The sequence below is a fragment of the Rhinoraja longicauda genome, chromosome 5, assembly GCF_053455715.1.
Source record: "Rhinoraja longicauda isolate Sanriku21f chromosome 5, sRhiLon1.1, whole genome shotgun sequence".
NCBI lineage: Eukaryota > Metazoa > Chordata > Chondrichthyes > Rajiformes > Arhynchobatidae > Rhinoraja > Rhinoraja longicauda.
In genome coordinates, this window is record NC_135957.1 from 67,701,037 (window position 1) to 67,826,148 (window position 125,112).

At 41.0% G+C, this 125,112-nt stretch overlaps 1 protein-coding gene across 1 annotated transcript; it reads left to right on the forward strand.

The window, feature by feature from the left end:
• The first annotated feature begins 30,676 nt into the window (after positions 1-30,676).
• tfap2d (transcription factor AP-2 delta (activating enhancer binding protein 2 delta)) lies at positions 30,677-94,231 on the forward strand. The gene is made up of 8 exons (XM_078400068.1): positions 30,677-30,715; positions 31,115-31,603; positions 34,365-34,425; positions 52,198-52,363; positions 68,075-68,193; positions 73,233-73,374; positions 86,233-86,346; positions 87,485-94,231. The coding sequence occupies exons 1-8, from the start codon at positions 30,677-30,679 to the stop codon at positions 87,702-87,704; spliced, it is 1,350 nt and encodes a 449-aa protein (XP_078256194.1). The 3' UTR covers positions 87,705-94,231.
• The last annotated feature ends 30,881 nt before the right edge of the window (positions 94,232-125,112 follow it).

Consider the following 125,112-nt stretch of genomic DNA (forward strand, 5'->3'; position numbering starts at 1 on the left):
GTGCACACGGCAGCCAGACAACAGACTTGCTTGTCTTTTTCTTTTTGTTTTCACTTTTAATTTCAAGTTTTTGTGTACTTTGTGTATTGTGCAGACCAATCTCCCTCCGGGGATAAATAAAGTTTTATCGTATCGTGTTATCGTATCGTATATAGTTCTCTGCATTGTAGCATCAATTCCTTATAAGGATCCATATACAATACTTACATGAATTCGAGTTAAAGTAAAATCTTGCATGTTTTAGTGTCTTAAATTAAAGATTATTGTTCATCCAGGATTAAATTAGTTTAGTCCTGTTAAAAACTTGGCTTCAGGTCAACTATATTTGCAAAATTCTCACTGTAACAGAGATGAAGACACACACGACCTATATGGAGTGTTGCCCAACCGCGGACTTGCTCCAAAACTCCCTCCCAGAAAGTTGCTGATGTCCGAATGAATGCCATGGTTATCGCAAACTAGAAGGATAAGGCATATGCGGTTTCTGCGGTCTGGCAGCGGAACAGCTTGTGTTACTGATCTCGATTGTTTTCGGTCGACGGGCATTGCTTCCAACCCAACCCCGAGCGGGTTGCCGGGCCGGACCTGCAACTGGCGATCGCTCTGACAGTAACATTGGGGCAGGGCCGCTCCAATCCGCCGCTGTGCCTCTGCAGAAGGGTGTGCATTTATGGCAAAGAGGCGAACTAATCACAGAGCAATATGGCCTGGTCTAAACTGGAGTCATCGTATGTGTGTTTTCATCCAATGCATATCTGAACTTAAAGTATCTCAGTTTACATTATAAAGGGATTGTGGCAAATGTTGAAAGAAACACCATAATTCATTGAAGGTTTTTATTCACAAAATGCTGGAGTAACTCAGCAGGTCAGGCAGCATCTCGGGAGAGAAGGAATGGGTGACGTTTCGGGTCGAGACCCTTCTTCAGACTGAAGGGTCCGAGATGCTGCCTGACCTGCTGAGTTACTCCAGCATTTTGTGAATAAATCGGTGTGTCTCTGCCTCCCTCTAGTTTCATCAGCAGCGGGCGAAATATTCCCTTGCAGTCGATAGCGAGGGAAACGCATATTTGGTTTTAGAGAAGGACGGATATCCCTATTTTAATTTTTTTTAAAGTGATCGTCAGAGCTGACAATTGATCCTGATACCGGGAGACCAAAGTCAAGGCATCGGAATATTAAGGGGTATCTTCTCACTCTTCTGGTTCATCTCTCAAAACATCTCCAAAACATCTCCAAAACACTTCCAGATTTTATTTTTTCCAGTATCTGCGTGTGTTTATTAATTTTTATTTTTTTCAGATGTTTATTATGGAGACTATGATTGCCTACATTACAGTGGGAAGCGCTGAAATGATGATAAAACACTTTGCGTGTTCAGAGGTTCTGAAAAGCGCTTTAAAAACTCACCGGTTTCTAATTTGTTCAGCTCCCCCCCAAAGCCTGGGTCTATGCTATCAAGCGTTTGTAACTCGGACTTAATGCAGCCAGCACTTGCCGCGATTTCAGTAAGCACTCAGCGCCAGCTGGACTCTTCCTTAATGAGTGGCTGCTACCAGTTAAAGCTGGGCTGGGCTGCCTAAATGTGAGAGGGGTGGTGCACAGGCAACAATAGAAACATAGAAAATAGGTGCAGGAGTAGGCCATTTGGCCCTTCGAGCCTGCACCGCCATTCAATATGATCATGGCTGATCATCCAGCTCAGTAACCTGTACCTGCCTTCTCTCCATAACCCCCTGATCCCTTTAGCCACAAGGGCCACATCTAACTCCCTCTTAAATATAGCCAATGAACTGGCCTCAACTACCTTCTGTGGCAGAGTGAATAATTAGAAATAAACAATGGCCAATTGTGGACTCCACTCTTCCTGAGCTCAACTGTTGCCGGCCCTGATTTGTGCTGGCCTTTAGTCGTCTCCAGCACCCCCCATTTCGTGCAAAGTACAGGGGACTAATAGACATAATGAAGTGTTTGATACATCGGCAGAACTGATAGGAATTTTAGCAATGTTCAAGAGTATAAGCATTTGTGGAAGCAAAATGCAGCAAAACTGATTTCCAGAGTAGCACAAGGAAAAAAAAAGTTACACGCTAGAAACTTAGTTTCATCTGGTAAGGTCTGATGCCCAAATGTGATCGTTCATTTGGTTGTGATCAAATAGAGGTTGAACATTGCATTGGCTAAACCAATATAGTGTTTTCCAGGGTACGAATACATAATATCATTGATGCAGAAGCTCAAAGGAAAACTGTTTTGGTAGTTTTTATTTTTGAGACTCAACTGACATCTTGACTCCAAATCGCTAATCACATCAATTACCATTCACAAAAATGCTGCAGAGAGAAATTAAATCACCATAAGAAATCAGAAACATAAAACCATCTACCTTGTAATTCTGTGACACCTTTCTTGATTGATTTTTACACCCCACACCCTTGAAATTAATTTGGATCACATTCTGCAAAAGGACATGTGAAAACTTATTGTTTCTGATTCGTTATGTTATATGTTCTTTCAGATATTGCCAGTTATAATACTCAAGGGTTTTTATAAATTATATTGGACATTTAGAAAATGGACGAACAAATGAATCTTGAGGATATTTTAGAGCAGTTTCCCCTCAAATCTATAGTTACTTACACCTTAGGCCCTTGACAGGAGAGTTGAATGGGTAGGACTGAGCTTTGGAGTGTGTGAAGTTACAGTGAAATCCTTAATCTCTCCAAAATCATTACCAAAATTGACTGTGACCGTTCAAGTATGCTTGTGGTTGTGTGGTATGAAAGTTGCAGAGACTGCACTATTTCAAAGCGCAAGTGCATTATCCCTTGTGCACTGGCCAGTACTTATTCCTCATTCAACATTACTGAAAGAAACAATTAGTTGGCCATTGCAGTCGATCGCGAGGGAATGTATTTTTTGTTTTATAGATGGGTGGATATCCCTATTTTAATAAAAAAGTTACCATCAGAGCTGACAATTGAGCCTCAGATACAGGGAGACCAACATCAAGGCACCAGAAATTAAGGGGTATCTTCTCAGTGTTCTGGTTCACCCCTCAAAACATCTCCAAAATATATGTTTGCTGAACACTTCCTGATTTTATTTTTCCAGTATCTGCATGTGTATGGCCAATTAGTTGGCCATATCATCTTGCTGTTCATGGGAGTTTATGGTGTGTAAATAGCTGCCACGTTTCTTCCTTGACAATAACGAATAGTGCACTGCATCTCGGATTGTAATCTCCAGGTTCAGGAATAGCTTCTTCCCTACAGCCATTAGGCTATTAAATATGATAACCTCAAATAGGCTCTGAACTACATATACTATTATTGTTATTATTGCACCATTATTATATACGATCTGTATATATGTGTACGTGTGTGTATGTGTGTATATATGCAGACACTGAACTTTTATATATGCACACACTGAACTTTTTCTCGTTTATTATAACTCATTTTATATCTCGTTATATTACAGTGTACTATGTTTACATATTCTGTTGTGCTGCTACAAGTAAGAATTTCATTGTTCTACCTGGGACATGTGACAATAAAACACTCTTGACTTGAATTCAAAGAGAAGATGCTGAAAATGTTAGATCTCTGAAATAAAGTCAGAAACAGAAAAAATATAGGATATATTTAGCGAAGGTATCACAAAATGATGGAGTAACTCAGCAGGTCAGGATATATTTAGCGAGTCAGACAGCATCAGGAGAGTGAGAAATGTACTTAATGTGTAAAGTCAATTACTCTTATTTAAGCAGAACTGGGAAAAGTTAGAAATAAAGGAACATAATACAGAACTATACAGAACTTTATTGTCATTCGGTACCGAGGTACCGAACGAAATTACATTTCCAGCAGTCACAAAACACAACAAAAAAGAAAAGAACACAAAACACACGACCCCAACACAAACATCTATCCTATATTTTTTCTGTTTCTGACTTTATTTCAGAGATCTAACATTTTCAGCATCTTCTCTTTGAACATAGAACATGGAACATGGAAAATAGAACATTACTGCACACGGGAACAGGCCCTTTGGCTGGCCGTGTTAATGCCATCCTTGATGCCAATCTAAACTAACCCCATCTACTTTGACTTACTCATATCACTCAGTTCCCTGTCTATGTAAATGCTTATTAACGGTGTTATTATATCTGATTCCTCCAACTTCCTTGGCAGTGCATTCCAGGCACACTCCACTCTCTGTGCGAAAATAAAACTTGCCTCGCATCTCTCCTCTAAACTTTCCCCTCACACCTTAAACCTATGCTCTCTAGTATTTGACATTTCAATCTTGGGAAAGAGACTTTGATCGTCTACCTGTCTATGCCTCTCTTAATGTTATATTCTTTTAATAGGTCACCTCTAAAGAGAAAATAATCCACATTTGTCCAAGCTATTTGTCATAGCCAATACATTTATATCAGACAACATCCTGGTGAACCTATTCTGCACCCTTTCCAGCTTCTACATCCTTCCGATGGTTTGGCAACCAAAACTGCACACAATACTTCATTGGTTAAATGGTCCAACTATGGCCTAATTAAAATTTTCACAACTGCAATAAGTCCACAGCTTCTATACTCAATGTTCTGACATTTGAACAAAAGCCTTTTTTGCTACCTACGCACTAGTGTTGCCATTTTCTGGGAGCTGTAGATTTGCATCCCAAGATCCCTCTGTAACATCAATGCGCTGATTGATTCTGCCATTAACTGTATACTTTCCTCTTGTATTTGGCCTCTCAAAACGCTTCACCTCACATTTGTCCAGATTAAACTCCACCTGCCATTCCTCTGCTGAAATTTCCAGATGATCTATATCCCACTGTATCATTTGACAACCTTCCTTGAAATCCTCAACTCCACCAGAGGATCACCCCTGATCACAGACCTCCAGTCAGAAAACACCCCTCTACCACTATCCTCTATCCTCCATGACCAAGCCAACTTTGAGAAGTTTCACAATATAGATTAGAAGGGGAAGGTTAAAGAGAACAAAAGGGAAGGTATGTGATCCACTGGAGGCCAGGAGAGATTGAATGATGCAAGTGGTGAGGATGCCATTCATAGTAAAGACGTAGAGAATAGTGGGAAACAAAGTAAATCAAGTATCCAAAGTGGGGCAGCGCAGTGGCGCAGCGCAGTGGCGCAGCAGTGAATTTGCTGCTTTACAGCGCCAGAAACCCAGGTTGGATCCTGACTATGGGAGCTGACTGCACAGAATTTGTAAGTTCTCCCTGTAATTGTGTGAGGTTTTTTCCGGGTGCTCTGGTTTCCTCCCACATTCCAAAGACAAATAGGGTTGTAGTTTAATTGGTAAGTTGAAAAAAATGTCCCTAGTGTGTTAATTTAATCGCTGATCGGCGTGGACTTGGTGGTCCGGAGGACCTGTTTCCACGCTGTATTTCTAAAGTAAAGTACAGTCTAAAGAAGAAAGAAAAAATACTGAAAAGGCGACAAAGACTGGGTAACTGCGTCTGTCGAATTTGATGTTGAGTCCTAAAGGCTGCAATGAAGAGCATTTCAGAGAGAGTGACCAAAACTCTGTAAGTTTCAAAAGATAAGGAAGATCAAGATATTAAGGTCCTGCATTGGTTTGGCGGGGGTATTTAGTTTAGTTTAGAGATAATGCACAGAAACAGGCCCTTAGGCCCACCGTGCCTGCACTGACCAGTGATCCTGTACACCCCTCATACCAGCGACAATTTACAATTTTTACTGAAGCCAATTAACCAACAAACCTGTATGCCTTTGGCGTGTGGGAGGAAACCGGAGCACCCGGGGAAAACACACGCGGTCACTGGGAGAACGTAAAAACTCCATGCAGACAGCACCCATAGTCAGGATCGAACCCGGGTCTCTCGCGCTTTAAGGCAGCATCTCTACCACTGTGCCACTGTGCCGGGTTGGAGGGGGGGGGGTATGATTTTTTTATCATTGGGCAGGACCTGATTCAAGTAAATTGGAGACAGCTACTTGCAGTTACATCCGCATAAAGCATGTCGAAATCATTCATAAATGGGATAGTGAAAATTCAATGCCAAGATGTTCCTGTAAAATAGAACGTTAAGGACAAACATCTCCAAAAGACCTGACTGCAAGGTAGGATAAAGAAAAAAAAATCATATGGATTTTCCAGCTTATAAGCTTCAATTTATTGTTTTCTTATGTGATCTAAATATTGGTTGATGCTTTCCATACCATCGTGCCAATTTGCCTGATGGCTCTGGTTTAATCCTCTAAGGCTTACATCCATAAAACAGTAGTTGAACTAGTTTCAATTTAGTTTATTGTCACGTGTACCGAGGTACGGTGAAAAGCTTTTGTTGCATGCTAACCAGTCAGCAGAAAGACAATACATGATTACATTCGAGCCATTTACAGGCACATTGAAATTGCCAAATCTAATAGAGATGCACACAATTGCTATAGTCATTCTTTACACTTTACTTTTGACTTTAGAGATGCAGCGCAGCAACAGGCTATTCGCCCATTGAGTCCGTGCCAACAGCAATCACCCCATATACTAGCACTATCCTGCACACTAGGGACAATTTATAATTTTACCGAAGCCAGTTAACCAAAATACATACATCTTTGCATTGTGGGAAGAAACCAGAGCACCTGGAGAAAACCCACACGGTCACAGGAAGAACGTACAAATTCCGTTCAGGTAGCATCTGTGGTCAGGATGGAACACGGGTCTCTGATGCTGTAAGGCAGCAACTCTACCGCTAAAGAAAATGTAAGTCTTTACTTTAGAAATACAGCACGGAAACAGGCTCTTCAGCCCATCGAGTCCGCGCCGACCAGCTATCACCCCGTGCTCTAACACGATCCTGCACACTAGGGACAATTTTACAATTCTACTGAAGCCAATTAAACTACAAATCTGTACATCTTTGGAGTGTGGGAGGAAACCAGAGCACCCAGAGAAAACCCACACAGTCACAGGAAGCACATCCAAACTCCATACAGACAGCACCCGTAGTCAGGATCGAACCTGGGTCTACTGGCGCCGTAAGGCACTCATCAATCAAAATTCTTAGGCTATCATAATTGGCATGCACCTTTCTTTCACAAAGCTTTAGAGTGACCTAATTGCCATCTGGACTATCTTTCTCGTGTTAGCTGCAACCACACAAAATAAAATGAAATGTTGATACAAATTAGCAGACCTGGCATCTTTCAAATAATTAAAATTTGATCATGATAAGTTTTTGACATGAATGCCTAAGGCATTGACATTAAAACCGGGAATTATTTTAACAAGAACATTCACTAAAATGGTATTAAAGGAAGTTTGGAGCACATGGTGGTAAAAGCTGCTGAGAAAGGGAAAGAGATGCTGCAGAGGGAGCTCCAATGAATAGCTCTCAATGGACAGAAAGATTACAGGAGTTCAGAAAATCCTAAAACTGATGAGTTTTACTAACCAGATGTAGAAAAATAATTCAGCACATTAGTGTGAGAGGTGGGGCTACTGTTTTTGCTGGGCAGTGTGGTCCCGATGAGGAGGCTACTAAAGGTGCAAAATGCTATTCTGGAAACCCTTTTTCCATTTTGAGAGATCTCTAGTCAGGAAGGATGTGTTTTTTTTCAAGTTGTTGTCCCTTCTATCTCCAGTTTATTCCTTGTAAGTTCACGAGACCTTTTAAAATTATGAATCCCATGTCATCTATTTTAACCGAGAGATTGTTTTGATGAGGAAGTGGTCTCATGAGGAAGAGATATCAGAAAATGTAAGTCTTACTTTACTTTAGAGATACAGTGCAGAAACAAGACCTTTGGCCCACCGAGTCTGCACCAGTGATCACCCCATACACTAACACTATCCTACACCCCAGGGACAATATTACAAGTCTACCACAGCCAATTAAACTATAAACCTGTACATCTTTGGAGTGTGAGAGGAAACTGGAGCAATGTTTCCAGAGTTTCTGATGACATGCTTGGTAAAACTTTAGTAACTCTTTGGTTGAACAGGAATTAAATGAACATCTTTCTGAAGATGCTACCATCATAAGTTCAACGTAAAATTAGCAGTAATACCTTTATACCAATTCGAGACATAATCTGGGATTTTCCTAGATCTAGTTCACTGCAGAAAGCTCTGCACCTGTTGAGCCAAATTTCCCACTAATGAATGTGGAGAAATGCCAAAGCTCGTCTTTCAAGCAGACAGTCATCCCATGAAGCAGAACAGGCTCAAAGCAATAAAAAAGACTTCAGGCAGCAGATATGAAGGCCCTGGCCTAAAATAGCTTGACAGTCGAAATGTTGCTGGTAATCTGAAACTCAAATCATGCTTAAATTAGCAATTATTAAAAGTAATTAAAAATAAAGCTAATTAATTAAGAACATTAGAATACCGGAGATTAATTAAAAGCATCCCGAGGTTTGTCCAGCAGTGAAGCAGACGATCAGATACCACAGGATCTGACCTCCAGCTCATCTCCAGTTTCCACTTACACTGCGGAACTGTCGGCTAAATCTAAATATGTTCCAGCTCACTGAATATATTATTAACTTTTAATAAGTAGAGCCCGTAGATGTTGAATCACGCTATTACACTGGGAGTTTCTTCATTAACTTAGACATTAATTCTATCAGTTAATTATATCTATCGAAATAGCTTTCTTTCTGTCACTGTTCATTCTGAAAATACAATGTATTGTATTAATAGAGTGTGTCAATAAAGAAACATAATTTCTTGCTTGAACAACACAACTTTCTCCTTGAAGGTTTTTAAATAAGATTAACTGATTCACTGAGTCTATTCCATACATCCTAATGAGGGATTAATCCTGTATATGCAAATATTATTTGGACTAGGCAATATAAGATGCTTCAAAAGGGGCAAATTTAAACATTTTTTTTTTTAACTTAGATTGGAATATCACTGACAAAATCAGCATTTACTGAAACTAAGTTATTGGCTTGGCTAGTGCAGAAGGCATTCATATTGGTAGGTCTAGATTCCCACTTAGGTTAGTAAGCATCAGTATCTGATATTTCAAGACACAAGGTCTTGGAGTAATTCTGCAAGTCAGGTAACATCTCTGCAGAATATGGATTGCTGAAGTTTCGAGTCTTGAAAATGTCGCCTGTCCATCTTCTCCAGAGATGCTGCCTGACTCGCTGAGTTACTCCAGCATTCTGAGACTTTTTTTGTAAACTGACACCTGCTTTTTTTGTATCTCCAACTAATATTTACTTTAAGAGTCATCGGGTCATACAGCATGAAAACAAACCCTTTGGCCCAATTCATCAATGCCGACCAAGAGGCCACATCTAAGTTAGTCCCATTTACCCACATTTATCCCATATCCCAATAAACCATAATGCATGTACCTGTCCAAGTGTCTTTTAAATCTTGTTATAGTACCTGCCTCAACCACCTCACCTTTCAGCACATTCCTTATACCCAGCACCCTCTGAATGATGGATAGTGAATTTCCTGGTGGAATTAGGAATTCATCTGAAGGAGTTAAAGACTTTTCTGTGATTCCCTTTGAGTAACATTCGTTTCAAGGTTGACTGATTCCAGTATTAACGTGGCTTGTAATATCTCCCCAATGTAGTCATGAGGCTGCATGCACATTATGTACAAGTGCAGCTTTACAATAATTTTATACATTTTAAAACTACAGCCATCTAAATTCATAAAATATCTTCAGCATGGTAAAACATTAAGGGAATATTACTAAATATAGTTCGACAATGAGCTAGCTATATAAAGATAACATAGCATTGTCAAAAGCTTGACTGAAGAAGTTGGTTTTAAGGAACTGTTTTAAAGGAGGACAGCAAGGTGAGGGGATTCTGGAAATGAACTTCAGAATTATAACCAAGGCAGGTCGTTAAATTGAAGGTTGCAAAACATATAACCATATAAACCATATAACAACTACAGCATGGAAACAGGCCCGTTCGGCCCTACCAGTCCACGCCAACCACTCTCTCTGACCTAGTCTCATCTACCTGCTCTCAGACCATAACCCTCCAATCCCCTCTCATCCATATACCTATCCAATTTACTCTTAAATAATAAAATCGAGCCTGCCTCCACCACTTCCACCGGAAGCCCATTCCATACAGCCACCACCCTTTGAGTAAAGAAATTACCCCTCATGTTACCCCTAAACTTTTGTCCCTCAATTCTAAAGTTATGTCCCCTTGTTGGAATCTTCCCCACTCTCAAGGGGAAAAGCCTACCCACGTCAACTCTGTCCGTCCCTCTTAAATTTTTTAAAACCTCTATCAAGTCCCCCCTCAACCTTCTACGCTCCAAAGAATAAAGACCCAACCTGTTCAACCTCTCTCTGTAGCTTAAGTGCTGAAACCCAGGCAACATTCTAGTAAATCTCCTCTGTACCCTCTCCATTTTGTCGACATCCTTCCTATAATTTGGCGACCAGAACTGCACACCATACTCCAGATTCGGCCTCACCAATGCCTTGTACAATTTTAACATTATATCCCAACTTCTATATTCGATGCTCTGATTTATAAAGGCAAGCATACCAAACGCCTTCTTCACCACCCTATCCACATGAGATTCCACCTTCAGGGAACAATGCACAGTTATTCCCAGATCCCTCTGTTCCACTGCATTCCTCAATTCCCTACCATTTACCCTGTACGTCCTATTTTGATTTGTCCTACCAAAATGCAGCACCTCACACTTATCAGCATTAAACTCCATCTGCCATCTTTCAGTCCACCCTTCCAAAAGGCCCAAGTCTCTCTGTAGACTTTGAAACTCTACTTCATTATTAACTACACCACCTATCTTAGTATCATCTGCATATTTACTAATCCAATTTGCCACACCATCATCCAGATCATTAATGTAAATGACAAACAACAGTGGACCCAACACAGATCCTTGGGGTACTCCACTAGACACTGGCCTCCAACCTGACATACAGTTGTCAACCATTACCCTCTGGTATCTCCCATTCAGCCATTGTTGAATCCATCTTGCAACCTCACTATTAATACCCAACGATTTAACCTTCTTAATCAACCTACCATGTGGAACCTTGTCAAATGCCTTACTGAAGTCCATATAGACAACATCCACAGCCTTGCCCTTATCAATTTCCCTGGTAACCTCTTCAAAAAATTCAAGAAGATTAGTCAAACATGACCTTCCAGGCACAAATCCATGTTGACCTTTTCTAATCAGACCTTGTTTAGCCATATAATTATATATATTGTCCCTAAGTATATTTTCCATTAATTTTCCCACCACAGACGTCAAACCAACAGGTCTATAATTGCTAGGTTTACTTTTAGAACCTTTTTTAAACAAAGGCACAACATGCGCAATGCGCCAATCTTCCGGCACCATCCCCGTTTCTAATGACGTTTGAAATATTTCCGTCATAGCCCCTGCTATTTCTGCACTAACTTCCCTCAATGTCCTAGGGAATATCCTATCAGGACCTGGAGACTTATCCACTTTTATATTTTTCAAAAGTGTCCGTACCTCCTCTTCTTTAATCCTCACAATTTCCATCACTACTCTACTTGTTTTGCTTACCTCACATAATTCAATATCCTTCTCCTCGGTGAATACCGAAGAAAAGAAATTGTTTAATATCTCCCCCATTTCTTCCGGCTCAGCACATAGCTGTCCACTCTGACTCTCTAATGGACCAATTTTTTCCCTCGCTATCCTTTTGCTATTGACATATCTGTAGAACCCCTTGGGTTTTACTTTTACATTACTTGCCAAAGCAACCTCATATCTTTTTTTCGCTTTTCTAATTTCCTTCTTAAGATTCCTTTTACATTCTTTATATTCCTCAAGAACCTCATTTACTCCCTGCCGCTTATATTTATTGTATATCTCCCTCTTTTTCCGAACCAAGTGTCCAATTTCCCTGGAAAATCACGGCTCTTTCAAATTATTATTCTTTCCTTTCCACCGAACAGGGACATAAAGAATCTGTACTCTCAAAATTTCACCTTTAAATATCCTCCATTTCGCTATTATATCCTTTTCATAAAACAAAATGTCCCATTTCACTCCTTTTAAATCCTTTCTCATCTCCTCAAAATGAGCCTTTCTCCAATCCAAAATCTCAACCCTTGGACCAGATTTGACCTTCTCCATAATTATATTGAAACTAATGGCATTGTGATCACTAGACCCAAAGTGCTCCTCAACACATACTTCCGTCACCTGACCCGTCTCATTTCCCAACAGGAGGTCCAACACTGCCCCTTCTCTGGTAGGTACCTCTACATATTGCTGCAAAAAACTATCCTGCACACATTTTACAAACTCCAAACCATCCAGCCCTTTAACAGAATGTGATTCCCAGTCTATGTACGGAAAATTGAAATCACCCACAATCACTACTCTGTGCTTACTACTAATATCTGCTATCTCCTTACATATTTGCTCTTCCAATTCTCGTTCCCTATTTGGCGGTCTATAATACACCCCTATAAATGTTGCTAAACCTTTCTCATTTCTGAGTTCCACCCAAACAGCCTCCCTAATCGAGCCTTCTAGTCTGTCCTGCCAAAGCACTGCTGTGATATCCTCCCTGACAAGCAATGCAACACCCCCACCTCTTGCCCCTCCGATTCTATCACATCTGAAACAATGAAATCCTGGAATATTTAATTGCCAATCGCAACCCTCCTGCAACCATGTTTCACTGATCGCCACAACATCATACTTCCAGATGTCAATCCAGGCTCTAAGCTCATCCACCTTTCTTACAATGCTCCTAGCATTAAAATATACACATTTAAGGGACCCATCATTTCTTATTCTCAGTTTATTTCTTTTCACTTCATTCTCTCCTACATATTGGGTCTGAGTGTTTCCCTTTTCTGCCTCCTGCCTCACACACTGCCTATTAGCTATCTGTGTTTGAGTCCCTCCCCCCTGTGAGCTTCCAACATTACTAAGGTGACACGCAGCACAGTGGCACAATGGGGCGGCATGGTGGCACAGCCGGAGAGTTGCTGCCTTACAGTACCAGACATCCGGGTTCAATCCTGACTATAGGTGCTGTCTGTATGGAATTTGTAATTCTCCCTGTTACTGTGTGGGTTTTCTTCGGGTGTCCTGGTTTCTTCCCACACTCCAAAGACATACAGATATGAAGGGTTAATTGGCTTTTGTAAGTTGTAAAATTGTCCTTAGTGTGTGTAGGTTGGTTGAGGGGTGATTACTGGTCGGCGCGAACTCTGTGGGCCAAAGGGCCTGTTTTCACGCTGTATCTCTAAAGTCTAAAGAGTTGTGGTGAATGCAGACATGTGTTACTGGAAAGGTGAAAGTGAGGAACTCCAGCAACAGATAAGGAATGGTGTTTAAAAAAAAACCTCAGGGTCAAATATAGATTCAGATGGAGACAGCAACTAGAAAAGGAACTTTATAAAGTGCCATAAATGCACTAATGGAGGAGCATGTGGTTGAGTGGAGTTAATGCCAGAGACAGGGGAGGAATAAATCAAGGTGTGTTGAACTGCAGCAAAAATTGAATAGTTGAAGTCGAAACTGGAATCAGTAAAATGGCTTATCTTATTATCATTGTTCCCATTTAGCATCTTTCCGCCTTTCATCAAACTGAATGACGTAAATATATCAGTTACAGCATCTTTTACAAATTTTGATAATTACAGTGGTATTAGCATTGAAGGCAGAATTCCCATGAATATTTTCTTATATTGATTCTGTGATGGTAACAATTTCCGCCCATCCAAAATGGGAGAAAGGATCCAAATATGTGGGTTGCTTTGATTCCTAATTACCACAGTGAAGAAACTTATAAATGGGATCATCCAGATCATGGCAAAAACTCTGGAGCGAAGCTCAAGAGATATAGCTATCAGTTTAAATCCAATGGTATATTGGCTGCATTGAAACCACTCCAGGGTATTTGTTATTTTTCAGGATACATACTGTTATTGCGATGGGATGTTGTTGTTCACCTTGGGATTTGCTTTCATGCCAGCAGCAGCTGTCAGCAAAGAGGTTGCCTGCTGGTGACTTTCCTCCATTATGATTTTCATACACAGTGATAATGAATATGACATCATTACTGCAAGGATATTGAAAAAAATGATATAAAATTGTCAGCTCGGAAGTTCTACAGTTGGCATATTATGTTATGAAAAGGTACCGTATACCTCTGGAGCAAATTGCCCAGTTAACCTCATTATCACAGGTCTAGTAGTGACAATACTACTCATAGCTGCCGTACAGCATAAATGTCCAAGGAAGAAAAATTAATGTGACCGTAACAAGATAAAATAAATTCAAGTGTGAAAGATATAGAACTAGAAATAGTTCTCTTGATAGTGGGAAACTTCAGCAAAGTCGAAGGATAATAAACTATTATCCAGCCTGAAGTATTATATTATTTGTACTTATACATGAGGTGTAAAAAAAGGTCGCAACTTTGGGCATAACTGAGGTGGGTGATGTCTGGTAACCTGGTATGGATGATACTGCAATAGGAAGTATTGCTATCCTGAAGCATAGAATAATCTCAAAAGGTACCTGGCTGTGGGTGCTATGGGACAAGCCAGAACTTTCACAGGGGCCATGTGCCAACGGCTCTGCTGAGATAGAAAATAAATTTGTCCATGCCACATACTCAAAGCCACAATACATTCTCAATACTTCAGTGACAATAAAATCTCTACCATTAAAGCATTAAGAAAAGAAAAGTGTTACTTTACACCATATGGCCAAATGAATGGGGTAGAATGTAAAATGAAGCTGTATTGGAAGGCCTAGTTCCACAGAAAATATCCCCAGTTGCACATAAAACCACAACAACAGTTTTGATATTGTGTCTTTCACATAGCAAGCTATCCTATGGAATATCATAAGGAATGAACAAACAGGTGCTGGGACAAATGATGGTTTGAAAATGAGACTTTAAAACTGAGACATTAGGAGTAGGTGTACACCAACATGTACAGGCTATATTGAATGAATAGGGTGTGAGTTAGGCTCTGCATAGACGACCTGGTTGGAACAAGAGAAGGCAGTGAGGGGAGCATTAGAATAGTCAAGGCAAGAGGTAACAAAGCCATGAATGAGGGCTTCACATCAAATTAGCAGTTACAGGGCAAAGGAAGTCAATGTTATGGAGTTTTGAATTCGGTCTTAGTGTTGGTGTGAATGTGTGCTCCAAAGTTCATTTCAGAAACTAAGATCATTCAAAGTTTATACTATCGCAACGCTTATTGGTACTATTGCAATGTTTAAGAAACATTTAAACAGGTACATGGATAGGATAGGTTTAGAGGGATATGGGCCAAACGCAGGCAGATGGGACTAGTGTTGATGGGACGTATTGGTCGGTGTGGGCGTTGGGCCGAAGGGCCTGTTTCCCTGCTGTATGACTCTATGACTCTATGACTCTAATTCAGTTTTGTTTATAATGATAGCTAAAAAAAGACGAATAAAGCCTGTGATTTCTGAACATGAAGCCAAATGCTTTGTTCTTCACTATACTCAGGTCAAAGCAATTGCTTCTCATGTGGCGCTAGATGTCAGAAAAGCAGTCAGACTATTTAAAGACAGTCAAAGAACCAACAGGTGCCTGGTGAAGTTGAACTAGCTGGCATCTTGTACGTTCTCTCCGTGACCGTGTGGGTTTTCTCCGAGATCTTCGGTTTCCTCCCACACTCCAAAGACGTGCAGGTTTGTAGTTTTGGCTTGGTAAATGTAAAAATTGTCCCTAGTGCATCTAGGGTAGTGTTAATGTGTGGGGATTGCTGGTCGAGCTAATCCAAACTAAACTAAACTAAACATGGAAACTCGCGATGTATTTTGGGGAAATGCTGCTGAGGGGGAGCAGATGCATGAGAATTGGGAGAGAGAGGGAACTAGAAGTAATGACAAGTCTTGCAGGCAATTCTCTACCTCTGACCAGTTTCATTAGAAAGCTGCTTGTAGTCCAACCCAATCTGTGGACCCTGAAGTGTTGTTGGAGAATGGCAGGGTACTCAATTGAATCTAAAGCCCCACAAGTAAAAGATACTGCATGCACGTTTTCAGAAAATGGCAATGAATTTTAAACAAAATAGCCATAGATGAACTCAGAATATCACAACAGGCAATATTTATGTATTTTCGTAGGAGGGAACCTGAATTCAGACTGCACACACTCACACACACACACACACACACACACACACACACACACACACACACACACACACACACACACACACACAAACAAAGAGATTTTCAAAGGTACTCTATGCAACACTCTTATTTAGCAGAAAGGAACTCTAGATGTTGATTTAAATCGAAGATAGACACAAAAAGCTGGAGTAATTCAGCAGGTCAGACAGCATCACTGGAGTAAAGGAATAGGTGATGTTTCGGGTCGAGACCCTGCTTCAGACTCTTATTGTTCAACACTTATTGTTTGCTCAAAAGAGAGAACAATGCTGAGGAAACATGAGGTACCAATCCCACTTTAATGAAGTAAGAGCAGACAGCCTGGAAACAAACATTGAGCATAACATGCCATCATGTCCACACTGACCAACACTCCATAGGACCCTGGTGTGGTGATCAGAACTACACAATGTACTCCAGCTAACATTCAGACCAATGTTTCAAAAAGTTGGAGCATAACCTTTCAATTAACCTTTCATTCATTGTTCAACGAATGAAGACCACATTCAATGTTTGGACTTGGATACAGGGGTTTCTCTGTTCGTCAATATTCCATAGGACCCTACCATTCATGCTATATGTCCTAGTCTCATTAATGCTACCAAAATGCATTATCTCATCTTTATCTGGATGAAATTCCTTCTGCCACGTCTCAGCTCAATATCACAACGTGTACGAAGGAACTGCAGATGCTGGTTTACACTGAAAATAGACACAAAATACTGGAGTATCATAAAGGGTGGCATGGTGGTGCAGCGGTAGAGTTGCTGCCTTACAGTGCCTGCAGTACTGGAGACCCGGGTTCGATCCCGACTATGGGTGCTGTCTGTACGGATTTTGTGTGTGGTCTGCCTGGGCTTTCTCAGAGAGCTTCGGTTTCTTCCCACACTCCAAAGGCGTTCAGGTATGTAGGTAAATTGGCTTGGTAAATGTAAAAATTGTCCCTAATGTGAGTAGGATAGTGTTAATATGCGGGGGTCGCTGGTCGTCATGGACCTGGTGGGCCGAAGGGCCCTTTTCCGGGCTGTATCTCTAAACTCAATTAGACTAAAGCAATTAAGTGGTATTGTCGAAATTGGCACTACTAAATATTTTACTCTGATGTTAAGTTGTAACAGGCTGAACACAATACCAAACCACAATAATCTACAGTACAATGACATGTTACATATTCAATGACAGTTGAATGTGTAAGAATAAGAGTGTAATTAGGGTTCTAATGTTGGCAATAGCTTCGAGAAAACAATGACATGTTTCCTACTCCTTCCAATTAACTTGGAGGATTTTGCAGAGAGTGCATTGATAATATTTTTCAGATGCTTAAATTTGCTCAGTTGGCTCTGTTGGGCAGGTCACATTGTGCACCCATCTGATGCTAAATTCACAAATGAGACTCTATTCCAGTCTGAAGAAGGGTCTCAACTCGAAACGTCACCCATTCCTTCCCTCCAGAGATGCTGCCTGTCCTGCTAAGTTGCTCCAGCATTTTGTGTCGATCTCTATTCCAAGCACTGCACATGTAAAGATTATGTGGACAGGGGGAAAAAAAATTCAAGGATCTGCTCACGGACTCCTTGGTAAGGTACAACTATGCAACGCCTCTTGGGAATCCCAATCCCGTCTACGAATTGCCAGGAGTTGATTAGGGATAGCCAGCATGGGAGATTGTGTCTTCTGAATTTGATGACGTTTTTTGAGGAAGAAACAATGGCATTGATGAGGGACTGATGAAGGGTCTCGACCCGAAACGTCTCTCCTGAGATGCTGCCTGACCTGCTGAGTTACCCCAGCATTTTGTGATACCCTCATCAGTCAGAGAAGTGAGTATGTGGAACACAACATTGGTGAGATAGCACTTGGAGTATAGACTTCGGCTTTGGTCACCCTTTTCTCGGAAAGATGCCAGTTAGCTGGATAAAGTATGTGAAATGGTTATCCCCGAGGTTCCTTGGGGGGAAAGAGTGCAAACATTATTTATAAAGAAGTTGCCAGGACTCAAGAACTTGAAGGGAGTGTTTGGACAAGCCAGAACTTTATTCCGTTGAGTGCAGGAGGCTGAGGGATGATCTTATAGAGATGTATAAAATCATGAGGGGAATAAATATGGTGCATGCAGAGTTTTTCACTTAGGGTAGGGGAATCAAGAACAGAGGACGAATATTTAAGGTGAGAGAGGAAAGATTTAATAGGAACCTGAGGAATAACCTTTTTCACATGGATGAACCTGAGGAATAACCGTTTTCACACGGAGGGTGGTGGGTGCATAGAAGAAGCTGACAGTAGAAATAGTTGAGGCAGGTAAATAACAACATTTTTAAAATGGTTAGACGGGAATGGTTTAGAGGCATGTGGACTGGAGGCAAATGGGACTAGCTTAGATGTAGCATCCCGGTCAGCATGGATAAGATAGGCCAGAGGGCCAGTTTCCATGCCATATGGAAATATGGCTCTGATTATATAACTCATGCCCGCTCAATGTTGATAAGGAGCAATTGTGATGGTATTGAGAACCGCAATTCCACACATCAAGCACAAGAAAGGCCTGTATAAATGGCAGAATGTGTACACTTTCTCAAGCAGCCCACCTACTTGCCCTGTCAGACATGTCCAGCCCCATAAATAGTGAAAGCAAGACAGTGAAGAATGTTATCTAAGATTGCAACAGAATCTAGATCAACTGGAGAAGTGTGCAAAGAATGGAAGATGGGTTTAGCTCAGACAACAATTCTCATACTTCTTATTTGTAATCACAGTCAAAGAAGAGAATAGGATCTCTTAAATCCCAAGAAAGCTAATATCAAATAGGGGAATTAACTTAAAAATGCAGGCAAAATAACAATAATGAAGAAAACAATAGCATTAAAAGATGATAACCCTCCAAGTCGAAATGATTGTCAATCCAAAGTTATCAACTTTGGCTAGATGCGGGAAGATTGTTCCCGATGTTGGGGGAGTCCAGAACCAGGGGTCACAGCTTAAGGATAAGGGGGAAGTCTTTTAGGACCGAGATGAGAAAACATTTCTTCACACAGAGAGTGGTGAGTCTGTGGAATTCTCTGCCACAGAAGGTAGTTGAGGCCAGTTCATTGGCTATATTTAAGAGGGAGTTAGATGTGGCCCTTTTTGCTAAAGGGATGGAGGGGGTATGGAGAGAAGGCAGGTACAGGCTACTGAGCTGGATGATCAGCCATGATCATATTGAATGGCTGTGCAGGCTCGAAGGGCCGAATGGCCTACTCCTGCACCTATTTTCTATGTTTCTATGTTTCTATGTTTATAAATATGAAGTCAAATTTTTTTTTAAACAGATACCATAATTTACTTTCCAACGTTTTCTTGAAATGGGAAATTGTTTGCTTCAATTGGACAACTTTCCTTTTAACTTGGTTTATATATAAAGGTGAGAGATATGAGAAAGTGAAAAGAAGGAAGTATAATCAAGTTTAAATAATATTTGTTTTTGGGAAGTTGCTCGAATAAGTCATTTACCATAGAATAACTGAACACCTTGAATATTTCTGTATGATCAGAGAAAATTAGCATGGATTTGTAAAGCAAGGCTGAGAAGACAGATTGATTTTGTCTTACATTTTCTAAAGTGGAGAGGGAAATATCCAGTCTGAAGAAGGGTCTCGACCCAAAACGTCACCCATTCCCTCTCTCCTAGATGCTGCCTGACCTGCTGAGTTACTCCAGCATTTTGTGATACCAGGGAAATATCCATGCATGTTAATGATATGGACTTGCAGTAGGAATTTAATAAAGTTCTTCATAGAGTCATAGAGTCATACAGCATGGAAATAGGCCCCTCAGCCCAACTTGCCCATGTGAACCAAGTTGACCGATCTACTCTAGTCCCACCTGCCTATGATTGGCCCATAATCTAATCCATTCCTATTGATGAGAGATTATTTTAAATTCATTCTGGGGATGTGGGCTTTGCAGGCTGAGCCAACAAATTGCCCATTCCTTATTGCTTCTTAAACCACAAAGGTCCTTGAGGTGTGGGTATATCCACAATGCTGTTAGGGAGAGTGTTCCATGATTTTCACCCAGCGATGGTAAAGGAATGGTGATATATTTCCAAGTCAGGATAGTGTGTGGCTTGCAGGACAACTTCCAACTGTTGGCATTACATGCTTTCCTGCCCTTGTCCTCCAAGCTGATGGATGTCATGGGTTTGTAAGGTGCTATCTAAAGAGTCTTGGTGAGTTACTGTGGTGTATCCTGTAAATGGCACAAACCACTGCTCTGTGTATTCAAGGTGGAGTGAATGGTTGTGCATGGGATGCCCATCAAGAGGGCTGGCATGTCCGATATGATGTTGAGCTTCTTGAGCGTTGTTGAAACTGCAATCGTTCAGGCACTTGGAGAGATTCCATTGCACACTTGGCTTGAGCCTTTTGGACAGGCTTTGGGGAGTTAGAAGGTGAGTCACTCACCATGGCATCCTAGCTCCTGATCTAGGCTTGCAGCCATTGTGTATATATGGCTAACCCAGTTCAATTTCTGGTCAATCGTAGCACCCAGGATAATGATGGTGGAGGATTAAGTGATGGTAATGCCATTGAATGTCAGAGAGTGATAGCTGGATTTTCTCTTAAGGGATATCTTCATTGTCTGCCAATGTTAATTTCCACCTGTCAGCCCTGAGCTGGATATTGTGTAAGCTTTACTGTATTCAGTTGTAGGTTGCTTCATTATCTGAGGACTTAAAATTTATAAATTTGAACTTCATGGAATTTATTAATTTACTGACTAGGTTTGCAAAATAGCTGAGGACCAGATGGATGTTAACAGCAAGGAATCACTCTTTCTTCTCCATTAAACGTTTCCTTGGCATGGAATGGTAAACATGAAGCTCTCTCTACACTGTCCTGTTAAAGATAGAGAGTTTTTTTTATATCGACAGAAGCTGGAAATCTACAATAACAAAAAGTAGTGGAAAAACGAAGCAGTCCAGGCAGAAACTTTTCCACGGGTGCTGTCAGACATGGTGAGTTTTTCCAGCATTTTATGTTATTATATAATATACTTATGTAATAGATTGAAAGATGCAAAGATAATTTATGTTCATGTTCATAAGTGATAGGAGCAGAATTAGCCCATTCGGCCCATCAAATTATAGATAGATTGATAGATGATTAGGAGATGTGGCCAACTGCTTAGAGGGCTCTAATCTTATAGTTTCAAATAATACCAACGGGCAAGATTTGTAGGTCAAACAAATGCTTTTAAATGTCTACCATGAATGTCGATGGACCATGTCCTCGAATGGGACAAAAAAAAAGAGCAGAGAGCAAGTAGGATAAAATTAATTTGAAATGAATCGGTGTACAATTAATGGACCATCTATTCGCTGACTAGTTAATCTGAAAACATTGCTATTCTTAACGATGTGCATTTGGTGGAAGACTGAGAGTTTTTGAATTTGACAAAATGGAAACTAATGTTGGCAGATCTGTGGACCAGTTTAAAATGAAATCATGTTTGGACCACTATTTATTTATTTTTTAAACTTTACATTAAACACTTAAATCTGAATTGAACATCCGTGAATCATTTTTATTGTACGCCCATGCATCGGTAGTGGTATTAGATCTGCAGACCCAAATTAATTCACCATTAGAGTGTTACTTTAAATCCCACCAGAGCAGCACAAGTATTTGAAATCTTTTCTTTTAAGTACTGATTGTACATAGAACGCTGAAACTCTTGGATTACGTAAAAGCTCAACTGTCCCGCTGAGACTGAAAAGTAATAATCTGTTCATATCTGGTCGCCGATATACATGCATCTATTTTCTCCTTTTTTCTGCTTATGTGAATGAAAAATTGTTCTTTTTTAACAAACTAACCCGAGTCTATCCAGTTATCTGGCCATTCTTACAGATATATGTGAATCTACATAACCGATCACACTAAATATTCCTTTCTAAACGTAATATCATCCTACAGGGTTAAACCCACGTCCCTTATCTCTTGGAATCAATTCTCCTGTCAATTTCCAGAATTAAAATAATCTTACTTTAAAACATGAGCTAGCATTTATTTTAACCGAAGAAAATATTCTAGCAGTTTGAAAAGATGCTCAGTGATGCCCAAGCAAACTTGCTGTAAAGCGTTGCGGCTATACACAATTAATGTTCAATGGTAATGGGGAATAAATAATGCACCAGAATCTGCCAGTGCTAACAATGTCCCTGGCGTAAATTACTTACTATTAATTTAACTTGCCCTCAAAAAGGCGAATCTTAATCCAACAAAGACGATACCAAAATCAGAAGGTATGCATTGTCCGATTCGTTTGTTCTTTTGAGCAGTGCAGTATTATGACACTTAACTATGCGGAATTTAAGTTATTTTTGATTGCAAACAATTCCTCTCACAATTATAATGTATGTTAATCAACACCATCAGCTCGACCGTAATACAATAGTTGATTTCAGACGATGATCGGAATAAATTATCCATATCCAAAGCTCATATTAGGAACCGGGATGTCACTGAAATACCACTAGTTGTAATATAAATTAAAAACGTGTAAAAGTACTTCCAAAGAACCAGTTCCGTGATGTAATGGAAGCGGAATTAATGTGCTAAATTTGCAGAAGTTCCTAACTTTTATTGATTACTTTGGTAAGAGGCGACGGAGGAGGGGTGTGGTGGGGAGGGAGATGTTTGTGATTTTGGCAGCAACGCATAAGATTTGACCAAGTTTCTGACTTTTAATGCCATCTTCGTTATTTCAATTCATGCAAAGTAAACTCGATTTCATGACGTTTGTTTTGTTCTTGCTGCCTCTATGTCTCAGGGCGAATATCAGCCACAAAGCCACAAGACACCCAACATCTCACTCTCATTCACCTAAAAGCTGCACACTACCTTTCATTCAAATTGACATTTAAAAAGATGCGATCCCAATATAACTAAAGTAAGGTTTCTAAAGTAAGTATCTGAAACATTTAGAGCTCCTCGCAGTTTGTTCTTCTCCGGGCGACTTTATTGGCAAAAATGGGTGTGATATGTTGTAAGAACATGGTGATTCTATCACATTTGCAACATCAATCTGCAGATTCTAGTGGAAGGAAAAGTTTATTGTTTAAGTTAACATGCAGGATATTTAAGTTCTTGTTCGGGGTAAATGAGAAGGAACTAAATTGAACTGAACTGAACCTGCCTTTATCACTGCGCCACAAAATGTCCCAACGAGCCACGGAAATGGTCAGGTAATCTTTTTGATGATGTTGGATGAGCGATTAGTATTAGCCTGGACACGAGGAAGACATTCTGAGGCTGCCCTTCGAATGGTAGCACACAATCTTCTGCCTTCCGAAAAGAACTACAAGTTACAGTTGTAAAGCCTCAACTTAATGTAACTTTGATATTGTATAAGGCTACCTAGGTCAGACTAAAATATGTTTATCGTTATTTAATTAATATTTAAGTGATTTATATTCTTATTCTGTGATTCTGTCACATTGTTGAAACTTAACGATCAATGTTCCCGACCAGGAAAAGTATCACAGCGGCGTTCATATGAAGACGGCCATTTAATTTTCTTTTTAGTGCGGAGTGTGGAGGTAGTTCGGTGGACTGAGGTAACCTTATGTATGTATGTTTTACGATTATATTAAAGCAACAGTAATTTAATTGGCTACGGGTGTGAATCAAAGAGGTCGATTTATTACTACCAAGTAGCCAGCAAAAACAAACGTTGTGCTACTAAAGAAAAAGCATTTAAACCTATTCGGGATTTTTGGTTTTGTGAACATAATTCAATCGCAGGCCAAGTCATATCCTGCGGTTTCTACCTCAGACATCTGGAGCAGCTTCTTTATTGCAATAGTTTTTGAAGTTAATGCTTGTTTGAAATGCAGTGTAGTATACACACACAGTCCATGCACACGTCCATTCGTACAGAGTTCATGCACACACAGTTCATACACAGAGTCCACAGTCTACACCCACAGTGCAAGCACACACAGTCCATACGCACACAGTTCATACACACACTGTTCATTCTCACACACTCCACATACATACAGTCCACACACACACAGTTCATGCACATAGTTCATTGACACGCAGTTCATACACACAGTCCACGCACACACAGTTCGTATACACATAGTTCATTCACACACAGTACATACGTACATAGTTCATACACAGAGTCCACGTCCACAGTCCACACACACACAGTCCGCACACACACAGTCCGCACACACAGTCCATAAACACACACACAGTCCGCACACACGGTCCATAAACACACACACAGTCCGCACACACACAGTCCGCACACACGGTCCATAAACACACACACAGTCCGCACACACACAGTCCGCACGCACAGTCCATAAACACACACACAGTCCGCACACACAGTCCGCACATACACATATAAAATTATTAAGGGACTGGACACGCCAGAGGCAGGAAACATGTTCCCAATGTCGGGGGAGTCCAGAACCGCTATTCACAGTTTATGAATAAGGGAAAGGCCATTTAGAACGGAGACGAGGAAAAACTTTTTCACACAGAGAGTTGTAAATCTGAGGAATTCTCTGCCTCAGAAGGCAGTGGAGGCCAATTCTCTGGATGCTTTCAAGAGAGAGTTAGATGGAGCTCTTAATGATAGCGGAGTCAGGGGGTATGGGAAGAAGGCAGGGGTACTGTGATCAGCCATGATCACATTGAATGGCGGTGCTGGCTTGAAGGGCCGAATGGCCTATTCCTGCACTTGTTGTCTATTGTCACAGGCCATACACACAGTCTGCACACACACAGTCCACACGCACAGTCCTCACACAGACAGTTCATACACACAGTCCACACACACAGTCCACACACACAGTCAACACACACACAGTACACACTCACAGTTCATACACACAGTTCACACACACAGTCCACACACACAATTCATACACAGAGTCCGCACACACACAGTCCGCACACGCACAATCCACACACACAGTTCAGACACACAGTTCGTACACACACATTTCATACATACACACACAGATCACACACTCACAGTTAATAACCACATAGTTCATACATACACAATGTGTAGGAAGGAACTGCAGTCGCTGGTTTAAACTGCAGATAGATGCTCCCTGCCCCGCTAAGTTACTCCAGCTTGTTGTGTCTGTCATACATACACAGTAGGTGCAACAGTTTATCTTCCACACTGCACTTAAGGTTTACTCACATCATGAATGGGGATTGTGGCGGATTCTCATCCAGCCCTTGGTTTTCCTTCTAATTCGTGCACCATTAACTCAGCGATAAAGTTAATAGCGTAAGAGAAAATATGATGTTCCTATTTAAGCTCCAGGATTTGGTAACGCGGATTGCAAATTGAAATTTAGTAATCCAATATGCAGAACCGAATGTTCTTATAAAATGGGCATGTTCCTCTATAACTTACACATTGAAGAAAAATTATTAAATAAAATCCAACTTTTTAGAAGTTAATTGCATAGTTACATTCAACACGATTGACCATTGGAGTTTCATGTCTGTTGTTCACATTAATATTTTATTTGTTTCTATTCTGTATTTAAACAAGATTTATATATTATTGGAAAGAGAAAAAATTCCAATGTATGTCCGACGTTATAGTGTAACGTGCACCATATATTTCTTTCGCCTGCGACGGGTTGTCTTTTTTTCTAAAATATGATCAAAATATATATTTACAGAAGATCTGTTTTGCATATATAATAATTGGTTTCTCCGAATTCCAAATTCTGATTTTCTGCCGAAATACCGTCTAGCGTTAAACAAAAATCCCCCACAGTCGTAACAATAGTAACAGTTATTTGCTTTAACTTCGGGTTCATATGTGCGGTCGGCTTTCTTGTGAATAATTTTACAGTTATACCATCAACAAATGGCATGAAATGATAAATAACTATCTGAGGTTATAAAATGACACAACATTCTTTTTCCGCGCTAATTGAATCCCCGCACATACACAAAAGCTACATCACCAAAACTATTCACACAATAATTGATGCACGTCTGGAGTCATTCATTTTACACAAAGAAGTGTATATTTCAGTTTATCAGTTTCCAAGGGGCGGGGGAAGGGCAGAAATAACAGATGGAACATAACATTTGACCAGCACTGTGCATATGGCATAACTGATATGTCTGATTGTTGTGGAGAATTGAGTCCCTTCCGTTTAGGTACGCAATGTGCGCGCCAAATTTAAAACGGCTCCGATGCAGCAGATTGTAAAGCTTGCGGCGGGTTGTCCTCATTTCTTTCCATGATATGCTGTTGGTTCATACATAGGTATGGGATTTATTAATATATAAATGTAAAACTTAAGATCGAAATGTGTTTTCTCGATCTACAGCGGTCTTTGGCACGGCCCACCCTCTTCAACGGCACCCTGCCTCCCGCCCTCGCCTGATGCTCCATTCATTCTCGTCAAATGCACAGAGTTTGCTGTATTGATTTATCGCCTTGTGTCAAGACCTTTACTCTCCGAGGACCATTGTTTAAATAAGTTCACATGTCAATACCAAAAATACAATATCACTCTTCAAATCTACACTTATCTGTTTCAGTTCTACACAACTCTGTTCGAAAGAAAACCACACTCCACATCTCCAGGTCTAACATGTCCGGCTACTTGTCCTCCAGTTACATATGTGGAAGGCCAATGCCAGCTTTATGACTTCTCACAAACATCACTCAATTGCTACCGTCTCTATTCCTCTTCTTAGCAAACTGCATCCAGACTGATCACAACTCTGGTGCCATAAGTGACTCCAATATGAACTTGACCATTAATTGTGCCAGCGCAACTTGGCCAACACTCCCGCCTCTGCTCAACTGCAACTGAAAACTCCCCCAACCCTTTGGTCAACTTTGGCCACGATTGCTCTGATATACATACTACAAAGAACAGTACAACACTGGATTAGGCCCTTCGGCCCACAATGATGCCGAACATGATGCCAAGACCATCTCTTATCTACCTGCGCTTCATAAGTATTATTATTCAATTCCTTGCATATCCATGTGCCTATCCAAAAGTCTCTTAAATGTCACTATTGTATCTACCTGTCGGGTCTCTCCCGCTGCACCATCAGTACCTTCATCTAAAGCTTGGCGCCCCATGTCCTAACTTTCAATGAGTCCCACGCCTCCACACATAGATCTGAATTAGACTCCTAACTTCCAACTCTGATTTGCTAATCATTCCACGCTCTCACCCTTCTCTTTCTCTCATGACCCAGTCGTAAAACCTTCCTAGATATTCTTACTCTATCAAATCTTGACTCTTTCCCATTTCTTCCTTATATTCTAAAATTATGGTAATTCCCTCAACAGCAGGACCTGAATTCAGCTTTCTTGTTTACGTGTCTCCACCCTCCAAGTCTATTTTCTCATTTCACACTCTCCTTCAAACTTACGTCCTTGGGTTAACTTTTGCTAATCTTGTCTAATATTATGCGCTTTAGTGTTTTATTTCGTTTGACAACACTCCTGTGAAGTTCCTTTGGATATTATACTGCATTATAAAGGCCATGTAGATTTTAAAAAAATCATTGCTGTTGAATCAAATGAAGGAATAATTAAGATTTCCCCCCAAAAAATTGCAAACAAGCTCACATCCAATATCACTACTGTTTATGTCTACGATTCTTGAGTTACTTCAGTTGAGTGTTAAAAGTATGCTAAACGCCAAATTCGTGGTTTTCTTTTACACTTAATAAAGTAAAATACGTTTCGTGGCAATTTGACCATTGAACTGTACTTCTGCACTCAAAGAGCACCACCGGCCAATATTCAACAAAACAATGAAATGATCGCGTGCCGTAGGTCTCAATGTACTGTATAATAATCTGCGATACATCACCAGTTGGTATATTTGAGTTTCATAAACCATTGACACGAAGGAAAAACCCTAAACATTGAAACTTACAAAATCTAGAAGGTAAGCTTACTAAAACATTTGCACTTAGTTGGTGAGTACTTTAAAACAATTATTTTCAAAAATTATGAATTTGCTTCCAAAAAAAAAAAGGGAGGTTTACTGAATCTGCAATAGGCTTATACTTACATATAGCGATCTGAGTTACCTTTTTAAACGTTTATCTTTTCTATAATTACTTTATATTTAAATATCGTCAAGGTTGAGTACACGCAACTTTGAGTATGACACCTAGTTTGCTCCCATGGTGAGATGACTGTGGCAAACTGGACAAATGTTGTGAGATGCATTGAGAAGTAAAACCGTCGCAAGGAATATATAAAGTGTGGACAATAAGGTTGTTTCATTGTCACGTTATGATGCATGTAGATACATTGTAACTGAAATGCTCAGTGACTGCAAAATGTAAGGGTTTGGTCTGAAATTATAAACTGTTGGTTTGTAACTGCAGCAGTTAGAATTCGCCCAGGTAAAAGTAACATATTACACACCAAGCAATAAAGTACATATTGTGGGCTAACAATGAGATGGTAAAGAACAGACTGCGTACAAGGTCAAAGTCATTCTATTTTATTGTTGGTTGCTTCTCGTCCAAGTGGAGAAGTTCGCAAATATCTTCAGCAGAGCTGATGAAATGTCGAAGGGGAAGAAACTGACCTTTTTTCCATGCCTGGTAGTCACACTTGGACGTCACACAAAAGAGGCAAATAGTAGTCGTGTGCCTTTGTCGATTTATACAAAGGGAAAGGGGCCAGGGTGACAGCTTTGGTTAGTATGCATGAGCAAAGGCGAATGTGGTGACAGACCTCCACACCAAAAAGTTGTTTTTTAAAAAGATATTATTCCGTCGAGTTCAATGTTAGATTGCCTGCTGCTCGGGGAAAGAAAAGGAGATACTGCTTCTGAAGCTTGCTCGGGTTCAATTTAATTACCATCAGAAAACACGATACGAAGGTCGCCCCACTAAAACCAGTTCAGCCTTAAAGCAAAGTTTAAAAAAATTATTTCGATTTAAGCTTTGATCAGATGAAAAAATATAAAGCACAGAATAATTAGTGTGTATATCTCCAGTGAAATGTATGAAATATTAAAATCTGGCAAATGGTTGATTCGGTAGAATTGTATAAACAATATGGTTTGGGGTTGTAATAACCCGTTAAAATAAATGCCAACTTTTAAGCTAGTGAATATCTTGAGCTTAAGGGGCAATTCTCAATCATCAAAATATCAAAACATTCAAATATAAAGGATGTAAAATGCATCTCCCTCGTGCGGTAGTTACGGAAACAGTATGGACTGTTCAGTAACCGCGCCATCATTGGTGGGAATCTGTTCAATTACATTGTCCATATAGAGTAACAAGAAAGGACACCTTTTCTATTGCCTGTAATATAATATAACACAGACTAATCGAAGAAGGCCATAGCCTTCTTAAACGCGGATAATACCACTCATTGTTACCCTAATCACAAGTATTAATGAATTACTGGTATCATATCTAACAGTAGAAAAATATACAATCAGAAGTGGAAATCTGTGAAATATCTCAAAAGATTTGTTGTAAAACACTGATAAATGTGCTGTAAAATAATCCAAGTTTGTCGGAAAAAAGAAGAAAAAGATGAACAGACCGACTACAAGTCATTAGCAATAATATATTTCTCAATCACTTTCATGTAAGAAAATCAATTAAAGTATTCAAAGTTAAATATATGCAATAATCCCGTGCCTTGTTCTTGTCGAAATGTTCCCTTTAATACCAACGTCTGTTTATGTTTTAAAGCTAATAAATAGGGCGGAGTATTTTTCTTTAACTGACAAACCCTACCAAGCTGCTTTTAATAATTACAAACTATCAAGACCATTTTATACAAAAAAATGTGAAGCTTGGATAATCTGTTACGTTTCTCGTTATTTTTTATTAAAACAGGGCGTTTCTCCTAAAATCGTTACGTCTAAAAATATTCCAAGTTATCGAATAGTATAATAAAGATTTAATATTACCTTTGTTTTATCTTGCCTGAAATCTCTACTTACTTTAAGCAGGTATGCCACATATTGGACAAATATATCACTCCTTCCCTGAAGTCTTCGAGAATTGTAATAAAGGCTTACAAGATTAGGCATCATAAATCCAACGTTACCGGAGAGAAAACGGGAAAAGCACGAAAAACTCCCCAATACAATTAAGAACTTAGAACAACCTCGGCTGTGATGAGGAGAAGATACAATATTTATTCCGCGTCTCCTGGGATGGAGCGCTTCTGTCTATTGTCTTCCCAGTTCAATGCTGATGCTTAATTTTCAAAACTTATATATTACCAAGGGACCTACGCCATCAGTTAAGAAAAAAAACCCCGACAAGTACAAAATGTGATACAGGGAGCTGCTTTTGTGCAGAAGAAACGTTATTTCGCCCGGAATAGACGGATTCTTTAGGGTGTTGGCACAAAATATAATTTGGGGAAAAGTCGAGTGTATTTTTTTACTTGTTCTCATTAGAACCTCTTTTTGGATCGAAAATGTCAACAACGTTCCCGGGTCTCGTCCATGATCCCGAGGTAATTTTACTACGGCGCTGATTGCTATTATATTTCTAAAGCTGCTGTGGTCAATTAAAAGTTACTTTTAATGGCTTTAAGAACGAAAATTATTCGTTATGACATCTGTCGCGCGAATGGCATTCATCTGATTGCAACAGTTGCCACAATGGAAAAAAAATGTTATCGCTATAAAGATTGAAAGTTAAGTAGCCGGATTTAGATAAACCGCCGTGTTATTGTTTGAAGGGATTTGTGTATTTTCAGTGGGTGATGAGTAGAATTAAGACGGTTGCCGTTGTATTTTCTCGAAGGCTTTAGTGTTTGAGCGATGGAGTGGATTGATTGTACTTTTGTACCTGCGAGGTATAAGAAATGACAAACCAGATATGTTTTCTATTCTTTTCTCTCTTTTTTCAGATACGTCATGATGGATCAAACAGTTATCGCCTGATGCAGCTGGGATGTCTGGAATCAGTGGCAAATTCTACAGTCGCCTATTCATCCACCTCTCCTTTAACCTACTCGGCGAATGGAACCGATTTTACCTCACCTTATTTCTCCACAAACCACCAGTACACCCCTCTTCACCATCAGTCCTTCCATTATGAGTTCCAGCACAGCCACCCGACAGTGAACCCAGATGCCTATTCTTTGAATAGCCTCCACCATAGCCAACAATATTACCACCATGGAGAACCGACAGACTTTATCAATCTTCACAATGCTCGATCTCTCAAGTCCTCTTGTCTGGATGAGCAGAGGCGAGAGCTGGGCTGTTTGGAAGCCTACCGCAGACATGACCTCTCTCTCATGAGCCATGGCTCTCAATATGGCATCCACCCGGACCAGAGACTTCTACCAGGCCAAAATCTAGGGCTACCGCCTCCAGGTTCTGATGACATTCAGGTAAAACTATTATTAATAATTACATCGAAAATTCAAAACTCGGCATTACACGTGGAATCACTTTACATAAATTTAAAGCTTCAATTTTCAAATCTGAACAATTTAAAACAGATTTTTTCTTTCCCACTCCAATGAGATAGAGAACTCGAGTTTAGCTGGTAATCTATGTCAGGTCGCAGTAGTGTAGAGAATATTGCCAAAATAATGCGGCATTCAAACCGGAATAACATCCACCAGCAAGACGGAACATGGTACAATTTGCAAAGGGTTGTATCATTGTTTTTCGATACATTCGCTACAAAGTTATCTGGAACCTTTAAAAAAAATGTTGTGATCTTTCTAATACGGCAGAGGAGCATGGCTTTCTCTGACATTAACGGCGACTCTGTTATTTGCCGCCAATCGACTTAAAATTGTGAGTAGCGCCAACAAAGCATAAATAAATAAGAATCGAAATGTGACGAATATTATTACGTAATGCTTATTACCTTGTAATTTTTAATATCAATTGTATCACCGCTCCTTAAAAGCACACTATTCACTGGGGCATTTCTACGCCCATAAGTTGCATAATATAGTATTTTATTTTATATTTCACCTACAAAACAGCCATCTAGCTTTTTCACATAAATTCGCGATTGATTTATCCTAGTCGAAGGAACTTTTTGAATGCATGGGTACAACAATGAAATAATTTTAAGGCTGAAAAAATAGATTTTATTGTTTTACGAGGTCGAAGAAGAAAGTATAAAATTAATTAACTGTCGGTGTTTTTGAAGATCAATATAAGGCGTAGGGACGTGTTTTTAGAAAAATATATATATTTCCTAAAAACAATAAATCGTTATTTTAAAAATCTTTGCAATTTTTAACGTTAATTAATTGATTATGTTAAGTTAACCGCGCATAGAAATAATCAATCATGATGTTCCTTTTTTTAAATTTATGCTGCTAATTGGCAAAATGTAGACATCATACTCACGTTCAGCTCAGCTTTTTTTTTCTCTGTGTCCTGTTTGTAAGATTGCTGCTCCCAATAGCTTTCAAGTGAACATTGGAGTTTGACAAACGCCTGTCTCATGGTTCACCCGCTGCACTATGGCGTGCGATTTCTTCTAAAGGACACTCCATTTATAAAAAAAAGTATACTTATCTCTTTGATCGAGACTGAAATTAAGACGATTAGAATACGAAAAACGTGACTTTCTCTCTTTGTTTGCCAAAGCTAGGGGCAATAAATTAAATGACAGAGAATATCAGACCGAGAACAGAGTTGCAGCCTTATCCGACAGAACTTTCCAAATTCAGTTTCGGAAAAATCTTAATTTAATGCAATGCATTCTGCTTAACTAAAACCCCTTTATGTTGCTACTGAGCACGTCTGGTGCTGATTTTTATACTTGTACATTTTTGGACCTTTTTCTTCACACAAAGCGTGATATTTTCTTTAAACGGATTAGGGAATTTGCAAGCGAGAAACAATAAGAAAATGCAATGCGCGGGAGCACCGTAGTTTATCCAATTTTCGATTTTATGCCACCCTTCTATTTACTTATGCAAAATTATCTGACCAGACTGGTTATCAACAAGCCCCCCGCCCCATTACCTTTTTTTAATTAAGGTATGTGTTTAAAACAAATGGGAAGAATGGGTACTTTAAACGTGGTCTATTACTCGGCTAAGTTTTCGTTGCTGTAAAATCAAGGTAAACAACTAATAATGTCCCTATATTTAAGTAACAAAAGCACATATGTATCCATTTTTTTGGTGTAATTTTCGCTTCCCAGTCAATTTCCTCCAGACTCAAATAGACTGGAGTCTGCTTAAACAACTGAACAGATGCAAACGGTCTTCACGCAGTAGATACATCTTTGAGCTCCCTAAAAAGATTTGCTATGCCAAACAAAAGAAACTGTCACACCTTTTCCCCGTCACGGGTTTAATTTATGCTTGATCTAGGAGTTTTTATATTGATTTTATAATCACTTTAACCCCAGAACATAAGAGAAAGGGCTGCGAGTTTCTAAAGGTTTACAAGAGCACGTCAACAGGGCGAAAAGAGGAGAGAAACGGAGCAAGGCAAATTCGAGCGGTCTTTAGTATGCGACACCTCTCTCTGAATTCTTTTCAAACTTCTCCATGGATTAGACAGGCCAGAGAGCTTTATTTTTGTATCGAGCAAATGGAAATCCGTGCGGAAAGACAATAAATGTTTACCATTAATATATAAATAGTAACGGGGAAAGTAATTTCAGTGTCAAACAGGACAGTGCAAACGGTGCATGGGTTTATAAAGGTGGTCGTGATTCCTGACGTCCTTAAACTGATTTTTGAGAAGGGTTTTCACCAAAATTCAAATGTTTCCAATGCCTTAATGATTCGACTGCGTGAGCTTTGGTCGAAAGCCAACTTGTAAAGAAATAGCTACGAAAAAGTAAATCAAATATAGTTGCCAGCATCTTGTTTCATAAATGCACGTTTAATCATGAATTTGTCGCATAATATGAGACATATCATTGAATGCATTACTTTAATTTGTACGGCCTCTCCAAGCAAACATGTACAAGATCGTCATTATATAGCATAATGGAATTGTGAATGGGAAAAATATAGATTACGGTTAACATTGTCGTCGTTCTTTTCGGGCGAAATGAGTGTAGGTGTGTAAAAAATAAATTGCCCGCGTTCCGGATACAAAAATGATTTTGCATTTTATTGTATTTCAGTTTTTTGTACCTTATAACCGTGTTTTGATTTATAGAACTCCGTGGAAGCACAGTGTGGATTAGTTTTAAATGGTCAAGGCGGAGTAATAAGGAGGGGTGAGTCTTTTTTTGAGTACCTTACACAAAAACGAGGTCATAAAATCTGTTTACAAAAGTGCATCGACCTTCGGAGGAGGGAAGACAATCGTGACTTATAGCAATTGTTTCAAGCATTGAGCACTGTTAGTTTCCGGATTGCGTAACCTGATAGAAAGAGAACGGCAAACAATTCTACACATCCTCGAAAATAGATTCTTTACAAATTATAGCGTGTTCACAGATTGGGCCAACCGAGGAAATTAAATATGGAGCAATAATGTTGCAAGGCTAAAACTATGATCAGGCGTCATTTGAACCGCAACTGGAAAATAGTATTCAATTGAGAAACGACTTCGCTTCTGTCTGTGCACGCATATGCTCCGCTCTCAAATTAACTCGGTTGATGTTGACTACTGTGTAACAGTTGGGAATAAGCATTTGCCACCAAAGCAGTCCTTCGGCGAAATTCTAAAATAGTAAAAAGAAAACAAAAAACACAACACAAGAAAAAATACAAACATGCATGTCAACGGTTAGTAGCGATACCGGCACTAGATATTAATTATTGGATTTTGAGAATTAACGTGAATCCGCTGATTTATGGTCATTTAAAGCATCGGTAAATACTATCAAGTCTTGCCGTCCTAAAACTAACTCGCTTCAGAATAAAACTGTGATGCTACACACAAGTCAGAATGATCTTTCCTATCGCAGCGCAGCTCATAAAGGAGAACCAGTCCCCTCGTTGTCAACCATTCAGCAGTTCAAAGTTCTACATTTCCGACGTTTCGGTAGTATAGGTGCTGGTGGTTGGGAGGTGACGATGGAGTGGGTGGAGTTTAGCTAAAATAAGCTAAACCGCCTTAATAAGTATACCACACATTGAGTTAAAGAAGAATAGCTGGTCATTCGAGAATTGCGATTTATCTAGTTTGTTCCAAAATTGCTGAAATAACCTTTGCAAACATCATGGATTTATAAAGTTGTCTGCAGTACTCAGGGAGGTAAAGAATCCTGCCTTGGCATCAATAGAATAATGCCCCTCCCCCCTCCCATCCTCTAAAATTCTATTTTAATTCGGAATTGAACATTTCATGATATTAAAAAAAATGTATTTCTAGTATTGAGAGTTTATAAAATGGCAGAGATATCATCTGATAGATTTTGTAACGGTATCATTGTTTCTTATTTTCAAAATCTCCTTTGGGCTGTGCGTATGTTCAAATAACTTGAACCAAAACAGTTTCTCATTTACTTGTCGGTTTAATTTCTTAAATATTTTAAATATTTACAACGATTCCTGGTTACTATTATTAATAATATCACTCATGTCTTTGTTTTGGCTTTAAAGCACTTTGATACAAATCTGTTGACCATTACGTTTGTTACCTGTTCTTTGTGTGTTCAATGGGCGCAGCCTCAATGTGTAGTCTTTCCCTAATGCAGCTGCAATACATACATATACATAACATAACATAACAACACTTTATTGTCACTCGGCTTTTTACACCGAACGAAATTTCAGCAGTCACACAAAACACAGCAAAAAAGAAAAGAACACAGGACACCCGACCCCAACACAAACATCCATCACAGTGACTCCAAACACCCCCTCACTGTGATGGAGGCAACAAAACTTCCCCTCTCTTCCCCCCGCACCCACGGACAGGCGTTGCTAAGATAAAAATATTGCATGCCATCCGCCTTCTCTTGATTGTTACGATTGATAGATTGTAAGGGTCGTTAGGAAACATCCAGTTAAGTTGGGAGGAAGTAATGTCAGTTGATCTACAATGGTGCTGAAGACAGCTCCCTTCATTTTAATTCTCTTGAACGGTGCATTTTAAAACTCAAATACATTCAACGGCAAGAATGTGCCTTTTGATCATTGTCACGTTTTGATTGAACACTCTGGGCTGTTATATTTATCGCATATCGAAAAAATCTTATCACTCGTTAGTACTCCAAGTCTGATTTTTGGTTCGTATTTTCAACAATAAAATGTGAATTCAAATCGCTGAACAGCCCTTTGTTGACTGGTGAGCGAGTTGGATTTGAGCCTATTTTATTTGGAGCTTTGGACATTATATTAAGAATGCATATCGGATATCGCGGGGTTCTATAGTTACAATATGTTCTTGAGGTCTGTTAGAATGGTGTCTAAAAAGTCCTGAGTCAACATACTAAAAACGGAAAATACTGGAAGCGCAAACGATCAGGCGGTATCTGTGGAAAGGGAAACAGAGTTAACTTTTCAGGTGGAAATCCACTGTTGAACAATCTTGGACCTCAAACGTTACCACGTGTTTCTCTTTCGGCAGGTGTTGAGTGTTCTCAACATCTGCTTTTTTTATTGCAAATTTCCAATATCTGCAGGATTCTTTTTGGATTTTCATTGACAATTAGTCAACGTTAAACTTGCTTCAACCTTGGAAAGAAAGTAGACATGCCTCGTCGGGCTACCAACACAAACACATCATATTTGCCTAAAGGATGACTGGACAGGGAAGGAGTAGGGATATGAATGATCTTTCACACCAATGTCAAGAAACGTTGACTTCTCTGGAGCTATCCTTTGGAGATTGGGAAGTTCTCATATACTTGGTGCTCCATAGGCATAGTCGGTGTTTAAGCAGCAGAAGGCATATTTAGTTGAATTTGTTTGATAAAAGTCACTCAGTTATCTTGTTGAAATGGTTGTCTCCCATGCTTCCCCTTTGCATTATGATGGCAGGTGTAGCTGAGATGTTGAAAGTCCACTGTGTAGTTAAGAATAGGAGACCACGTGAATACAAGTGACATTGTATGTGATCTTGAAAGATTCCGTATTCAGGAGAAATGTAGTTATTTTGCTTTCATCGATGCTTGAAAGAGATTTGACCTGATATCCTGTGCTTCTCCCATAGAAAACATTGAACTTGATCAAAATGTGTAAAAAATGTTTCTCTGGAAAATTAAATTCTTTTCATTCGAGTGGGAGTGGGAGACTTGCTCTATTTCTTTCTAAAGTTGGATGTAGGACGAATGATAACTTTCACCTTTCTAAATTATTTTCGATCAGAGTTGCCATATTTTGGTTGAGACCTCAAACAGGTCACCAGCTGTTCTTTTTGGTGGGATGCTACAGTTTCCATGGTAGTAGTTCAACAAAGGATAAGGATTAGTGATAGAGAGAAACAGCATAGAAACAGCCAAACATGCCCATGCCAACCATAATGCCCATCTAAGCAAGTCCAATTTAACTGCGTTTGGCCCATATCCCTCTGAACCTTTCCTATCCATGTACTTGTCCAAATGTCTTTTAAATGTTTGTTTCATGGTCATTCAACTCATGGTACTAAATGGATTATTTGCACTGTATCAATTGTTTATTTCTAGGTTATTATTGCTTGAAAATCGACTGTATTATACACTACATTACAATTGTGACTACGTCTCAAAGATACATCAATAGCTGTAGATCCCAAGGCCAGGATAGATGTTGTATGGATTCAATTTATCTTTTCCATCAATGATACATTGGACGACATTAAGAGGCATTGCTGTTGTTGTGTTTGTCTATAGGTATTTAGGAAAGAATGGTTATGCTTTCTGAGAAGTATTTCTGGAAAAAAAGGGTAAAGGATGTTACCCAAAATTATTGACTTAATGAATGAAATACCCAGCAGAGTTTGTGGGGTCATCACTGGTTAATTGGTGCCGCTGTGTGGCACATGCGGGAACTTTGGAGGTATTGATTGAAAAATACAAGACATTTGCTCCCATTGTTGAATTACATGTTAAGGAGACTTGCACAGGATACCAACCATACCTTGGGCACTCCATTTAATGCAGAGAACCAGTGAAGGTTAGTCTAATGTTTGTCATCTCTTATAAATTACAGCAATGTCCCAAAACTATTTAACAGTTGTATATAAGAGTCATGCCTAGATAATTCTCCTTCAAGTTTCAAAGTTGCTGGGTGTGCAAAAATCCCATATTTGCTGTTCTGGAACAAAACAGGATGTGGATTTATGGCAAAGAGGCGAACTAATCACAGAGCAATATGGCCTGGTCTAAACTGGAGTAATCGTATGTGTGTTTTCATCCAATGCATATCTGAATTTAAAGTATCTCAGTTTACATTATAAAGGGATTGTGGCAAATGTTGAAAGAAACACCATAATTCATTGGTTTTTATTCACAAAATGCTGGAGTAATTCAGCAGGTCAGGCAGCATCTCGGGAGAGAAGGAATGGGTGATGTTTCGGGTCGAGACCCTTCTTCGGACTGAAGGGTCCGAAGAAAGGTCTCGACCCGAAACGTCACCCATTCCTTCTCTCCCGAGATGCTGCCTGACCTGCTGAGTTACTCCAGCATTTTGTGAATAAAAACCTTCGATTTGTACCAGCATCTGCCATTATCTTCTTATACCATAATTCATTGACTATCTGTGGAGTATCTGTGGAGAAATGAAAAAGGTTTCTGCTTAATAGTTCGATGAAAGGCCATTGACTGAAACATTAACTCATTTTTTCTCCCAACAAATGCTACCTGACCTGCAAAGTATTTTCAGCATTTTACATTTATATTTCAGTTTTACAGTATCCATCGTATTTTAATTTTGTTTTAGTTTAAATTAAATGTTTTTTTCTCTGCAGGGTGTGAATGTGTCATCCTTATAAAATTATTAACAACCAATGAGGAATCCAGAAAGTGGGTTTCTCAGTCATTTAAAAATGTTTTGATAAAATGGTTTCTTTGTGTGGCCATCTACTATCCAGTTGACAATAAAATAATGAACTGTGTCTCATATTTTTATTGAATCTAAAAGAATAGAAAAAATATATTAGTCAAATTACTATCTGAGATGAAGTGAAATTGTTTCCTCAAGATACCATTTTGATTTTATATATTCACTTTTGGACACCTTCTCCATTTATTAGATATGGGGCTAACATATTTTGTCTAAAAAAATATCCTTTCCTGCATTTATACCTTAGGTTAGTTTTAACTAAAGGCAGGTCAAATTGATATTATTCAGTACAGTAATATTTGAGTTGCTTTTTTTCCTGCAGTGTCATTTTGAACATAAACTTTTGCACAAATCTATATCTTAAAACTGTAGACCTGGTATTATTGTGGAAAGACGGATGTTGAAATCCCTCTGCTATCACTTTCAGTTAATGGTGTGCAGTGTTTAGCCCGAAGCTCCACTCTTCCAACCATCAGAACCAATAATCTTTACATTGCATAGTGCCCCAGTATCGATAGCTTCTCTTGCCTGGGGCATCTGCTTTGATATGTTAATATTTTTGAGTACCAAATTCAGTGGAGATCATATTAATGTTGTTCATACGGACTAGTGCTTCGCTTAGATGAATATTCAGATCTCCTGCTTTCAAAAGAAACCCATCTCCTATTTACTGAAGTTGCATCTATTCTGATCACCCTTGGTATTAACAATTCATCTCAACTTTTCAAGACCCAAACTGATCAGGCTTAAGTTTGGATCTTTAATTAAGAAAGGTGCGATTGTTTTAAATTTTAGAAATTTCAGATATTGAACGGGACAGCATAATGAACCTATTGCTGTAGTGAATCCTTAAGGGGTGTTAGGTGGTCTGTGCACCAATCTTTCTTCGCTGTAAGAGAAACAGAGTGACATTTGCCCCATGTCTCTTCTTTTTTGAAATCTTGATGGCAAACTCCTAAAAAAAAGCTCTTGATTCGCCTTGTGATCATTCACGCTTGCAGCCCCAGGCAAATTCAGAAGCTTAAACACTACTATAGCCCCTGGGCCATGCAAAAAGGACCAGACTGCCGGCAAAAGCACTTTTCGATTGCTCTTGGCAACGTAAAATACAAACTACTTTGAATCAAAACATTTTTGGAATTAATATGGGTTGAACCTTGCTTGCTGCTTGCTCTACGCTTTAAGGAAGGCTGCTTTGTAAAATCATTCAAGCAATGGATTTTATGCCTAGTCATGGAATAATGCCAGATCAAATCTCTTTTCAAAATCATTCTGTTTATAATCCAGCAACACTTGTTAAACACAAAACATTTTATTTTTCCTTGCTCATTTTTTTTCTGCCTCCTTTCAAGGAGAGCTTCACATATGGTTGGGCTTAAAATGCACAACTTCCCATTTAACAACAAATGCTTGACAAATCTTCTCAAACACCAATTTGCAAAATATAATTTCTCCTTAGGAAAAGGGAAAATGTGTTTTTAGAAGACAGTTTGATTGCTTACATTCATAAACCAATCCAATTTAATAAGTCAGAATTACTATTATCTCCAGTTTTCACATGGTGTTGGTCGCCTCGCTATTTTTGAGTACCAAATTCACATTGTATTAATGTCCGGCACATCAAGGAGTTATCCTGTATGCTCAACAGTGTGAGCATTTAATATGTAGAACAAATGTGACTATAATTTAATAATTTAATTTCAGAATTCTTAAGTATATAAGTCCATTTGCACAGATTTAAGTGATGAAAATAAAATCGTATTCCCATGGAATACATCATCATAGAAAACATTCCATTTAAAAAAGACAAAGTGCTGGAGGAACACAACTGGTCAGGCAGCATCCGTAGAGGGAAATGAACAACCAATGTTTTGGGTTGGAACTCTTCATCTGTGCATTTCCCTTCATTGATCTGATGGGTCTGTTCAGTTCCTCCAACATTTTGAACATTTGCTCAGGATTTCAGAATCCGCCATCTCTTGTATCTCCATTGTATCCTGGTAAATGAGTGAGGATGAAACTGGAATCATTTCTGCATGTTTGAACTTGTATATCTCACCTCCACTGGGTAGATCGGAGTCTCTACAAGACTGTATGCATTTAAGTATCCAGGTCCAAAATACTTGATTAACGCCAATTATTGTTAGAGAATTCTGTTTGCTTTGTTCATTTATCATAACTTTGAACAAAGTTTTTAAATGCATGCATAGGATTTAATTCAGCCACAGTTATGATTTTAAGAAGCAAAATAAATTTACATTCTAATCCAAAATCAAACATAATACCACTGATTTGAATCTTTGTAACAAATTAAATGGATTCCAAATTCACAAGTGCAGCAAGCATATGTTGGAAAATGTAAGGGGTAATATTTTATGATCAACTAGAATGACTCTATAGAGCCATATTTATTTTGAAATAATATCGAGGTCCATTAAATGGTGTCACTTGTTAACTCAAGTGATTGATATTTGCATATGTCAAATTTGACTTAAGTTACGTAGATGCGCCTAAACACTTACATTCAGGAATGTAGAATATCAAGTGACCATTACAGACATCTAATTTCTCAAGAAATTAATTACACACAATAGAAAAATATATGGAAGGAAGAATTTTCTCGGAACCACAGATAATTCATTAACACTTTCAGAAAGCTTGTTTTCCCAATATTGTTAATATAGTGTCTAGATAAATTAATTCCCAAACTGGTTGGATCATCTAAGTTTAATGAGTATAAGAATTTAAATTGCAGTCTGGATTTATTTAATACAAAATTTAAAAAATGTTTCATTTTTCCATACTTTAAAGTTGAAGATGAAAAGAATAAATTAAACATATAAAATAAAGTATTTGCTGCCATATTAATTTTGAATTTTATTTTTTTGTAAATTTACGTGGGAATGGTTTTCCTAACGAATAAATTATATCATGTACAAATGATAAATTCCCTCCCCAGTTAACTGGTTGTATCACCAACATATGAATATTAATCTCTTGTCATGCTTACTGATATAGTCAAGTGTCTACTATGCTCCCTGCGTGAGTGTTGGGTATTTATAGATGTTACAAATTAACTTATAAATCTATGAATATTTAACTTACATCACAGTATACAGATACAGGATAAAGGGAATAAAGGGAATAATGTATACAGCGAGATATAATCCAGTAAAGTCGAACTAAAGATAGTCTGATGGTCTCCTTGAGGTTATGCTATACTCAGTTCCACATTTAATTTTATATTTTGTATTACTATAACTTATTTTAATTATGGGGATAGCTGCAAATGCTTAACTAATGGAATTGTTTGCAGTTTATTTTCATTCAAACACACTGATTTGGAGAACAAATGGCAAAGAATGCAAACTTAACATAATTTATCATATCTTGGCAGGTAGGACTAATGTAGGTGGGCTACCTTGGTTGGCACGGGCAAGCTGGGCGGAAGGGTCTGTTTCCATGCTGTATGTCTCTCCGACTCTAAGACTTTATGTATAACAAATGGAGTTTCAGTACTCGGGGAGATACATATCTACCACATACTGATTTCATGTCTCAGTTCCAAAGAGAAGCAGCATTAAATTGCTCCAAAATACCATGTCTTTTGGGTGGAATGTTGTCATTTGTTAACACACTGTACTTTTTTTAATCTAAGCTAGGGGTTCATTACCAGCCAAATTCAAGAGTTATTAAAGCCTCTGCCATCATATTCATAGGTCTGGTCTAATATTAATTTTGGCATTTTCAGTGCAGTTATTAGTTGCTGTCAAACTGCAGCAGCAATTTGACAGTCACATTTGGAGAGGTCAGTAGATGATAAGTCTATGAAATAGAAAAAGCAAATTAGTGTGGTGGAACACATTCTTTTGTAAGTGAGACAAAGGCAAGCTGCTGCAGCAAACTAGAGACAGAATTTCTTGGCATCTACCCAATGTTTTGTGCTCTAGCTCCTGAATATTGTTTTAAGTGGGGAGATGTCTGATTTTCTATTGTTATTACATATCATAGGATGTGTGCAATAGATCACCAAAAATATGGAAAACATTTTCTCAGGGGAGGGAAATGTAGCATTAGGTTTCCATTTCCTATAAAATCCGTATTAATTATATTATCATGGAGAATGTTGCATAAACTTAAGAGGTTCTATTTTAACACTCCTCAGAATGTACAGAGGGTTCAATTAAGCAAAGGGGAGACTGTTAAAAACATTAAAAGAAGGTTGAATTGCTCTTATGTTTCACTACTTTCCTTTTTCAGGGGAGCTCTTTCTGAGTGTTTAATTGGAAGGCTGTTTTCAAAATTAACATTTGCCACATGATATCTCAGAATTGAACCACCTGGGAATAAAAAGGTATCGGGAGCAGTTAGCTCCACAAACACTTAAGATGGGTCAAGGCAAAGAGGCGTTTATCCCTTATTACCTCAAGGAACCCTTTGGCCACCTCTCTGCCAACTGTAGCCTTTTTCCTCCCCTGTGTTGTAATCACTGACTTTCCCCTTCACGGTCTTCCCCTGATGTCTTTCTTGCCATGTTGTGAACATTTTTTCCCATATCTCCAAAACACGAACGATTGACCTTTCCTACAAGGACTGGTGCCTCCATCTTTTTGCCTTTTGCACAGCCTGTGGCCAAGGTATCAATTTGGCCAAGTAGCAATAATAAAGTGTTGATAAAGTCTTCAGCAGAACTTATATCATATCATATCATATATATACAGCCGGAAACAGGCCTTTTCGGCCCTCCAAGTCCGTGCCGCCCAGCGATCCCCGTACATTAACACTATCCTACACCCACTAGGGACAATTTTTTTAATTTTTTTTTTACATTTACCCAGCCAATTAACCTACATACCTGTACGTCTTTGGAGTGTGGGAGGAAACCGAAGGTCTCGGAGAAAACCCACGCAGGTCACGGGGAGAACGTACAAACTCCTTACAGTGCAGCACCCGTAGTCAGGATCGAACCTGAGTCTCCGGCGCTGCATTCGCTGTAAAGCAGCAACTCTACCGCTGCGCTACCGTGCCGCCCAACTTGAACAATGCTGAGTTCTTAGCCTTTTTAGCCAATATATATATATATTTTTTTCAGCCTCCTCATAAATATAAGTATAAAAATATATTTTTGCAGAGGGGCATCCCAAGCCAATTGAATAGATTTCCGACTTGCTGGTTGTAGAATAATATTACTAGCAGAGTATCTGACTTTCTGTCCATCGATCATATGAGCAAAAACATAAATGGGGAAGAAACATTTCTTTATTACATCCTAAATAGATTCTGCAGTCACCATATTTTCTTCAATAATTGTTGGAAACTTGATCATAAATTAAAACTATAAATCAACATTTATATTTTGTAAATCATTATTATAACTTATAATAACATTTATAAATAAGTTATAGTTTAGATAACACATATTTGCTTGGTGAATAATTTGCAGTCAAGGATAAGTTGTCATAGATGTGCTTTTATTAAAGAAGATATCTTTTGAGAGAAATATTGCTATTTATTTTTATTTTGGGGATGGAAGTGTCACAGACAGAGCCTACATTCATTTTCCATTGCCAGTTGCTCTTGAGACGATAACAGTGAACTACCTCTTTAAATTGGTACAGTTTGTAACGGTCAAAGTAGTTAAGGTTTTTAGTTTTAGATTTTAGTTTAGAGATACAGCATGAAAACAGGCACTTCAGACACCGAGTCTATGCCGACCATGGATCTCCCGTTTGCACGAGTTCTATGCGTTCCAACTATCGCATCCACTCCCTTCACACTATGGGGCAATTTACAGAGGGGCAATAAACCTACAAACCCACACGTCTTTGGGATGTGGGAGGAAACCAGAGCACCTGGAGGAAACCCATGCGGTCACAGGGTAAACGTGCAAAGTCAACACAGACAGCACCTGAGCTGTGGATCGAACCGGAGTCTCTGAAGCTGATAGGCAGCGGCACTACGAGCTGAGCCATTGTGCTGCCTTCATACAGCGTACTTCGAGAGTTGATTGGGAGCTGGAGAATCATCTAGACTCAACCTTGATCAGGGAATGGTAATACATTTGCAAACTAGGATGGGGATGACATTTTGTGACTAAAAGGATAACAACACATTGAACTAGATGATAGAGGTGACAAATTTAAAGGGTGCTGTCGAGGTAGTCTAGGCAAGCAACTGCTATGCATTTTGTCGATAAAGCACTTCAAAGTCATTGGGATCTGTGGTAAAAGGAAGTGAATTGACACACAGCTGGGTGGCAGTGTGAACTGTGAAGAGGATGTTAGGAGGTTGCAGGGTGACCTGGACAGGTTGAGTGAGTGGGTAGATGCGTGGCAGATGCAGTATAATACAGATAAATGTGAGGTTATCCACTTTGGCGGCAAAAACAAGGAGGCAGATTATTATCTCAATGGTGTTATGTTAGGTAAGGGGGAGGTGCAGCGAGACCTGGGTGTCCTTGTACACCAGTCACTGAAAGTTGGCGTGCAGGTACAGCAGGCAGTGAAGAAAGCTAACGGCATGTTGGCCTTCATAACAAGAGGATTTCATTATAGGAGTAAAGAGGTTCTTCTGCAGTTGTATAGGGCCCTGGTAAGACCACATCTGGAGTATTGTGTACAGTTTTGGTCTCCTAATTTGAGGAAGGACATCCTTGTAATTGAGGCAGTGCAGCGTAGGTTCACGAGATTGATCCCTGGGATGGCGGGATTGTCATATGAGGAAAGATTGAAAAGACTTGGCTTGTATTCACTGGAGTTTAGAAGGATTAGAGGGGATTTTATGGAAACATATAAAATTATAAAAGGACTGGAGAAGCTAGAATCAGGAAAAATGTTGCCAATGTTGGGGGAGTTCAGAACCAGGGGCCACAGTCTTAGAATAAAGGGGAGGCCATTCAAAACTGAGATGAGAAGGAACTTTTTCACCCAGAGAGTTGTGAATTTGTGGAATTCTCTGCCACAGAGGGCAATGGAAGCCAAATCACTGGATGGATTTAAGAGGGAGTTAGATAGAGCTCTAAGGGCTAGTGGATTCAAGGGATATGGGGAGAAGGCAGGCACGGGTTATTGATTGGGGACGATCAGCCATGATCACAATGAATGGCGGTGCTGGCTCGAAGGGCCCGAATGGCCTCCTCCTGCACCTATTTTCTATGTTTCTATATGTCTAGGACTAGTGTATTTAGGTGGTTGGGGTAGTTAGTGGTTGATGGAGACCAATGGGCCAAAGAGCCTGTTTCGATGCTGTATTTTTACATGGCTCCATAACCCCTTCATCTTTAATACGCCAATGACTGCCCACATAAGATGGGTTGGGTATTTTAGGCGAGGAAGCCCTTCTAAAAGTAACCTACACATTTTAATTGGACCTCTCCACTGAACTGCGTAATTACAGGTTCAGATATCTAAGGTGATGGTCACTGAGATGCATGGCATTCTGCAGGATGACTTTTAGTCAAACTTGTGTTTGGACTACTTCCTGTAGAGGACACATTGATTCACAATATCCTCACAAAGAAATCTTTCCAAACGACCAATGCGAATCTCTGTTGTGTTCATATGTATGGTTCAACGTTGCATTAGAGAAGATTGGCACAGTGGTGCAGCGGTAGTGTTGCTGCCTTACAGTGCCAGAGACCCGGGTTCGATCCTGACAGTGGGTGCTGTTTGTACGAAGTTTGTATGTTCTCCCCGTGATCATGTGGGATTTCTCTGGGTGCTCAGGTTTCCTCCCACACTACAAAGACGTCCATGCTTGTAGGTTAATTGGCTTTGGTGAAAATTGTAAATTGTCCCCGGTATGTAGGATAGTGCAAGTGTATGGGATCGTCACTGGCTGGCGCAGACTCGGTGGGCCTCCCTGCACTTTTGTTTTTACCCTGTTTAAGTGAAGTAATCTACATGTCTTGTTAATCACCTGTGCTGATGCCTTCAGGACTCAGGGAACTGCTGTCACCTGTTCCTCATTGATATCAAAGTTGGTGACATGTACCCAAAGATCCTCCCTCCGCTCCTCACTACTTTCAAGGATCCTAGCATTCACTGTCTATATCCCAGTGTTTCTAGAACTCCCAAAATGCATCAACTCACATTTTGTGTGACTGAATTCCATCTGGCATCTTTCGGTGCATTGTGAAAGATTACCATAAATATCTGTCATTGCCTCAATTCACTGATCATGCAACCTAATTTGGCAGATCAATTCAGCCAGTGCTGAATTTATGCCCTCACAGTTGCCCTTACTTGAGCTTAAAATACTAGACTTGGATCCACAGTTCTCTCGTTCAGACTCTTTGGTAAATTCAATCATATTGCAGAGTTATAGAACTGTACAGCATGGTAACATCCCGTCGGCTCCTCTTGTCTATGCCATCCAAATTGGCATTCTGGGCTAGTTCCATTTGCCTGTATCTAGCTCTTAGCCCGCTAAACCCTTCCAATCATATGATCACTGCTAACCAGAGGTATCTTCATCATATCATTAATTAATTAATGAGTGTGCTGGAGTGCCTCTCAGAGCCGAATGATCAACTCCTGCTCTTAAATCTGATACATTCACGAGAGAATGTTTATTAATTCACAATCCAAACACATATTAACACAATTATATAATGGAAATGCAACAAGATTTCATGCACTGATGTTGACAATAATTTCTAGCTTTATATCCTAATAAAATGATCACAGGCATTAATGTTTCCCAAAAATAAGTGGTACTTCTAAACACATTCAAAATAAATGTTAATGGTTTCATTATAATTTTTAGAAATTGATGTATTAGCCTGGAAGAGGCCGGGATTGCTGATATATGATTGCTGGTTGCTCAATAAACTTGGTGCACATTATTAACATTGGTAAATTATGATGTTAGGTTAATAAATCATAGTTCCAATTATGTCAAACATAATATAGCAGGCTTTCAAGGCAATGTTCAAGATAGTTCTAATTAAAAGATTCACAAAACAAGTAATTTGTTACAAAATTATTCTGATCATGCAGATGAAGCACAAGCCTCATTCTCCAAGAGCACAAGCCAGCGATTAAAAAGAAAATGTGAACGTCAACATGCTGGCAAGCCAAGGATATATTGCCAACCCAAACTTCCATTGGAAAAATGTTTCGAACTTAGCACAGTTCTGCACAGGAACAGGCCCTTCAGCCCACAATGACCACGCCGAACCATGTTGTGTTGATGAGCTTCCTTCTTCAACCAGTGCAGTTGCAGTCCAGTACTTTCAGCATGTGGACCAGGCTTTCCACTTTGGACTTTTTTCCCCTTGTAAATGGCACCAAAATAAGGGTGGTGAATCTGTGGAATTCATTGCCACAGAAGGCTGTGGAGGCCAAGCCAATGGATATTTTTAAGGCAGAGATACATAGATTCTTGATTAGTACCGGTGTCAGGGGTTGTGGGGAGAAGGCAGGAGAATGGGGTTTCAAGGGAAAGATAGATCAGCCATGATGGAATGGCGGAGTAGACTTCATGGCCGAATGGCCTAATCCTGCTCCTATAGCTTGTGAACTTATGAAAATGTGTTGATTGTGCATTTGTGGGTTGTGCAAATAAAATGCACTGTGCTATGCATAGGTGACAATAAAAAAAAACATTGAACCATTGGCACATCCAACTTTGGATGGTCACCACTTCAGCAGGGTAGATAAGCCAGGCTAGATTTGTCCTGCGTTGTGAGAAACTGGTGATTCAAGAAGCAGCTGAGCATCACTTTTTCCAAGAGCAATAATAAACGGCAATAAATTGCACTTTGCCAACATTGTGGCATATATAAATATTTGTTGATGGCCCACAGGCTTCGAGAATGGGGCTTGATGGAGATGTGTAGGAAAATAACTGCATATGCTGGTACTAATCGAAGGTATCACAAAAAGCTGGAGTAACTCAACGGGTCAGGCAGCATTTCAGGAGAGAAGGAATGGGTGACGTTTCGGGTCGAGACCCTTCTTCAGACTTGATGAAGATGTTGTCACCTTCGGGGATCCTTGAACCTGCAAACCAAGGTCCCTCTATTTCTCAGATACTGTAGAGTTCCATTATTCATCTTGTATGCCTTAGCCTTATTTAGTCCTCCCAAATAAGGCATTACCTTACCTGAACCAGGGTTACATTCCACCTGCATTTTCTCTGCCCATTTTATCATCTCATTAGTGTTAAACCTGTAGTCCGAGACCACCCTCCTCAATGTTTGTTTCCAAATCATTAACATATATCACAAAATATTGAGTGTCTCAATGCAGATGTCTGTGATATATGACTGGTCAGACATCCATTCACTCTCTGCATCCTATTCACAAGTCAATTTCAGATCTAATTTGCCAACCTCCCCGAGGTTCAATTGTATGTAATTGCTTTTTGGACCAGTCTCAGATGTGGATGCAACTCAGCGTATTACACAAACCAGCCTCCCCTCCACCCTCGTATCCCTCCCTCCCCATCCCCAACCCCCATGATACCAACTACGTTTCACACTGCTTGATATAATCATAATATAAGGATGAGTATGGGTGTCAGAGGTTATGGGGAGAAAGCAGGAGAATGGGGTTAGGAGGGTGAGATAGATTGGCCTTGATTGAATGGTGCAGCAGACTTGATGGGCTGATTGGCCTAATTCTACTCCTACCGCCATGATCATGATCAAAGACCAATTACGCCCGGGTCATATAATGTTCCAGTTATACTTGATCCGAGTGAGGCCGCACTTGGGGTATTACATTCAGTTTTGCTCGCCCTGCTATAGGAGAAAAGGCCATTAAGCTGGAAAGCGTGCAGAAACGATTTCTGAGAATGTTGCCAGGTCTCGGGGGTCTGAGCACTGGGGAGAGATTGGTCAGGCTAGGGCTTTATTCCTTGGAGCACAGGAGGCTGAGGGTTAATCTTATGGAAATGTAGCAAATCATGAGGGGAATAGATAGGTTGAATGCACAGGCCCTTTATCCCAGGGTAAGAACTAAAGGGCATAGTGAAAGGTGAGGGGAAAGATTTAACAGGTACCTGAGGGGCGGCATTTTCACACAGAGGTTGGTGGGTGTATGAAGAGGTTGCCGGGAGAAATAGTTGAGACTAGTACAATAACAACATTTAAAAGATACCAGACCAAGTGGACCCATTGGGCCCAAACCTCTCCCGCATTGGTGTAGCAGCCTCTACTCCCCCACTCCCCCCTCCCCTCTGCCCTCCCTCCTCCCCTCCCCCTCTCCCTCCCCCTTCCCTCCCTCGCCCCCTCCCCTCCCCCTCTCCTCCCATCCCCTCCCCCCCTCTCCCTCACTCTCCCCTCCCCTCCACCTCCCTCCCTCCACCACCCTCCCCCTCCCCCTCCCCCTCCCTCTCCCATCCCCACCTCCCTCCCCCTTCCCCTTCCACTGCCTTCCCCTCCCGCCCCACTCACCCACTCCATCCCCCTCAACCTCCCTTATCCCCCTCCCCCCTCCCCCTCCCCCTCTCCCTCCCCCTCCCCCTCTCCCTCCCCCTCCTCCAACCCCTCCCTCCCCTCCCCCCCTCTCTCTGCCCCCCTCCCTCCCTCCTCCCCCCCCCAGCAGAGGTTGCATAGCAACCCGCCTCCTGCCCCCGGCGGCCACCATTGGTGGAGCGGGGGTGGTGGGGGGGAGAGTCCTGTCCCGTCCTGGTGCGGGGATGTTCAGTGCGGTGAATAGATGGTGGCGGCGGCGGCAGCTCTCCCACTGTTGCTGCGCCGATTCCACTCGACTCTGGGTGGCGTGGAGACGGAGCTGAGCCGGCCGGGGAGAGGAGGGGGGACGGGGGAGCCGAGGGCAGGCCCAGCGCCAGGTCTCAGCTTCCAACTCCACCAATGCCCGGCCTCACCGCCGCTGTGCGCTGCTGCCACCTTTCCCCTTGGCCCTCCTCAGGCTCACGGTTACCTGGTCACGTCCAGAGCCAGGCTCCGTCTGCTTCCCCCGGCACCCCAGGCCTGGTTCTCCCGCCGCTACGGAGTCGGCAAACCCACCCTCAAGAGACAGGTGGCCGAGCCCTGTTCGAACCCGAGATCAACAACTGCGCAGGCGCGTTTGTTCTGCGCACGCGCTGATGTGGCGGCCATCTTATAAATGTACCAGTTCAACAGGGCCCCAACGTGCGCATGCACGTTTCTTTAAACTTTAAAATGTGAATAACTTAAAAAATATAACAGCAATTTGAATGAAACTTCATCCATAGCACCCCAAGACGATGGTGAGTAAGGTGAGCCTAAAATTGTCGCCTTTATGTACCGTTTTGGCTGTAGTTCAGGAACAAACAAACAAACAAACAAACCAACAAGATGAGAGTTTTAGTATATAGATAGATTGGGACAGACACACGGATAGGAAATGTTAAGTGGGATTTGAACCAAATATGGGCAAATGGAACTCAATGTGAATTGTATCAACCCAATTCATATTTCATTTTGACGTCTTGGTCTACCGTGATGACTAGTATAATACTTCACTGTAGTTTATATTACAATTGAGCATTAAATAGAGAGAAATAATGGTAAAATATTGTAATTCCAGAGCTAGAATTGTAATTCTAGAGCACGCATTACTACCACAAGAATCAGGTTGAGTGTCTGAGGATGCCTTTTAATAGGCTGCACATTGTTATGCTACTGAAACACAGCTTTCTGACGTCTCAATAGGACCTAATTTCTTCTTTAGGCTATTTTGTCCTTTAATCTTGAAAAGCCACCAATCACATAATAATTAAGGCTTTCTATTAATTACGATACTACCATCTGAAGAAGGGCCCGAAGATGGGTCTCGACCCGAAACATCACCCATTCCTTCTCTCCATAGATGCTGCCTGTTCCGCTGAGTTACTCCAGCATTTTGTGTCTATCGTCGGTTTAAACCAGCATCTGCAGTTCCTTCCCATATGATACTACCCACATGCTTGTCGCCAAATGTGCATTTTCCAGATCACATGCATATTGATGTTGAAATATTTCAAATTGATATTGACCTTAGTGCATGTCCTTAAACTAATTGTTGGTGTTGTGAAGTCCATCAACTTGATTCATATTTCATAATCTATTGATTTATTTTCAGGTAGTACCTGCATTGTGAATCCGACAGACCTGTTTTGTTCTGTTCCTGGACGTTTGTCACTACTCAGTTCCACCTCCAAATATAAAGTGACCATTGCAGAAGTGAAAAGGCGCCTCTCACCACCAGAATGTCTCAATGCTTCGCTCTTAGGAGGGATCCTTCGGAGGTAAATTTTAACACTAAGTACAAGTGGATCTGCCACGATGTCTGTTTCCATAGTACGTAATGGATATAACATGTGTAATGGATTGGTGAGCTCTATTTTGCATTACCTGGGCAAAATTCATTATAATGTGATTTTAACTGGGAACTGGATTACAACTTAATATTACTTTGGACATTGTCTTGCAGAAAAAAAAGCTGTCTTGAATCTCAACAGTATAGGGAGAAAAAACCTCTTTCCACGTAACCTCTCCACAGTAATCATACACCATTGATATGTGCACTGCTGCTACATGAAACGTGGGTGGCCATTGAAATTGAAAAGTAATCACTTCAATTGACACTTGTACAACAATACTCTATTAAACAATACAGCATGCAGACAAATACGATTTATTCACAAAATGCTGGAGTAACTCAGCAGGTCAGGCAGCATCTCGGGAGAGAAGGAATGGGTGACGTTTTGGGTCGAGACCTTGACAAGTACTTTAGCTTGAGGTAACAAAAATAACCTTATTGCTATGAAAATAATTTTAGTTTTGAAAATCTTGCTAGAAATATCATTTTGTTATTGTGCGTCTGAAACACCAGCCATTAATGCCCTTTCCCCCATTGACACAAATACAATGTAATTTTCTATAACATGAGGGTTTTTTAAAAAAGAATGCAACAATCACATTACAGCAGAGCAACCTGTATAAACATTCATTACAAGCATTTCATACAAAAGCATGCAGTGAGTGGTCTTTTAAAGCCAACTGGATGTTGTTCATTTCGAGCTTGAGTCAAGTATGATTACCATTGGAGAATTACTGTAAATGCTCAAATCAAACCTCTCTTTAAAGTAAATCAGCTTGCATCTGTTGATGCAGTTTTTGCTATCCAATGCATATGAAGGGCTTTGGTGAAATAGGTTAAACAATCTCAACACATGGATGATTATTCACAATACAAAAATGACACGTGGTAAATTGTACCACTTTTAGCAAAGATAACAATTCACTTTTTTTTTTAACCAAAGAAAGTTGATATTACTGAGACATTTTTTAACTCTGCTCTATCTGGAATAAGGAAGTCTGAATGCAAACGAGAAACCTTTCCTAAGCAACAACAGTCCTCACAATGAAAAGAAACATCAAATTGTTGTGTGAGTGATGGAAAGCCAGTGAGATCCCATTTGTTACATTCTAATAGATCGAATGCAATATTGAGTTTGATATATAAGGCAAAATGAAGAGCCCAGATACATGTGGTACCAGCAGGTTTTCCGTAAAAAAGGAGATGAGAAACAATTGACAATGTTCTTATAATTGTGAGTTTTAAGAAGTATTAAAGCAAGTATTAATCACATTATGGGGGCGATATTCCTGTGGGAATTTCTTGGGTGGTTCTTCAGCTTTTGTTTATTATCTAGAGCAGCTCTTGAACAATGTGTTTTCTAGCTTTATTTACAATGGTTCCATGGCCTTGGTGTCTATGTGCTGGCTCAAAGTATATATACCAACGCATATTGTTCAATCTAGAATCAGGTGATTAAATTTGGGTAGCTTTTTTTATCTTTATTGCTTGAGTGTAAAATAATATTAGACACAAGAAATTGGTGCATTATCAGAGCTTCCAAACCTCCTCACGCAGTTACAGCATACAATCTTCCCCTTTCATTTGTTAATCTCTGTGCTTCATCCAGATGGTGTTTTATTCAAGATGTGAAGATAATTTATTCTGTGAATCCAGGTCTCGGAAAATGCAAAACTGGCAGGATCTTGTTCACAGGTGTCAAGCACTTCTAATCTGTATGAAAAGCAGACAATGGTTTGAAGTTATTTGGAGCAACTGCTTAAAAATTTGTAATGAAATGCAGCATGGTACAGATAAAATATATATAAGCTGTCAAAATGTGATATGTTGAAACAAGCAAGTATGACCTCCTCCCAGATGATAGTTTCCTTCCCACAACTGTCATAGATGGATCCCTCACCCATATCTCCTTTTTCCAGTAGTTCTGCTCTCAGTCCCCGTCCCAGCAGGCAGAACAAGTATTTTTCCTTGGTCTTTACCTTTTACCCCGCCAGCCTCCACATCCAACACATCATTCTCTGACATTTCCGCCGCCTTCAACGTGATCCCGTCATAAGTCACATCTTCCCATCCCCACCCCTCTCCATCTTCCACAGAGGCCACTCTCTCTACAACTCCTTAGTTCACTCATCCCTTCCCACCAAACTGCCCCCTCCCCAATTATTTTCTCTTGCAACCGCATGAGATGGTCACAGCTGCCCCAATACCTCCTCCCTCACATCCATCCAGGGATCCTTCCAGGTGCACTTCCTGTACTCTCATCCACAGCATTCGGTGTTCTGATGTGGTCTCCATTCCATCGCTGGGACTAAACATAGACTCGGTGTCCATTTCGTCGAACACTTGCACCCGGACCTGGAAGGTCTGCTGGATCTCCCAGTTGCTAATCATTTTAACTCCCCCTCCCATTCCCATTCCATTACTGCATTTTCTCATCCTGGGTCTCCTTTATTGCCAGAGTGAGGACACATGCAAACTGGAGTAACAGCACCTTATATTCCACGTATAGTTTATAACCTAACTGTATTAACACTGAAATATTGAATTATCCAATTTTAGGTAACTTCCTACATACATCCTTTCCTCAACCCCCCCCCCCCCCCCCTCTCCCTGGTCCCACCTGGACTCACACCAATTTCTCCCCTTACCTTCCTGCCCATCCACCTACATTCCTACCTCTGGCTTCACAATTTGCATTTCTTCTATCCTTTTCTCACATCTTTTGCCATTTCATCTCTGTCCAATCATTTGCCTATCAACCCCCCCTCACCTGTATCCAGCTATTTCTGGCCAGACTTTGTCCTCCCCTCCTCTCTCCGTTCTCTCCCTCCACCAACACAATAAGTATAAAGTAGGGTCCCAACCCAAAATATCACCTATTCATATTCTTCAGGGATTCTGCCCGACTCGCTGAATTACTCCAGCACTTTGAGTCTTTTTTTATAAACCAGCATCTGCAGTTCCTTGTATCTACAAGCATGACAAGTCCATTATCTTGATCAAACTACTGATCAGATGGTTATGAATAGAAATTAATTTCAGTGTAAAAACAACTATTTAAATTTTCATTTTGGTGGCCATCCATTTTTAGTAATTTCCCTCCTCATCCTCACCTCCATTCCTTCCCCTACTTTCAGTAAGAACCGCAACTTCACCATGACTTATTTTTGCTGTGAGATAATTTCAGTTGGTTATGCCAATATATAGGAGCTGGTAGTCTCCTGTGAGCCTGTGAGCCTTGAGTTATTCCAGCATTTTGTGTCTATCTTTGTATAAATCTGCATCTTCAGTTTCTTCCTGCGCATATAGGAGACAGTAATGTTCCCACAAATAAGCAATCTGCCTCAGTCATACATCTGCTATAGTTTCTTCCCTTAAAGCATTAAGGTGCGTTTGCAAATGTATAACATTTCAACACATTCTGTTTAACAAGGACCAACTCAGTAAATACACATTCTGACAGATGCAGATGTAGTCTGCATTGAGATTAGACTATACTTCGAACATATAATTCAGTAAATCATTTAAAGGGAAAGCTATATAGAAAATAATTTATGAGAAATGTGTGAATCATAAATTCATCATTAGCATATTAATAAAATACATAATTGCCAGTTGCTATTAATTTAAAAGAAAAGCTAGTTCCAGATATTCCAACTTTTCTTCTTAAATTGCTGTCCATGTTTGTCAGGTGTGCCTGAGCTCATGGTAGTGCAAGTCATTGTGGAAGTCATGTGAATGAGGACACACAGTGAAGGATGGCATAGACACCAGCCAGATACAAACTAATGATACCCGAGTTTGGAACCTAGCACTTCTGCTGATCCCCTCACTTAAATATACACGGATTAGGAGAATCAGGAGTTGACTGTACAGCCACTCAAGCCTGCTCTTGTTTCATGTATTCTACTTGGCTAGCTTACAATCCAATGGTATGAACATGGAATTCTCCAATTGTAGGTAACTTGTAACAACCCCCTCCCATCACCTTTCCCCACTACTCTCCCATTCATCCACCCCCTGTGCCCCACCTGGACTTGCACCCATTTCTCCCCTCCCCCTCCACCTACATTCTTTCCTCTGGTTTCATAATACACAACTCTCCAATCCTTTTGACCCACAGAGTTACTCCAGCACTTTGTGTCTGCTCTTATTTCTATTGGTCATGCTAACTTGTTCCATAATGTTTAGCTATGATTCTGCCACTGCCCACTACAATTCAAAATTGGTTGGCAGCAGAAATTGTGGGACAGATGTCAGAGATCTATTTACAGACTTCACTCCTAAGATTGAATTTGTTGCTCTCATACATTAGGAGACATCCCTTCGCAATAGAGCATGACTGGGAGAAGAAGTTAAGGGCTTCTTAAAACAAGCATCAATTGATTAGAAGAAGAGGAGGATGTAAACAGTTCTCAACAAGAAACATATCAGTCCAGTGCTTTCAGAGAGCAATTTTCCAAACTGAAGTTCAGTGATCAACAATGACCAACATCTGCATTTAATTAATGTTTGAAATCAGGCACCTGCTCTGAATATAGTGCATCTCCCTTCACCAGCACAAGCTACATTTAAATGGTGCAAACCACTCCTGTTGTTGACCACCTGCTACAGCAGCCAATCTCAGGCAAGCATGGTTAATCGCATTGGGATTCTACAATCATTTAAATAGGCAGAAAACATGAAGATGGCATTTTTAGTGTAGAGATACAGTGTGGAAACAGGCCAACCCACCGAGTCCACACCGACCAGTGATTACACTAACCTACACGCACTAGGGATTATAAAAATATATAATTTATTAAAGCCAATTAATTTACAAACCTGTACGTCTTTGGAGTGTGGGAGGAAACTGGAGCACCCTGGAAAAATCCCACAAAATCGCAGGGAGAACATACAAACTTTGACCAGACAGTGCCCATAGTCAGGATCTCTGGTGCTGCAAGGCAACAACTCTAGCAGTGCACCACTGTGCCACCCTCAATGGAATATTGCCTATATTCCATCATGCATGCAAAAAAGGGCTATGCCAATTCTTGGGACCTTTCGAGTTTAGTCTTCATTGTACTTTTGAGCACATATACCTAAATAAAAAACAAATTCAAACTTTTCAATCCAATCATTTCTCAAAAGGTCAGTTACCTGGTTTTATCTTTTTCAGAATTTTAGTAAATGAATGTGAAATGTATAAATGTTTAACAATGCTTTGGCGAAGTGCTTTGGTTCCATGCATGCATGCGATGCTAAAGATACAAAATGTAAAGCATGAATTATACAGGGGAGTAACCAGACTTATTGGCACTGGGGTCTAAACCTTAAGCATAAAAGTAATTGGCAAAAGAAACATGATCTCACATGATCTCACAAAAAGCCATGATCACATTGAATGGTGGTGCTGGCTCGAAGGACCGAATGGCTTACTCCTGCACCTATTCCTGTCTATTGTCTATTGAAACTAAATTGTAAAGTGGTAAATGTGCATTTCTGAATGATTTGTGTCTGAAATGCACTGGTGAAGGGACACTGGTACAGGTATGTAGGTTAATTGGCTGGGCAAATGTTTTAAAAAATTGTCCCTAATGGGTGTAGGATAGTGTTAGTGTGTGGGGATCGCTGGGCGGCGCGGACCCGGTGGGCCGAAGGGCCTGTTTCTGCACTGTATCTCTAAATCTAAAAATCTAAAATCTAAATCTAAATCTAAAAAAAAATCTAAAATCTAAATCTAAATCTAAAAAAAAATCTAAATCAAAACTATTGCAGTATTCTAAAGGAAGCTGGATTATTAAGTGAGAGAAGAGAAAGAAAGATGTGAGAATGGGACTAATTGAAATATTCTTACATAAAGCCGAAATGAGCTCAAACAGCCATAGCAGCAGAGAGTCGTCATAGAGACATAACACAGAGACAGTAGTACACCCTAATAATGCTGATCATCAAATATCAATCTATAATCTCATTTCTTGGACATTGGTCTGCACTTGGTCTGCTACTCAAGTTCTCATCTAGATATTTATTCAATATTGTGGAAGTGCATACTTCCAATACCCGTTCAGCCATTCTGTTCCAGATTCCAACAATTCACTGGGGAAAAAAAAATCTTCAAACTCCATCTGAACCCATTACTCCCTCAATTTAAACCTCGGCCTGATAGTTTTATATACTTCTGCTATTTAGAATGGTTTCCTATGATATGCTTAATCTATGCCTGCCCATCATTTTGTATACATTTGGTATCAAGTTGCTTATCAAGTTGTATCTGGACTTTCGAAAAGCCTTTGACAAGGTCCCACGCAAGAGATTAGGGTACAAAATTAGAGCACTTGGTACTGGGGGGTAGGGTATTGACATGGATAGAGAACTGGTTTGTAGACAGGAAGCAACGAGTAGGAATTAACAGGTTGTTTTCAGAAGGGCAGGCAGTGACTAGTGGTGTGGCGCAAGGCTCAGTGCTGGGACCCCAGTTATTTACAATATATATTAATGATTTAGACGAGGGAATTAAATGTAACATCTCCAAGTTTGCGGATGACACAAAGCTGGGTGGCAGTGTGAGCTGCGAAGGGGATGCTATGAGACTTGGATAGGTTGTATGAGTGGGCAGATGCATAGCAGATGCAATATAATGTGGATAAATGTGAGGTTATCCACTTTGGTGGCAAGAACAAGAGGGCAGATTATTATCTGAATGGTGTCAGATTAGGAAAAGGGGAGGTGTAACGAGAGCTGGGTGTGCTTGTACATCAGTCACTGAAAGTAAGCACGCAGGTACAGCAGGCAGTGAAGAAAGCCAATGCTATGTTGGCCTTCATTGAAAGAGGATTTAAGTTTATGAGCAAGGAGGTCCTACTGCAGTGCACAAGGCCCTGGTGAGACTGCACCTGGAGTATTGTGTGCAATTTTGCTCTCCTAACTTGAGGAAGGGCATTATTGCTATTAAGGGAGTGCAGCGTAGGTTCACCAGGTTAATTCCCAGGATAGCAGGACTAACAGATGATGAAAAAATGGGTCGACTGGGCTTGTATTCACTGGAATTTAGAAGGATGGGAGGGAATCATATAGAAACATATAAAATTCTTAAAGATTGGACAGGCTAGATGTAGGAAAAATGTTCCCAATGTTGGGAGAGTCCAGAACCAGGGGTCACAGTTTAAGAATAATGTGTAGGCCATTTACAATAGACAATAGACAATAGGTGCAGGAGTAGGCCATTCGGCCCTTCGAGCCAGCACCGCCATTCAATGTGATCATGGCTGATCATTCTCAATCAGTACCCCGTTCCTGCTTTCTCCCCATACCCCCTGACTCTGCTATCCTTAAGAGCTCTATCTAGCTCTCTCTTGAATGTATTCAGAGAATTGGCCTCCACTGCCCTCTGAGGCAGAGAATTCCACAGATTCACAACTCTCTGACTAAAAAAGTTTTTCCTCATCTCTGTTCTAAATGGCCTACCCCTTATTCTTAAACTGTGGCCCCTGGTTCTGGACTCCCCCAACATTGGGAACATGTTTCCTGCCTTTAACGTGTCCAACCCCTTAATAATCTTATACGTTTCGATAAGATCCCCTCTCATCCTTCTAAATTCCAGTGTATACAAACCTAGTCGCTCCAGTCTTTCAACATATGACAGTCCTGCCATTCCGGGAATTAACCTAGTAAACCTATGCTGCACGCCCTCAATAGCAAGAATATCCTTCCTCAAATTTGGAGACCAAAACTGCACACAGTACTCCAGGTGTGGTCTCACTAGGGCCCTGTACAACTGCAGAAGGACCTCTTTGCTCCTATACTCAACTCCTCTTGTTATGAAGGCCAACATTCCATTGGCTTTCTTCACTGCCTGCTGTACCTGCATGCTTCCTTTCAGTGACTGATGCACTAAGACACCCAGATCACGTTGTACGTCCCCTTTTCCTAACTTGACACCATTCAGATAATAATCTGCCTTCCTATTCTTACCACCAAAGTGGATAACCTCACACTTATCTACATTAAACTGCATCTGCCATGCATCCGCCCACTCACACAACCTGTCCAAGTCACCCTGCAACCTCATAGCATCTTCCTCACAGTTCACACTGCCACCTAGCTTTGTATCATCGGCAAATTTGCTAATGGTACTTTTAATCCCTTCATCCAAGTCATTGATGTATATTGTAAATAGCTGCGGTCCCAACACCGAGCCTTGCGGTACCCCACTAGTCACTGCCTGCCATTCTGAAAGGGACTCATTTATTCCCACTCTTTGCTTTCTGTCTGTCAACCAACTTTCTATCCATGTCAGTACCCTACCTCCATTACCACGACTGAGATGAGGAAAATCTTTTTCACCCAGAGAGTTGTGAATCTGTAGACTTCTCTGCCACAGAAGGCAGTTGGAGGCCAATTCATTGGATGTTTTCAAGAGAGAGTTAGATTTTCCCCTTCTGCCTCAAGGAATCAAGGAAATGGGGAAAAGATTTTAGCCATGATCATATTGAATGGCGGTGCTGGCTTGAAGGGCTGAATGGCCTACTCCTGCACCTATTTTTCTATGTTTCTACAGCTGAAATACTGCATCCTTAGCAACATCCTGATAAAACTTCTCTGCCACCTCTCCTGTGTAATCACATCCATTCAATTCTGTGAAAACCAAATGTGGCCTAATTAATGTTTTATAAAGTTGTAAATTAACCTCTTTGCTCTTCTATTTCATGTCCTGCCTAATAACAGCAAGAAACCTCTATATTTTCTTAACTATCTTATCGAGTTTTGCAGGATTTGAATGCCTGGGTCCCTCCATGACTCAGTACCTCCAAGGGCCATAACATTCATCACGTATATCGCAGTTTTATCAGTCTCCAAAAATCCATCATATCAAACAAAGCAGAATTAAATTCCACCTATCATTGGTATATCCAGCCTTCAATACTGTTCAATACAATAATTTATAATCTGTTCTGTGCTGTAACCATTGTATCATTCTGAAATTCCGAAAGATAAATGGAGAATAAGTTCATAAGGTCATATGTTCTAGGAGCAGAATTGTGGCCATTCAGTCCATCAAGTCTGCTCCACCATTCAATCATGGCTGGTCTATCTTTCCCTCTCAACCCCATTCCCCTGCCTTCTCCCCAAATGCTCTGACACACTTATTAATAAAGAATCTGTCAATCTCCAACTGAAAAGTTTGTCGCAGATAGTTTCACAAACAGTATTACACTTGACCCTATTTTAAACTGATACACGAAGGAATAACTTCATCTTAAATGGGCATGTTTTCTGTTCATTTGCTGTGCACATTCATCTGATGAAATCCATGGTATTTGCACTGAAGTCTAGTAACAGCACATGCATGATGATCTAAATTTCTCTTTGGATTAAAATTGACTCATTTTACCATTGAATTTATTCACACATCTGTCTGCGAGAACACTGCTTCAAAACGTAAAGCTTCAAGCTTGTAAAAAATATCAGAGTCATCATATCTGAAAATGTTTCCCTTAAAGTGACAAGTAAACTCGGAACCGTTTGTTCATTTTAGAAAGAAATTATAGAAAAAATCAACTTCTACTTGCCTGTAACAACTTTTTTTTGATTTTGTGAGAATCAAATTATTTTCAGCTTTGAAAATTAAAATCCAAACTGACTCTTCAGACTTTAGATCTTGGATTTATATCTAGGCTGCTGTCACGCACAATTTATTAAGCATGAGTTGTTGAAGAGAACTTTAATTCTAAATTTGGTAAACTAATTAAAAGCTCCGGAAACCTAAGATACTGGAGAGCGTATTTTTTTAACTAAACGTTGTGGGATTTTTCTTGATTCAGTGAAGGATTAGATGCACCTCCAGTTTCTAAAATCGAATGGGCAAGATAATTAGGACACCAATTATTAGTAATCTATATACTAAAACTCTCGTTTGTTTGTTTGTTTGTGACTGAACTACAGCCAAAATGGTACCCAATAGCGCAACAATTTTAGGCCCACCTTACTCACCGTCATCCCTTCGGTGCTAATGGAGGAAGTTTCATTGAAATCGTTGTTATATATTTTTAATTATTCACATTTTAAAGTTTAAATCTATCTCCTAGGGAGAGTGGGGGGAGGGAGGGAGGGGCGTGGAGGGAGGGGTTGGGGATGGGAGGGGAGAGGAGGGATAAGAAGGGTTGAAGGGGAAGGAGTGGGGAGGGGGGGAGGGAGAGAGGGGAGGGGGCTGCACTAATGCAGGAGAGGTTTGAACCCAACGGGTCCACTTGGTCTAGTAATCTATAACTGAGGATGGTTTCATACAGCTTTCATTCACTCACTAGATGTGGGAATTATAGGAGATGTGGGAATTTACCACTCATGCTGAATAGCTATCTCAATTGCTAGAACATGAGACAATGTCTCAGCAAGACTCAAGGACTACATGGAAGGGTTCTTGAGGAAGGGGTTGGAAGCTTGGAGAGCTTTTTTGTTCATCCTGGCCCAACGATAAGTGATGGTGGGAAACTGTAACACTTTAAAAAAAAAAAGTATTTCCTGAATGTCTTCTGCTCTATTTCTATTTCAAGTATCAACAACGTCCCCATGCCTGGGGTGATATTGAAGCCCAATATCAATTGATCCTGGTAGGATTTGATCACAGCTAAGCAAGGATACCTGAAAGAACATTTTAATTGGGCATTCTTGACACCTTAAATTTAATACTATTGTCGCCATTAATGATGTAAGATCCAAATGGCTAACAATATAATTTCATTTATATGGATCTTGAACTGCTAAGGTACATCGGCACATAATGAAATTGGCCAATTTCATAACAACCACCGAGGCAACTCCACTTGCTGTTTAATGGTGACACCAAGATACCGTGCAGGATAATATCTCCAAACATTATTTCTGTTCTAGTCTTGACACTGAAATTATTTATAGATTATAACAAGCAAATCAACAAACTTTGAAGTGATGAATCTTTGCAGATAATATCATTCATTCAATTATCTTTTGATACATGAGGTGAATGTCAGTTTTGGACAATCGCTGCAATCCATAATTTGAGGCAAAATTATAAGTAAATAAAGTGATGAAGGACAACCATCTTGGATTTTTGTTGAAGGCATCATGTTCAATGAACTTAACAAAGTCTGTGGCAATTTTTCCATTTGGATAGGTTACAGTCTGCTGCTGGTTCTCATTACATGCCTCTCATACATAATATGTCTCTCAAACAAGTTAGAACATTCAGGTGCAATTATCAGGAATTTGGCTGAATGCTGGTTGATGAACAGGAAACAATGGTAATAGTCATGAGTATTGTACTAATTAGAGATGAATGAGAAATGGTGTACACAGATGCTCTATTTATATAAGATGTCAGGTTATATAAATAAGACACAAGGAACTGCAGATGTTGGAATCTTGAGCAAAAAACACATAGTGCTGGAGCAACTGCAGTTGTACAGGGCCCTAGTGAGACCTGGAGTACTGTGTGCAGTTTTGGTCTCCAAATTTGAGGAAGAATATTCTTGCTATTGAGGGCGTGCAGCGTAGGTTTACTAGGTTAATTCCCGGAATGGCGGGACTGTCATATGTTGAAAGACTGGAGCGACTAGCTTGTATACACTGGAATTTAGAAGGATGAGAGGGGATCTTATCGAAACGTATAAGATTATTAAGAGGTTGGACACGTTAGAGGCAAGAAACATGTTCCCAATGTTGGGGGAGTCCAGAACAAGGGGCCACAGTTTAAGAATAAGGGGTAGGCCATTTAGAACTGAGATGAGGAAAAACTTTTCAGTCAGAGAGTTGTCAATCTGTGGAATTCTCTGCCTCAGAAGGCAGTGGAGGCCAATTCTCTGAATGCATTCAAGAGAGCTAGATAGAGCTCTTAAGGATAGCGGAGTCAGGGGGTATGAGGAGAAGGCAGGAATGGGGTACTGATTGAGAATGATCAGCCATGATCACATAGAATGGCGGTGCTGGCTCAAAGGGCCGAATGGCCTCCTCCTGCACCTATTGTCTATTGTCTATTGTCTATAACTGTGTATAAAGTCATGAGAGGAATAAATCGGGTAGATGCACAGAATCTCTTGTCCAGAGCAGGAGAATCGAGGACCAGAGGACATAGGTTAAAGTTGAAGGGGAAAAGATTTAATAGGAATCGGAGGGGTAACTTTTTCACACAAAGGGTGGTGGGTGCATGGAACAAGTTGCCAGAGGAGGTAATTGAGGTTGGGACTGTCCCAATGTTTAAGAAACAGTTAGACAGGTACATGGATAGGACAAGTTTGGAGGGATATGGACCAAACACAGCCAGGTGGGACTAGTGTAGCTGGGACATGTTGGCCGGTGTGGGCAAATTGGGCCGAAGGGCCTGTTTCCACACTGTATCACTCTATGACTGTATGACTATAACTCAGCGGGTCAGGCAGCATCTGTGGAAGACATGGGTAGTCATTTAACACTATGCAGTTTGTTTAGGGAATTCGATAACTTACTGAAGGTTTGATAACAAGAGAGTGGGCAATAAGCTAAATGGTCAGAAAGATACAATCCTATTTAGATAAGAGTGAGGTATCTCATTTTGAAAAAAAGGAAGCAAAAGATTGTATCTTCAATTTAGAAAGACACTCAAGGAATGGAAGAAGTAAGGTTCAACAATATTTTAATATCAACCCGCAAACTTTCTGAAAGCATTGATGCAGATGGTAAAAGCTCTGAAAAAGACGAAGTGAATTCAGAACTTTATAATGAGACATGAGCGTAAAGTGATAATAGGGTACCGTTTTTGCCAGGCATCCTAGACCTGGTGTCTCTAGAACCACAGTTGCTTACAGTATAGTTTAGTTTAGAGATACAGCACGAAAATAGGCCCTTTAGCCCACTGTCCATTATAGAGATCTCTTCGAAAAATAGGAATTTAAATAATTTATTTAAAGTCAGCATAAAGTAAGCATAACTGTCCTAAGAGTTAACTATTAAATGTGGCACTAAAATTAAACGGTTGAAATAATAAACTGATACTTTAGACTACAGGTGTCAAACACAAGGCCCGCGGGCCGAATGCATCCCGCTACGTCATTTTATGTGGCCCGGGAAAGCTTAATTGTCATTGGTCGAATATCTTTTAAGTTACAGACATTTTTAACTTTCAAACTTTCATTTCTAAACACATTTTTCCAAGTGCTGTGCGTCTGACATCACCATGCACGGCACGGCCGCTCCTCACTCGCACAGACAAGATGGACGCCGTTAGCGGAGCTGCCCGCCCGCAATCACCGCCTCCCCTCCCCGCTCTCCCACACCCAGGGGACACTCCCGAGCAGGAGGGAGATGGTCGGACTGATGGTCCTCATCCTTCCCTTCCGTCTCTTCAACCCACGCACGACGCCCTCGAGTCCCCCCTTCCACCGATGGCAGCGTCGACGAGGGCCGCTGCCACCGATGGCCCATCGCGAACTTCAGTCTGTGCGCCTCCCGCAGCGCCTCTCTCCTCTCTCCCCCCGCTTCTCTCCCCTCCCGACGCTCCCAGACCGGCCCCGCCCGCCTCGAGTAGTCCCACCTCCGCTGCCCGACTCCAGTAGTCCGGGGCTCCCTCCTCCCTGCACGCTTGATAAGTGCCTTTCGCCGCCAACGGCTCCACGGAGGGGAGGGGAGTGGACGTGGGGCCGAGTGGTGGGAAGGAAGGGTGGGGGTAGGAGGAGGGGGGAGGAGAGAATGGGATTGGGGGGGGGGAGGAGGAGAGAGTGGGGGAAAGGGGGTGGTGGGGAAAGGGGGGGAGAGTGAGAGTGGGCGAGGAGAGAGTAGGGGAAGAGTGGGACTGGGGAGAGGGACAGCGGGGGTGGTTGGGGGAAGAGAGAGTGGGGGTGGGGGAAGGAGAACAGTGGGGGTCAGGGAAGAGGGGGGGTGGGAGGAGCAGAGAGTGGGGGTGGGAGGGAGAGTGGGACTGGGGAGGGGGGTGGTGGGGGGGAAGAGAGGGGGTGGTGGGGGGGGGAGAGAGTGGGGGTGGGGGAATGGGAACAGTGGGGGTCAGGGAAGAGTGGGGGGGAAGCAAAGGGAGAAGGTGGGTGGGGAAGGGGACAGTGAGAGTGAAAGAGGGAGGAGGGGGTGGGGGAGGAGGGAGAGGGGAAGAGGGAGGGGGTGAAGGAGGAGAGGGGGTGTGGGGGGAGGGGGTGGTGGTGGGGGGAAGAGAGAGTGGGGTGGGAGGGAAGGGGGGCTGTGAAGGTCATGGAAAAGGGGAGAATGGGGGGAGGGAGGGAAAGGTGGGTGATGGGGAAGGGGACAGTGAGAGTGAAAGGAGGGGGAGGGTGGGGGGAGGAGAGAGGGAGTGTGGGGGGAAGGGGGTGGTGGTGGGGGGAAGAGAGTGGGGGGTAGGGGGAAGGGGGACAGTGGGGGTGGAGGAGAGGGGGGGAGGGGGACGGTGAGAATGCAGGTGGGGCGAGTGGGTGGAGGGCAGGGGTGGGAGGGGGTGAGGAGAGAGTGGGGGAGGCGGGAGTGGGTGAGGGGTGGAGGAGAGAGTGGGGCTGGGGAGAGTAAGAGTGGGGCTGGGGAGGAGAGAATGGGGGGTGGGGGAGGAGAGAGTGGTGGATTGGGGGGTGGAGGAGAGTGTGAGTTGGGGTGGGAGGGAGAGTGCTACTGGGGAGGAGTGTGGGTGGGGAGGAGGGGTGGGGGGAGGGGACAGCAGGGGTGGGGGGGAGGAGGGGGTGTTGGTGGGGGATGAGAGTGTAGGGGTTGGGGAGAAAGGGGACAGTGGGGGTCAGGGAAGATGGGAGAGTGAGGGGTAGGGAGAGGAGGGATAAGGAGGATTGAGTGGGGGGTTGAGGATGCTACACCAATGCAGGAGAGGCTTTGGGTCCAAGGCTCCTCGGTCACACCCGCTCCCCTTCTTTTGAGGAGAATGATACTTAAGTACTGGACTGAGGGAAATGATGTCCTGCAAGATATTTGACCAAGAGTGGTCTTCCACTTATACAGTGGAAGAATATTCATCCAGTTAGATGACCAATACCTATTTTTCCACCAATACCAACAAGGGCAGTTTCACTGGCCCATTTATTTATTGCTCTATATGGACTTTGTATATATTATCTGCCATGCTTGCTAGTTTTTAGGGTGTTTTGAGAAGTTGGAAGCTGCTTTCCAATTAGGGACAGTTGCATGCTGCAAATCATTGTTCAATGGAAAGGGGTTGAATCAGAAAGGGCTTTTCATTCCCACAAGAAAATGCCCATTCCGTTACCCTGGCTAGATGTGAAGCCAGGTAAAATCGCAGTTTCCCTCATGGTCTTATTTTTCAAAAAACCATAACATTAGTACTAAATATAAATCCTTGTCAGCTTTATCTAGAATGAGATGCATTATTTTCACATGATTTCAACTTAAATCTGTGCATGCCATTTACTTATGCACTTCTAGACAGACATCTCTTGGACAAATGCAGTCAAGTTAACTTGCATCAAGGTGAATGCAATGAAGAGAATGAATCTATTGTCTGTAAATCAAGTGAGGTGCATAAAAGGTAGCCAATCTACTACACATCAATGTGAAGTATTAAAATCAGCTCCAAACCCCTTACTGTTTCGTCCTAGGTTGAGAATGTGTTAGTGCTCGTCACTGAGAGGATCTGGTTTTCATTGCGAATGATGCTAACACCAATTGACGTTAATATCTACAGAGCTAAGTCTAAGAATGGAGGACGGTGTTTACGAGAGAAGTTGGACAGGTTGGGACTGAACTTACCAGCTGGCAGACGGAAAGCAGCCAACGTCACCCTGCTAACCTCTCTGGTTGAAGGTAAGGTCCACATCCAGAGAATGATGATGCTAATGAATCATTCATGCCTCCTTACATTTTGAAGGATTTTACTCTGGCATACATTAGGGTCTCTTGACATGGACCAAGTTGGTAAAACTGTTTCATTGGAACTCAGGAAGCACCCCAAAAGTCACAAGTTCCAAAATCTTAAATTCTTTCAGGACCTTTGCCACTACAGATATACATTATTCTTATCATTCATTGAACATCAATTGATGCACTTCCTGTAATAAGTGGTGATAAAGTCATACTTTAAAATATCTGTTGAGGAAAAAAAACAGTCGACTTACGCAACAGAGTAATCAGATCATAGGAATAAATAATTGTCCCTTTTTTAACCAATTATGGTTTCCTGATCTCCAGCATTCACAATCTCCAGCCTCTATATTTCACTCAATCTTCACATCCTACTTCCCAGGCCTGACCTACATGCTTCAGTACAGTTTGGGCATTTGGCCAAATCACATCCAACTTACAGAGATTTTAGAGCATTTTATTTCCCACTAATATTCATAGCTAATGACGATAAACAAGAAAGGCAAGTAAAAACTAAATAAATATATGGCCTGCAGCCAACAGATTTACAGAGCAAATCTGAGAAAATGTTGACTTAATAGAAATGAAGTCAACGTAGCGTTGTACGTTTGTACGTTTGTAGTTTGTACGTTCTCCCCGTGACCTGCGTGGGTTTTCTCCGAGATCTTCGGTCTCCTCCCACACTCCGAAGACGTACAGGTATGTAGGTTAATTGGCTGGGTAAATGTAAAAATTGTCCCTAGTGGGTGTAGGATAGTGTTAATGTACGGGGATCACTGGGCGGCACGGACTTGGAGGGCCGAAAAGGCCTGTTTCCGGCTGTATATATATGATATGATATGATATGAATATAAAGGGAAAATAGTCATCACCAACCCCCAGAGGTCAAAATTCACCATACCTTTATGAAGATTAAGACAATCAGTTCCTTGTTTACTCGCTTTAAAGATTACTGTTTGTAATGGCTCAATGGGTATAACCTACATTTCGCTGATTTACAGTATGACGAAGAGACAGACACCTAGTTAAATATCTGTTCGGTGTTGAGTTGGAAATCTTTCAGCTGGCATGGTGATGGGTTGCTACATTGGCACCATGTGCTCCAGAGTTATGTTCCTAACTGCTACCCAATCAATCCTCCTGATAAGTATATCTATATTTGTGGCTGATTGATGAGAACAAAATTGGATTTGACTTTGATGTTCCGTCTGCCATATGACTGCATCTGTTAAAGTTCATTTATGACACGATAGAACTTTATGTAAAGAAAGTAGACGCAAAATGCTGGAGTAACTCAGCAGGATAGGCAGCACCTCTGGAGAGAAGGAGTGGGTGACGTTTTGGGTCAAGACCCTTTTTCAGAACTTTATTTCTCCCAGGAGGGAAATTGGTCTGCCGGCAGTCATAAAACACAACAAGATACATGAAACATAAAATAAAGTGACGAGTGTAACGTCCAGGATTGGAATGTGCAAAGATTGGGGAGCAGGGTGGAGGGAAGGTGAGTCAGTCTCCCCCATGACAGAAGGGGGAGGGGTTTCTACAGTTTGATAGCCACAGGGAAAAAAATGATCTCCTGTGGCGTTCTGTGCTGCATCTTGGTGGGATAATCTTGGCACGCAGAATGCACAAGAGTCCAAAGAATGACTGCAGAATTACAGAGGGACACAGGCATCACAATCAGCCTATCATACCCACTGCAAACCTACAATGTCCCTCCATTCTTTCAGAGATGAGTGAAGGTCATTTTCTCGCAGCATTACCTCAATAAAGAGCAGGCAGGTGCTCCCCGATATCTTATTACCAAAATTTTAAAAATAGCTTTTCTGGATCTTAAATCGTTGCAGTTTGTGGGAGCATGCTGAGTACAAAATGGCTATCACATTTTCCAATGGTTATTATCAAAGGAACGACAGTTGAAAAGTACTTAATTGTAGGTTAAACACGATGGGATTTCCTGAGGTTGTGGAAAGAGCTACCATTATGCTAAATGGACATTGTTAGCAGTTTTTATATAAAGCATTTAACAACTTTCTTTTTTATGGTTGTTGCTTACACTGGTGTTACTGCATAATTAGGAAACTGATGATTACTGCAAAAATATTCTTTGCTTATTTCTTCAGAGACAACCGTGTTCAATGATAGCATTTCACTTCAGAATCCTAAAGTTGTGGGTTTGACCCCCACTCACACCTCTGTACAAATCAGGTTGTGTGTTTAATCCCAGATGCATGGCACGGTGGCGCAGCAGTAGAGTTGCGCCTTACAGCGCCAGAGACCTGGGTTCCATCCTGACAATGGGTGCTGTCTGCACGGAGTTTGTGCGTTGTCCCCATGAACATATGGGTTTTGCTCGGGTGGTCCAGTTTCCTCCCATACTCCAAAGACATGCAGGTTTGAAGGATAACTGGCTTTGGTAGAAAGATTGCAAATTGTCCCAAGTGTACAGGATAGAACTAGTGTATGGGGTGATTGCTGATCAGCATGGACTCGATGGGCCGAAGGGCACGTTTCCACACTGTATCTCTAAACATAAACTAAACAAAGGTGGATGCCAAGTAGTTTGTGGGGAATATCACTATTCGGACAAAGCATTAACTGTGGCCCTATCGTGAATGTAAAAGATTCCAAGTCACCATTGAAAGAAGAGAAAGAGGATTGACCTAATATCCTGGTCAACATCCCTTAACAAACAGCATGTGAAATAGATTATCTGCTTAGTTGCCTGATTATTTTGAGTGGGATGTTAAAGTGGCAAATTTACAGATATTTAACATGAAAAAGAGTACGTATTTCAAAAAATAATGCAGAAGCAGCCTATACTTCAAACAAAGGTGAAGGGGGAACGATTTAATAGGAACCTAAGGGACAACATTTTACTCAAAGGGTGGTAGGTGTATGTAATGAACTGGCAGAGGTGGTAGTTGAGGCTGGTATTATCACAACATTTGACATTTGGACAGTTACAATACAATACAATATAACTTTATTGTCATTGTACAGGGGTACAACGAGATTGGGAATTACATGGATAGGATAGGTTTAGAGGGATATGGACCACACGTAGGCAGGTGGGAATAGTGTAGATAGAACATGTTGGTCGGCATGGGTAAGTTGGGCCAAAGGGTCTGTTTCAATGCTGTATAACTAATTAATTCTCATATGTTTTGTGATACAGAAGGAAGCCATTTCGCCTATCAGTAATACCGGCTCTCAGAGCAATCACGTTGATCTCATTTCCCCACATTTCCCTGTAACCTATTTTCTCTTATACACCCAACAACTACCTACTGATTCTTCTATCACCCATTCACATGAGGCGTAATTTGCAGGAGGCAATTAACTGAATAACAAACACATCTCTGGGTTATGGGACAAAACCAAAGTACCTCGGGGGAAACCTATGTTGAGAATGTGTAAACGCCATGCAGACAGCACCGGAGGTCAGGATTGATCATGGGTCACTGGAGTTGTGATGCAGCAGTAATACCTGAAGTGCCACTGTGCTGCCCAGTATCCCCTCTGGAGTGAAATGTTCACCGTAACTGTGTGCTCAATTTTCCTCCTTTTATAACAACTTGAATGTCTTTTAGTTGTGGTTCATCGACCAACACTGCAGAATGCCACCCTAACTAAAAGCACATGTTCTTTGCTGTAGATGAATTGCTGCAGCCAATCTGAAGCTGAAATGGTGTGAAATAACCTTGTGGCCTTGCTACACTTGCCTAAACTGAAGAAGCAATCTTCATTTCATCACTCGGTGCTTAGAAATGGCTTTCTCCTCAGTTACAAAGATCTGCATCTGACATTTACGTTTTGATAAAGAATTAGTAAAATCAATCTCTTTTTATATAAATTGTACTGTTCTCTGTTGCCTCCTCAGTGGTGATAATGTGGACTTGTCTTTTTGTCAGCGAAGGTTCCTGGGTGCGGATGTGTTTATTTTACTAGACGTTTTTCTAATGCAAGTTGGACCTACTGCTGCCATTTCTGCTTTCCCCTGCAGAACACTTCGTTTACCCTGCAGATTTCCCCTTGTTTACTCTGCACAAGCTGGAAGCTCTGAACTGAATTTCTGCAAATTGTGAAGCTTTAATACATTCCCCCTTCCTCCCTCCCATCAGAGATGTAGTTGTCTGCCAGCATACACTGTCGCGCTGAAAATGTTTCCATTGAAACCTGGTGATATGAGGCTTTGAGCATCACTTGTCAATGCTGAATAAAGTTAGTGCTGCCAATTGTCAGGTATTGAAACTGAGTATATAGCTAACTTCAATGAACAGCTACCAGTCTGGCTGCTACAAAATGGAATGTATATTCACAGAAAACTGTGCTGTGCAGTGGAAATATAATAGTAAATTATCATTTTTCAAGTTGAAAATCCTGGTTATTTATGGCTAGTTTCCTCTAGCAGTGCCTTCAGCTACCCTGACAATGCAGCTCCAATGTTTTCTAAGTAGACTTCAGATTGGGCGCCATATCTGAGGAAGAATGTGCTGGTATTGGAGAGGAGTTTTACAAGAAAGATCTCGGGGATGATTGGGTTAATTTATGTACTTGCTGGAGTTTAAATGGTTAATGAAAGGCCTGGATAGAATGGACATGGAAAGCTTTCCAGTAATGGGAGAGCCTATGACCAGTGGGAAAATCCTCAGAATGAAAGGAAGTACCTTTAGAATGGAGACGAGAAGGAATTTCTTTAGCCAGAGGGTGGTGAATCTATGAAATTCATTGCCACAGATGGCTGAGGTGGCCAAGTCATTGGGTGTCATTAAAGGGGAGTTTAGTCGGTACTTGATTAGTAAGGGGATCAAAGGTTACAGGGAGAAGGCAGGAAAATGGGGTGGAGAGGGAAAAATGGATCAGCTATGATCAAATGGCAGAGTAGTCTCAATGGGCCGAATGGCCTAATTCTGCTCCTCTGCCTTATGTTCTTACGGAGTCATCTTTTGGAAATAAAAGTAGTTTATTTTTTCACTTAGGTGAAGCCCTCCATTTGGCCCGGGATTTCGGCTACACCTGTGAGACAGAGTTTCCAGCCAAAGCAGTGGGGGAACAACTTGCCCGGCAGCATCTTGAGCCCAAAGAACAGGCACCAAGGAAAAAGATGATTCTAGCAACAAAGTAGGTAGTTTGCTTTGCTCTCTCTTTTTTTTTTAATGATAGGTTTTCTGTCCAAAAACATCCACTTTTCCTTGAAACTGCTGACTCTTGGTTCCATGTCGATCTCCATTTCTCCATTGGCTTAGAAATTGCTTGATCAGCTTAAAATCAGGATTGTGGGTCCTTCGAATACTGCTTTTGAAAGTACGTTGAGGTCTGTGCTCATAAACAGCACAGCAAAAATTGCTACTGGATCACATGAATAAAGCATGGTCAGTTTTCCCAATGTATTGCCACGTTATGCCTGTTCCGTGTGGCGTTCTCCTGTGATCCATTGTAAGCTCTTGCAATTGGCAGCATTTAGATTAATTGCTGAAACCTTCAAAACCAGCTCCTAATAGCTTCTTACACAATACAGCCAGCTCCTATCATAATACTAACAGCACTCCTTGAGTTAAAGGGATACGTTAATGATTTGAGGCTACTGTGTTGGGTGTTGTGTCTTTGGAATTTAGTGGAAAGAGAATGTTATGGAAGCATATTAGGGGGGTACGACAGGATAGATGTTGAGATGTTTCCAAGGGTAGGAGAATCTCAAATTAAGGGATATGGTGATAATATAAGTAATTGTTTGAAAGATCAGGAAACTGAGGATGATGAGAAACGGCCACAGAGAGGAGATGAGGCCATAGGGCAGATCAGCCATGATCATAACAAATGGTAGGGTAGGTTTGAGGAGCCGTGACCTATTCCTGCTCTTAGCTTGTTGTTTTCTTGGGGGTTTTTTTGAGGGGGGTTTCTCAGAGATTGTCCAGGATGCTTTGCCTGATGTCAACATACTCATCAAGTGGGCCTTTACATTATAATATCATAACAGGCATTGTATTTGTTCACCAGGGTAAAGCCCCAATAGTCATTTCCAAAAGACAGATCTTGGCCTGTTAGTTCCTCGATTTTACATACATTCAGTGAACTAGTGGCAATTTTTCCTGTGCTGTTTATGATTTCGGGTAGAGTTTCTGCTTTGAACACAAATTGCATCCAGAGTTTGCTATTTTACAAAAATACTGTGTCCACAAGCTGCCACTCAAACAATTGCACATTGGTAAAAGCAAAACCTAACATGAAGCAACAAAACATTGCAGTAGATATTTTTTTAGAACATAGAGCATAGAACAATAGACACAAAATGTAGGCGTAACTCAGCAGGGCAAGCAGCATCTCTGGAGAGACTGAAGTCAGAAGAAGGGTCTCGACCTGAAATGTCACCCATTCCTCTCCAGAGGTGCTGCCTATCCCGCTGAGTTACTCCAGCATTTTGTGTCAATCTTCAGTGTAAACCAGCATCTGCAATTCCTTCCTACATAGCACAATACAGCAAAGGAACAGTCTTGTCAATCCACAATGTCTAAGCCAAACATGATGCCTGATGTGATCCATGTTCCTCCATCCATTTTTTTTAAAGGTACAGGTAACTGAAGAAATGTTGATAAAAACTTGTGAAAATTAGTTTATCATGAAAAATAAACATTAACCTGCTACATCCTTCACATTGAAATCCAAAGACCCACAAATGCTTAAAATGTTTCGATGGAGCATTGGAGGCTGAGGGGTGACCTTATTGAAGTATACAAAATCGTGAGGCCCATGGATAAAGTGAACACTCCAATGGTAGAGGATTCTAAAAGAGCATAGGTTGAAGGTGAGAGGGAGGATTTTAAAGAGGGACCTCAGAGGCAATCTTTTCACTTCGAGGGTAGTCTGTTTCTGGAACAAGTTTCCAGAGGAAACGAATAAAATGGATAAGAATATGACTTTGAAAAAGACATTTGGACAGATATGTGGGTAGAGAAGGATTAGAGAGAAATGGGCCAAATACAAGCAAATGGGAAAGCCCAGAATGGCAACTTGAAGTTTGAAAATGCATACCTCCAGACACAGGGACAGCTTCTTCCCAATTGTTATCAGGCAATTGCTCTCACCTGGTGGGGTGGTCCAGCAGGTTGTTTGATAAAGTTATTCTATTTTTCTGATTGAGTGTAGAAAGTGGTTCCATAATAACTGAAAGCTTTTACATGCTTTAGACTTTAGATTTTAAAGATGTAGTGCAGAAACAGGCCCTTTGACCCACCGTGTCCGCGCCGACCAGCGATCATGCACTATCTTACACACCAAAGCCAAGTAACCTACAAACCTGTGTGTCTTTGGAGTGTGGGAGGAAACTAAAGCACCTGGAGAAACCCACTTGGTTACATGGAGTACGAACAAACACCTATATCCTATACTTCTGTACACTAAATGCATTTTCACCCGAAAGAAGTTTAATATTTACTCAAATAAACATGAGTGAATAGTTTGACCTATTTTTGCATACAAGTCTTATTTATATCAAAGCTTTTGTAAACTACTGTAAAGATTGCAGAAGCTCCATTTATGTTGAATACAAACTGTGCTTAAAATAATCCTCCTTTTTAAAACTGTATTTAAGCTTTATTGGTGTGGTAAACCTGTGCTGACCAGTGCATGGCACTGGACCCCCTTCAAAATGTTGTTAAATTGAGTAACAATAAGATCAAAATAATTCAGCAGACAATTGTACACTAAACAGGAGATGCATCAATTGAGATGTCAATAAAGCTCCCAAATGATCATTAGGATGAACATTGGATGTTAAAGAAACTTTTCCTTTAGCAGACACAAAATAGTTGCATAAAATGCAGTCATGGAGCTTTGGGAAACCATAGGGGAGGGTAACATGGAAATCTTCACATGCTAAAGTGACTAAGTCTGAACTATGCATGGCCACTTGTCACAGTGGGGTGTGGCAAAAAAGCAAACATCTCCTCTGATTGAGTCTCATGCCATGAGTGATCCCCATATCTCTATTATATGTCGGATGATCAAAGAGGCAATGGCTGCAGTATACAATTCCAATGTGGTTTGTACAACAAAGCTGCAAACAGTGAAGGGACCATTGAAAATGCTGAACACCGAGAATGGCAGATGTTGGCTCCAAGACATCAATGTGCACACTCTTCAATTGATGTTGCATTGCTGGTTTCAGCACAATGTGCTACTCTCTTTTTAAGCATACATTGAAGTCATAGGTTGAACCCTAAAGCTCCAATTCTTCCCAGCAGAGGAGGGAACATGAAGTGTGGCTTGTGATTTTGACTTGACTGATGCCAAGAACATGCCAAAAACATTAGGAGGGCACAGAGATGCCCATGCCAGTGTCCCGGTGGCTCTAATTTAGCCAGAAATGATTGTTAGCACAAGCAAATCCCAATTAAATCTTTTTTTGCATGATTTGTCTCTTAAAACCTGTTACTAATGGACATAAATTCAAGGGTTCCAATCTTTTACATCCGTTATCCTTATTTTGAGAGAACCGCATTGCAAAAGGTCCTGCACAGTTGAGCTGAAAATAAATGAAATGAAAATGGCTAATGATGACGAAGCCCTTATAATTCATTTTATTAAATCACTGTTTCCAAATATTTTTATATTAATATAAATATAATATATAATATAATATTTTTTAAATGTATATAATAAATAATATTATATACAATGTTCATATTTGTGTTTATATAATATATATATATAAATATAAAATATATAAATTATGCATATTATTTATTATATATAAATTTATTACAATATAATGTAATAAATATGGTATATTGATGTTAATATATTATCTTGTAATATAATATTAAATATTATATATACACTATATTTATATTAATACTATATATATATAAATATTAATATAATGTATTAGTCAAACTGGTCTAATTACTATAGGAATTGCATATGGAGAAGTCATTAATCACCTCATGCCTCTGAACATAACTGAAATCATGCATTCAACTCAGATTGATCTGTTTTAATAGATGTTATGCTGCCAGCACTTTCTAGCCAAAGAGAGAAGCTAGGAAAATAGCCTAATAACAAGATAACAGTCAATAGAATTGTCAAATTGAAAATTGAATACTTCAATCTGGGATAAAATAATGCGTCTATTGTTCATAGAATATATTTGAGTGTTTTTCATGAAACAATAATCAAAGCGATAGCAGTAAATTCAGTCAACACCACCAGACCAATCTCTTCAAATCCTTTGAGGAAATAACGTAGCAAGTGCTCTACGCCATTTCCAAAAGCCATTTCTTATCAAAACATGATCATGAATCTTCTTAACTTTCGACAAGACTACCATTAATGTTACTTATTTTCCTTATAGAGGTTTATATAATCACATGGGGCACAGATAAGGTGGATGGTCACAATCTTTTTCCCCAGGATAAGAGAGTCTAAATCTAGAGGATATAGGTTTAAGCTGTGAGGGGAAAGATTTAAAAGGGACCTTTGTGGCGTTTTTTTCACACAGAGGGTAGTGGGGATGTGAAATGAGCTGCCAGAGAAAATGGTAGAGGGTGGGTACAATTACATTTACATGAAAGGAATTTAGAGAAGTACGTGGGTAGGAAAAGTTTAGAGGGATATGCACCAAATGCAGTTAAATGAGACTAGCTCAGGTAGGCAACGTATGGCATGGACGAGTTGGGCTGAAGGGCCTGTTTCCATGTTGTATAACCATGATACCACTTCATCCCCTTTCTCTTCATTCTCTTCACAATAAGTCACATTCAGCTGTTAATGAAGTCCGACCTTTCATGCTATGATTGTATTGGAGATGGCACAGGGGAGAGTGATAGGGATGTTAACAGAATGTACCCAAGAGGAAAGATTGGATTAGGTTTTAGATCAAAGGGCTCTGAAAGAAGACCTAACTGACCGGCATAAAACATTTTAGGGTCTAGATAGAAGGGTCTCAGAAGGATATAGAATAAATTAGGTGCAGAACAATCTGTAGGTCTCTATCTCTTATTGCACACAAACATTAAAATATTATCATTTCAAGAGAGAGTTAGAGTTAGATTTAACTCTTAGGACTAAGGGAATCAAGGGTTATGGGGATAAAGCCGGAATAGGGTACTGATTTTGGATGATCAAACATGATCATATTGAATGGCGGTGCTGGCTCGAAGGGCTGAATAGCTTACTCCTGCACCTATTTTCTATGTTTTTGTTATTTCCACCTTTCATAACAACAGAAATGGGAGAGGGAGTAGGACATTTGACTACTCAAGCCTATTAAGATCATAGATAACCTTCTACCTCAGCAACATTTTCTTGCATCATCCCTATTTCCCTTGATTCCTTTAATATACAGAAATCTGCCATAGATTCATAGAGACATACAACATTGAAACAGCCCCTTAGGTCTATTGTCTGCATTGATCATCAAGCACCTATTTGCTCTAATCCCATTTTACATTTCTCATTTCCCCAATAACTCACCCAGATGCCATGATTCATCTACACTTCAGGAATCATTTACAGAGGCCCAGTGACCAAATAATTCACACATATTTGGGGGATGGGAACAAACTGGAGTGCCTGGAGGAAACTCATGTGGTCACAGAGGTAGCACAGAAACACCACACAGACAGTATTAGACATTAGGATTGAACCCATTTTGTTGGAGCAATGAGGCGTCAACACTACTAACTCTGCCACCCAGATCTCTATCGATCTCTGTTTTGAATGAGTCTCCACAAGCCTCAGGGTTACAAATTCCAGATGCACCACACCCTGTCAGAAGAAATGTCTTCTCATCTCTGTACTAAATGATCTGAGACTTGATCCTTGCTCTACTCTCCTCACGGGGGGAAACATCCTCCTCACATCTGGCCTGTAGAGCCCGATAATCACTTTGTAAATTTCTATGAGATTTCATCTCATTCTTCCAAAGACCACAGAATGTACACCTTGTCTCTCTATATCTCTCTATATATAGCAAGCCCACCATCCAGGTCACTACCTTACAGCCGTGATCAAATATATTAGCAGTTATATATCTGTGCGGTTGTGTTCAAATCCTCTTATATTTAAACCCTATGTACCATTTGCCTTCCTGGTCATCTTCTGCATATTGGCTTTCAACTACGTTTGTGTTCGGGCACCAAGTTCACAACATTCCCCAATCTAAAAAGTACTCTGTTACTTATTTTCGTTATAGAGGTTTATATAATCACGTGGGGCACAAATAAGGTGGATGGTCACAATCTTTTTCCCAGGATAAGAGAGTCTAAATCTAGAGGATATAGGTTTAAGCTGTGAGGGGAAAGATTTAAAAGGGACCTTTGTGGCGTTTTTTTCACACAGAGGGTAGTGGGGATGTGAAATGAGCTGCCAGAGAAAAAGGTAGAGGGTGGGTACAATTACATTTACATGAAAGGAATTTAGAGAAGTACATGGATAGGAAAAGTTTAGAGGGATATGCACCAAATGCAGTTAAATGAGACTAGCTCAGGTAGGCAACGTATGGCATGGACGAGTTGGGCTGCATTTGGTGCATATCCCTCTAAATGCTTTCAGCATTTCCACTTCCAGCTTTAACACCAGTGATGAACAAGACTTAATAAAAAAGCCTTTTGTAATAAAAGTTTTAGGAAAGTAAAGATAAATCATTCGAAATATGAATCTGTAAGGAGGAACTGCAGATGCTGGTTAAAACCAAAGATAGACACAAAGACAGCTGGAGTAAATCAGCGGGTCAAGCAGCTTCTCTAGAGAAAGGGAATAGGTGACATTTTGGTCGACCCAAAACCTCACCTATTCCTTGACCCACTGAGTTACTCCAGCTTTTTGTGTCTGTCTTCTATAGATGAATCTGTTCTATTAAGAAACCCTTGTCTCCCATTATAATTGTTTATGCATGATATAATTATCTATTTACCTAATAACATCGCAAAAATAATTTAATGCAAAACATGCTTTTCTTATCCATGGAGAAAATCAATAGTGGATACTGTTGGGTACTGCAAAGAGATGAACAAATATAGTGAGTCTCAGAGAAACTTTGAAAATAGGTATTGTACCTGACACTTTCATTCTGATTTCTGTAGTTGCATCATAAGCCAAAACATATCCCATGTACACTGTTCACAATAAATTCTACAGCTGCTTAGATAACCAAGGCATCGCTCGTGTGCACCTTTCACAATAACAATTCAGGAACTGGATGTAAATTGCTCCCTGGCAGCTTTTGAGCATGAGCTTGCGTAATCCTGTGAAGTTCTTTCTCAGTGCCAAGTCCCCTGTGCCTTGATCTGCTGCTCTGAGATACTCCCGTGATGCAGGTGTAACCACTCAAATTGCCTGACTTCTTCAATGCAACAGTAGCATCTTTACATAAAAGTGAAATGAACCAGTTTCATGCTGTGAACGTGTCAATCATTCTAATCCAGTTTTCCCAAGAATGTTTGCAACGTGCCAGAGAATAACAAAACATGGAGCTGAAGGAGTATATAAAATTTAATGAAAACAGCAAATATATAAATATTGATATTATCCTGTAATTGAATCAGATTTATTGAATTAGTAGCAGTGGGTCAATCAGATAGAAAACTGCTATGATTTATTTCCTTCAAAAAATTATCATTCGTAATGGGATGCAATATGCAGTTTTCGCCCAAGTCCATTCTTGCCCACTTTTAGAGCAGTCAGAATCTGTTCCTTTGAAACCCAATAGTTAGTTCAATCAAGACCAGGATACATGCACGGAATACTTGCTACATCTCTTTGTCCGTGTGCCCTGAAGTTGGGAAGAGGATTATTAAAGCACTAGACCGTGGACCTGTTGGGCCCAAACCTCTCCTGCATTGGTGCAGCACCCTCCCCTCCCCCCCTCCCCCCTCCCCCCTCCTCCCCCCCCTCCCCCCTCCCCCCTCCTCCCCTCCCCTCCCCTCCCTCCTCCCCCTCCCTACCCCCTCCATCCTCCCCTCCCCTCCCCTCCCACCCCCCGTCCCTCCACCCCCTCCCACCATCCCCCCCTCCCCCATCCTCTCCCCCCCACTCCACCACTCCATCCCCCTCAACCCCCCTTATCCTCCACCCCCTCCCTCCCTCCCTCTCCCCTCCCTCCCTAGGAGATAGATTTAAACTTTAAAATGTGAATAACTTAAAAAATATAACACTAATTTCAATGAAACATTCCATTAGCACCAAAGGGATGACAGTGAGTAAGGTGGGCCTAAAATTGTCACACTGTCATATACCGTTTTGGCTGTTGTTCAGGAACAAACAAACAAGAGTTTTAGTATATAGATGATAGGTTTTGAAAAATCAAGAGATCTTATGCAGCAAAAAGATTAGTGTTCCATAGGAAGACACATTTAAAAATGATGGTGACTGGTATATTGGTGTTAATATGGGATAGGTTTGCCAAAGTCTCTTTAAATCCATTCAAGTCCATTTACTCCATTCCATCCATATTGATTTGGTTGGGATGAAATCTGATTCAATGCTTCTCATGTTACACGTTTTTAACAATTTATATTCAATTTTATTGTCAAGAGTGGTTTGTTGTCATGTGTCCCAGATAGAACAATGAAAATTTTACTTGCTGCAGCACAACAGAATATGTAAACATGTCAACTTGGTGCTGAGAAATTTATTAGCATTCATTGATATCATTTTTGATGACTGTTCTTGAGAGATTATTATTTGTCAGTCTTTAGGTTCCCCACCCGAAATACCATCTAACATTTTCCCTGCACAGATGTTGCCTGACCCATTGAATTCCTCTGCACTTTGTTGCTTACTTGAGATTCCAGCACTTGAGTGCTCTCTTGTGTTTCCAAGATTATTTTTAGTAATGGGATGCATGATTTCACACTGCCTCTGTTTCCACCTGACAGCTAAACTAAAAATTAATGAGACACGAGAGACTTCAGGTATTGGAATCTTAAGAAAAAATTCAAACTGCTGGAGGAACTCAGTGGGACAGGCAACATCTGTGGAGGGAAATGGACAGACGATGTTTCAGGTCAGAACCATTCTTCAGACTGATGAAGTAGAGGGGAGATAGCCCGTAAAAAGCGGTGAATGGAAGGGAAGGGAAGAGCTAACAAGTGAGGTGGATCAACATAAGGAAGGGTTGGCTGATGGATAGGTCAGATGGAGAGAAAGGTGGAGATGGTAAACAAAGCTGGAGCTGATAAATGGGGTAGACAAAACGGTGTAAATAGTGAAATCTGTTAAGAAAGGGTGAGGAGTGAAATGTGGGGATGAATGGAGAGGTGAATTGTGAGTGGAAGGGAATGGGAGAAGAAAAATGGGAGGACCAGCATATGGATGATAAATGGATGGAGGAGGTGGAGAAGGAGAATAGCACTGTGTAATTCGGGGCAGGGAGAATGGAAATAAAGGTGTGCATGGGGGTGAGAGGAATGAAGATGAGTAGAAGAGTCTGAAGAAAGGTCCTGACCCAAAACGTTACTTATCCATGTTCTCCAGAGATGCTGCTGTCTGACACTCCAATACTTTGTATCATTTTGTGTCAACCAGCACCTGCAGTTCCTTGTTTTTGTTTTAGTTTTAGTTTTTTAGTTTTAGAGATACATCGCGGAAACAGGCCTTTTGGCCTACTGAGTCCACACCGACCAATGATCGCCCCGCACATTAATATTGTCCTACACACACTAGGGACAATTTACATTTATACCAAGCCAATTTACCTACAAACCTGTACGTCTTTGGAGTATGGGAGGAAACTGAAGATCTCGGAGAAAACCCACATGGTCACGGGGAGAACGTACAAACTCTGTGCAGACAGTCAGTTGGGGTCGAACCCGAGTCTCCGGTGCCGCAAGCACTGTAAGGCAGCAACTCTCTATGCAGCACCCCTTTCTACAAATAGATGAGAAGTAGAGGTGGGAGGGAGAAAGGGGTTGGTTTACTTAAATTTCAAGAATTCAATGTTCATGCCATTGGTTTTTAGGCTATACAAATGGAATTGGAGGTGATGTTTTAAGTATGCTGGGTGTTAAAATGTGAGAGAGTCCACTTTAAACTTTAGCACTTTGTAAAGACTTTGCGTCTACTTCAAATAATATTTCATATTGTTGCAATGATCAAGAACTATATGCATTAATTAGATTTAAATTTTGCCAAGATAGTAATGTCCCTTAAGGACAGAAAAGACTTCTCCCTCAAAGGGTTTTCACCATCTACTGTATACTTGCGCTGACCAGCGTAGGCACTTCTGATCATTCTTTACTGTTACTTACTGGAAAATATTCAAGCCTCCAGCAAACCAAACTTCCACTCTTGCATGTGGAACAGCTTTTTGCAAGAACATGGAGTTTAGGGCCAGGAGTTAAAACAATGACCATGGTTCATGTTGCCAACCTCACCCATTTTGTTCCACAATCACCTCTTTCCTCAACCAAGTCCTGCTTTCAGTGTTATTTTCATCAGAAAGCACCTACCGTGTTTTTTTGTTCAGGGAAACGGTGTTTAGCTTTTTTCACCTCAGGGGTCACAGTTTAAGAATAAGGGGTGGGTCATTTAGGACTGAGGTGAGGAAAAACCTTTTCACTCAGAGAGTTGTGAATCTGTGGAATTCTCTGCCAGAGAAGGCGGTGGAGGCCAATTCACTGGATATTTTTAAGAGAGAGTTAGATTTAGCTCTTGGGGATAAAGGAATCAAGTGATATGGGGAAAAAGCAGGAACGGGGTACTGATAGATGATCAGCCATGATCATGTTGAATGGCAGTGATGGCTCGAGGGGCTGAAAGGCCTACTCCTGCACCTATTTGTCTTTGTTTCTATGTTTTTCCTTTTCTTTTCACTTTTCTTTCCAATCAGTTTTACTGACTTAGAGATATATATTACTGCGAATGAGTTCTGAATTATAATAATTCTTGTTTAAGATGAAATCAAAATATAAATACTCAAAGTATATTTACAGTCATAGTTCAGTGCAGCACCTTCAAGAATTTCTTTGTCTACGGTTTCAATAATTAGGCAAATAAATAAAAGATACAAAAGATTGAAAGCACATGCAACCAGATTCAGAAACAGTTCTTTTGCCTAGTTAGACTACTGTTCGGATCTCTAATAAGCTTTGGTGTAATTCTGATTTTCCAATCAATCTGACCTTGGACTTTATCTCTGTGACTGAAATGCTGTAATACCATTCTGCACCCCCTCGTATTTTTCTCTTTAAACTACCTGTTGTACCTGGGTAGGCTTGATTGCACTCATGTGCAGCATGATTTGATTGAATAGTGCACAAACACAGTTTTTCAGTGGATCTCGATACACATGACAACAGTAAACCAATACCAAAAAGAAATTACACTTTCTTCTATAGACTTCTTGTGGCTTGGGTCCAAAGCATTGATTCTCAATTTTTATGCACAGATATTCTTTGTACTAAGTGCGAGTCTTTATGTGTTGATTTTTTAAAGTATTAATCATTGACTGATTGGTGACATCTTTCCTGACAGGCTAGAAGACAGCAATTGGAATGGCCTGTATTCGGCATAAAAACACTAACTGTAGGATTTAAAAATAATACACCAGAACTGAGGTCCCATGCTTTATGAAGAAGCTTAAGCCTTATGAATCAAAAGGTAGTATTAACACAATATGAACACTGTACCTCGGTACACATAATAATAATAATAATAATAAACATTTATTTTTTATAGCGCTTTTCCAAATACTCAAAGATGCTTTACAAAAACAGTCAAGACATAAAAACAAACAAACGAACTGTCCTGACGGAGAAGCGGCGAACAAACAGCGCCAGCGTCCTCTCACGTCAGGGTCCGGCAGTAGACAAAAAAAACACAAGACACACAATTACAATTTTTAACACAAACAGCCATCACAGTGATTGCTCCAGGCACACCCTCACTGTGATGGAAGGCAAAGAAAAGTCTTATCTCCTCCTCAGTCTTCCTCAGTCTCATGACAATAAACTAAACTGTAAACATATACTTTTTTGTTAAAGAAGTATCTGTTGCACTCGGGGTGATTTTCATAAAAATATTAGAAATAGAGCAGGAATAAATCATTTGACTCCTCGTGCCTGTTCCACAGTTGGATAAGGTCATGGTGGACCCTTCACATTTACGTCACTTCCTTATGCTGTCTCCTTTTTCTCTGATACCCTTAACATTTTTTTTATAAACTATCAATCTCTGTCTTGAATATACTCAACCACTGAGCTTCCAAGCCCTCTCAGGGAAATAATGCCAAGGATTCACTGCCCTATGTTGAAGACATTTAAAAAAAGGAGTCTAGACCAATCACAAGGGGATGGTCTGATGTATGAAACTAGGTATGGCCCTAATAGGCTGAAGTATAAAGATAAAACATTCAAAAGGGTTAAGGCACAGATGTAATTTTTCACTTAGTAGGAAGACTTTTTAGATATAGCCTCAACCCTCATAGCCTTATTAATGAGGTTCCCGAGCACATTAGGAGATCCTAATGAAACATTTAAAATACTAGATCAGCACACATTGTTCCAGACCCTTGATCTTGAAACATGAGTTTGTATCCCACCACTGGATCTGGGGAATTTAAATTTAAATCTGAATTTATTGAAAGCTAACGGTGATAGTATTAGTGTTAATAATTAGTATTAGTTCTATGAATCTACTGGACTGTCATAAAATGAAAAACGATTGACCATCCTTATCTTTCAAGACCCCATTTTGACTATGGACCCACCCTTGTAGTTAGTTCTTAATTATTTGTTCAGTTCAGGGCCAATTAGCGATAAACAATAAATGCCGACTTTGCCAGCAACATTACGCGAGTAATGTACAATAAAAATAATTTATTTTATGAACTAGTTTACTGTGCCCTTTCACTGTTGAGTTTTCCTGAACTTTTCTGCATAAGGTCAACAAAACCAAATTGGTTGGAAGCTCCCAAAGGAAAAGTGAGTGTAAGATACATTCATCACAATGCTTTCACAAATTATGTTCTTTCTTATTTTATAGACAAATCTGTAAGGAATTTCAAGACCTCTTAAGCCAGGACAGATCACCTCTGGGATCTTCGAGACCAACTCCAATTCTAGACCTCGACATTCAGAGACATTTAACGCATTTTAGGTACTTGATTATCTTGTCGCATTTCTGAATAAATAGCCATTTTATTTTCAATTAAGCAAATCTCGCGTGAAAGCCTAACATGAAAATGGTTGCTCAAGTAGTTCACTAATCTGTGCAATTTATGTATAGCGTATAATTCACTATAGTTAACTATTGTTGCATACTGAATTGGTTTAAAATTGTGCCAAAATATAATGAAAAAGGTTTCATAACAAGAAGATTGACATCAAGCTGGGCATCAGATTTTGGCATGACAAAGGCACATCCAGCCCAGTCAAACCTACAACTTCCGGTTGTTCCAAAAAAAGTCAAACCAAGCAGAGAGAAACTCTTACTCACCGCCTTATCCCATCCTCAAAACTAACCCCAATATTCTTCTCTATGTGAGGCTCTTGGCTGCCTCACAAAAACACCGTTGACTGCATGGGAAATAGCTTGATTAAATAATGAATCTGAATGCATGGTCATGCACAAGGAAACCTTCCAGTAAGAATTTATTTACTTCCCTTGAAGCCTATGGCATAGCAGATTGATAGTAGTACTATTGATAATAGTATTAATATAAGATGCAACACAATACGGCTAATGTGTAGGAAGGAACTGCAGATGGAACTGCAGATCTATTCTACATTTTCCTTTTATCATCATCTCTTTTGATCTCTTACACTTCCTTATCTCCGTAACCCTCGCCCCTGGCGCTCAGTTTGAAGAAGCGTCTCAAGCTGAAACGTCACCTATTTCTTTTATCCAGAGATGCTGCCTGTCCTGCTGAGTTACGCCAGCATTTTATGTCTATCTACAATATGGCTAATGGCTTAGTGCTCTAATGATATTTGTAGTGATAGGATCAAAGACCCTTTCTAACTGTGCTCAGGCAAAGGTTTGTGATATTTATGTATTGATAAAGCTTGGTGATTATTTACTTCATTCTAACATTACCTATGGTAAATGATGTCAACCAAACATATTATATTTATTTGGTTAAGATCCTTGTGCTGACTTTCATTGAGGCATTGTTGAAAACATGGTTTATAATGATGCACTTTTAAAAACAGTTTTAATTGTAATAATGATTTTGCATTGTGAATGTAAGATCAAATTGGATGTTGACTGTCCTGTTTTAAATTCCTTGACACAGCCTGATCACACATGGATTCGGCACCCCTGCTATCTGTGCTACCCTCAGTACCTTCCAAACTGTCCTGAGTGAAATGCTCACTTATCTGGATAAGCACACGGTTACTAAAAACGGAGCTTCACCAGACAATGGCCAGGGCAATAGCAACACAGAAAAAGGATCACTGCGGAAGAGCTTGGAGCCATCTCAAAAAGATGGGAAAATCGAGAAAACGGAATGAACTCAGTGAATGAACTTTGGTCAGCCAGAGCCTTCCTGCTGTTGAAGTCCACTTAATTGGTCTGTATCTCTTGTAGGAAGACTAGAAGGAAGGGAACGAAAGCTCAATGTGGGAGTCACTATTTTTACAATACTGAAATATTTTGTGCACAGTCGTGCTGTTTATATAGTGTTTATAGTGATGCACAATACAATTTAACCACTGGATACAAAAGTGCAGTATCTTCTTTCAGTTAACGACCTACGCAATGTGCCATAAACCAGCTCGACATTCACATCATGTTATATGATTTGACCTCCAAATTCTTAGGAATGTGGTGGCGCCGGCCACCCGACACAAACAAGGAAACTTCCACTTTTGCAGGCGTAGCTCCAACCAGAGTCCTGTCTGTTTAAGTTCTGACCAACAAAGTCGCAGTAAGCAAAGACTGAAACAGCTGCAGACTTTTAAACTGACCACATTTCCACTTGTGTGCACAACTGGACAGTGAAACAAAGGCAGTTAAACGTTCAAATTATTTTACTGACTTCAATTATTATAACGAGTAGATGAACCACTTGGAATGATATCATATGTTAGAAGTCAAACATTATTATGACAGAAATCATCGTATCACATAGCTGGCAATATGACCTCCATGCAAGATGGATCCCGACCTGAAACATCACCTAGCATGTTCTCCAGAAATGCCAACAGACACACTGAGTTACTCCAGCACATTGTGTCTTTTTTTTTTGTTGTAAACCAACATCTGCAATTCCTTTAGTCTTCAATTTGAGCCTAATATTGGATTTGTTTTAGTTCAATTGAAATTCGGTAACTGCACCTTACAGTGTTACATATGTGAAAGTAACACTGTTGAGGTTGATATCTCAGCATATTTTGAACTTAGTGGGACTTAAAGCTACTTATTATTTCATACAGATTGAACTGATTCTTAGGGAAATGTTGTTTAATTTTTTTTTTTAAATCTGAAAAAGTATTGGCATTTTAACTTGCATCATTTGAAGACAGATTATTGCATTCCAAAAGAAAGGAAAATGACCAGATGCATCCAAGGAAAAGGGAAGGCTCTTACTTTGCATTAAACATTTCAATAGAGCTCACATGTATCTTAAATATTTAACTATTAATCTCCACCCATCAATGATCAGGTAGCTCTGTGCATTTTTTAAACAAGGTTAATTTCTTTCAGATTTCCAGTATGTGCATTCCTTTTATAAACTTATTATTTAAAGTGCCTGGTCAGGCTCTATGACCAGCAGACTTATTTACATACATGAAATGCCAAGACAACGCTTTACAATTTTATGTTTTTAAAGGATATGCAGAAAAGTTATGTTTCTATCCTAACATTCAGTGGCCAGAACTGGTGATCTGGAAGCAAGAGTTCGAATCCCTCCAAGGCAGCTGATAAGCTTAAATTCTGTTTATTTGTTTTTAATGTTAGCAATGGTGAATCTGGATTGGCAACAAAAAAAAAAACCTTCAAGGCCATTAGTTTACTATTGTCCACCAGGAAGTGTATCTGAAATCTTTTTTTCATCTGGCTTTTTTTGTGATTACAGGCCTGCAGCAATGCAATTGACTTTTAACTTTTCATGAGAGAAATAGATCGGATAGATGCACAGAATCTTTTGCCTAGGGTAAGGGAATCGAGGGCCAGAGGACATAGGTTCAAGGTGAAGGGGAAAATATTAAATAGGAATCTGAGGGGTAACTTTTTCACACAAAGGGTGGTGGGTGTATGGAACAAGCTGCCAGAGGAGGTAGTTGAGGCTGGGACTATCCCATCGTTTAAGAAGCAGTTGGACAGGTACATGGATAGGACAGGTTTGGAGGGATATAGACCAGGCGCAGGCAGGTGGGACTAGTGTAGCTGGGACATGTTGGCCAGTGTGGGCAAGTTGGGCCAAAGGGTCTGTTTCCACATTGTATCACTCTATGACTATATAACTGCTCTCTGAAATGGCCTTGTTTACCATTAAGCTCAGTAGTATTTAAGGAAAGGGAATAGATTCTTACCTTGCTATCATCCTGTGAATAAATAAATCCAGGTTGTCCCCAATAATGACCGGGTTCCGTTTTTACAGATATCCATGAGTTGATTTTGTCGATAAGTCAGAAGATTCATAAGAATAACTCTATGTGATACCTTACCTCCATTGCAATGAATGTCACCAGAAGCGCACAAGAGTGTTAAGAATGAATAGTTATGTAAACGGAGAGAGAGAGAAACTAGTTTTGCTGCTCAAAGGAATGAATAGATGTACGTCAGACTTTTGAACTTGATATTTTTTTAATAATGAAGGCTCATTCATATGTAGCGGCAGCTATAAGTTGGGTGTTTTGTAATCCAGAGTTGGTCTGTATTAAAAAAAAAAGGACTTTTCCGCAAAGATTTAGTGTCAAATTCCAAGCAAACTTTAAATAATTCTGTTTTCCTGTTCCAGGTTACTTTTGGCACATATCTATTAGACCCATTCAGTGAAAATATTTTTCCATTTGCTGTTCTCCATGACATTGCTGCACTGTTAGAGTTATACATCATGGAATAAACAGCAACGTTCATCCTACACTAATAATCAAAATCTATAATTATCCCATTTTCCCTTCTCAAACGCCCACAATTTTCCAACCACTCATCTGCCCTAGGGACAAATTGCAATAGATAAATAACCTTCAAAGCAGCACATTTCTGGCATGTAGGAAGAAACCTAGGGGAAGCCCATGCAGTCACGGGGAGAACTAACAAACACCACACAAAGTCAAGATTGAACCTTGTGCTCTGGAGCTATCAGGCAGCAGCAGTAACAACTGTGCCACTGTGCCACTGACTATTATCCTGCACCATCTTTCCTCAACAGTATTTACTTTGTATGGTTTCACTCCTCCCTTTTCAAATATAGTAGGCACATCTGCAGAAGCATTTTTTCTTTGTGGTCCCATAATACCTCTCTGGTCTTCATCTTTCCTTAAAAGCCTGATCACTCTAATTTATATCTTGGGCCTAATGATGTAATTTAGTTTAGTTTAGTTTAGTTTAGTTTAGTTTAGTTTAGTTTAGTTTAGTTTAGTTTAGTTTAGTTTAGTTTAGTTTAGTTTAGTTTAGAGATACAGCATGGAAACAGGCCTTTAGGCCCACCGGGTCTGCGCTGACCAGCAATCCCTGTATGCTAGCACTATCCTATATACTAGTGGCAATTTACAGTTTTTTTCTACCAATGTCAATTGACTTACAAGCTTGTACGACTTTGAAACCGGAGCACCTTGGGAAAACCCACGCGGTCATGGGGAGAACATGCAAACTCTGTACAGACAGCACCCTTAGTCAGGATCGAGCTCGTGTCTCTGGTGCTGTAAGGCAGCAAGTCTACCACTGCGCCAGCATGTCGTCCCCTGTAACAACATATCATTACAGGTTGCTATGTCCATATTAACAAGTATAGACTTCAATTTGGATATTGAGAATAAGCAAACTTCACCCCATCACTTCCCTTGTCTCTGTGATGATATCCATGGGGCATGATGAAACAATCGGTGAATGATTGGAGTTAGTGATGGCTAGGGAAAAGATTGTGTGATGAGTTGGAAGTTAATTCTGCCATTTTCATGCCATGGTATAAAGTTTGTTCCTTTGTACAATGTCTTATCTTCCTCCATGACAATCTGTTGAGGTTGAAGGAAATCATACAAATATTTTGTTTCCTATTTCACTCCAAATCTTCTCCCACTATAGCATTTCCTGCCTCTGTCTGTATTTCAACCTTTCTACTAGTAGGGTGTTTGCCCATTTTTTTTCAAGTCAATCAACTTTTTTCCCATTTTGTCCCTGGTTTCATCTCTAAAATTCAAATATGTTTTGCACTAAATGTTACTCACCCATTATAGGCAGCATAATGGGGCTGTGATAGAGTTGCTGCCTCACGATGCCTGAGACCCAGGTTCAATCATGACTGTGGGTGTAGTCTGCACAGAGTTTGTACATTCTCCCTGTGACTGTGTACGTTTTCTCCGAAAGCTCCAGTTTCCTCCCACAATCCAAAGACGTACAGGTTTGTAGGTTAATTGGCTTCTGTAAATTGTAAATTGTCCCTGGTGTGTAGGATAGTGCTAGTGTACTAGCACTATCCTAGTCGCTGGTGGGCCGAAGGGCTTGTTTTCACGTTGTATCTCTAAACTAAACTAAAATTATGCCAATGGATATCATCAAACAAGAGATTGAACGATAAATGATTATCATTATTCTGTGCATTAATCTGCAGTTCTAAATCGTTGATTCGAGGCAAAACATCCTTGAATTACTCTTTTTTCAATTTTTCCCTTTTAGCCCATCCCATCTCATCATCACTCCTGTTTCACCTCTCTATCAAAGGTTTTGTTAATTTATCTGCCTTAGACAGGCAATATAAATGAATGATATTGGTTTACTAAATCAAACTCAAAATGTATTACTTGTACAACAAACACTTGAATTAAGTATCTTTTAAGTAAACTGTGAGCTTTATTATTAGTTATGGGCTATTTTCCAAACAATGATTTGTCAAGTGAAAATAGATAATTATCCAAAGCTAATCTGTTGAAATTTAATGCATAGCCATCTGGCCATGGACTTTTTCTCTTTGTGAATACAGCTGAAAGCCAAGTAAGCTTCATATTTTTTAATATGTTGTTCATCCTCGAGGTTATTAGAGCTAGGTGGCATTGCAGCAGATTGAGACAGAATGACCTTGGGAGATGGAGGAAAGAAAGTCAAGAAAAGTAAAGTGAAAACATTCAGTGTCATAAATGCACTGTAGGTGGCAAGGCTTCCTCAATGGAATCTGAATTTTCCTGTTGACTTATTCACTTATTTTTAGTGAAGGTGAACACCAAAGTTGAGACAGAGTAGAAGGGACAGAGTAAAGAATGTCCCTTTTCTCCAGAGATGCTGCCTGACCCGTTGAGTTACTCCAGCTTTTTGTGTCTATCTTCGTAAAGAATGTAGCCTTTGGTTCCTACCCTTGTTCATAGGAAGAAGATTACAACAGGTGTCAGAACACTCATATTTTATCATACTTCTTATCAATAAGCACACTCTTTATTGATCTACAACTGCATATAGAAATACAATAAAAAGGATCCTGCCGCATTATAATTCCCATAATAATGAACCATGTTATTTGTGCTTAGCTGAAAAGCCATTTTGTTGCATGCTGTGTCAGGAGTAAGCTTTAATGGAGAAAATATATTGCTATTTTTAAATCCATTTAGGCTACTCAGCAAAGTTTGTTTTAATTAATTTGATTTAATTTTGATTTATTTCAAAGGCTTGGGACTCTGGATGGCCGAATCTGATTTAGGCCTTGAACAATAAGTATTATCAATTACAATAGCAGACTGAAAGACCTTATAGGGTACAACTCTGAGAAATAAATACTTCCACCAGAATTTATGACTACTACCTAAAGAAATGTTTTCCTTGGAAGATTTTGCTTCCTGGAAATGAGTTCTGAATATCACCAGTGTCCTATACCATTTAGTTACTTGTATATCCCAACAAAACAAAAAAACTGTTTAAAACTGAAATTAAAAGTGGTTAGCCTCATTAACTTGGAATGGTTATCCTTCTCATCAGCCAAGTATCACAGCTTTATAATGCCCAGCACAGCCCACTGTGTCATATTTATATGAATCTGAAGAAGGGACTGACCAGAAACGTCGCCTATTCCTTTTCTCCAGGAGACGCTGCCTGACCCTCTGAGATACTCCAGCATTTTGTGTCTACTTCATGTCAAATTTTATATCCTCCCTCCTAACCACCATTCATTCTTGCACTTTTTTCACTTTTGTGTTTGCTATATTATTAAAACATGAAGGTTTCACAGGCAAACGACATTAAGCACTAGTCCAGGTAGGACAGCGAGGGAATCTAAAGACCATAGATTTACATGTGAGAATAATCTGCCACTTTGATGCTCCACCCACGATATGAAAGGCCTTTGACTCACTCAGCCAGCTCTGAGAACAGAGAAGGAATGCCCCCTCTTTCAACCCTGGCACCACGTTGACCTTCATTGACCCAACCATGCAATTCAGTTAGTAATGTTCACAAAGCCACAGCCTAGTCTGCATGCCCGTCCCTTACAAAGGCATTGACAAATGGAACCAACGAAGAGTAGAGACGATTTAAGGAAAATTGTAAATAAAAGATTCCAATAGCACAAAGAACGTATCCCCATACCTGATGTAAGAAAATTAGAATAAAAAAATAATATTTTAAGTGGTTTCAAAATGGCAATGCCATTCTTAATGAATTGCTAAACATCCAGAACATGGAGGGATAAAATAGCTTGTGGTCTGATGAGTTGCCTATGAGATTTGGTTAATGCACAGTGGTAATCAGGGTTTTTGGCAGACTGAAAGCTTGGTTTTCTTAATGTAAATTAAAGAAATGTAGCAGCTTGCACAGTGCTGGCTGTTTTTTTTTCTACTGTTGCATTCTATAATATGTATTGTACATGAACTGTTGTATTTGTAATCTAATATATGTGTGCACTTGTTCACAAATAAACAACAAAAGTTCTAAATGTTGTCCAACATGAAGGTAAAAAGTCATTTCATTCTATCTTTCTATTCAGACCAAGATTTCAATCTTATACTTTTGCAACAATACTAGCCTACACTGAGATTTTTGCAAGAGCATCAATCATTGAAATGTTCCAGGCAAATCAACATAAGCAAATGAAAGAAATATTGGGATGAAAATGATTGTTTGTTTCACCAAAAAAATGTATTTGCCTGTGCTATAGTCTCAATAGACAATAGGTGCAGGTGTAGGCCATTCGGCCCTTCGAGCAAGCACCACCATTCAATGTGATTATGGCTGATCATTCTCAATCAGTACCCCGTTCCTGCATTCTCCCCATACACCCTGGCTCTGCTATCCTTAAGAGCTCTATCTAGCTCTCTCTTGAATGCATCCGGAGAATTGGCCTCCACTGCCTTCTGAGGCAGAGAATTCCACAGATTTATAACTCTGACTGAAAAGGTTTTTCCTCATCTCCGTTCTAAATGGCCTACCCCTTATTCTTAAACTGTGGCCCCTGGTTCTGGACTCCCCCAACATTGGGAACATGTTTCCTGCCTCTAACATGTCCAACCCCTTAATAATCTTATATGTTTCGATAAGATCCCATCTCATCCTTCTAAATTCCAGTGTATACAAGCCTAGTCACTCCAGTCTTTCAACATATGACAGTCCCGCCATTCCGGGAATTAACCTAGTAAACCTACGCTGCACGCCCTCAATAGCAAGCATATCCTTCCTCAAATTTGGAGATCAAAACTGCACACAGTACTCCAGGTGCGGTCTCACTAGGGCCCTGTACAACTGCAGAAGGACCTCTTTGCTCCTATAATTAACTCCTCGTTATGAAGGCCAACATTCCATCGGCTTTCTACACTGACTGCCTTACCTGCATGCTTCCTTTCAGTGACTGATGTACTAGGACACCCAGATCTCGTTGTACGTCCCCTTTTCCTTATTTGACACCATTCAGATAATAATCTGCCTTCCTATTCTTACCACCAAAGTGGATAACCTCACACTTATCCACATTAAACTGCATCTGCCATGCATCCGCCCACTCACACAACCTGTCCAAGTCACCCTGCAACCCCAAAGCATCTTCCTCACAGTTCACACTGCCACCCAGCTTTGTGTCATCTTCAAATTTGCTAATGGTACTTTTAATCCCTTCATCCAAGTCATTAATGTATATCGTAAATAGCTGCGGTCCCAGCACCGAGCCTTGCGGTACCCCACTAGTCATTGCCTGCCATTCTGAAAGGGACCCATTTATCCCCACTCTTTGCTTTCTGTCTGCCAACCAATTTTCTATCCATGTCAGTACCCTACCCCCAATACCGTGTGCTCTAATTTTGCCCATTAATTTCCTACGTGGGACCTTGTCGAAGGCTTTCTGAAAGTCAAGGTACACCACATCGACTGGCTCTCCCCTGTCAATTTTCCTAGTTACATCCTCAAAAAATTCCAGAAGATTAGTCAAGCATGATTTCCCCTGCTGACTCGGAACGATCCTGTTACTGCTATCCAAATGCTCCGCAATTTTGTCTTTTATAATTGACTCCAGCATCTTCCTCATCACTGATGTCAGACTAACTGGTCTATAATTTCCCGTTTTCTCTCTCCCTCCTTTCTTAAAAAGTGGGATAACATTAACTACCCTCCAATCCACAGGAACTGATCCTAAATCTATAGAACATTGGAAAATGATCACCAATGCGTCCACAATTTCTAGAGCCACCTCCTTAAGTACCTTGGGATGCCGACCATCAGGCCCTGGGGATTTATCGGTCTTCAGTCCCACAAGTCTACCCAACACCGTTTCCTGCCTAATGTGAATTTCCTTCAGTTCCTCAATCACCCTAGGATCTCTGGTCACTAGAACGTCTGGGAGATTGTTTGTATCTTCCTTAGTGAAGACAGATCCAAAGTACCGGTTCAACTCGTCTGCCATTTCCTTGTTCCCCATAATAAATTCCCCTGCTTCTGTCTTCAAGGGATCCACATTTGCCTTGACTATTTTTGTTCTCTTCACATACCTAAAAAAGCTTTTACTATCCTCCTTTATATTATTGGCTGGCTTACCCTCGTACCTCATCTTTTCTCCCCATATTGCCTTTTTAGTTATCTTTTTAGTCTCAGTGTTAGATTCCTCAGGTTTGTATTTTGTGTCTCTTGAGTGGATGCTCTGAACAGGAATTAAGATTCTTGAATATATATCTAATGCAGCTTGAAGTGCTTCTTTTCTAAATGTGTCCTCGAGGAGCAGGGCAGGTGTTCAGCCTGAAATGTTGAGCAACAAAACCCCTAAAGTTCATAAGTTCATAAGTTATAGGAATAGAATTAGGCCATTCGGCCCACCAAGTCTACTCCTCCATTGAATCGTGGCTGATCTATCTTTCCCTCTCAACCCCATCCCCCTGCCTTCTCCCCATAACCTCTGACAACAATAATAATCAACAGTCAATCAATCTCTGCCTTAAAAATATCCATTGACTTGGACTCCACAGCCTTCTGTGGCAATGAATTCCATAGATTCACCACCCTCTGCCTAAAGAAATTCCTCCTCATCTCCTTTCTGAAGGTCTATTCTTTTATTCTGAGGTTATTGGCTCTTATCGTAGATTCTCCCGCTAGTGGAAATGTCCTCTCCACATCCACTCTATCCAAGCCTTTCACTATTTGGTTAATCCTTCTCCTAAGTCAGGAATGTTAAAAGTATTGTTTTGAAGAACTTTATTTGCAACCGAGATGCTCGTCAGAATCCTCTGCCACTGCAATTAATTCCTCGTACAGCCTTATCCATTTTGTCCATGGCACATACTGAGACCTGAAGTTTAAGGATTAATTGCTGTTGGTGCTTGAGCCTTCTTAAGTTGGGGACACATTTCCTTTTGAATTAAGTTTAATATCTCCTGATTGAGCTCAGAATAGTTCATATTGTTTTAATAGGATTGAATCAAGTTTAGGATAGCAATGTAGCAGGAGCCTCCAAGGAGGAGATGGAGTTAAAAAGACAAAGGGCTTTAAGAAGGGTATTTTACAGGTATTGAGTAAATGTGAAAGAAGGGTGACGTATTCAAAAGAGACCAGATTTGAAGAAGCTAAAAATTGGAGAACTCACAACAATTCCAAATAAAGGTTTCCCATGAAAAAATACAATGTTCAGGATCATGGGGGTCAATGTGTATAACTTTGAATAAGACTGTTGAGGGAGATGAAGATTGAGTTGATAGATTTAAGTATGGACAATTGTGAGTGCATGTTTGAGAAGTTTTTTTAAATTCTGCTGTTGAAGAGAGAAAAACAAGGTTGGAAATGGCACTGTAGTTTGCAAGGAATTAGGGATGGAAGGGTTTTTGGAAGCTGGGACAATGTGGCCAATTTGAAAGGGGGCGGAAAGCCACCTCTGAAGAGAAGACCATTTGTAATGTGAGTGTAAGGTAGCTTAAGAGAAGTTCAGGAATGGACTCAGCAGAGCATGATATAATTTCATGGCTAAGAAGAACTCAGAGAGATCTTTAACGGAAATAGTTAAGTGCCACTGAGTAATTTCAGGGCTCAGGGAGATATTTGCCTCGCAAATGAAGATATGGTGTAATTTATTCAACTGGCTTAATTGTCTCATTATTAAGAGAGTCATAGAAGTCATAGAGTGATACAGTACAGAAACAGGCCCTTCGGCCCAATTCGTCCCTGCCGCCGAAGATGCCCCATCTAAGTTGGTCCCATGTGGCCCATATGCCTTTAAACCTTCCATACCCATGTACCTAAGCAAGTGTCTTTTAAAACCTGTTACAATAATTGTCTCAAATACCTCCTCTGGCAGCTCGTTCCATACACCTACCATTGAGTGAAAAGGTTGCCTCTCAGATTCCCATTCAATTTTGCCCCTCTCACCTTAAATATATTAAACTGACCATGCAGTTTGACTACCATGGTGTTCGGCACTTCACTCATTCACATGGCATTTATGGCTAAATACCACTCCTGACTTTAGTACTCACACAACAGGCCATGCCATTGTTACAATGGAAGAAACGTTTTTGGAGCCAGTTTAATTAGCCAACACCATTCACAAATAGATGTGACAAAACTCTAATGCTTTAATCTGATCCAATGATCATAGGATAGTTTAGCCCAGTATACTGCACAGTACCTTTGCTGTTTAGCATACATATGGACCAGTGTTGCTGCCTCAACAGTTTGACATCTCATTTTTAAGTAAGCCTATAAGGGGCCTGTCCCACTTAGGTGTTATTTTAGGCGACTGTCGGCGACTTCAAAAGTCATAGCAGTTCACGGATAAAACGGCAACTGGACCCCCCCTATAACAATGTCTACAACAAGCTACAACAACCTACAACCTAGTCGACGTCAAGCTACGGCAAGCTACCGACAACCGGCAACCCAATCGTCGCGATTTAGGACGTCCACCTACGACCACACCTACGACAACCTACGACCACACAGGCAGCAACCTATGAAAACCGAAGTCAACCTACGTCTACCCACGACGCTACGACAAGCTACGACAACTGAGGACAATTCACATTATTTTGGCCACAGGTGTTGACGCCGGTACCTGTTGCCGGTACCTGTTGCCGGTACCTGTTGCCGGTACCTGTTGCCGGTACCTGTTGCCGGTACCTGTTGCCGGTTGATGTGGGTAGTCGCCAATGGAATTCAACGAAGTCAGCACCGGCGACAACCTACGTCACCTGGCGACAATCTGGCGACAACCTACGACAGCATCTATGTCAGGAGACGTTAAGGTACTATCATTGGCGTCAAACCAACAGTCGCCAAAATTATTTAAACATTTCAAAATCCAGCGGCAACCAGAAAAACACTATGACTCTTTGGAGACTACTCACGACCATACAGGCGACACCCCGGCGACCGTGTGGCAACAGCCTAGTCTCCTGTAGTCACCTAAAACATCGCCTAACTGGGACAGGGGTTTAATGCTGCTCCATACCATTCTGCAAAGCACATTGAAATAGGATTGATCCCTGAAAGCTTTGTGCCATCTCTTTTATTAAAATGTTTCCATAGATTAAAACATAACCTCATCTATAATATGAATACATTGTTGTGGAAAACTGACAGATTGTAAACACACCATACTAGGAAATCCTTTTGCTATTATTTCATTCTATTTATTAACATCATAATCCCACAGAGAAATGGTAATACATTGATCTAATGCAGGGGCCTCCAAGCTTTTCGACATGAGAGCCAGATTATATATTTGGCACATTTTTGAGGCCCATAGGGAAAAATAAAGTGTGAGTTTTATAAATTTTATGAACTCAAAACAGTTTAGACTAGGTTACGTTAGATTAGATTAGGAAAGGTTAAACTAGGTTACGTTAGATTAGGTTATTGACAATAGACAATAGACAATAGGTGCAGGAGTAGGTCATGGTGTTTCCATTTCCCCTGAATCTCAGTCTGAAGAAGGGTCTCGACCTGAAACATCACCAGAGAACATTTCAGTTTCCTCTAGATTTCATTAAATTGTGAGCATTTTCAAAAAGTATATCACTGCTTACATTTAATTGTATAATGCAGAAACACACTCATTGAAAGCAAAATAAAATGTGAATGAATTTGATTGGAATTTGTGATTACAGTGGTCCTCTTTCCTTTGGCAAGAATTAAAATAAGAACTGCTTCACATGCATGGTTCTCCCGCACACATCCAGCAATAGACAATAGACAATAGACAATAGGTGCAGGAGTAGGCCATTCGGCCCTTTGAGCCAGCACCGCCATTCAATGTGATCATGGCTGATCATTCTCAATCAGTACCCCGTTCCTGCCTTCTCCCCATACCCCCTGACTCCGCTATCCTTAAGAGCTCTATCTAGCTCTCTCTTGAATGCATTCAGAGAATTGGCCTCCACTGCCTTCTGAGGCAGAGAATGCCATAGATTCACAACTCTCTGACTGAAAATGTTTTTCCTCATCTCCGTACTAAAAGCAGCCGCCATTCCCATGAGAAGTACGCACTGGAAATTCAATCATGACCTGTTCGGTAATTTTTGGATCGAAAGTAGTGCACCATTCCCATTAATATTTCTGAAACACACTTCCACAGGTGGAGTTACCCACAAACACACAATATCGGAAAATTTAAAAAAAAAATTAAATGCTGGAAGAGCTCAACAGGTCAGGCAGAATATGTGGAGACAAAGGGATAGTCCTGATACACATTCTTGACCCCTTGCCTCCACAGAAGCTGCCTGACCCGCTGAGTTCCTTGTAGTTTATTTTTTGCTCCTGATTCAAGCATCTGCAGTCTCTTTCATTTGGTTTCGATGCATTGAGGCATTGATGTCATTGCCTCAACTGCTCTCTATTCATTGGCAGATTGATTAGTAGGACTGGATGTTACAATCCCTAAGGTTTGCACTACAATTGACTGGTGTTGTTCTTGGGGGTGACCACTAGGTGCTACCATTCAGACACATCTTCAGTTGTGTACCTCAACGTCACTGGGTGTTTCGGCCTTTTATCACAAGACACCCTCAGTCGAGGCAGGCCCACCACAGGGTGATCAGACCCGGGTGTGTGTCTGATGGTTAGCCTCTAGGTGGTCACGTGGCAGCCCAGACAGTATCTTTTCTTTGATAGGTTCCATATCAAAATACTCTTTCAGTTTAGTTTAGTTTAGTTTAGTTTAATTTAGTCTAGAGATACCGTGGGGAAACAGGCCCTTCGGCCAACCGAGGCATACTGACCAGTGATCCCCGTGCACACCACTATCCTACAGACTAGGGACAATTTTACAATGTTACCAAACCCAATTAACCTACAAACTTGTACATCTTTGGTATGTGGGAGGAAACCAGAGCACCCAGGGAAAACCCATGTGCTCACAGGGAGAAAGTACAAACTCCGTACGGACAGCACCATTGTCACGCTGGTCTCTGGCATCGTAGTCAGCAACTCTACAGCTGTACCACACTGTCTGCTCTCTGTCTACCATTTTTTTTAAAATCACCTTTTATGTCTAATAATTTTGCAGTTGATGTCTCCCAAATGTTATATTTTCTCCCAAAAGTGGTACTAATTTTCTTTCCATACTCACAGCAAAGAAACAAATGGCTTATGGCTTATATTAATACAATGCCATGATTTCTGATAGGGATCATGTATTGCAATTGGGTGAAATAACTCTTTCATTGACACCGAGATTGAATGTACCACTAAACAGGTAACACCCAAGATCTCATTAAGATTTATTTGCAACATGCATCACAGGGTATCATTTTAGCCTTTTCTCCATTACTACACTTTCATCTACTCCATCTCACAAATTCTCAGAGTGGAATTGCTAAATCCTAATCTCTCCCTTTTAGACGATCACCTCCTAACTAGGTATTTTATGGGTTAGAGTCATAGAGTGATACAGTGTGGAAACAGGCACTTCGGCCCAACTTGCCCATACTGGCCAACAATGTCCCAGCTACACTAGTCCCACTTGCCTGTGCTTAGTCCATATCCCTCCAAACCTGTCCTATCCCTGTACCTGTCTGTCTAACTGTTTCTTAAACGAAGGGATAGTCCCAGCTGCAACCAGGTCTTTACAGCATTATGGGCCCCGGGCAAAGCAGTGTACTGGGGCCCCTACGACAACTCTCTTCCTCCCACCCTCCCCGTCGCCCCCACCGTTACTCTCCCCCACCCCCCTTTCCCTACCAGCCCCCCCCCCCCCGTCGTGCCGGCGAAAAGCACTTACCGAAAAGCAGTTAGCGATGGACTTGGGGTGCTACATTGTTGCGAAAAGCACTTACAGATCGCTGTGAGAAGCACTTAGGGATGGAAAAGCAAAGCACTTAGGGAGCTAATTGTTGCGAAACAGATCGCTGTGAGAAGCACTTAGGGATGGAAAATGTTGCGAAAAAAACACTTAGGGACCGAAAGTGTTGCGAAAAAAGCACTTATTGAACTTACATTTTTAAAGTAGTATTTATTTATTGCAAGTCACTTAACATACACAGATCAGCATGGGGCCCCTATGCTCGTGGGGCCCCGGGCAAGTGCCCATCAGGCCCATGCGTTAAGACGGCCCTGGCTGCAACTACCTCCTCTGGCAGCTTGTTCCATACACCCACCACCCTTTGTGTGAAAAAGGTACTCCTCGGATTCCTATTAAATCTTTTCCCCTTCACCTTCATCTCCTCGGTTCTCAATTCCCCTACTCTGGGCAAGAGACTCTGTGCATCTACCCGATCTATTCCTCCCATGATTTTATACACCTCTATAAGATAACCCCTCATCCTCCTGCGCTCCATGGAATAGAGACACAGCCTACTCAATCTCTCCCTATAGCTCTCACCCTCTAGTCCTGGCAACATCCTCATCAATCTTTTCTGAACCCTTTCAAGCTTGACAATATCTTTCCTATAACATGGTGCCCAGAACTGAACACAATATTCGAAATGCATTCTCACCAACATCTTATACGACTGCAACATGACCTTCCAACTTCTATACAATACTCTGACTGATGAAGGCCAAAGTGCCAAAAGCCTTTTTGACCACCTTATCCACCTGCTACTCGACTTTCAAGAACCATACACCTATATTCCTAGATCCCTTTGCTCTACAACACTACCCAGAGGCCTACCATTTACTGTTGTAGGTCCTGCCCTTGTTCGACATCCCAAAATGCAACACCTCACACTTCTCTGTATTTAAATTCCATCAACCATTCCTCTGCCCACCTGGCCAATCGATCCAGATCATGCTGCAATCTTTCACAAACATCTTCACTGTCTGCAAAACCACTCACTTTTGTATCATTAGCAAATTTGCTAATCTTGCCCTGTAAGTTCTTATCCAAATCATTGATGTAGATGACAAATAGTAACGGGCCCCAGCACCGAATCCTGAGGCACAACACTAGTCACAGGCCTCCAGCCTGAGAAGCAACCTTCCACCATCACCCTCTGCTTCCTTCCATGGAGCCAATTTGCTATTCATTCAGCTATCTCTCCTTGGATCCCATGCAATCTAACCTTCCAGAGCAACCTACCATGCCGAACCGTGTCGAATGCCTTACAGAAGTCCATGTACATCGACCTTTTTGGTCACGTCTTCAAAAAAATCAATCAGATTTGTGAGACACGACCTCCCACGTACAAAACCATGCTGACTATCCCTAATCAGCCCTTGCCCATCCAAATGCCTATATAACCTATCCCTCAGAATACTCTCTAGTAACTTTCCAGCTACAGATGTTAAGCTCACCGACTCTATCGTTCCCAGCATTTTCCCTGCAGCCCTTCTTGAAAAGAGGCACAACATTTGCCACCCTCCAGTTTTCCGGCGCCTCTCCTGTATTTAAAGATGACTCGTAAATTTCAGCCAGGGCTCCCACAATTTCCTCTCCAGTTTCCAACAATGTCCCTGGGTATATCTGATCTGGCCCTGGAGATTTGTCTGCCTTCATGATAGTACGTTCAGTACTCTTGGACGGTAACTCTGACTGCTTCCAAGACACTTCATTGACTGCCCCAAGTTCCTCCATCCTACTATCTTTCTTCCCAGTAAATACAGAAGAGAAATACTCATTGAGGACCTTGCCCATCTCCTGTGGTTCCACAAAGAGGTGACCGCTTTGATTCCTGAGAGGTCCTGCTCTCTCTCTAGTTGCCCTTTTCCCCCTTATGTATATATAAAATCTTTTGGGATTGTTCTTAATGCTACCCACCAAAGCTATCTCCTGGCCCCTTTTTGCCCTTCTAATCTCCTTTTTTAGTTTACTCCTTAGTTCCCGAAACTCCTCCAGGGATGCACGATCCCAGCTACCTATACCTGTCCCATGCATCCTTCTTGTTTTTGACCAACGCCTCAATTTCCTTTGTCAGCCAAGCTTCCTTACATTTGCCTGCTTTGCCCTTCACTCTAACGGGGATGAACATATCCTGAGCACACTTTTAAAAACATCCCACTTGTCCGATGTTCCTTTCCCTTCAAATAGCCTGCTCCAGTCAACTTGAGCGAGACCTTCTCTCATACCCTGAAAGTTAGCCTTACCCCAAGTAGAGCATTTTAACACGTGGACCATAGAAACATAGAAACATAGAAAATAGGTGCAGGAGGAGGCCATTTGGCCCTTCGAGCCAGCACCGCCATTCATTGTGTTCATGGCTGATCATCTACAATCAGTAACCTGTGCCTGCCTTCTCCCCATATCCATCTCCATCCCTATCCATAACTATCTTAAACCTAATCGAACTGTGGTCACTGGTCCCAAAAGGCTCCTCCACAAACACTTCATTAACTTGCCCTTCCCGATTTCCCAATATTCGATCCAGAATTGCACTCTCATGTGTGGGGGCCTCTACATACTGCTTAAGAAAACTCTCCTGAACTGCACCCCATTTAAACCCTTCACACTATGATTTTCCCAGTCTATATTCGGAAAGTTAAAATCCCCTACTACAACAACCTTATTTGACCTGACACTTCTGACACTTACTTTAAGGAGCTGGTTAGCACAACAGTAATGATGGATGACTGTATTAAAGAACAGCAGTAATGTAAACTCACCGATAACAAATGAACACAATTCTGAGACTGTCATGTGTCTCATTGGTGCCCCACTGTGGCACAACAATTGGATGCACAGGATGTCGGATACTGATCTGAGCAAGTGCAGCACCATGGAGATGAAACATTTCGAACAGATAATCAGGATGGATTCAGTCATGAGATCTAATGGAAGCTTCAACGCAATGACTGTATTTAAAAACAAAAACAAGGGATCTAGGATGAAGTAATACTTAATTGCCTTATACATTTAATATATCTCAATTTTTTTTTAAAAGAGGGATGAAAGCAGTCTTTGAATAATTTTCACAGAGAGGTAAATTTGATTAACAAGAGGATGAAAGGATACCATGAGATTGTGGAGCTGAGGTTGCCCTTAGATCTGCCCTGCTTTTATAAAATAGTGGAGCAGGTTTGAAGGGCTGACTTGTTTACTCCTATTCCTAATTTGTGTGCTGGATTATACTATTTTTGAAAGATTTAAACATTTGTTCAGATCATTGGCATCTTATGCTGTTTTTATATGTGATTTGTAGGTCTAGTTTAGTTTATTGTTACGTGTACAGTGAAAAGCCTTTAATGCATGCTAACCAGTTAGTGGAAAGTCAATACATGATTACAATCTAACCATCCATGGTGTACAAATATATGATAAAGGGAATAGAGTTTAGTGCAAGATAAAGTCCAGTGAACTCCAATGAAAGATAGTCCGAGTGTCTCCAACGACGTAGATAGTAGTTCAGGACTGCTCTGTAGTTGTTGATAGGATGATTCAGTTGCCTGATAACAGCTGGGAAGAAACTCTTTCTGAATCTGGAGGTGTGCGTTTTCACATTTTTGTACCTCTTGCCTGGTAAAAGAGGGAGGAAGAGGGAGTGACCGGGGTGAGACTCGTCCTTGATTGTGCTGGTGGCCTTGCCGAGCCAGCGTGAAGTGTAAATGGAGTCAATGGAAAGGAGGTTGGATTGTGTGATGGTCTGAGCTGCGTCCATAATTCTCTGCACTTTCTTGCGGTCTTGAATGGAGTTGTTCCCAAACCATGCTGATAAAATGCTTGCTACGGCGCATCTGTAGAAGATGAATGAACATGATATTTATGGCACATTGTGAATTCAATATATACTAAGTAGATGACTATATAATACCTACATCAATATAACAGGATCTAATGGGGTTCCAATTTGATTTAAGATTCTCACCGGTGAACAGCAATTTGCTTTTATTGATTCTGTGTGACAATTATAATAGATACTTACAGATAATCAACATTTTATTTATTTTCTTCATAGATGACAAGGGTTTTCCTCAATAAATGCTGAAAGTTTACTAGATAGATGAAGAATTTCATGGTTATGGAACTAAAGATAACATTTTATTTATTGGTTGGGTGAATATTCCTCGTACAAAAAGCTGTGGAAACACTGTGATAATGCTTGATTTTTTAATATCTTTAATTTAACATCTCACCACACTCCCCTCACCACCACTGCCACCATCCCAATATTCTCTTTCTGACTAACAAAATATAGAACATAGAATAGTTCAGCACAGGACAGGCCCTTCAGCCCACAATGCTGAACATGATGCCAAGATAAACAAATGTCATCTACCTACGCATGATCCATATCCCTTCATTCACTGCATATCGATGTTCCTATCTAAGAGCCTCTTAAACATCACTGCTGTATCTGCCTCCACCACTACCCCTGGCAGCGTGATCTTGGTACCCACCATCCTCCAAAAACCTTGCACCACTCATCTCCTTCAAGTTTTGCCCCTCTCATCTTTCCCCTTTCCCTTCTACTCTTTGAAATTTTCACCTGCAGAAAATGGTTCTGACTGTCTCCCTTTTTTTGAGGTCTCCTTGCAACCTCTGCCCTTCTAGAGGAAACTATCCAAGTCTGTCCAACCTCTCCCCAAAAGCTAAAACCCACTAATCCAGGCAGCATAGTGGTAAACCTCTTCTGCACCCTCTCCAAAGCCTTCATTTTCTCCCTGAAGGCAGTGGAGGCCAATTCACTGGATATTTTCAAGAGAGGGTTAGATTTAGCTCTTAGGGCTAACGGAATCAAGGGATATGGGGAAAAAGCAGGAACGGGGTACTGATTTTGGATGATTAACCATGATCATGTTGAATGGCTAATGTTGAATGCACTTCAGCATACAGTGTTGCCAGGTCAAACCTGAACAAAGGTATAAAAAGGGCCAAAGACACCCACAGGCAATAGGTGGAAGACCACTTCAATACCACGGACACCAGAAGCATGTGGCAGGGTGTAGGGACATACGGATTAGCGGGGGGGTCTCGAACCCTCGGTTGGGCTAACGAGGCACGAGATGCGGGAGCACGGGATATAGTTGTGTCTGGCGACCAGCTGGAAAGATGAGATTAGATTATTATACCTAGTTAAGTAGTGTGTGTCCAAAAGCTGCAGTCTGTTTGCAAATACCTTTGAATAAAGACTTTGAACAAAGACGCTCGTTGTGGACTCACTACATTGGTGACCCGAACGCGAAGAAAACACGCAGCATGTCGCAGGTGGGAGCGAGCGCGGGCGAGGTGCACCTACCGCCGTTCTGGGCCCATCAGCCGCACCTGTGGTTCATACAGGCGGAATCACAGTTCCACATTAAAAAGGTGGATAGCGAACTGGAGAAGTTCCACCACCTCGTGAGCTGTCTGCAGGCGGAGGTGGCGGCGAGGGTCAGTCAATACCTGACCAGTCCACCCCAAACGGAGCAGTACGTGGGGCTCAAGAGGCTCCTACTGAAGAAATTCGGCTGGAGCCAGAACCAGCGGGCTCTGAGGCTGCTCCATCTACCAGCGCTGGGGCAGCGGCTGCCGTCCGAGTTGATGACGGAAATGCTGACCTTGGTGGGCGACCATCAGCCGTGCATGATGTTCGAGGCGGCATTTCGAGAGAAGCTACCCCAGGACGTCAGGCTGGTGTTGGCCGACGTCTCGTTCGACGACCCGGAGACGTTCGCCGAGAAAGCCGACGTGCTCGTCAGGGAGCGGCACAACCGGGACGACTCGGTCAATCGTGTCTCGAGGCCCAGCGGCAGTCGGGGGAGCGGCCGGGAGAGCGACGGCTCTGTTTGCAAATACCTTTGAATAAAGACTTTGAACAAAGATGCTCGTTGTGGACTCACTACATTGGTGACCCGATCGCGAAGAAAACACGCAGCATGTCGCAGGTGGGAGCGAGCGCGTCTGCCAGGCAAGAGGGGGCTGCAGAACATGTTTATTGGTTGCGGGCACAACCAGCACGGCAGAATAAAAGCGGCTGGTGTTTCTTCCATCGGCGGTGGGGCAGTGATGCCCGAAGTTGCAGAGCCCCGTGTACGTTTCCGGGAAATGCCTGGGCCTTCCCGCCTCCCGTCACATTGGCGGTATCGGGTTCCCCCCTCCGTACGCGTTCCGGGAGGGAGGTCCGGGCACCCGTGAGGTACGGTTTTGAGGGTTCTGGGGGGGGTCATGTAGGGACATACGGATTAGCGGGGGGGTCTCGAACCCTCGGTTGGGCTAACGAGGCACGAGATGCGGGGTTGTGTCTGGCGACCAGCTGGAAAGATGAGATTAGATTATTATACCTAGTTAAGTAGTGTGTGTCCAAAAGCTGCAGTCTGTTTGCAAATACCTTTGAATAAAGACTTTGAACAAAGACGCTCGTTGTGGACTCACTACAAGGGTGTCAGGGACATCGCTGGCTACAAGAGCAGCCCTGCCTGCCCCCACAGCGATATCACACTAACCAACGAGCTAAACACCTTCGTTGCCCCTTCGAAACTGGCAACACCACCATGAGTGGAAGAACCCCAGCCGAGGCGGAGGGACAGGTCTTGCAACTGAGCACACAGGAAGTACAACGCACTCTGCAAAGGATCAAGCCATGCAAGGCTGCAGGTCCGGATGGAGTTTAAGGAAGATTACTTAGGGACTGTGCTGAACAGTTGGCTGAGGTATTCACCAGGATCTTTAATCTCTGGCTACGGTCCCCAAGTGCCTGAGGTCAGCTACCATAGTGCCGGTGCCGAAAAAAGCAAAGATCACCAACCTGAACGACTACCGTCCGGTTGCCCTAACTCCTATAATCATGAAGTGTTTGAAAGGCTGGTTCTCTCACACATCAAATCCAGCATCCCTGCCTGGACCCACATCAATTTGCATACAGGGCAAACAGATCCACAGAGGATGCCATCTCTCTGGCTCTTCACACTGTCCTGACTCACCTGAAGAGACAGGGCACGTACGTGAGGATGCTATTCATTGACTATAGCTCCGCCTTCAACACGGTCATCCCCACTAAGCTCATCAACAAACTCCACCAGCTAGGCCTCAGCTCGTCATTATGCGACTGGATCCTAGACTTCCTGCTGGAGTGACCGCAGGAAGTGAGAATGGGCCCGCACCTATCCTCCACTATCACCCTGAGTACCGGCACACCACAGGGCTGTGTTCTGAGCCCCATGCTCTACTCCCTATTCACACACGACTGTGTTCCTGCATTCGACACCAACACCATTGTCAAGTTTGCAGACGACACAATGGTGATCGTGCTGATCACCAACGGTGATGAAACAAACTACAGAGCGGAGGTGCAGAACCTGGCGGACTGGTGCTCTGATAACAACTTCCATAGGTCACACAACGGGGAATACGCCCCGATCTTTATCAACAGGGACAGTGTGGAGAGAGTGTCCAGCTTCAGGTTTCTGGGCACTCACATTTCGGAGGACCTGACATGGTCCACTAACACCGCTGCGCTGGTCAAGAAGGCACAGCAACGACTGCTCTACCTAAGAACACTGAAAAAGTCTGGTCTACCGCAACAGCTGCTGATGACCTTCTACTGCTGCACCATAGAGAGCATCCTAACACATGGCATCCCTGTGTGGTATCTCAGCTGCACGGAGGCAGAGAGGAAAGCTCTTCAACGGGTAGTCCATAGAGCTCAGAGGATTATCGGAACACAGCTACCAGCCTTGGAGGGCATCTACAACACACGATGCCTCAGAAAAGCCACCAGCATCCACAAAGACTCTTCACACCCCTGCAACAGTCTGTTCGAACTTCTTGCATCGGGCAGACGATACAAGGCCTTCTATGCCCGCACCTCCAGACTCAGGAACAGCTTCATCCCATGGGCCATAGCTGCTATGAACTGGTCCTGCTGAGCCGGATGTTCAAAACGCACAGTGAACTGGCACAGATCTACTTGCACTTTATTCTGTTTTAAAACTGTTCTAATTTGTTTCATTGGGTTGTTTAAATTAATACTGACTAGCTAATTAATTTATTGCATCGTATGGGAGGCGTATTCCCAATCTCATTATACCCCTGTACAATGACAATAAAGATATATTGTATTGTAATGGATAAATTACTGAGAAGTTTCATGTGTGAGCTTCTTTCATTGTAACTTCTACAAGAGCCAACCTCATGTGGCCACTAGGAGGTGTATGAGGGCCACATATAATGATCACTTTTGCTCACTCACTGAGAGAGGTGAAGCACTTTTGTCTTGGAGTCATCTTAGCCTCATTATATATGTGGTATACATGAGTACTTATTAATTGAAAGCAATATTGTGATACCTAATTATTTTGATCAATGCAGTTCAGTTGATACGGAAACAGTCTATTTTATCGTCCATATGCCTATTCAACTAAAATAAATCCCAGTGCTTTAGTTTAACTATTCAGCACTGCTGGTAAAAATTAAAAAAACTGAAATGCATTGTAATGTCAGCAAGGATGTAGTTAAAATGAGGAAGGTGTACTTTGCTCCCTACTGATTGATGGAGCCAAAAGTTTTGGTGATGTCAAACAAGGCTAGTGACTAAAACACAAAGTGCTGGAAAAACTCAGTGGGTCAGGTAGTATCTGTGGAGGGAATGGACAGGCAAGGTTTCAGGTTGGCACCCTTGTTCAATCTGATCATCAGACTGAAAAAGGGTCCCGACCCAAAACGTCATTTGTCCATTCCCCCACAGATGTTGTCTGACTCGTTGAGTTCCTCCAGCACTTTGTGTTTTGCTCAAGATTCTAGCATATGCAGTTCCTTGTGTCAACGTCTACAGTGGCTGATGTTGCTCCACGTAGTGTATTCATTATTGTAACAATTCAGTTGGCAAATGTTAAAATATCTGCAACCACCCTCTTGTGGTCTAGCCAATTACCTGAGCTCTGTGTCCACTGCTAACAAGCCCCTGACAATGATAATGGTTTTTCATTACTTATCCCATTGGAGCCCTTCAAGATTAAATCACCCCTTCCACTTCTCTGCTCCAAGGAAAATAACCCGGTAATCCCTGCTACTCTATGTTCTATTACAACGAAGATATACCACATTTTTATCAGTCACCTCCTCTTTTTCCTAAGACCTGGGGTATGCTTTCTAACTAAACTACACAATACCTTAGCTGAAGCCTAAGTGATGATTTATAATACTTTGCTACTTCCTACTGTATTCTTTGCTTCTATTTACACAGTTACGCCTTCATATTACCCTAATCCACTTTCCTCTGTTACTGCATCTCCTTTAAATTGTACAATTTGCTTTATGTTTGATATGAACATTTCTCCTTCCAAAGTGTCTCATGGAACGATGCAATAATCTCAAGGCAAGAATAACGTATAAAGAGTTAAGTCGTACATAAGATCCAAGATATGAGAGACTATATTATCTAGATTACAAGGGTATTTAAAACGTCCAAAAATGGAAATATCGCTTGTCTTACAACCTTTGCTGGCCTAGTTCATCATCATCATCATCATCATCATCATATATATATATACAGCCGGAAACAGGCCTTTTCGGCCCACCAAGTCCGCACCGCCCAGCAATCCCCGCATATTAACACTATCCTACACCCACTAGGGACAATTTTTACATTTACCCAGTCAATTAACCTACATACCTGTACGTCTTTGGAGTTGTTCCAGACTCCAGTGGTTGGAAATACCATTAAGTAACATGAGGATACCAGCTGATTGGTAGGCTAAGATGATCATAGCTACACTGAATTTTATCAGCGTGCAATCACCCTCTTTTACCTCCTTCTGTATTTTATCCATTATAACTCTTTTTTTTTAAGTCTCCCCATACACTGCTCCACTATCTCAGTTTCTCCATAGTTTACTTCACCTGGAACTACAAGTGAATGTTGATAAGCACATGAGTGAATGCTAAATACTTTGGAAATCATCTGGAGATACATTGCGAATAAGACAGAAGTAATTCATGGGTAATAACAGCGCAGAAACAGTAACAAAGCAAACAGATTGTTAGAGAAAACATCTTACGAGGATGTGCATATGAATTTAAATGTAACTATGTGAGAAGGAACATGCATCTTATCTATAATATGTGTACACTTATGTCCTTCATGTACAATGATTACTGGAGGCAGCCCATGTCCTTCAATTCTTCTTCCCCTCTCCCCCTTCTCTGCCCCCACTCAAAAGTCTACCATATATCTTAATATTAGAAGGATTAACTTTCTTTCAAATGGAGAAATTTGAATAGCACCTTCATGGCAAAAACTGTGTCCTCCAGCAGTATAAATAGAATGGGGCTTCCACTATAGGGTCAGAAATACCTGCCTGTGCTGCACTTCGACAATAACCTGAAAGCTTTCAATTTTTTAATGGTCTAATTTATCCTTATAGATTCTCAATTCAATTATTAGGCATATCTTCTGCATCAAATGACACCAGAAAGGGATTATTGTAATATTGAGCAACCCACTTGAAAAAAACATTGCCTGGCCCTAGTTTACAATTGCAAACTGATCAGCTAGAAGCCTTTATTTTTCATGACAAAGACTCAGGCAGGTAAAATATGACATTTTATGACCCGAAATGTCACCCATTCCTTCTCTCCAGAGATGCTGCCTGACCCGCTGAGTTACTCCAACTTTTTGTGTCTATCTTCGGTTGAAACTAGTATCTGCAGTTCCTTCTTACACAAAATATGACATTGCCTGACATGATCAGTATATTTACAGATATCTAAATCAGCATGGCTTCCATCAGAGACTAAAGAGGCCCCTACTAGAGACTCCTGTCAGGAAATAAGGCAGGGCAGATGACTGAAGCAAAATGAGCAGACACTTTGGGTATTACCAGCTACAATAACTCTATTTTAAAATAGTTATTGAAAATGATAAGACTGGTCCACAAATTAAAGACATCAAATGGAGTAAGGACACTCTTGAACTTGAAAAGGTTGACTGAGAGATGTTGTTTACAAGTAAAGGGATATCTGGCAAGTGGGATGCTTTTAAAGGTGTAATTGAGAGAGTTCAGGGACAGTATGTCCTAATCGAGTGAAGGGAAAAGATGGCAGGTAGAATCTCTACTAAACTAAACTAAACTAAACTAAACTGAACTCTTAGCATTTTCCTCTATCTTTTCTGCCAGATCTATCTTGTCCTCTTTTGTGTCCTCCAGATTTCCCTATTAATGTACTCCTACATTTCTTATATTCATAGAGGGATTTACTTGGTCCCAAATGCCCTGACAAGGGATATTGAGGCTCCAGTCAGAAAAAAATGAGGCATATGTCAGGAACCTGGGATCAAGCTAATCCCTTGATGAGTCCAGGAAAAGTAGAGGTGCAGTTGAAAGGCCAATCCAGAGGTCAAAAAGAGGACATGAAATAGACCTGGTAAAGATAAAGAAAACTCCTAAGAGATTCTACAGTTATATTACATTAACAAGGGAAATAGTAGATCCCCTTAAGGCACAGCATGGCTGTCAATGTGTCAAGCCCCTGAAGAAGAGCCCCAAACCAACATGGCCTATCCATGTTCTCCAGAGATACTGCACGGCCCATTGAGTCACTCCTGCATTTTGTGTCTTGTTTGGAAAAATGGCATCTCCAATTCCTTGTGGTTATATCTTGTAAAGCTTTCCCAAATCCCGTACTCACTGTCCTTACTGATGAAGGCAAGAAAGCCAAATGCCTTGTTCACTATCTTATCTACCTGCAGTGCTACTTTCAGGGAACTGTGCACCAACACCCTTAAGTCTCGCTGCTCTATAATACTCTCCAGGGTTCTACCGTTTACTTTGGGAGTCCTGTCCTAGATTCATTTACCAAAATGCAAATTTCAAGAGAGTTAGATTTAGCTCTATGGTCTAAAGGAATCAAGGGATATGGGGAAAAAGCAGGTAAGGGGTACTGATTTTAGATTATCAGCCATGATCATATTGAATGGTGGTGCTGACTCGAAGGGCCGAATGGCCTACTCCTACAACTATTTTTCTATGTTTCTACCTCACACTTTTCAGTTATATTTCATCATTCATTCTTTGGCCCACCCCTAGCTGGACGAGGTCCAGAGTCAGAGAGTTTGAATTATAGACTAGGACTTCCTTCCTTGGAACATGGGAGGCTAGGGAAGGGGGGACTGATCCATCAAATACAGAGGCATAAATAAGGTAAATGGTTACAGTCTCTTTTCCAGGGGAGAGAGGTGAGAGGGAAAATATTTAAAAAGGGACCCAAGGGACAATTTATCCATGCAATGAGTGTTGCGTATATGGAACAAGCAGCCAGATGGAGCTGTAGCTGTAGGTACAATGATAACTTTTAGAAGACATTTAGAAAGGTATGTGAAAAGGAAAATGTTTAAAAGGATATGGGCTACATGCAGGCAAATGAGACTACATCAACTATAAAACTAGGTCAGCCTGAACAAGTTGGGGCAAAGGGTCTGTTTCCATGCTTTACGATGTTTTGATTCTATGACATAAAACTAAATTGTGTCTGTAACCAATTTTTTACCAGTATTAATCGCTCTGTATACGTAGGAAAGGACTGCAGATGCTGATTTAAATCGAAGGTAGATACAAAATGCTGGAGTAACTCAGCGGGACAGTCAGCATCTCGGGAGAGAAGGAATGGGTGACATTTCGGGTCGAGACCCTTCTTCAGACTAATCACGTTTCGGGTTGGGACCCTTCGTATACGTATTCAGCTCTGTATATGTATGTTGATTTATCTGGGCGTTGCTTAGCACAATTTATAATTTAGGAAAATTGTTTCACTCTATGATATCAATTCAGGTGTATCAGTTTTAAACATGTGATGCTGAAAGCAATGCTCATAGCCTAAATCAAATAGTCCACTTACTATTTGCATCCACATCTCTCAGCACTGTAGGCAACAGTGTTATTCTTTAATATTCTTTAATAAACATTGATGACACCTTGGAGCTTTAATAGTAGTATCATTATTATTGACCAGCAGTAAATGAAAGTCCGTTGTTTCTTGTGAGAATATTCGGCTTATTCAGGTTCTTCTTTCTGAAGAAGTGGCTGAGATTAAGGGCTTGTGTTCAAAATATTGAATAACAACACAGAAGTAATTATATCGTGTTTTGACAATTATTTACAACTCCACATAGAGTTATGGAGTTATACAATGTGGGGATAGACTTTTTAGCATCCCAAATTTGTAATGCCCATCAGGCACCCATATACACTAATCCCATTTCAATCTCCCTGCATTCCCATCAACTTCCCCCAGATTCCTCTGAAATTTCTGCAGCAGTCAACTGATGTGGGAGGAAACTGGAGCACCTAGAGGAAACACACACAATTACAGGGAGCACATGTACACTCCACAAAGATAGCGCCAGATGTCAGGATGGAACCCAAGTCACCAGAGGTGTGAGGCAGCAGTGCTATCAACTGTGCCACCAGATTTTATTTTTTTAAATAAACTATGCCACTATGCCACTAGATTTTATTTATTTTTAGATTTAGAGATACAGCGTGGAAACAGGCCCTTCGGCCCACTGAGTCTGCGCCGCCCAGCGATCCCCGCACATTAACACTATCCTACACACACTAGGGACAATTTTTACATTTTACCCAGTCAATTAACCTACATACCTGTACGTCTTTGGAGTGTGGGAGGAAACCGAAGATCTCGGAGAAAACCCACGCAGGTCACGGGGAGAACGTACAAACTCCATACAGACGGCGCCCACGATGTCATATAAAGTCTGCAAATGGTATTAAAGTGGAACCATAACTCAGGGAATTTAATTTTACAATAAAGCAACGAGTTTCATTAACATATCATTCTTGCACATTTTCTAAGACAAAATATATTATATTAGTATACTAATGGAATGCAATCATAACATTGTAAGGATGGCATAGCATACATCAGGATGGCTGCACAGTCCAAGGCACTGTGTTCAGGACGCAGTCTCCACTGGAGGTATAAGAAAATAACTGCAGATGCTGGTACAAATCGAAGGTATTTATTCACAAAATGCTGGAGTAACTCAGCAGGTCAGGCAGCATCTCAGGAGAGAAGGAATGGGTGACGTTTCGGGTCGAGAGGTGTGAGACCAAATCCTACTACTGACACATTTGCTAAGCTCAATAAACTAAACTCAACAAGGATATTGCCAAATAGAACTCTGCACTCAAAGTGGCAACATATTTGCAGAGTTTTATTTGACAATATGCTTCTCCTTTCAATTATTGCATTCCATTAATATACCATGAAATTTGTCACAGAAAGTGCGTAAGATTGATATTTTTGCAAATTAAGCATTTCCTGCATAAATATTACATATATTACCCTGCCTGTGTAAATGTTTACATGCTGAGAGAAAATGGTCTAAACTGGAGTGAATATTCCCCTCTATTTAGTATTCACTCATTTTAATGCGGAAAGAAATTAGGGTGGTGCTTGCATCCATTTCCAATAAGGAGCCCCAGTGGATAAACTGCTCTCTAGAATATACAATTCTGTAATATTCGGAGTAAAAGCTTGTTCTGCAGCAGCTAAATACACTGCTGTGATAAATCTTCCCTATATTTTCATTATGACATGATTCTTGCTGAAAGCTTAGCAACCAGAAAAGATGAATCACCAAGATATGGATAATTATTTTATAGACCATCATAGGGTTAAAATATTGTATTATGCTAATAAGAATGGGGATAAATGTGCAGCTAACTCCCTCTCCAGGGTGCATGGTGACATGACATGGTGGGCGATGAGCTCTCACTTCCTTCAGTTGATTGTCATCATGTTCCAAAACTCTGCTTCACAGCATGGCCCTGGATTCTACATATGGTAGATCGGAAGCCCTTCTGTTGAATGCCTTGAAGGACCAAACCATAAAGTAGAGTTGTTTGGCATGTTTCATGTGCCATAAGGTTCATCCGCTTTGAGACTTTGCTGTGGGGAAAGACAAAAGAATGAGAAGGTATTACCCTTCTGAGCCTGGTCCTGCGTAACTTATTCTATGTTAAAACTGAAATGCACCCAAACCCCTTAGACACAATAAATCGCCCAAAGCTACAGGCTTTAATGGTATTTTATAATAAATACCCTTGTGATGCTCTCTAAAAACATAAATAATTGTGATATTGCACTCCAAGGGCATCTACCTGTATTTCCCACAGGCTAAGTATTTCCCATACACAATATTCTGCACTCTGTAACTTTCTCTTCTCTCTACATTTTGTACTTGAGTTTAGCTTAATTATATTCATGTGCACTATTATCTGATTCGATTGGACAGCACACAAGCAAAAGCTTTTCACTGTACCTCAGTCATATTAATAAACAAATCTAAACCGAGCAAATTTTTTTCCAAATAACAGTGAGAACATTGTTCAAAGTTTGCATCATCATCATCATATCAATAGACAATAGACAATAGACAATAGGTGCAGGAGTAGGCCATTCAGCCCTTCGAGCCAGCACCGCCATTCAATGCGATCATGGCTGATCACTATCAATCAGTACCCCGTTCCTGCCTTCTCCCCATACCCCCTCACTCCGCTATCCTTAAGAGCTCTATCCAGCTCTCTCTTGAAAGCATCCAACGAACTGGCCTCCACTGCCTTCTGAGGCAGAGAATTCCACACCTTCACCACCCTCTGACTGAAAAAGTTCTTCCTCATCTCCGTTCTAAATGGCCTACCCCTTATTCTCAAACTGTGGCCCCTTGTTCTGGACTCCCCCAACATTGGGAACATGTTATCTGCCTCTAATGTGTCCAATCCCCTAATTATCTTATATGTTTCAATAAGATCCCCCCTCATCCTTCTAAATTCCAGTGTATACAAGCCCAATCGCTCCAGCCTTTCAACATACGACAGTCCCGCCATTCCGGGAATTAATCTAGTGAACCTACGCTGCACGCCCTCCATAGCAAGAATATCCTTCCTCAAATTTGGAGACCAAAACTGCACACAGTACTCCAGGTGCGGTCTCACCAGGGCCCGGTACAACTGTAGAAGGACCTCTTTGCTCCTATACTCAACTCCTCTTGTTACGAAGGCCAACATTCCATTGGCTTTCTTCACTGCCTGCTGAACCTGCATGCTTCCTTTCATTGACTGATGCACTAGGACACCCAGATCTCGTTGAACTCCCCCTCCTCCTAACTTGACACCATTCAGATAATAATCTGCCTTTCTATTCTTACTTCCAAAGTGAATAACCTCACACTTATCTACATTAAACTGCATCTGCCATGTATCCGCCCACTCACACAACCTGTCCAGGTCACCCTGCAGCCTTATTGCATCTTCCTCACAATTCACACTACCCCCCAACTTAGTATCATCTGCAAATTTGCTAATGGTACTTTTAATCCCTTCGTCTAAGTCATTAATGTATATCGTAAATAGCTGGGGTCCCAGCACCGAACCTTGCGGTACCCCACTGGTCACTGCCTGCCATTCCGAAAGGGACCCATTTATCCCCACTCTTTGCTTTCTGTCTGTTAACCAATATATATATCATCTGAGAGAAACTACTCTTGAGTTTATTGAGACATATTTTTTTAATTTATTTGAATCTTGGAACTGAAGTCCACATCTGGATACAGTATAATATTTGCCCACAATTTCGGGAACATTTCTTTGCCTGAAATGAAGATTTGAATTATGTTCTGGCTGCACATACTAAATCCATCTGACAACATAGCAATACCTTCTTAGCAATGTTAAATTGGCTGAAATGGTATAAGTCGCCTTTGACTTCATAATGCAAAAAAACTGAAAACATCATGTTTGATAAACCCATAGATCTTGTGGAATATATTATCACAAAAATAAAGGATTTAATGATTCCACAATCCCTTCACTATTTTCTCCTCATCAACACACTTACGATTCACTATGAACTATTTATCTGTGAATCCTTCCTTGCCCAGTACCAATGAAGCTTAACATAAGCTAGAAGAATAGCATATCCTCTTTCACCCAGGCACATTACTTCCTTTGGGACTCATTACCAATTTGAAAATTTAATATGACTTATTTTTACTGTTTTCATCAGAACTGCAAGGAAAAGCCTAGGAACTATAGACCAGTGTGCCTAACAACTGAGGTAGGCAAATTACAGGAGAGGGTTCTGAGGGATAAGATATATGCATTTAGATAAATAGGGGGATTAGGAATAGTTGGAATGGTTTTGTACTTGAGAGATCTTGTCTTATGAATCTGATTGCATGTTTTGAAGTAACCAAAAAGGTTGATGAGAGCAAAGCCATAGAAGTTGTCTATACGGACTTCTGCAAGGCTTTTGGAGAGGTTCCACATGGTAGGCTGCTCTGGAAGGTTAGATTGCATGCGATACAGGGAGAGCTAGCCAACTGGATAGAGAATTAACTTCATGGAAGGAAGAAGAGGGTGATGATGATCGGTTGTTTGTTGGACAGGAGGCCTGTGACTAGTGGTGTGCCTCAGGGATCGGTGCTGGGCCCAGTGCTGTTTGTGGTCCACATCCATGATCTAGTTGAGAATGTAGAAGGCATGATTGGAAAGTTGGCAGATGACTCTAAAGTATCGTAGATAGCAAAGATGGTCATCGGAATTTACGCAGGATCTTGATCAATTGGCAAATGGGTGAGGAATGGTTAATGGAGCTAAATGCAGATAAATGTGATATGTTGCATTAGGGGAAGACAACCCAGGGCAGGACCTTCATGGTGGATGGCAGGGCCCTGGGAGAGTTGTAGAGCAAAGGAATCTAGGAGTACAGGTTCATAGTTTCTTGCAAATGGCATCACAGGTAGATATGGTGGTCAAGAGGGCTTTCAGTACATTGGCCTTCACCAGTCAGGGTATTGAATATAGAAGTTGCGATGTTATGTTATAGTTGTACGAGACATTGATGAGGTCACTTTCAGAGTAATGTGGTCCGTTATAGTCACCCTGCTGTAGGAAGGATTTTGTTAAAGAGTGCAGGGAAAATTTACAAGGATGTTGCCAGGACTTGAGCTATAGGGAGAGGTTGGGCAGGTTAGATCTTTCTTCCTTTGAGTGCAGGAGAACGAGGGATGATGTTATAGAGGTGTATACGACCATGAAGGGAATAGGTCGAGTGGATGTACATGAGTCTTTTACCCGGAGTAGGGGAATCAAAAACCAGTGTAACTATGTTTAAGTTGAGTTTGGAAAGATTTAGTAGGAACTTGAGGGGCAACTTTTTCACACAGAGGATGGAGGGTATATGGAGTGAGATGCCAGTGGGGGTTGTTGAGGCTGGTGCTATAACAGCATTTAAAAGTCATTTGGACAGGTAGATGGATCGGAAAGATATAGATGGATATGGGCCAAATGCAACCAGGTGGGGCATGTGGATTGGGCATCTTGGTTAGCATGGGCAAGTTGAGCCAAAGAGTCTGTCTGTCTGTCTGTCTGTCTGTCTGTCTGTCTGTCTGTCTGTCTGTCTGTCTGTCTGTCTGTCTGTCTGTCTGTCTGTCTGTCTGTCTGTCTGTCTGTCTGTCTGTCTGTCTGTCTCCGACTTTGTTGTCTATCAATCAATCATTTTCATGATCAGTCAAATCACCTCAGCAACCTAGACGTCTTATCAGAGATGTTCCTTTAGTCCTCTCTATTTTTCCTTTCCCCTCCCCACCTCTATCATCACTGCAACTTAAAACTGACTTGTTTTCTCACATTTCTATTTGAGTGAGGGATCTTCAATCTGAAACATTAACTCTATTTCTCTTTCTACAGATGATGACTATTTCCAGCATTTTTTTGCTTTATTTCAGATTTGCACCATCTGCGGCTTTTTTTACTTTCAGTTCAGCATCCTTGTAGCTTTGAGGAATTGCATTGATTTGCTTTAACAGGCCCACATTAACCAGTACCAACTAAATTTACCTTTACTCAACTAACCAATCAGCAACTGGTGCAACAAATCAATAACAACTTCTTCCAGCTTAAATATCAAGTAAATCAGAATCATAGTCATAGAATGTGGAAAGAACCCCCATGACCCAACTTTCCTACACCAACCAACATGTGCCATCTACACTAGTTCCACCTGCCTGCGTTTGGCCCATATCCCTCCAAACCTAACCCAAAAAGAGGACTTGTCCAAATGTTTTTTAAACATTGTTATAGTACCTGCCTCAACTATCCCATCAAGCCTAACCCAAAAAAAGGACTTGTCCAAATGTTTTTTAAACATTGTTATAGTACCTGCCTCAACTACCTCATCTGGCAACTCGTTCCAAACACCTACCACACTTTGTGTAAAAAAAAGATTCCCCCCTCAGGTTTGTATTAAATATTCCCCCCCTCGCCTTAAACCTATATACTCTGCCTCTTGATTCCCCATACTTTGGGTAATATGTGCATTACTCTATTTATATCTCTCATGATCTTATACAACTCTACAAGATCACCACTGATCTGTGCTCCAAGGAATAAAGTCATAGCCAGCTCAACCTATCGCTATAGCTCAGGACCTCGGGTCCCGCAACATTGTCGTAAATCTTCTCTGCACCCTCTCCAGCTTACCAACATCTTTCCGATAACAGAGTAACCAAAACTGAAGATAGTACTTTATATGTAGCTTCACCAATGTCTTGTGCAACTGCAACATAACCTCCCAACTTCTATACTCAATACTCTGACTGATGAACGTCAGTGTGCCAAAAGCCCTCTTAGACCCCTATTTACATGTGGCGCAACTTTCAAGGAACTCTGTACCAGCAATCCAGAATCCCTCTACTCTACAACACTTCCCAGAACCCTGCCATTCACTGTGTAGATCCTGCCCAGGTTAGACGCCCCAAAATGCAACACCTATAAATCAAATAATAATAATAGAACAATAAAATCATGATGTAATATTATTATTATGTCACCCATTCCTTCTTCCAGAGATGCTGCCTGTCCCGCTGTGTCTATCTTCGGTTTAAACCAGCATCTGCAGTTCCTTCCTACGGATGTAATATTACTTTGTTAACATCAGTGAAAACATGATTAGTATCTTAGAGAATTAGAAAATAGTCATTTGGCTATTTGACTCTTCAATAATTCATGTTAAGCAATAAAAAATAATATTTTGCAATGACTCAGTGGAGTTGATACAAATCGATAACAATGTCCACAATTGACATAATGTCACTATGCATAACATAATAAAGCATCTTCAATGGCTAACAAACATTTTTATGAGCTTTTCCTTACAAATATCTCTATTTAGTCCTCGAAAAATCGCAGTCTACTAGCCTGGATTTTGAAAGTTTATTGTGCTCACACTCTTGCCTTATAGTAACATTAGTTACTTGTGTTACCTCTTTCTTCTTTTTCAGAGTTCAATGGGGTAGTATTATGGCCCCCACTTTAAAATAACCACTGCAATTCAGATGGATAAATTGATCCAGGTGGCAGCTACTGCTGAGGGATTTGAACATGATTTTACTTTCTTAAGTTCATATGTCATAGGAGCAGAATTAGGCCATTCGGCCCATCAAGTCTATTCCGCCATTCAATCATGGCTGATCTATCTTTTCCTCTCAACCACATTCTCCTGCCATCACAAACCCCTGACACCCTTACTAATCAAACTACTTACTAATCTTACTACTCCACCTGAAAAATATCAATTGAGTTGGCCTCCACAGCTTTCTGTGGCAATTAATTCCACAGATTCACCACCCTCTGACTAATGAAATTCCTCCTCATCTTCTTTCTAAAGGTCTGTCCTTTTACGCTGAGGCTATAGCCTCTGGTCCTAGACTCTCCCATTGGTGGAAACATCCACTCCACATTCACTCTATCCCTGCCTTTCAGTATTCAATTTAAATCAAAGTACAGCTGATTACAAACGGGTGAATAAAATAAGATTCCTTCAATTAGCACGTTCAGGAAAAAAATCACCAGGTTCAGGAACAGTCACTTCCTACAACTGTCAGGTGGTTGAACCAACCTGCACAACCCTAATCCTATCTTGACAATGGAATTTTGCGGTCCATCCCTTACACTAGCTTGGGCTTGTTTTTCTTTCTAATTGTTCTTTGCATTCATGTCTTTTTTTGGCAGTCTTTTCACAATGTGTCATTGATGTATAATTTGTTTTATGATTCATCTGTCTACATGCCTGCGATGCTGCTGCAAGCAAGACTTTTCATTGTACCTGTTAGGGCGGTCACGGTGGCGCTGCGGTAGAAGTGCTGCATTACAGCAAATGCAGCGCTGGAGACCCGGGTTCGATCCCGACTAAGGGGGCTGTCGGTACGGAGTTTGTATGTTCTCCCCGTGACCTGCATGGGTTTTCTCCAAGATCTTCAGTTTCCTCCCACACTCCAAAGACGTGCAGGTTTGTAGGTTAATTGGCTTGGTAAATGTAAAAATTGTCCCTCGTGTGTGTAGGATAGTGTTAATGTGTGAGGATCGCTGGGCGGCGAAGACCCGGTGGCCGAAGGGCCAGTTTCCGCACTGTATCCCTCAACTAAACTAAACTGTACCTTACCCTACTTTTTGCACATGATAATGGAATCAACTTAGATGAGAAAGTACAAGGTATGGATGATAATGTACAAACCATAAGTAAGTTTGCAAATAACATTGGAATAGGTGGTATTGTATACAGTGGAGATGATTATCAAGAATTATTGCAGAATCTTGAGCAGCTGGTCAAATGGGCTGCGGAATGGTTAATAGAGTTTAATTCAGATAAGTGTGCGGTGTTGCATTTTGGGAAGTCGAACATACCTATACAGTGAATGGAAGGGCCTCAGAAGTGTTGTAGAGCAGAGGAATGCAGGAGTACAAGTACATAGGTCTCTGAAAGTGGCATCACATAGGGTAGTGAAGAAGGCTTTCGGCATGTAAATCATCAGTCAGGGAAATGAGTATAGAGGTTGGGAAATTATGTTACATTCCTTGGTATATGACGTTGGTCTCGGTTGTACGCTTCTGTCCCATATCCCTCTCAATGTGGGAGGTAAACCGGAGCACCCGGGGGAAATCCACGTGGTCACAGGGCAAACGTACAAACTCTATTCAGACAACACCCGTAGTCAGGATCGAACATGGGTCTCTGGCGCTGTAAGTCAGCAACTCTACCATTGCACTACTTTGCTTCGCTGATGGGACCAGCACGCCAAGAGTCACCACACTCTGGTACCATCTTGCAAATTTTAGGTTCAATTCCACTTGCACAAATCCATAATATCATCTCAACTCTACTACCTATCTTGTGTGTGAATTTGTCACATTGATCCATCTCTTCATCATGGAGCTACGCTGGCTCTCAATTTCCCAAATCATTTCAATGAACAGTTATCTGTTTAATTGTTTACTTTAGATATACAGCGCGGTAACAGGCGCTTCGGCCCACCTAGTCCGTGTCGACCAGTGATCCCTGCACATTAACACTATTATACACACACTCGGGACAATTTACAATTTTACCAAGCCAATTAACCAACAAACCTGTACGTCTTTGGAATGTGGGAGGAAACCGGAGCTCCCGGGGACACGGGTACAAACTCCGTTCAGACAGGTCCCGTAGTCAGGATCGAAACCGGATCTCTGGTGCGACAAGGCAGCAACTGCGCCGCCCTTTGTTTTCGGTGACCACCACCACACTCCCCTGTCTCTAATCAACAAAGTTCATTGTCCCTTCTCTTTCTTCATCAAGTTCTGGATCCCACTCTCAGGAATGTTTCCTGAAACTAATCAGTCCCTGAGGCTACTGTATATGCTTTTAACCACTTCCCTTAATATTGTGATAAACTTTTGATTACCTGTGAGTCGGTTCACTTATTTTAATTCTCCCTGCCCCATCTCCGTGGAATTGCTCGGAAATTTCTGTTCTTAAAGATGCTGCGTAAATGCAGTTATTGTTGATTTTCTTTGGCTCGTGTGACATTTGCGATTAAACATTAACTATAAATGTTTGATTTCCATTGGTTACGTTGCAGTTAGGGCAAGCATTTCAATGAAAGGACGTGGGACTGCAGCATTTTA

Coding starts and splice junctions, on each gene's coding strand:
- tfap2d (XM_078400068.1), top strand. CDS start 30,677: ATGTCAACAACGTTCCCGGGTCTCGTCCATGATCCCGAG. Junction 30,716..31,114: donor GTCTCGTCCATGATCCCGAG/GTAATTTTACTA, acceptor CTCTTTTTTCAG/ATACGTCATGATGGATCAAA. Junction 34,426..52,197: donor AGGCGGAGTAATAAGGAGGG/GTGAGTCTTTTT, acceptor ATTTATTTTCAG/GTAGTACCTGCATTGTGAAT.